The 140,009-nt window shown below is 37.7% G+C and overlaps 7 protein-coding genes across 10 annotated transcripts; 2 read left to right on the top strand and 5 right to left on the bottom strand.

Moving 5' to 3' along the window:
- The first annotated feature begins 449 nt into the window (after positions 1–449).
- On the top strand, positions 450–25,370 carry LOC136702196 (solute carrier family 22 member 23). The gene is made up of 10 exons (XM_066677144.1): positions 450–1,503; positions 7,188–7,291; positions 10,478–10,632; positions 15,387–15,555; positions 17,606–17,733; positions 18,003–18,105; positions 19,299–19,510; positions 22,272–22,304; positions 22,441–22,564; positions 23,526–25,370. The coding sequence occupies exons 1-10, from the start codon at positions 1,084–1,086 to the stop codon at positions 23,887–23,889; spliced, it is 1,812 nt and encodes a 603-aa protein (XP_066533241.1). The 5' UTR covers positions 450–1,083; the 3' UTR covers positions 23,890–25,370.
- A 476-nt stretch (positions 25,371–25,846) lies between these two features.
- psmg4 (proteasome (prosome, macropain) assembly chaperone 4) lies at positions 25,847–28,591 on the bottom strand. Its single transcript, XM_066677310.1, has 3 exons — positions 28,271–28,591; positions 27,927–28,002; positions 25,847–27,255 (listed from the first exon to the last, which is right to left on the bottom strand). The coding sequence occupies exons 1-3, from the start codon at positions 28,451–28,453 to the stop codon at positions 27,134–27,136; spliced, it is 381 nt and encodes a 126-aa protein (XP_066533407.1). The 5' UTR covers positions 28,454–28,591; the 3' UTR covers positions 25,847–27,133.
- A 13,238-nt stretch (positions 28,592–41,829) lies between these two features.
- irf4l (interferon regulatory factor 4 like) lies at positions 41,830–51,846 on the top strand. The gene is made up of 9 exons (XM_066676152.1): positions 41,830–41,955; positions 42,504–42,683; positions 42,795–42,981; positions 44,742–44,827; positions 45,802–45,919; positions 46,440–46,517; positions 48,528–48,860; positions 50,261–50,364; positions 51,572–51,846. The coding sequence occupies exons 1-9, from the start codon at positions 41,920–41,922 to the stop codon at positions 51,824–51,826; spliced, it is 1,377 nt and encodes a 458-aa protein (XP_066532249.1). The 5' UTR covers positions 41,830–41,919; the 3' UTR covers positions 51,827–51,846.
- A 559-nt stretch (positions 51,847–52,405) lies between these two features.
- Positions 52,406–76,645, bottom strand: ncoa7b (nuclear receptor coactivator 7b). 2 transcript variants are annotated; one of them, XM_066676150.1, is made up of 16 exons: positions 76,308–76,645; positions 74,891–75,006; positions 70,369–70,553; positions 66,945–67,015; positions 66,061–66,168; positions 65,713–65,811; positions 64,839–64,964; positions 64,396–64,580; positions 61,636–62,438; positions 60,609–60,780; positions 58,324–58,471; positions 58,097–58,222; positions 56,852–57,004; positions 56,399–56,494; positions 54,651–54,724; positions 52,406–54,567 (listed from the first exon to the last, which is right to left on the bottom strand). In XM_066676150.1, the coding sequence occupies exons 2-16, from the start codon at positions 74,926–74,928 to the stop codon at positions 54,432–54,434; spliced, it is 2,520 nt and encodes an 839-aa protein (XP_066532247.1). In that variant the 5' UTR covers positions 74,929–75,006; positions 76,308–76,645; the 3' UTR covers positions 52,406–54,431. The 2 variants fall into 2 exon arrangements, with proteins under 2 accessions (XP_066532247.1, XP_066532248.1); XM_066676151.1 differs by having other exon boundaries at positions 61,636–62,405.
- Positions 76,646–78,899: 2,254 nt separating this feature from the next.
- Positions 78,900–85,712, bottom strand: ctsbb (cathepsin Bb). Of its 2 annotated transcripts, XM_066676899.1 has the most exons (9): positions 85,590–85,712; positions 85,294–85,379; positions 84,826–84,940; positions 84,619–84,734; positions 84,239–84,324; positions 82,667–82,810; positions 82,356–82,472; positions 81,278–81,406; positions 78,900–79,197 (listed from the first exon to the last, which is right to left on the bottom strand). In XM_066676899.1, the coding sequence occupies exons 1-9, from the start codon at positions 85,710–85,712 to the stop codon at positions 79,121–79,123; spliced, it is 993 nt and encodes a 330-aa protein (XP_066532996.1). In that variant the 3' UTR covers positions 78,900–79,120. The 2 variants fall into 2 exon arrangements, with proteins under 2 accessions (XP_066532996.1, XP_066532998.1); XM_066676901.1 differs by lacking the exon at positions 85,294–85,379 and having other exon boundaries at positions 84,826–84,934; positions 85,585–85,712.
- A 2,448-nt stretch (positions 85,713–88,160) lies between these two features.
- fdft1 (farnesyl-diphosphate farnesyltransferase 1) lies at positions 88,161–104,821 on the bottom strand. 2 transcript variants are annotated; one of them, XM_066676831.1, is made up of 8 exons: positions 104,611–104,821; positions 101,677–101,774; positions 99,553–99,736; positions 98,673–98,801; positions 96,060–96,251; positions 93,316–93,492; positions 90,806–90,958; positions 88,161–89,214 (listed from the first exon to the last, which is right to left on the bottom strand). In XM_066676831.1, exons 1-8 carry the CDS (start codon positions 104,707–104,709, stop codon positions 88,996–88,998), a joined length of 1,251 nt encoding a protein of 416 aa, XP_066532928.1. In that variant the 5' UTR covers positions 104,710–104,821; the 3' UTR covers positions 88,161–88,995. The 2 variants fall into 2 exon arrangements, with proteins under 2 accessions (XP_066532928.1, XP_066532927.1); XM_066676830.1 differs by lacking the exon at positions 104,611–104,821 and having other exon boundaries at positions 101,677–101,983.
- A 2,437-nt stretch (positions 104,822–107,258) lies between these two features.
- gata4 (GATA binding protein 4) lies at positions 107,259–122,127 on the bottom strand. Its single transcript, XM_066677097.1, has 6 exons — positions 121,471–122,127; positions 116,464–116,630; positions 112,369–112,494; positions 111,592–111,673; positions 110,450–110,580; positions 107,259–109,812 (listed from the first exon to the last, which is right to left on the bottom strand). The coding sequence occupies exons 1-6, from the start codon at positions 121,940–121,942 to the stop codon at positions 109,687–109,689; spliced, it is 1,104 nt and encodes a 367-aa protein (XP_066533194.1). The 5' UTR covers positions 121,943–122,127; the 3' UTR covers positions 107,259–109,686.
- Between the last annotated feature and the right edge of the window lie 17,882 nt (positions 122,128–140,009).

Below are 140,009 nucleotides of genomic sequence, written 5' to 3'. Positions count from 1 at the left end.
CATAAGTTTAATTCAGGTGAAAATGAAGGAGAATTCATTACACACGGGAAGAGATAGGATTCCAAACCGTGTGTGATAAACCTATGACGCAAGAGCACCGTATAAGGCTACTTTAATGACCCACAATTCCCTTTAATGTAAACCCCAATCCGACACTGAAAGTGTGGGACCAATTTAGATGTATTATTTACTGGACAGTTGGACGAGTGACTTTGTTTGGGTGCAACCCCCTGCATGTTTACAGCGGTTAAGAGCATGGGGGGCAAGAGGCCGCACAAAGGTTCTTTGTTGCTCCTTCGTCCAATCACACGCCGGGGGCTAGATGGTCCCGTGCGTCTCAACCAATCAGCGAGCGCGGAAGAGCTGTAGAGATGGGCGTTTCATTTGGATGCTGCGGGCGTGCGCTGGGTCGCCCGCTTCTGTTGAGGCTATTGAACTGAATCGCCGGCGAAAATGGCCGTCTTCCTCCTAGAGCGCTAGAAAACAAGAGAGGGTTTAAGGCTCGACTGGAAAACAGAGCAACGAAGCGTGATTTGCGGCCGCGGTTTCCAGTCCCAACAGCACCGAGCTCTTTTGCGCCGCTACAAAGAGGCGAGGCGTGATGTGAGGGAGCACTCGGAGAGGGGATGGGGTGCCGGTGCCACACCTGCACGCGATCAGGGCATAGACAGGTGTGTTACCTGCGGACTCTGGGGGGACGCAGGGTGGGACTTGAGTACTCGTTTATCACGTTCACATCGCGTAGTTCTCATCGGAGCTCGTGGCACGCAGCTGTCTGAGCTCCATGGCGTGATCAGGAGCCGGAGGAGGATCACAAAGGCGAGGAAAGGCATGCCGTGCATCCCATCCTCATTTACTTGGCTTACGCGGCGGGATCGGGGACATTTATGTATTGTGTTAAACTGGCCTCTAACCACCTCTTTACCAGACTGGATATAGCGCCTCTCCACCAAGGCGTGGGTCGCCGAGCCTAGCTTCAGCGTGTGCTTAAAACACCGCATCTTTCTCCGCCGCAGCAGCTCGCCCGGCTCTTTCGCACAGACAAAAGACTGCATGTGAAGAAGCAGCGGCGGAGGCGGAGCGATGGCCGCGCTTCGGCTGGACGGAGTAGAGCAGCTGCCGGAGAGCGGCGCCGTGCCGCAGACGCCGGAGCCCCGCGGCGGTTCGTCGTCGTCCTCCTCGTCCTCCTCCTCCAGGTTGCTGTCGCGTGTGGACGCGGCCGTGCTGCCGTTCCTCGGCGGCTTCGGCACGTTCCAGCGGCGTCTCGTGGCTCTGACGTGGGTACCGGCGCTGCTCATCGCCTTCAGCCAGTTCAGCGATTCTTTTTTGCTGGCGCAGCCCAAGAGCGCGTGCGCGGGGAACGAGACCGCGAGCGCGAGCCCGACCCCGAGCCTCCTCATCCTTGCGCCCGCGGCGGACGATGTTAACGGCAGCGTGCCGTGCATGTGCGGTGAGGGCAGCTTTGAGCTGCAGTCTGGACTGCAGCAGAACGTGGTCACCAAGGTAAGGATAGAGGACTCGTGTACTTGAGAGACTCACGCCCTTGACATAAATATCGTGTACTGTCCGGCTATAGTTAATGCAAATTCAGAAAAGTACGGAGGGATTCTGTCCCTCACAGTTTTACATGAATCATTTTTGGCTGGGGCACTTAACGTTATCTCTCACGAGAAAAAAAGCAGCAGTCATTCGAACATCCACAGTATAGAACAATCAAACAGACAGAGATAAAGTACCCCATAAAAATGATTCATGAAGATATATTTCTACTATACTGGTGAACAGAACATCATCGCTACTTACAAAACACTGAACAATTGCTTCCTTAAAGTCATGACAGAGGATTTGTCCTTATTTAATACAGTAGCCTGAAAAAGGTGTACAATTAAAAACATGTATCTCCATTTTTGTGTATTTTTAATTTTCTACATCCACTGAACACAACAGCTGATCTTCACATTGTGTGAAAACGACATAATGAATGGACCAATATAAATGCACCAAAATGACTTGGGATAAAATCTTTTTAGAATGACAATTAAGGTTTTTCCTTCTCCTGTAAAGTTGCTATTTGGGATGTTTAAAATAAAATAGCTATTTTGCTGTTTTTTTTTATTGGACTGCGATGATATATATTTTTGGCAGAACCAGTGAAGGTTTTGTCAGAACTGATTTGTTTTGTCAGGGCATTCCTAGTTAGAAGGATGGCTGTCAAAACAAAGACACACAAAGTGTCAGTGATGTGAAGCATATGCCCCCTTAATGACCCCTTGTGGTTAATCTTGAATCTGCTAAACATGAATGAGTGAGTTACAAGTCAGGTTCAGGAGGTGTCTTGCATCTAAAACATACACAACTTATATCTCCCACTCCAAACATGCATTTTCATTACGAAACTAAACCACAGATAAAACAGTGTGAATTAAAAAAATACATATTTCCTTTTAATATAGTTTGTGTGTGTGTATTAAGATCATAAATATCTGACATACAATTAGTTGGATGTATGAAATGGGAAATTTCTATTTAATCCTTGCATGGATATTTAAGCATTACAAGTTCATCATATTCAAAAATAAATAAATCGGTCACCATGCCTAGCACTAAACAGCAGCTCATGGTTTATAAACCAGCAAGCACAGAGACATGCAACAGTGGAACAGCGTTCTCTGCTGCAATGGCTTTGTATGGGTTTGAATGACTTTTGTGATCAACACCTAATTATCCAACATCAGTATCTGATCTTATTAATGTTTATGTGGGAGGATGTCATTAAATCCTTAGAGAAATTTTCAACATCTAGTTTAATGCCATCTCAGAATAGTAAACGTTGTTATTGGTGCAATGAGGGACAAACTGTTTTATTGATAGCTATTGAAAGTGCCAAAATTTCAACAATGTTTCTTTTTAATGTTTCTACAGGCTTTGTCTATGTAATCAGCCCTGCTAGTCATATAGGAGCACTTTGTAGTTCTATTATTACAGATTGTAGTCCATCTGTTACTCTGCATAGTTTATTTGCCCCTTTTCATCCTATTTGCCAATGGTCAGGAGCCCCACTGGACCACCACGGAGCAGGTATGATTTGGCTGGTGGATCATTCTCAGCACTGCAGTGACACTGATGTGGTGGTGTTGTGTTAGGGCTGTTTGGGCTGGTACAATTGGATCAGACACAGCAGTGCTGCTGGAGTTTTTAAATACTTTACTGTCACAGCTGGACTGTGAAATGTCTGCCAAACTATATTCAGCCAACAGCATCCTGTGAGCAGCATCTTTTAACCACTGATAAAGGACTAGAGCCAGACAAGCGTGTCAAATATTGCGGACAGTGAATAGGCACATATTTAAAAACTCCAGCAGCGCTGCCATGTCTTATTTACTTGTACCAGCACAACTTGCAATAACATGCAACCCCTAATCAAAGTCACTGCAGCAGTTAGAATGAATGAACCACCAACCAGTCATACCTTCTCTGCAGTTGTTTTGTTCCGTGACTGACCATCGGATCAAGTTTGCTTTGAAAAGTGGTGGAAAGAAGAATGGGGACTGGATGATACTAGAGGCATGACCAGATACTCTATTGTACCTGGTCTTCTTGTGGCAAGATTTCATATGCACCTAACTCATTGGTTGACTATGTAGATGTAAAATCAGAAACCGTAGCTCTTTGGTTGCTGCACAGTTGGTCATTCTCTAGTGCTACATCATATTGGCTGGATAAATTTGGTTGGTGGACTATTCCCAGTCAAGCAATGACACAGATGGCTTCAAAAGCTTTAGCAGCACTGCTGTGTCTGATCCACTTACACTAGCACAACACACACTAACACACTACCAACATTTCAATGTCACTGCAGTGCTGGGAATGGTCCACCAGACAAATAATACCTGCTCTGTGGAGGTCCTGTTGGGGTCTTGACCATTGAAGAGCAGGGTGAATGGGTATCAGAATATGTAAAAAAAAATGCAGTAGAGCTAATAAAATGAACATTGAGTGTAGGTACGAAGCTCCTAATCCTGTGATCATTCAGTTATCTGACTGTCTTATATATATCTTTTCTCACAAAGCTGGTTGTTGAAAGAACAAGCTCTTTTTACCAATTCAAAAGAATGAGGATAAATTAGCTAATATCAACATATCAGTGTAGCATTTACAAAATCTGCCTCCTGATGGGCCAGACGAGCGTACAGACTTTCATTTTGTGTGAAAACCATTTTTCTGGCTGATTAATTTTTAATGGCTTACAATTTTTATTGCTTTTGACATACAGGGGAAATATAAGTCTGGACTCCAGGACATGGACTAAAAACATGATAGTCTTGAGAAAAACAGGATGTCTGGTCACCCCAATCATAGTGCAATTTTCACAGACTATTTGGACAGGTATCTTTTTTTTTTTTTTGCAACAGGGACCTTTCTCTGGTCCTTTTTCTCCAGCTGAAAACAGAGAACAGAGGAATTAGAAATGTTTCCCTCTGCTTTTAGCTCCAGTGCTAATGCTGTTTAGCTATAGGGTAACACACACTTTTACATCTATCTGCTCCTGTGCAGTAAGTCATACTGAAGCAAGCTAAAGTTTAAAGTCTGCTCAATGAACTGAAACTAGCAATAAGACAGCATAAATGACCAAAGGGGGAATATCCGTGTGTTTAGCAGAGCTAGCATTACAGTGAGTTGCAGAGGACTAACACGCAGTTACTACACAAGCACTTTCTCTTTTTAAACAGCAAAAATGACAATATTAGGCACACATCTACACGTCTTAAAGTATATATATATATATAATATATAGCTAGACAGATGAGTGCTAATAAATATGGACATGTGCCTGGTGTATTGCATAAATTATGATTATAATTATTTTGGATGTATTTACTATGTGCCAAGTCTAGTGCAGGACATCATCTGAACTTATTTGTATTACTCACACACAAATTAGCTTAATATCACCCTTGAGACCTAGCTTTTTACCTGAGGCAAGTCCAGTAGATCCTAGATAACATCTATATAATCTTTAGAAGGATTTGTTTTATTGCTGAATCTATTTCAGACCTGGTTTAGAAATATTTATCAAATCAGAGATGTATAATTCAGGTCTTTAGATCAGGTAAAGAAATAAATAAGTGGCACTCATTGCGGGATTATTTTGGCACTGTAATGTCAAGTTGGCTTGTGCACTCTGTGCTCTTAGCAGATGCATGTGGGCAGCTGCAGGGGCTGATAATTTGGTCTGAGGGTCCCACCCACTCTTCTCAGTCTGAGACAGATAACCCTTCTGGCCCCTGTTCCACCGCCCCTGTTCAAAAGCAAACTCAGCATTACACGTCAATATGTCTATACATTATGTCCTTTCAGCAGTCAGCAGTCTTTTGATAAGATTAGGGTGTCCTGACCGAGGGGTCCGTGTGTGAGTATATGTATGTGAGTGGAGGGGTGGGGAGTGCAGCTGTTTTGGACACATGCAGCATGTATGTTAAAACCAATGCTTACACCCATGACAGTTGAAACTGATTATCACTTTTGTCTCTTCTATTTTCATGTGTTATTCACTTCTCTTCCCTGTTTTCTGGTCATTTTCAATTACTCTTCTCTTTTCCTGATTCCTCTCTTCTCTTAATTAATTCTTATTTTTCCTCTTCTGTGACATATTCATGTGTTTTCTTACTATATTCTTTTACTATTTCTCTTCCTGCTTCTTCTCTTTTCTTTTCTATGCACTTCTCTATTCTTTACATCTCTTCACATTGCCTCTATTCTCTTGGATTTTCTTATGTTCTCTTTATTGTTCTTCTTTCTATGCTCTTCACTTTTCTTCTCTACATTTACCTTCTTTGTACTCCTCCTCCAGTTCCCATCCTCTCTGTTATCACAGGAAGCATATTCATATACACTGATCAACCGTAATAACATGACCACCTCCTTGTTTCTACTCCTGCAGCACAATAACAACACATCAGTGTCACTGCAGCGCTGAGAATGTTCCCGCAGCTCTGTGGTGGTCCTGTTGGGTTCTTGATCACTGAAAAACAGGGTAAAAATGGGAAAACAAAGTATGCAGAGCAAAAAATGAATTGCATTCTGTAATTGTAGAACTACAAAGTGATCCTGTATGGTCAGTGGAGCTGAGAGAATGGACAGAGCCTGTAGTAACAAGGAGGTATTCATAATGTTGTGGTCCATTTATTTAATTTATTCCAGACCCCTCACTTCACCACACTTTCCATTTATCTCTACTTCATAGTCTTAAACTTATATAAACTGGTTTAACAAATATAATGAAGTAAAAACATTTGAAATTCAATCATGCACAGGTTGTAATATGCCTGGAATTTCACTCTGTGTGAAAGCTTGCTATTATAATTTGCTGTTTGTCTCTTTTCATTCATGCTCCTGGCCTACTGCTTTTACTGTGAATATCTTAAAAAGTCTCATTCAGACTGACAGACCTGCTATCAAACCACAAAACGTCTCAAGAAATGCTACTCAACATATTTAAAACGGAGGCAAAGGAATAGACAGATTACAGGGAGCAAATGCAGTTATCCCTACTGTCAGTTGTTGTATCCTTGTATACATTCCCTAAAGATCATGTTACTCCCACACTCCTACTATAAAAGTATCACCTTACAAGGCTGAACGTCATGCAACTATCACAATGTATCTGAGTAAATATGGGTCTACCTAGGGTGACCATATTTTGGTTTTCAAAAAAAGAGGACACCTGGTGCAGGTTGGTAGGATGGGCCTCTTACACAATTACATAACTGAATCCCTGAGTTGAAATGACATTCAAGCAACTCATTTACACCAGAAAACTCATGATAATGTTTGGAAATATATACATGGGTTGCAGCTTATGTCACAGTGTAGAGAAGCTACCATATTAAAGAATTGGGACAGGGGAAAGCCTGCAAGCATCTAAATCCAGGATATTTTTTGGCAATTTGGAAATCCTGGCCGGACACATATTTTACGTCCCAATAAGAGGACATGCTTGATGAAAAGCAGATGTAGGGTCACCCTAGTTTACCTCTTTTTGTGTTCACTTAGAAGTGTAAACAAATAGTATATTTGATCAGTAGTTAAATATACATTACATGTTTTAAAAAACTCTAAGCACATATACCACTGAGCTTTACTACAGTTGTATGAGCATTGTGATAACACCCTGTCTCTCCCCACAGTGGCAGCTTGTATGTGATGAGGAGTGGAAGGTTCACATTGCCAAATTCTCTTTGCTGGTGGGCTCCATATTTGGTTACCTGCTGATGGGTGCAATGGCAGACTGGTAAGATCCTCAGTTCTTGTCCATAAAAAGTGTTCTGTAGTTTCACCCTTAATCCTTTAATATCTCGACTATAAATGATCGAATTCTGTAAATGATCATATTGCTTCTACAATGCAAATTGCAAAATTAAATATGCCCTGTGAAGGACTGGTGTCCCCTCCAGGGTGTATTCCCGCCTTGCGCCCGATGATTCCAGGTAGGCTCTGGACCCCCCGCGACCCTAAATTGGATAAGCGGTTACAGATAATGGATGGAAAATTAAATATCATCAGTGTTTATGTCATTTTCAAGAATCCAGTAAACAAAACTATTCCACTTGATACCACCTTAAAGACACATGCTGCTTAATACCACCTAATAAAATAAAATGTGCCTAATAAAATGACTGTTGAGTGTATAACCCCTGGTGAACATTATGAACACCACACTGCTCATCCATTTTTTTTAAATTATGTGTTATGAAATAAACAAATCACAGATATGACACATAAAATGCTTATTATTTAACTAGCGGATGATGCAGAACTCTGCCTTCGAGGAACATGCCTCAAACTAATCCAGTTACATTAATCATTTAATTATTTATAAAACATAAATTTTAGCATGTGGAAGACATGAGTGAGACATGATTCAAATTGGAAAGAACTCCAAAAAAGGCAGAAATCCAGAAAGGAGACAAAACACAAAAAATTAAAACTACTTAAGAAGAGAAGGGACCAAGACTCCAAAGAAGAACCTTTCTAAATGAATTTGGAAGACATCCTGAACAAAACAAGGATAATTTAGTTTAGGTTTTTAAAGCCTTGAGGAGGAAACACTGAAAGGAAACAGGTCTGAATATACACACAGGAATCAAAAACACAAAGGAAAACAAAAACAACAGAAACTAACGTAAAATGAGGATGCAACACAGATAGGGACCAGGACTCAGCAGGAAAAAAAGATCTCTAGGAATTCCTTTAGGAAGGGAGTACTGTGAGAAAACCAAGACACAAATGGAGAAACTTCCTGAGAACATTAAAGCACCACTGACAGGAAGCAGGACTAAAAAGGAGTCAAAACCACTGAAAGACAGATTTAAAAGGAGTAATTCCCTTAGATCATGAGGTAAATACACTAATCGGAACAGAGACTCAAAAAATAAAGAACACATTCTATTCTGGACCATATCAGACAATGTAATTATGAGATAAATGTTAAACCAAACAGAGGCACCTACAACATATGGTCTGTGAGATAAGTCAATAAAAACTGCAAGGCCTGTCAAATACCATGAAAACAAATATATGTACAGTAGAGGAGCCTGTAAAAGTCTGTTGAGTTTTCAGGCAGAGAGGATAAAATGTAGACTTATCCAGAGTAATGGAAAAAGTAAATCAGCCTAGAGCTGCTCTAGATACCAAACAGACCACTTCATCTGTGTAATATGGTGGCAAGTGTATATAGATTGGTAGAAGCATTTTACTGATTGTAATATATTGTTGTTACTGGCCATAGCACAAACTGTGGCCTTACTTGGATCTTGGATCAAAATTGTGTTAAAGCAACTGGAGTTTTTCAGCACAAAATAAGTGGACCATACTTGTCCACTTGATCAACAATGAATCTTTCATTTACTGAAAAAAAGACTGAATAAAAAAAGCCCCTGAAATAATTAAGAACTGCAAATTAATTTTGCTCCTCAGGGCTCACAGTGTAAATGTACAAACTATTTCTTATGAATATCCTCCCAAAGTATAATAAATATTTGCTGTATTTCACCAGTACAGCTCTCACCTCAATGTATTTTAGGTGATCATAAACGCGTTACACTATATATCATCATATCAATAATCATAAAAAGTGTTACACTAAAAGTTTCTACTCTACTGGGCTAATGTGATGACAGAGATCATCACCTAAGTAAACCCTAAAGATCTATTTAATCACCACAATAAAATAACAAACAGCTGTCTGTGTTCTCTATTTTTTTGTCTGAAACGGCTCCCTATTTGCTATTCCATATATTGCTCACTATACAGTGCAATATTATAGGGAACTGAATTAAGGAAGGTAATTTCGGACACGATTTCATGGGGTTTTGTCTGTTTGGCGCGTTGGTTGTGCACGTCCTCAGAAAATAAACGTACGCAATGTACAGTAAACAGGCAGTGCAGGCAATCAACAGCATCACAATAGTGGAAAGTTGTGAAGAAGGCTGTGTCAGAGCCAAGTCCACAATTATCCGCATCTTTCTTTGGTCTGCCCTCTAGTGGAAGCCTCCAGTTACGAGCGTAGCACAGATGAACGTATGTGAATAAATAGTGCCGAAACATACTTCACGCATGGGCACAAATGCAAATGCCAACGCTTGGCGACTCTTCAAATACACAGCCCCGTTTTACAAAGGTAGTTAAGGCAAATATGTGTAAAATTCAGTCTGCGTTCATATCCTTGCGTGAAATAGCTTTTGGCCCTTACGTTCACAACGTATACAATTGTCTACATGAATGCATAGTCAAACCGCAAATCAAAAGCCTAATTAGTGCATTTTGCCGCTTTTGTTGAGTGTTTTATATGTTATTTATTTTCTTTTTTATTAAACTTTGCTGAATACTTCACATAGCACTCAAGTTTAGTACTCTACAAAAATATCAAAATGTCTTCCAAGAGGCTTTAAGGACTTGCAAGTTTGATATGGAAATTTTACTTATGAAAGTGATTGTTGTTTCCAGTTGCGTTTGAATAAGATGGGGGGCAATCTGACACACTTTAATTTTACTAAAATTTTTTAAAGTAATTCAGCAAGATTTAATTCATTCTTTTACAGTTAATCTCACAGTGTGTAGGCTGTACTTTAGCTATGCTGTTTCTCAGTGTGAAATGTTTACATGCTTCTAAATGCTAACTCATATTGTTCTAAATTCAGTGGAATACACATTCAATAATCAAAAATGATTATGATAAAGTTATATTTATAGTACAAAAATTATTTATTAGGTTTTTGTTTGTGCCTACGTATGATACAAATACATTGGTACTTGGACTGAACAGTAGGTAGATATCTGTGCTATTCAGAGGTTCAGAGGAATCAGAACTTTGATTCAAAAACATTTGATTTTAGCCTAAGTCTTAGGTGTCTTCCTCTATCCCCCGATGTCTCTCTCTCTCTTTCTCTTTCTCTTTCTCTGTATCTATCTCTCTCAGGTTAGGTCGCATCCCAGTACTGCTTGTGTCCGTATTATCCGTGCTTGCATTTGGCTTGGCTGTGGCATTCTCTGTGGACGTGGCCATGTTCAGTACTCTACGCTTCTTTGAGGGGTTTTGCCTGGCTGCGATCAGGTTGTGTCTCTTTGTTCTGAGTAAGTTTATCTGGTTTTTTTTTTGTTTTGTTTTGTTTCCTTTCCCTTCCTTCATATTTGATAAGGATAAGGATGTGATTTCTGCTGATGTTTTGCTTCAAGCACCATCTCATTTTGAGCTAAGCACACAGTAAATGTTACAATTACATGCATCCTTTGTCTTAGCTTAGCTAAAAAGCTTTACTTGTAAAAGACATCAGAAGCAAACTGCTTTGAAATGCCATCTACCCCCTCTACGTAATTATCTGTTTTCATGTCTGATTGATTCAATTACTTAATGCTGCTTAGGCAGTGTTTTTGTGTGACAAGTTGTTAACGGTTGCTGAGAGAGTAACTTTTGAGAGATGTAGTGCTGTATTTACCAAATACCTCAGAAAATGCAAGGTTTGGACACATTTGTGATTTTTTGCCACTGTGTGTTTTATTGTATTTGTATTTAAGCCTGAAATCCCGTCCCATATGAACACAGCCAGTCAGAATTTGGGCACAGAGCATGAATAGGAACTCGTTTATGAAGCTGTTTATGTTTTCAGTGCCTGCATAGTTGGGTTTTCTATAAAACAATCTTCTCTTTTTGTACAGAACATCTTTGGCTTTTAATAGTATAGAAAATATCTTGATGAACTAATCAAACATTAGACAATTATTTATTAGTTTCATAACTGGGTTCACATTAGTTAAAATATTTTAGCTTGCTAACATTAACTCTTTCTAGTATGACACTAAACTCAAAGCCAGATATACAGCCTGGAATGAGAAATTGTGTAATAAACAGAGGCATCAACACCATACGTGCCTCTGAGGCTCTGAACACTTACCAGCTTGACAGGAAACTAGCTCACCTTTTTCAGTACGACACTATAAACACAATGTCTGATAAACAACCTGGAAAGAGGCCTTCTGTAATAAGGAGCTTTAGACGCATCAGCGTTATAACCTGTAATACTGTAAACATCAGTTTGACAGGAAACTAACACTTAGCATGGTGGCTAATAAACATCTTAAAGGAGAACTTGTGAAAACAGCTTGAGGCACCTTCCTCTGAAGCTGTACTTCACCATGATAAAATAAGCAATGGAATAGATTAAGGGTTAGTTGACTTTATTTTATCTTGAGCAGTGAAAAAATTAAAAAAATTATGGAGCCAAAATATTTTCATATTACATAGTTTCTAGGTGATATATAAAGTTAGCATTAGCCTATGACATTAGCACTGGTTTCACAGAACAGGATTTTGCCTATCCTAGGACTACAAATAATAATAATAATAATAATAATAATAATAGTAAATGGCATTACTAAAGTACTTTTTAATAACCCAAAGATGCTGATTACAGTGGGTTGAACAGGTAAATGAGACAATCAAACAAAACGAAAAGAACAAATAAAACAGTACAGAACAAGAACAGGAGCAATGAGATGGATCAACCTGTTATAGGCTTCAGAAAACAGAGAGATAATAAACAACAGAGAACAGATGTGTTTTAAGGTTGGATTTGAATAGAGATAGGGAGTTTGACTGTCGAGGTTCTGGAGAGAGGGAGTTCCAGAGGTGTGGAGCAAGTCTGGAAAAGGTTCATCTCCAAGACTGCACAGGTTGGAAAGGGGAGTGGTGAGTGAACCAGCTGAAGAAGATCTGAGGATGCGCTTAGGTGTGTAGGGTTGAAGAAGATAAGATAAATAAGAAGGAGCTGGATTATTAAGAGTTTTGTAGGTGGGAGGAGGATTTTAGATTGAATACGATATTTAACTGGCACCCAGTAGAGGTTGTGTAGAACAGGGTTGATGTGGTTGTGGGACGAGGAGGAGACGAGCTGCACGAGTTTGGATCTTTTGAAATTTCTGGAGTAGTGAAGAACTAATGTCTGGAAGACGTGAGTTAAATTAATCATGGCTGGAGACGAATGCATATGAGACTTTCAATGGTGGACTGGGAAAGAGATGGGCAGATTTTTGCAATGTTGTAAAGGTAAAAGAAGGTTTTTATAAAAGAACTAACAAAGGAATCACATTTGAGAGCAGAGTCAAGAATGACACCCAGATTTTGGACCACAGGGAAAGGGAACAGAGCAACATAATCAATCAATTAAGAGTGTGAAATAAACTGTTTCATTGAGGGAAGATTTGGAGCCAATGAATATAAGATCAGTTTTGTTACTGTTAAACATCAGTGAATTATGTGTAATCCAATGTCTAATTTTTTGAGAAACAGAGTTAAAAATTGGAGAGTGGTGGCTTATAAATCTGTTTGTCATCAGCATAACAGTGAAAATCAAGATGAAAATTATGAATAATCTGGCTGAGAAGTGGTATGTATACAATAAATAATAATGGGCCGAGCACTGAGCCTTGAGGGACCCCTTCTGTGATGGTGGAAATGGTGGAACTATGTCCAGAATATGTGAAGAATATTTTTCGATCTGTTAGGTATGACAAAAACCAGTTAAGGGCGGAAAGAGTGACAACTAGCTTATGCTGTCTTGAAAGAAGGATGGTATGTGTCAAAGGCAGCACTTCAATCAAAGAAGTCAAAAATGCTGAAGGCTCCCATATCTGCAGCCACCAGCAGGTCACTGATAACCTTAACAAAGGCAGGTTCTGTACTGTGGTGTGGGCAAAAACTAGACTGAAATGAGTCAAGTAGATTATTTGATTTTAAGTATGCTGTTAGTTGGGAGGCTCGGACACGTCCAAGGACTGTAGAAAATAATGGAAGATTTGAATTTGGACAGTAATTATTTTGAATTTTGATTTTTCTATTGAAAGTAGGATATAGTCCAGAACTAATCTCAATATCTGTCTGACAAACCAGTCCATACAGTTAGAAGTGAACTAAGGCTGGCTAACAGCATTTATAAACTAATAGCCTCCAACTATCGTTAGCTTTGATCATCAGGTTGTCATTTGTACCTTCAGTAGTGTGCTAACTATGGAGCTAATTTAGTGTCCAAACTTTGCAAATAAACAGATTGTATGGCTCTGTGGGCTCACTTTTCAAGATGTGACTGCACTAGCACCTGTTCAGTAAAATCTTATAAAGTGAACCCCCGGTGCCACCTACTGTTGTGGGGCATATTGTGCATGTATTTCTGCAAAAGGTACAAGTCTCCACACAAATGTGTGCCAGGTAAATCTGGGCCAAAATCATGTGGTTCCGAAATTTTCAGCTCACGATGCATGTGCTTGCAGCACAGGAATATTTAAAAACCATACCCTTTTTTACTGCAGCAATTGCATTTTGTATTTCGTAGCTGTACAGTTAAAAATGTTTCTCCATTTTAGTCGATTTTTAGTTTACTGCATCATTTGAACACAGCAGCTCTCCCTCACGTCACGTAAAAATTTCATGATGCATGAACTAATCTTTTTATTTGCACCCCAGTTGAAAATTAATAAGGTTTTTTCCTTCTCCTGTAAAGTTACTATTTTGGGAGACAGCAACGATTTGTGTAGCACACTGTGTTTTTTAGATGGTCATGTTGTGTGTTTGTAAAGCCCACTGTGTGTGATAGATAGTTGTTATGTATTTGAATACTGTGTTGGGTTTGTTTTCAAAGAGTATATCTTCCAAATAAATTCAGTTTAATTTAGTTAAGTTGTATGCCAACACATGTAGATATGTGGACTTGCAGGTTTTAATGCATTGACATGTACTCAGTCCTAGCTGTACTTATCTGGGGCTACTTTTTTTTGGGTGGTGGTGGTGGTGGGGGTGGGGGGGACAGGATTGTAGCTTATCTGCAATTTGATTGCATTCATAGGTGTTCATAGGTGCAGAACTGCAGTGTTCAGGGCTTAAATACCCCACGAGCCATAAACTGAATGGTGCAGCGAAATTTATGAAAATGCGTGGGTCCAATCTCAGACTTTTGAAAATATTCTTGCAAAAATTTAATTTACAAATATACAATTTCTTTTTCACAAATACACTAAATATTTGTACCCATTTAAATCATATCTGGATTCACAAGCTTTTTTTTTCACAAGCTCAATATATTTATGACCCTGATTTGATGCCGTACACTGATATATCATCAATAATTTGTAGTAATATTATTTCTATTTATTCTAATACTAATATTTTTATTTTTTCTAAGCAAAGGTGCTCCTCAGACTTTAAGCTGAATTTTCTCAGATGGCTACAGTTTTCACACAGTGCTATACGTTCACGTTGTGTATTATGGACGGGATACAAAGATACAGTATGTGCTGTTGGTTTGACTGCCACTCGTGCAAGGGAGAATTCATTTAAAGGATGATGTTCATGATTTATACACATAGACACATACAGAGATAATAACGTTGAACTAAGTGTAATACCATGCAGTTGTAGTGCTCCTGCTTGGGTTAATTTGTTTGGTTTCTCCATTTCCTTTCATGATTCTTTCTGTGTGTTTATGTGTGTGTGAGAGAGAGTCATAGAGAGAGAGAGATGGGGGAGTTGGGAGATTACAGCAAGGGGGGGGTGTCCTCTGTGGAGTGGATCTCTTTCATTCTGGGGGCAGGAGAGTGGGATGAGGTAATCAGCACCAGAGGAACCTCCACCATAGAGATAGAGAGAGAGAGAGAGATTGATGAACAAAAGCGCAATTATCTTAGATACCCCAGTGTATTTACTACAAAGGAATGAAGAAAAGCATAAACTAAAAATATTTTCTTGTTGTCCCATAGTTTTTTCTGTTGATTGTTTGTTTGTATGTTTTCAGTAACTGTGCTGCTCTCTCTCTCTCTCTCTCTCTCTCTCTCTCTCTTAGGGATTGAGCTGTGTTTGCCTGGCTGGCGCTTCTCTATGACAATGGTTGCCAGTCTAGTTGTGGTGGGTGGGCAGCTGCTGATGCCTGGCTTGGCAGCGCTGTGCCGTGATTGGCAGATTCTTCAGGTCCTCATCATTGTTCCATTTGTCCTCATGCTTCCATATGTTTGGTAAGCTCAGTGTTTTTACAATACAGAACAAAAATCAGAACATCCCTCTGTAATGTCACTGTAACTTTAAAGTATTAGGATAGGTATTTAAAAAAATACTTTATGAGGTGTACAAACAAAATATAAGGCCTTTTTGTGTAATGTAAAATTGCAATTAAAAATTCAAACATTCTCCCACGCACTTGTAATTTTATGTAAAATGTTGTGTAAAAATGACCATTTTCATATTATTTAAATATTTCTGAAAAAAATTAGCATTAATATGCTACATTTATGAAAACTAACATAAAATTCACCATGTTTTTAAACTAGCTAAACCAAAACTCACACTTACTTTTGGATGCATTGTTATCCCCAAGAACTGAATGAATCAATGCACATGCGTTTGCTGTATATTGTCCTTGATGAAACTCATAATGAATGCAGTGATGAATGAATTCTTCTAACTTGTCATGTTTAAACTACTTATTTTTAGGTTATTTTTGTTTAATAAAATGACCATTGTAAATAATATGAAATAGTTCCAGAGAAAAAGACAGGAGCAGGAGAACGTTTGAATTTTTAATTACAATTCAGAGAAAGACTATAAATCTTACTGGTACACCTAATAAGTAGGAGAGCAGGATATGTGACATTGTGTTTTTAATTAAAAACATCATGGTTTGAACAGGTAAAGTTAACACTAATAAACTGTTAATAACATGGTTATTGGAAGAGCTAAATTCCCAGTACCCAAAGGCTCAGTAGCTGACCTCGAAAAAAGACAGTGCACAGTTCAAATTTATAAGCCATTTGTGGCTTTGCAGATGCTGTTCTCTTGGCTGAACTAAGATCTGCAATAGCAAAACAGTACTTAATAACATAATAAAGTATGACATTACATTAATTGACTTGGTTGCCCAAGTGGGCAGTGCAATTTTTTTAATCTATCTACCCTTTTGTTCATCATATGTTTTCATGATTACTTATGAGTAGTAGTCTATATGTAAGAATTAAACAGCAGTTTAGGCTTGGAGTCTTTAGTTAAGAAAATGTGCAATGCTGTAAGAGTTGTCGATGTATGTCCGAAAAATATCTACTGCAGTGTGGTTGTTGAAAACATGGATACATGTAATATTTGAATATGCCCCCCTGGACTTTTATTATAAAGCTCAATTTTTGGGTTTGGACAACACACATTTTTTAGTAAGAGAAGAGGTTATGTGCCTGTGAAAGTGCAGTGGGCTTTTGCTTAGTGCTAGAAAGCTAGGCATTTTGGTTCCTACATGTACAGGATTTTCTGAATTTTGGTCATGTATCCCAGAAAATTTGAATTTGAAATCGTAAAGTTTATGCATCCTATTATTCCTAATGAAATATAATGAATTCCATTCTTGAATTGATAATGTTTGGCAACCCGCTACTGTCAGACTATGAAGCAATGGAAATGTTGTTCTTTTCAAAGTTGATACACAACTGAATACATTTGGTTATTTTATGTGCAGCCAATGCAACAACTCTACCACAAACACACCATTTGCCCCAGTCATTAATAAAGTGACTGGAAACATAGGAATTACGACAACTCTACAAGACTCACCTTGAATAGGATTTAGATATAGGAAAGAGAAGTTTCAGGTGTGATCATTCCCACAAACAAATTACAGGGGGTCCTTGACTAACGACGTTGATCCGTTCCTACGTCGCGTCGTAAACTGAGTTTCGATGTAAGTCGGAACATACGTACATACTGTACATAAATAACATACTGTAAGCACTTATCCTATCTTAACACCCATCCTCCTCGGTCACGAGCCGCGTAACCGTGTATTCTTCCGCCGCGCACACCAAACACGAAGTTCGCGTTACGACGTTTACGACGCAAAACCACTTAAGTCGAAACAAAGGCTTTATACAGTAAATGGGAGATGTGTCGTAACCACGAAAAATTGTAAATCAGGACTGACGTAACCCGAGGACCTCCTGTAATGGAGAATCTATGAATACACCTCAGGGTCATGATCATGGATCATGTAATGCATATGGTTTATCTCACATTTATACCCTTCAGGGTGTTTCCTGAGTCTCTGCGCTGGTTGCTGGCCACACAACACTACCAAAGAGCAAAGAGGCAAATGTACTCCATTGCTCGGAGTAATAGCGTGGACACAACAATTGATCCTAGGGGCATCCTTTCAGGTGAGTGTGGTTATTGCCAGAACTAGGATTGTCTCTAATAAATTACATTGCTGTACCCAATAGGGCTGGTTCAGAGTATTTGTATATTTGGATATTCATCCGTTGGGTAGGTGTTCGTTTCTAATTTTGAGATTTAGATATAGTTTTTTTTTTTTTTTTTTTTTTGATACATTAAGATGGTTTCTGTGAAGATGGTTTTCCTAGAACCAAACAAGGAAGATGATAATGATGGTTTTGAGGATTATAATGTGAATTATCCTTGTGTCCAGAGCTGGAGAAAGAGCTGCAGCAAAAGCCCAGAACTTTCTGCATCACACAGCTGAGCAGCACCAGAAATCTGTGGAAGAGCACTGTAGTGCTTTGTGTGAACTCGTAAGTGTGGTGTTTGTTTGTGTATGAATATGTGCAGTACAGGCCAAACATTTACATACACCAAGACAAAGAGATTCTCAAAACCCCACATATTTCATATCACCATACGTTTATATTTACAAGTCAAGGCATGTGGGGCAGCACAGTAGCGCAAAAGTTAGTTTTGCTGACAGACAGCTCCAGGATCCTGAGATTGTGAGTTCAAATTTGGCCTGTGAGGAGTTTGGTGTGTTCTCCCTGTGTCTGCATGGGTTTCCTCCAGATGCCAATATACATAGGAGGATTCCCTGAGCATAAGGGTCCATAGCTGTGGTTCCAGGTAAGTTCTGGACCCTCTGTGACAGGATGAATGAATGAATTAGATCGTCTGTTTTGTTCATATGAGAGGAATATGGAAAACTATCGATTAAAGACAGATCAGCTTTACATAAATGTATACACCAAGTTGACTGATTGAGAGATTTCAGAAACTGATGTAATACATTTTTGAAGCTGCTGAATGACCAACTCCCAGTAATTTAATCCTAATAAGTTAATTAGTGCACATGTGAAAAGGCCTTATTGCGATACACAATATTATTGTCATTTTAAATCCATTTCATGCCACTGCTTCTCTGATCAACCATAACACCACCTCCTTGTTTCTACACTTACTGTACTTTCTCGTAGCTTCAGTGTTCACAGGAGCACTTTAAGATTCTACAGTTACAGACTGAGTCCATCTGGAGTCCATTGTTTTCCCCCTTTCATCCTGTTCTTTAATGGTTATATTACAATTATAATATTCAGCACACCGTGTTGGACTGTGAAGCAGGGGTTTGGATTATTTTGATAGGTAAATCTCAATTGAATACATTTGGAATGGGAACATGTATGATTTTTGAGCCAGACCTAGTCAGCTTAACTTCATTTATAGTAGTGTAATGATACAGGTGGCCCACTCTGTGACTTAATTCCTAATATTGGATTTGATATTTGCACAATATGTTGAACAAGGTGGTAGTTATAATCATGTTGCACAATTTACTAATGAGATTAAGAGCTGGGAGATGTATGTGTGTGTGTGGATAATATTGGACATATAACAAATATGATAAAACAAACATGTATTTTGGTGCACATTAATAAAACAGGCTGGACAGCACTTATATGTATACTTCTCTCTGTCTGATTCCCTCTCTCTCCCCTTTCAGACTGACTGGCTATGGTATCCACCACTGCTTTGCACGCAGTGTTTTGGAGGGCAGTACGTCTCAGCTGCATTACTACGCTCTGGCAGGTATTGCCATGGCTTCGTGTGTTGTGCTTTGTCCAGTGGTGGTGGGCTTTGGGAGGAGAGGTGGCCTTCTGACCTTCATGATTATCACAGCACTGGCCTCTTTGCTTCAGCTTGGACTACTTAGCTGTGAGTTTGTTTGTGTACACACACACACACACTCACTCTACTTTTATTATTTACTTATATTTACACTTCTATAGTGCCTTTCTGGATACCCAAGGATGTTTTATAATTAAAATTACTCAGAACACCATTCCATTCAACGCTCAATTCACACACACACACACACAGTAAAGAGAAGCAATCACGCACAGCGTACTCACAACCAGGAACAACCGTCCATCTGGAAGACTGCATCAGCACTAGGGTTTCACACAGTATAGAGCACCAATCCATATCTGGGCACACACACACATTAATTCCCACACATACAGACATTCATTCACATACACACTCATTCACTCACGCCAGGACAGTTATTAGAGTAATTCACCTAACCTAACATTACTGTTAGATAGCAACTTGCTAATAAGGGCTACATGCCTTAGCCAAAATTAAAAATAAATAAAATAATAAACAAATCATTAAATAATTTCATTAAACAGTCTGTGAGGAGTTGGTGTGTTCTCCCCATGTCCGCGTGGGTTTCCTCTGGGTGCTCCGGTTTCCTCCCACAGTCCAAATACACACATTGGTAGGTGGATTGATGACTCAAAAGTGTCCGTAGGTGTGAGTGAGTGAATGTGTGTGTATGTGTGTGTGTCTGTGTTGCCCTGTGAAGGACTGGCGCCCCCTCCAGGGTGTATTCCCGCCTTGCACCCAATGATTCCAGGTAGGCTCTGGACCCACCGCGACCCTGAACTGGATAAGGGTTACAGATAATGAATGAATGAATGAATGAATTTCATTAAACAGTAGTGAAAAATACTCTAAAACAGGTAAAAATTAAAATATGTATAAAGAATTACACATATTAAATCTAATACAAATTCATATTTTAGTATTTATATTTAGTTATTTTCACAGGTAACTTTTGTACTTTACATTATTTACACATATATTTCTGTTTACTTATGGGTTTACCAAACCACTAGCTTTATATATATTTGTTTCTGCATTTTCTTTGTCCTTATAATAATTAGGGGGTTGCCAATCAATAATGTGGCTCACAGTGTGTCATCTTCCTACTGATTGATTGTTGTCAGACTCCGCAGATTGATTGTTCATGCCTTGCTCCATCCCTTTGGCTCCATGCTCAGCTTTGCTTAGGTGCTCTGATAAACTGTGGTTGATTTATTTTCAAAATGTTAAATATATACAGTGATACATAATTCCACAGTAATAGACAGTCCCGCAGCATCCTTGAGGTGTATTATTGTATTTGCACCTCTGTATTTATCCAAGCTGTCAAAGGGAACACAGAATAGTGCACTAGTGAGTGTACACACCCTGAGTGGCAGGCAGCCTTCCCAGCACCCAGAGAGCAGTGGGGGTTTAGGAACCTCAGCAGTGAATGTTGCAGAACGTTCTGAACAGCACTCATAATACATTTTCTAGCACACTAAAAAAAAACACTAGACATGTTTACAATGTTCTAAAATGAAAATAATTTTATGAATTATAATATAAAACTGCCTAAAATAGGACTGCTGCCTTCTACTGTTCATCTTGCATGCTAAGCTGAGAGCAGGTCTCTTTTATTGACTGAACAAGAAGCAAGTTGGAGCTGCCAATCCAAACCTGAAAAGACAATAGAGACCATCTTTTCTCTAGCAACCGGTGATGTAGAAAGGTATGCAGAGTCTACGGAGCCTGATCACGATCAACCAATAGAAATGATGAGACACAGTGTAACAAGATTGACAACCCTGTTATTATCTAAAGAACAAAGGAATACAGAAATAATTAAGGAAGTGAATGAGCAACTAACTTACAATATCAATAACAAACTTTACATATGAAAATGATTAAAATCATGATCCATGTTAATTTCATTACTTCCATTTAAATTAGCAACATTTTACAGCTTTTGTTTAAGGATTTTTAAAATTATTTATTTATAATTTAATTTGAATCTTGGCAAGCCTGGGCCTCTATAGGGCTTGTTGCAGATGCTGTGTTTTAAGGTGAGAACTATGTACAGCAAATAGCTTTAAATTACAAGTTCAGACAACTTGCTCACAAGTTTTTGCAGAATATTAAATGAAAACTGTCCAATAGAAACAAGAAACTATATATAATCTTTGGTTAAAATTATTAGAACACTTTGTATCTCACTCTTTTTGGCTGTCTGCATTTTTGTGCACCGGTTTAATAAGTCCACTGGAAGACAAATAATAGTTCATTCATTCATTCATTCATTGTCTGAAACCACTTATCCAATTCAGAGTTGCGGTGAGTCTGGAGCTTACCTGGAATCATTGGGCGCAAGGCGGGAACTCACCCTGGAGGGGGCGCCAGTCCTTCAAAGGGCGACACACACACTCACACATTCACTCACACACTCACACCTATGGACACTTTTCAGTCGCCAATCCACCTACCAACGTGTGTTTTTGGATTGTGGGAAGAAACTAGAGCACCCGGAGGAAACCCACGCAGACACAGGGAGAACACACCAAACTCCTCACAGACAGTCACCCGGAGGAAACTCACGTAGACACAGGGAGAACACACCAACCCTTCACAGTCACCCAGAGGAAACCCACGCAGACTGAGAGAACACACCACACTCCTCATAGACAGTCACCCGGAGCGGGACTTGAACCCACAACCTCAGATCCCTGTGTAAAAACTCACACAGGTTTTAAGTAAAGGAATATTATGTTTATATGTGCTTTGGTGACTTATGTTGTAATTTGAATGCTTGCTTTTTTCTGTACAACAGTGATTGGAAAGTACAGTCTTCGCCATGATACAGGTGAGATCATTTTCATGTACATACGTGACTGAATACTCGATGAGGCATTTCAGTATAATTGTCTTGGTGCTGCTTAAACCCATACACAGATTTATTCTCAGAAAATGTTTAATGAATTGGTTCTGTTTGCTCTCAGTTTTGAGGGACACTCTGAATCGGCGGTTCTCTGTGGCATTTTCTATCATTGGAATGTTCTCATCACGTGCTGTCAGCACGCTTAGCATCTTTTACTGCGCAGAGATCACACCTACTGTCATCAGGTTAGTCACTCAGTTTCTTTCTCTCCATCTCCCTCACTTTTTCCTACCCTATATCCTATTTCTTCCTATATCTCTCTGTTTTGCTATGCGTTTGAAATCAGAATGGGAATTTCAGTCAAATTTTATACTTCATTTCAGTCTTTGAAAGAAAGGATTACAAATCTTTACATTTTACAAGGTGTTTCCTGTCTAGAGTAAGGAATATTTTACAGTCTTAAAATAAACTCCAGCCTTCTGACATGCTCTGCTGAGGTGAGAATGAAGTTGGTGGTGAATGAGCATGCCATGATACAGATGCTTGCACATATATCTGCATCGGAGGTTAAGCTATGCTCAGGCCTATTCTGTTGAACATGGGCAGGGGTAGATTGAGGTATGGGCGACCTGGGCAGTTGCAAAGTTGCAAGGGGCAGCATGGGGTGCCTACACATATCAAAATAAATAAAATAAATTGTAATGGTGACATTTTGTACATCACACCAGTGACATATATCATGTCACAATATGAGTTCATTAACCTTGTTGTATCCTGTTTCTTGTTTGTGTATGAATTCGTATGTATTTTATTTATTTATTGTATTTAAAGCCCAACTCCCAGAATTTGTACAATGTGTATGAATTATAGTTTGCCCTTTATGAATGTTCATATGAATCTCAAGGTAGACCCACCAGAGCACACTGGACTCCCAGCAGCCTCTCCATGTTTTTATTTATCCATTTTGTTTTTAAGCAGACTACAGGCTTACAGTGCCCTCTGCTGGAGTTATACGGTTAAGACTTTTTTCAGTTCAGACAGGGACTTCACAGTTTGAGAATAGTAGAATTTTGGCACAGAGTGTAGCTTTCAAAATGTATAACATACCGTAACAGGTAAAGCTTGTTTAAAGTGAGAAAAAAACAATTATGGAGTTATTTCTTCTGCCCTATAATGATGGTGATCTTTTATGTCTGTATGAAATAGGGGTGGAGGTGTAGGTCTGGTCCTGGCGAGCGCAGGTTTTGGCATGCTAACGGCCCCACTCATGGAGCTCCACAACCAGAAAGGCTTCTTTCTCCACCATGTCATCCTTACCTGCTGCACCCTCCTCTGCATCATATGCATTCCATTGCTGCCAGAGACGGCAGGCCAACCACTGCCGGAGACATTGGCTGAGGGGGAGGGACTACTGCGCAGGCCCCTCCTCCCAGGAGAGCAGCACCACCTCCTAGCAAGGCAAGAGGTCAGGGAGTATTCTCGTGTTCAGGACACACCCCTCCATCAGGCGGTCAACCCCAGCAACAGCACAGCACCTGGCAATAGCACAGCCAATGGAGTTAGGACTTGATCATATTCAAATGTTACACAAATCAAAGCCAGCGCAGGCCATATGAAGAACAGCGGATAAATGATCAGATCGGCCTACAAGCACAAAGAAGCATCATGAGGTTAAAACGAATAAGATGATGGGAGGGAAGGTCCAGAGTGTTTTAACCAGTGAATGATGGTGAACTACTGACTAGTTACAGCATATTCATAATGTGTCAAACCTCATACGCCAAGTGGGAAAAGAAGAGGAACATTGTAAAAAGAATGTTGATTCACTCATGCAATTAATGGAGTTCTATTTTTCAAATGACCACTAAGTTGATGTTGGCGATGTTGAGTTGCCAGTTTTTCAGGTTTTCTAAAGCCTACCTGGTGTTTTGCACTAAGTTCAGATAAAGCAATCATGTCAGTTAGAATTTGTAAATGTGTGTGGTAGGGATGGGCGGTATCCACATTTTTTCATGCCGTCAAAATGTCACAAAATATTAAGATGGTAAATGGTATTACCGAGGGGTGGGGGGTGCACTGTCGGTACTGTGTGAGCCTCATGAGTGAAGGGTTTTCGGCGATGTGCAGTTTAGCTCAGCACAGCCCAACAGCGGACACAGACACAAGTGTTAATGATAAAAAGCCTGTTTCTGAGAGAACAAATTTCAGCGACTGGTACTGGAGGAACAGAAAAGTTTGAAAATAAGCCAAATAAGACAGGCTCTATACTGTCTAGAAGCATAGCTGGCTAGCTAACAGGCACTTGTGGTTTAGCACAACAGCAGATGTTTTATCAGCAAATGCTTTCTTGCTTTCTTTGAACCCAAATTCAGTGCTAAACTCACAATTGCAGTGGGCTACTGGGCTGTTGTTTTTCCCCGATTTAAGAGTGTGACATCACCAGTCAGTGAGTGCCCGCACTACCCCCTCCCTGTGGCTCTCTTAGATGCACATAAATTAACTTTTTGGCTTTGTACTTTAAAGAAAAAGAATAGAAATGTGACACCACATATACACATCATAAACATGGCCACAATTTCTAAAATATCACAATTTAGGGTATTCCCATTATACCGCCCAACCCTAATGTGTTGTCTTATGCATGTGTGTGAAAAGGTGTGCGATAGAGACTTGTGGATTATGAAGGTTGAGGTAAATACAGTCTGAATCCATGGCCCAGTTTCTTAAAACAATCATAGGCGTTCCTATGTAGATACAGTATTTAGAGATACTCTAATATTTGGCAATTATTTTAACGCTCTGATGCTTTTGGAAAATGGGCCCAGGTCTGCAAAATGCACAGATGTGTTTTGAAACTCATATTTGTGAGTGAATATCCTATGTAATTGTACACTATAACAGTTATTGTTTCCATTTGGAAATGTAAAAATTCAAAAGGTGGGCCACAGCGCAGGCTCCAGACTGGCTGCTGAAGATTTCCTGTAATTGTTTGTTGGGCAGTTTGACATCTAACAAATATAAACTCTGGATTCATCCTAAACTTAATTTTTATCCCTGCTCTTATTAAGTAAATTATAAAATGCATTTCTACTGTTAATGAAACATGCAATATATTCATGTCACTGTCTTGCGCATACAAGAGAATGAAAAGACGTTCCTTTATAAATGGCCTTAAATGTGAACATTAATATTATAAGTTTCAATAAGATATTTAAATGAGATTTATATATCTTAAACTTTGCCTAGGGCAAACCACTGCACTTACGCAGACATTTTCAGTAGCAACTGGTAAAATAAGTAACTAATAGCAATTAGTAAAATAGGTCAAACAAATTTCTAATGTCAAAGGACACTCCACATTAGTAGGAATAATGGTGACAATTTAATGTGTTCTAATGGTGTTTCTTCATCACTCTACATTTGAGGTGGACTCATAATTAGTGTTTTTCAGCAGTACTGTGCATAGCACAATAGTGAGATTCATGTATCCCTCTTTCAAAAAACATTGCACTTGTGAAAATGTTTGCTAAACCATTTATTTATTTATGACACTTCAGTACAAAAAAAAAAGAAAGAAAAACAAAATCATACCTTTTTATGTCTAGCATTTAATGCAAAACCTAAGAAATTATTGGTCAAAAGAATCATTTGATTTAAAGGGCATACGAAATTTTCGCACATCATTTAAGGCAGAATGTTGTGATGTGAAAATATGCATTTTACAGAAACTGACGGGGTCTTTACCGTTGTGGCGGGGAAAAACAACAACAATGTTATCATCCCAGATACATTTGTTATTTAATTTTTAAAAAATACAAGATTTCTAACTCTTGTATTTAAAACACAAAAAGGGAATACAGGTTTCTATTCATTTTTCATATTCCAAACGTGCGAGCTAGATTTTAGAGGCATCTGGTTACCATGTGCATCTCTGCAAACAATTCTGACATAAGCAGATCCTCATAGAGGAGCAATTCATTTCTCACAAAGCACTGAATTACTCAATTTACATCTTGAAGGAACACTAGGTCATATTTCTACCTTAATATTTACAGATTCTAAATATATAAAATGCGCTACTGACCTTTAATAGGAAGAACAGTGCATCAATCATTGCTACACTGGGCTCAGCACTGCAGAAACTGCACAAACTGAACATTTTGGGGAAGGGTTGGAAACCATCTATTCCCTCCCCTTTAATTTCAGGATAGTGCTGTAAATATTAACTACACTCTACATTGTAGGGGCAGCCCAGGACAAAATACCAAATCTTACCTAGTGTTCCTTTAATTTCATTTTGAATAAGCATTTTAAATGTTTTCATTGGAGACCAGGAAAAGTATTACTTATTCTCCTGGTTCAATAGGAAGCCTGTCTTGCCTATTACAGTTGTTTTTGTTAAAAGCTCTGAAAACTCTTCAGTGTGTACAGCAGTTCTTTAAGTACTGACCTACACCAATTCATTACTGGTCACTTCTACTTCTGAATACAAAAATGCTTCTCACAAGATATCTTCTGGGTTGTGAATGTTTCTCAATAATACAGTGGGGACCCTTAAATTGTGGTATGGTACTGTTGTTGGGGTTTTATATTACAGTTGTCAGCCAGCCAAAATAATGAGAGGGTAGATCATAGGCTGCAGTACGTTTGGCCATACAACATTAGAGATTCTAATGAACTGGCCTGAGAGTGTTGTATGCAATATGAAACAAAACAGGAGAATTAAGTGAACATTGATCTTTCATTAGCATCCTACAGACAAAATACTCATAACACTGAAAAATTCCAAATGCATAGTTTACAGTCCAAATTGTTTAAAATTTCTCAGGGTGGAGTTCCATCTCTTTCTTAATTCTGTTCTCCACTAACAGGGTTAGTCTTGAGTCTGTCATGGGCAGGTTATAACTCACAAAAACCTGCTTCTCTGTCTTCTTTGCTACAAGTTGAGAAAGAGGAATATAGTTAGGCACACACATTATGTCCAGATAATCTTAACAATGGAAAACCTATGATTTTGAATCTTGTCTTTGTTGTGGCTGTGCAGAAAGAAAAAAAAACAATAAAATCCTCTTAATTAGTACAAATAAACAAAGGACTATACTACAGTAAAACAATTTTTATTTTTAAACAATTAATAAATTTACTAAAAACTGTAAATGTTTTATTTCTCCGTGAAGCTTACTTGCCACTGCATGGATTTGTGCTGTTCCACTATCATCACCCCGCTGGTATTGTGTAAATAAGAATAAATTTGATCCAGTCCTGTATAAATCTAGTCTTAAATATAACTCATATTTTGTAAATTGATGCTGTTGCCTAAGTTGAGCATTTTAGAAAGTCATCTTAAGAGAAATAGTTCCTTTAAAGAGCATTCCATTTATAAAAAGCTTACCAAATTTTGAAGAAAAATATATACTACTTACGTTGTTGCCAATACTAAAAGGTACCCATAGTTGTATTTTAAAAAAAAGTGGCATCATGACATTTCTAAGTAGTGTTTATATTGATACCACTGTCAGGTAATTTTGAAACAAATAGGTTTTTGTTTCCCTGCTGTATTGTACAGTAGTCAAACAATTCTCAAATGATTGTGTGGTGGACACTTACTCAGTCTTTGAGCCAAAGAGTTAGGTGTTGTATCTGAAGAATCTCCCAGGACCAATGTAGACAATGGCATGGAGTCCTAGCAGAACAAAACAAAATTACCAGTCAACTGAGATTGTATTACAAGCACCATACTGTGTAGAAACAAGATAATCTGAACAAATAAATATTTTCTCCAGGTCTTGCTGCGTTCAAATCGTTTTAATTTCACTTGCCCACATGACAGCCCTTGTACAGGTTAACGCTTAAACTGAGGTAGCGCTAATAAAGCTAGCCACCTCCGACTTTCCCAACCGACGCTGACGTAAAGCTACCTCGGAATTCGTTGAGGATATTTGAAGACTTACAAATTTGCTGATCAATGAAACCGCCAGGTTTGATAACACCGGACTCGTACCGACCCACAAGAAAAAGCCCCCGCTCAGTTTCATCACATGGAAATGCACAACTTGCTCCAGGAGCTTCTCCGAGAAGTCATGAACAGTGATGGCCTCCACAGCCGACTGACCGCTGCAGTGTCCGTTCTCCATGTTACAGTATAAATGATAAAAACACAAACTGTTTATTTCATGCTGCCCACACGAGAACACGAATCTGTGGAAGCGAGTCTACTTCACTCAAACTCGAGGTCTTCATCGATGATTTAGGTTTACAGCGCCATCTTCTGTCTGGGAGGAGGGAAAGGGGTTAAAAATAATATTTGATGCATAGACGGTAGCCATTTTATTTCTTAGTATTTGTCATTCTATCTACATTTTAATTCTTTGACTTTTGACACTACCTACCTATTGTATTTATTAATATGTTTATTTTACTATCGTCTGTATTATTATTTTCTTCTGTGTCTATTTCCTTTGAAATTGCTTTATTTCTACAGTCATAAGGAGGTAAAAGGTGTGTTTTACAGGTTCAGCAATCAACAGCAGAGGAAGAGTAGTTGATATTAGAGTAATGGAGCATAAAGTCATTCACATGGATCTAAAATATGAATCATTCTTTTTTTAGAAGTTCCAAAATTGCATAAATATGATGTATATTATAATTCATGCACATTTCACGTGACCCTGTCTAATAAAGACCACAAGACTTCCTTAGACCCTGAAAATACTGAATTTACATTCACAGTCATAACCTTTACAATGATTTCAATATGAAATACAAAGTATATTGTGTTAAATTTTTTAGTTATTTATAAGTCAAATGTTTATGGCCAGTATAAACAATAAATGCACTGTGAATGAGACATGAGACATGGAGAAAAGTGATGTGAAGCTCTTGAAATTTGATGCTGAGGCCAGACTTTTAAAGCAACTTAATGGCAAAATCTGTAATATTAATAATTCAGCATTATTATTATTCGTTCATTGTCTGTAACCGCTTATTCAGTTCAGGGTCACAGTGGATCCGGAGTCTACCCAGAATCATTGGGCGCAAGGCAGGAACAGTCCTAGAACAGGGCACCAGTCCTTCACACACTCACACCTATGGACACTTTTAAGTCACTAATCCACCAATGTGTGTTTTTGGACCGTGGGAGGAAACCAGAGCACCCCACGCTGACACAGGGAGAACACACCAAACTCCTCACAGACAGTCACCTGGAGCGGGAATCAAACCCACAACCTCCAGGTCCCTGGAGCTGTGTGACACTACCTGCTGCGCCACCGTGCCGCCCCTTATTATTATTAATATTATTTTATTAGAAGTATTAATTGTGTCAGTGAATGTGTGAGTGTGTGTTGCCCTGTGCTGGACTGGCACTCTGTCCACTGGATATGCGGTTGAATGGATGACTGAATACATTTTTCTGTTATAGAACTATATCAAGACACAATAATATAAAATATAACATGACTTCATCATCATCATTATCATCATCATCATCATCATTTTATAGCCTTAATTTGTAATATTGGTATAGGACCAGGTTTCCTTGATTACAGTTAGCTTACCTTTGCTATTAAGACTGTGGTGTTGCAGTCTTAACAGAAAAGTTATAAATAAATCCTGCAAACAGCCACTGATGAAATGCAAATGGACTTCAAGGGATTTATAATTAAGGAACTGAAAGGTAAATCAACACATACTCTAAACAAGATAGTTGTTAACTTCCAAGTGAAATTTTTCTTTGTCAGTGTTACCTTAGAGTTATAATAATATAAGTTCTTTGCTATTTGCACTGTACAATATACTGTTATAATACCTGCAAGATGGTGTATTGATGATGTCACAGCCAAAAATCCCCCATGGCATAAATCACACAAAAATGAATTCTGTCCATGCTTAGAGGTATATTAGCCATAGCACTAACAAGTCAATAGTAAGTAAGTAACATGTTTCTAGATTGTCATATACTGCTGGATCATGGTTTATGTGCACATAAAGAAAACTGGCATCAGTGTATGTTTATATGGACAAAGCTCTTTGACCTATAGTTGCTTCACCAAAATTCTCTACTTCAGATTTTGGAGGAGTGAGAGATCTTATTGAAGCTGGAAAGCTGCTGGAATACTGTGCCCTGATTAAGTCCAATAATTGTCAAGTGTCCTTACTCCACGATAAAATGACTGCTTGGGGCGATAGATAAACTTTGCCTTGTAGCAACACAAATAAAAAAAGAAGCTCCCTTTTCTCAATATATATATATATATATATATATATATATATATATATATATATATATATATATATCCCCTCCCCCATCAGCCGGGCAGGCGCCCTCTATTTACCAGCCACCGCTAGAAAATTCACACAATAGGGCAGCACCAGTACATTTCAGTTGATGTCTCTGAAGTGTGTTCAGTCAATAGTGAATATTCAGTTTGCAGGGGCCACTATAGAAGCTGATAAAAGGCTTTCACTTCCTTTCAACTGGCTAAGGCCCTAATGTGGTAACACACTGGACTGCACTTAGTTTCAACAAGGTGCAGCCTCCTCGATGTGTCATCTGGACCTCTCAGTCATGCGGCAGTCACATCTGCAACTGGAAATACTTTGACATGTTGCATATTGATCTACTTTCTAGTTGTTACCCACTCTGTCAGTTATATTTTCAAGTCACAGTGACTTCAGTCTTTTGTTTTATTTCATGATCATACAAATATGTGTAGAATCATTGTAAAAATGTAGGAATATCCCAATTGTCTGTAGTGTATGTTTAAACCTCATTGAAAATGTACAACGTGCATGATACAACTACAGAAAGATTAGTCAGAAAAGATACAGCCAGATTACTCAAGTAGTTACTAAAGAATGACATTCACTACGTTTATGCATGTGTGTGTGTGTGTGTGTGTGTGTGTGTGTGTGTGTGTGTGTGTGTGTGTGTGTGTGTGTGTTTGTGTGTGCAGGGGCACCCACAGGTGGGGTGATCTGCGGGGGTGTCCCTGATGATTTCTCTGGCTCGCTCAGTCTCCCTTGAGATTTATCATTCAGAGGGTCAGTGGAAGGTTTAAGTCAGCGGAACATGTGTTTCTGAGAGAGATTGAGCAGAGAATGAGAGAATAAGAGAGAAAGAAGGCGGCATGTCTAATGTATATGATGCGGCTGGGGATTTAGGGGATTTTCAAAAATATCTGTCTTTTTCAGTAAACGTAAAATTACTTCAAATAATATTTGGCCCAAAACATCAGATGTGTGCAGTAATTACTGTTATAATTACTGGCATAATTACTGTTCAATATTTGCTGTAATAATTCTGTAGTTCCCATCTATGCAGCATACGTCTTTCGGATTAAGTTAAAAGGACAATGCAGTACAAAATGAGACACGTATTTATTTAAATTTAATTCAAAATTAGTATATATATGTTTTACATTTTATTCAACACCAGAACAAACCAGACACATTTTTAGACATATATTTAAACAGAAATTCACAATTAAACCTAATCAGATCTATCTTTTTTAGTATTTAATGCATCAACACTTTGACTTAATATGGCTTTCAGTTTTCAAGGGGATCTGTATTTTTAATGAACTATATTTTTTCTTTTTTTGTCTTTTCATTTTCATCAGTAATATCTTGATAGCTACACATCCTTTCAGCACCGAGTTGTCTTCTGACAATGCAAAAATAGATGGAAACCACTTTTAAAAAATATATTCTTTCCCCAGATATGAGGATTTAAGTAATGTATCTGATAGTGGAAGCTTTGGTGCTCCAGTTGTTAACCTTTGAATTTCTACTCCTTATTTAAGCAGATTCTCTCATATTTTAAATGTGCTAAAATAATCCTAAAAATAAATAACATGTACCTAATGACTGTTTTGACAGTCTATATTTTATTTTATTAAGCTGATTCAGAGCTACCTAAACCTTACAGTGCACTTTCATGGGTGTGACTCCACAGCTATGACTCCTCTTCTACAGTGCTGTAAGAATGTAACCTTCACAAGGAACAAACAAACAAATAAACATATAAAAGAAGTGTGAGATTTGGTGATATCATATTCCTACTATTGATACAGCAGTCAGACATGCATCGTTATTCTGATTATACTTATCCAGGCTTCCTTTATATATTCAGCCAATCCACCTCTTTAATATATTACATATTATATAAATTAAATAAAATTATTTGTTAATTATATAATTTCTGAAAGGTAGATTTATTTATCCTCTTATTTCTTTTATATTTATTAGAATATACCATGCTAGAGTGTGTTCAAGTGTTGTTTAGTTTATAGCTGTGAAAACACATATATATATATATAAAGATATATATAAATAACATTAATTGAATAGAGAGATGTATGAAGGGACAAACTATATTTTAGAGATTCATTCTAAATAAGTAACTTTAGGTCTCTGCTTTACAAGTTCTATGTATATCATGCTATATATATATTAGTGTACCTACAATATAGGTCTGTGTTATGTACAGTACTATTTTAATATGTTTAAATTGATCATCTTACATTTCTAAAAGAATAATTATAATATTTACTTTAATAATAATCATTTTTAAATAAGGCCCAGACAAACAGCTTTAGATCATGTTGCAAACATCTGCCCAAGGTACAAGGCCTCTGGCTTCCTCTCATGCACCACATTTGATTAGGACATTTACTGTTTCTTGCTTTTGGGACAAGGTGTTGGACACTTTTAGCAACACTGGTTTTCCGGTTTTTCTTTCAGTTCAAATGAAAAAAGGCTGTGTGTGTTTTCTGGTATGTGAGAACAAAAATATGGCAGCAGCTGTTGCTGGATTTTAGGACAGGGGGGTAAAGGGTGTTGTTGCTGAGCAAGAAAAGCTATATTTATTAAAAGGTTTCTGCATATGATAAGATTAGAGCATTTGAGAGGGGACAGTTCTACCTAGAATGACCTTTGTTGTCAGTAGGCCTTTGAATATGGTGTTTGGTGGATTGTTGATGGGTTGTGATGTCTAAATATGCTTTTTATTGCTTTGAATTGTATGCAGGCCTTTTGGTTGCATCTTCATTCCACATTAATTGCAAGATTATTTCCAGCCAGCTGTAGAAAAACAGCATAGCTGGGTTTGTGGACACTGTTAGGCTCTTCAGGCTTTAAAATACTTCTAAATCGAGGCAATCTGCATAGACTGAATAGATTTAGTAAGTTAGTCTGTGTACTATATCAACACACTTTTATACACTTTGATATTATTGCTGGCCATTTAGTCCAATGTCACCCATCTTCTATTTTATACCATTTACTACTTTATTAAATTGCTTTCTGTAACTATTAACTTATTTTGTTTTGCAATTTGCATGGCCATAATCATAGCCACAGTGTTGTTTTGAAACCTCATCTATTTCAAGAGAGAAATCTCACAACTGAAATTTCAACATGAAAGGTTGACTTTCTTCTCCCTGTTTTCAGAGACGAATGGAAAGTGTGAAAAATCTCACTAGACAATGACTTTTCACCTCAAATTATGCAAGATGAGAACATTACTGTCTGTGTGTGTATGTGTGTGAGGATGGTTATAAATTGAGAATGACTGTGGGAGAGTGTTAGGAGCATTTATTAGATTTAAAAAAAATAACATTCTTGATTTTAATATGTTTTTTTTTTACTTTGGAAAGTTGAGATCAAATATTTACAGCTTGAAGTTTTAGAGAATTTGGATTTTTCTAGTTTCATAATGAGAGGAAGATCAGTTAGACAGGGAGGGAGGTGAAGAAAGGAAGTAGTGCATAGCAACCTCCAAAAGTAGTGGTGTCAGCAACTCAATATTTGAGCACGTTTCAGTTTCTGTGAAAAGCAAATATCAAAAGAGTTCAAAAGAGAAGAGAATTGAATATTTGGTTCAAGAAAAATTTTGTTTCAAAAAGAACCTAAAATTCTAGGACACTTGAAATGAAAGATCAAAGACATATCTGTGCACTCTGCTGCATCTAGATTTTAATCTTTGAAGAATATGAATAATGTCATTATGATGCAATCAAAAATATAGTGATTTTATTTACTCTAATATAATGAAGTGAACAAATACTCATCCACACTTTCCTTTTAAATGAATTTCAAAATTTCATATTTTGTCTGTCAGTTATTCTTTATTTATTATTTGATTGGATGGATTTATGTTTAGCCTGTACGAGCCTGCTTTTGTTGCACCACAATATGAAACAAACATTCAGAGTTAGAGAGAATTTAAACACAGAAAGAGTACAGTAAAAATACACTTATTTCTAGGCTTTAGAGTAAAATAATGTTCTAATTTGTTTAAAAATGGCTGCCTTTCAAAGTTGTTGGTAAAACAAATGGCACCATTCTATATAACCTGTACTGGGGCACACACAAAATTTAGAGGGGCACAGCAGTACCTTCTTCTGTTGGCCAATCAGTCGTAGGGGCACAAATATGCATCTGATAACAAGCCTGTTAAACATTCACGATTTAACAGTAATGTGGGTGTTGCTTTGCCATGCATAAGAAATAGAAAACAAATTAACACTAAAAACTTTCTATTAATTTAATTCATTTTGTATTATGTATTAAGTTTAAATCTTGAAACAGTATAAATCTCATTTTTGCAGCATTGCCCAAAACTACATCCACATTTCATTTCTTGCTCCAACATGGGGTTCACTGAAAACATGAGGGAATTGTGTAATTAGCTTCATGAGACGTTGTGCTGAGTGGTGTATGCTCTTTCCATTATTTTCTCTGGGATTGTCAGAAGACTTTAGTGGTGTAAAATATGTTTTTGGGATGTTATACTGTTATAAGTGGCTAAACAAAATATATTATTATTAGCTATCATTACCTCATCTTTTTTTGTAGCTGACTCTATTACTTTATGGAAAAAAAGAAAATGACAAAGTAAAACTGGCTTTTACTGCAAGCATTAGCTTCTCTAGCTATTGGAAAGACACTGGGGCACGATGGGAAATGTAGTTCCTGTAGTGGATTTGCATGACATGTCCTGTACTTCTGCTCAGCAATCCTTGATAAAACTGACATTATACAGCCATGATTTAGTGGGGCACAACAACATTTTATTAAATTTTATAAAATGCTATAAAATTGTGTATAATCTCGCCCCTGCCAGACAACTCATAAGCATGCTGGTAACAGCTTTGTTTGTGAAATTATCTGTTATATAACTTCCATACATTTTGCTGAATGATCGCTGAATTACAAACATCTACCTTGTTTCTACACTCATTGTTAATTTTATCAGCTCCACTGATCATACAGGAGCAATTTTTTTTTCTGGAATTACCGCTGGTAGTCCACCTGTTTATCTGCAATACTTTATTTTATGCCAATTTTACTCTTTTTTCAATGGTCAGGACCTCCACAGGACCACCATTATGTAGGTATGATTTGGGTAATGGTGGGTGGTGAATGAGGCACAGCAGTGTGACTTGAGTTTGTTTCCATTCAAAGTCCACTCTGTTAGACACACCTACCTCATAGAGAGACATTAGCTCATCTATTGCTGCACAGTTTGTGTTGGTCATCTTTTAATCCTTCATCAGTGGACAGTGGCTGGATATTTTTTGGTTGGTGGACTATTATCAGTCCAACTCTGACACTGATTGGTCTGGCCCACTCATCCCAGCACAACACACACTAAAACACCACCACTATGTCAGTGGTGAGAATGATCCACCGCCCAAGTCATAGCTTCTCTGTGGTGGTCCTGTGGGGTCCTGACCATTGAAGAAAGGGGTGAAATGGAGATAAGAATGTATGCAGAGAAAAAGCTGGACTACACACTGTGATTTTATTGTGTACTGCTGATAAAATGAACAGTGAGTGTAGACACAAGGTTGGTGTTCCTCTTGCTCGTCAGACTGGGATAGGCATCAAAGGATCACCTAAGATAGCAGCTTCAAAAGTCCTCTACTTTTACCCAGACAAGAGGATGGTGTTATCCTCCTCCCAAATCACCCATCTGGACCTTTCTGCTAATAACATTTAAACTGGTAAAAAAAACCTTAACAACAACTGAAGGTTTTTTAAAAAACCTTTAAAAGGGTCTTCACACTCACGTACCTCTTAAAAATATGGTTCTTCTATGGCATTGCTCAAAGAAAGCACCTTGTAGCACCTTTATTTTTAAGAGTAACTCTAAAAATAACTCTTCAGGCCAGCTGTCCTAACACAGAAAGGGAAGGGGACCATTGCATCAGCTGGCAAATCCCCCTTGCTGAGCATGAGTGCAGGCGCCCACCTTGCTGCATGGGGCCAAGGTCTGGCGCACTTGTACAGTTTACTTCTGGGGCTTAGGAACAGTTACACAAAGAATCAGTGTCAGATTCAGTTCAAGCTGGGAAAAACACCTTGCATGAGTATTGGTGCAGTTGTGAATGGGTCAGAAAAATGCATTTTTCTCAAAGAAAAACCCACCTTGTACGACGGAAATTACTCTTGTGTGCATAGCACTTCCTCAGAAAACACCAAAGCATGGAGTCAGAGCTCATCTCAGAAGGTCAATAAGAAAGTGGACCATGTGCTTTGGTCAGATAGCTCAAGTTCAACTTGTTTTTTTGAAAAACAGATGTCAAATTCTCTGTGCAAAACACATAAATGCCATCCAGATAAGTAAGGGCAAAAGCCAACATCTGTTAAGGTATGGGGGTGCATCATTGCCCATGGCATGGATGACTTGCATATATGTGCCAGTACCATTTATGTGGAGGCATTTATAGGCATTTTAGAAAGAGAGAGTCTATGATTTCAACAAGACAATACCAGGCCTCATTCTGCATGTGCTACAAGAGTGAAGCTATGTAGACACAAAATGCATCGGCTTGTTTTCAGACTAGATCTGACTCTTAAGGCGCATCATAAAATGGAGAATCATACAGTAAAGACCATGGACTGTTGAGCAGCTGGAGTCCACTTGGAAGACAGCAACACATTTTATTGATTAAAAATTTTAATGAAAATGAAAGGTAATGTGAAACAGTGGTAACCATATAGATGTCTCAATTTTGGAGTGTGATGCAGACATCACATTTTTAATTAGATTATATTTACAATATATAATCAAGTTAGTCAGAAGGGAACATTTGGTTTATTAGAAGAATTTACAAAATGTCAACTGTTTGCAATAAACCAATCAAATAAGAACAATTTAAATAGCTCAGCATGACTAATGTAACAAGTGTTTTCTCTGAATTCAACACAAAATGCCACTTTTAATGACTACTGCAGTCTCAGAATGATTCGACCCCTTTATTTCTATAGTACTTAATAGAGCCCCAATTAGTAGAGCCCCATGACCTGCTGCCTACCTAATGTCCAGTTAGAAACCTGCTTCTGAGCGTGTTCATGAGGAATCTTCGCATATTTTTCATTTACAGCAGCCTCCAGTTTATAATATTCTTGGGTTTGTGAACTGCAACCACCTTTTTCAAATCCCACTTGTTTATTTGCAACAGGGAAACTTTATCATGAACCAATTAACCCCTTTATTTTTCCCCATTGTCTGGCTTTCTTTCTCCTGTCTCTCTCATGCTTGAAGACATCCTTTAAAGGATGCTGTTTCATCCCAAATAAAGTCCGCACCTGCTTTTACCCTCCCACAGAAACACTGACCACTACCTCCTTCCTCATACTCATATATCGCTAATATTTTACTTTCATGTTACCATCATCAGTTCACTTTTACTTCTGTTTTGTTATCTGTTGTGCGCTCCAGTATCAACCCGAGGAGGATGGATTCCCCCGTATGAGTCTTGGTTTCTTCCAAGGCTTCTTCCTCGTGTGCTGAGGGAGTTTTTCCTTGCCACTATTGCCCTAGGCTTGCTCATAGGAGGCTTGGACCTGAATCTTTGTAAAGCTGCTTTGTGACGACTTTCTTTTGTGAAAGGTGCTATATAAACAAAATTTGATTGATTGATTGATTGATTGATTGATAGGGGGTGGCACGGTGGCGCAGCAGGTAGTGTCGCAGTCACACAGCTCCAGGGGCCTGGAGGTTGTGGGTTCGAATCCCGCTCCGAGTGACTGTCTGTGAGGAGTTGGTGTGTTCTCCCCGTGTCCGTGTGGGTTTCCTCCGGGTGCTCCGGTTTCCTCCCACAGTCCAAAAACACACGTTGGTTGGTGGATTGGTGACTCAAAAGTGTCCGTGAGTGTGTGTGTTGCCCTGTGAAGGACTGGTGCCCCCTCCAGGGTGTATTCCCGCCTTGCGCCCAATGATTCCAGGTAGGCTCTGGACCCACCGCGAGCCTAAACTGGATAAGTGGTTACAGATAATGAATGAATTAAGGATTGATTGATTAACAAAATTTTAAGGGTTACAAGTCAAGTGACTGTGATGGGCATGCCAGAAGCTTCCAAGACTTCTTGTGAAACCCAGCCTTGATTAACTTTTTGGTAAGCTTGTGATCATTGACTTCTTAGAAGGTCCAATAAACCTTCTTAAGCTTTTGCATCCTGATAAAGTCACGATGTATTCTGCTAGGATTTCCAGATACTTAACTATATCCATTTTGGTGTCCAGTATCAGAGAAGGCAAAGCAGTCCAAGAGCTTCACTGAACCACCGCCATGCTTCACTGCAGGCACAAAGTTCGCTTTAGGATATTCTTCTTTCCCGTCTTCCAGCCTGATGGCTGATCTACAGTCCTAAAAATGTTTGTTTCACCACTCCACAGAACAGAATCGCTGCTGCTTATTTATAAGTTTTTGAACATGCTGGAGCAGATTTGTCTTGTTTTTGCATCATTAGTGGTATATATCATAGATTTCAGGTATGGAGACCTCAATGCTTACTGCCAACAAATCTTCCCACATGTCTTTTGCTGTCACTCCAGAAATTTGACCACTCGCCTCCTCAGGAATCTGGTAGCAGTCAATGATAGCATCCTCTTTCTGTAAAAGCCAGTTAGCCTGTGTTGCTCCAACTTTGAACTTGTGAACTATGCTTCCAAACATATCTCTAGAAAGATTCAGTGCCTTATTGTTTTTTTGTATACTATTCCTTCTATTTATTTTTGAACAACTCTCATGATTCTTCAGCCATATTTCTGAAAAACAATAAAACATTAGAGTCAACAAACCTACAACAGTCCAGATATTTGATGGGCTTCATATCAAGCACACCTAATGCAACTTATGAAGCCCTTGATTAATTGCATCAGGAGTGCTAGTGACAAAGCTGGATTTGTAAATGTGTGCTGTTATGTGGGATTCTGTTAAAGGGTCAAATAAATCTGAGAATGCAGTAGTCATTAAAAGTGGCATTGTGTGTTGAATAAGGAGAAACCACTTGTTATATTCATTGTGTTGAGCTATTTAATTTGTTCATGTTTGATTGGTATATTGTAAATAGCTGAATGATTGTAAATAAATCTAATTTGTAATAGGGATCGAACTATTGTGACTGCAACTGTATACATCATTAAAATTTCAGCTCCGTTAATTATATGACTCAATATTCACAATATTTTGCCATATTTTGCTTTGCCTGTTGGGAGGGGGGCACGTCTTCATTAGTCTTTAGTATTGTATTGACTCAGCATGTTTTAGATGTACAACATTAAGATATGAACAGGTGGCTTGGGGGGGGGAGGGTGAAGCTCATTTGAATACCTGACCATCAACCGCAAGATGTACAGATTTCTGGGAAAATGACTCTATGGCAGTAGAGGGAGGGGGGCCAAGGAGACAGCAGTTAAGCTGTGGGCCAGATCAGTGAATAAAATGATTATAAACTGAGCCTACATTTGCAAAAAGACAACAAATTAACTAGTCATTCTCTTTTAAATCACTGTTTCTCAGAGTTGCATTCTTACATTAGAAGAAAGTTTCTGCAGTATTTTCAATTTCCAGTTGAAAATCAATGAATAAAGCCATGGTTCTGTTTTGTATTATAATCTAACATAATATAACATAATTTAATATAATTTATGATATAATAAATCACAAACTCTGCACTCAGAAAACTGGCTGAGTCAGTTAATGAATGTGTGTGTGTGTGTGTGTACCAGGTATATATCACACTTTGGGGACTAAATCCTATTTACACACTCATATTCATTCATTATCTGTAACCGCTTCATCCTGTTCAGGTTTGTAGTGGTGCGCAAGGCAGGAAAGCACCTTAAAGAGCGTGACTGTCCATCACAGAGTCTCACACTCACACAGTCACTCACAACTGTGCACAATTTTGCATAACCAGTGGACTTTCCAACATGTCTTTTTGGATGGTGAAAGAAAACCCACCAAACTCCTCACAGAGAGTCACCCAAAGAAGGGTTTAAACCCACAACCCCGGGACCCTACAGTTATGTGGCAGTGACACCACTATGACACTTCACATTCAAGTTTAACATACAATCATTCAGTTTCAAGACAGAGACATGTTTTAAAATCAAGGGCAGGGGTCAGGTTAGCAGCATTTACGGTTAAGCGTAGGGTAGGTCTCCACGGAATGATTTGAAGTCTATGTAAAGTCCCCACAACACATGTAAACAAGCTGGTGTGTTTATGTGAACGCTAAGAGCTGAGTAACATTCAGGTCCCAGAGGACTAAGCTTGTTCGGGGCTCTGGTCTAGTCATTTCTAAACGAATGTTCAGTATGAACCAGCAAATGTGACTGAACCGTAAAAAGGAAAAATGCAGTGTCAGCCTGTCTCTCCGCAGAGCCGTGGGTAATTACAGAGAAAAAAAGAGGAATTGTATTCTAGGTAGTTTTTTTTTTAAATAGCACACTGTAATTAATATTATACATATCAGGATAGTCCATGCATGTGTAGCCTAGAGAACCCCTGAACGTATAAGGCAGGAATACAGACTACACCTTTAAACTGAATAATTGTGTAACACAGTAAACATTTAGCCGTTGATTCAACGTTGAAATAACGTAATGACTGCCGTCTAATCAACGTTCTCTTAAGGTTGAAAATGAAAGTTGAAAAGACGTCCAAACACAGACATTAAAAAGACGACTATTAGACGTATTTCGGACGTCCATTGACGTTATTAATTGGTCCCGAAATAAATTACTTGTATAAAACGCGTTTTGGACGTCCACTGACGTTATCGATTGGTCACCACTTAACTAACTTATTAAGATGGAATTTGGACGTCCATTGACGTTTAAAATATGTTCTTGACGGACAGACTACTTTTAGACCTATTTTGAACGTCCAGGGACGTTCCTTGTTTACTGGGATGACCCTTCAAGAAGCCAGAAAGTGGAGTGCTTATTTTCTTAGTGAAGAATTTTACAAAACATACCACATGATTAAAGTGACCGGGTCAATATGTATTTATTTATTATACACATTATATAATTTAAAGTTATTAAGAAAGCAATTGACTCTTTTTCGTCCTTGTGAGTTGTTGAATGGAAGTTTGACACAGGACAAATGCACATTTTTATCTAAACTGCAAAATACATGCAGGTGTATGCGCGTCTCTCTGTGTGTGTGTGCGTGTGTGCGTGTGAGATGAACTTTCGTGGAACCCCTGGTACACACATCTGGCCGTAGCCTGCGCGCGCCTATGACGCTGCACCTCACACGCAAATAATCAGGAAAGTTGTGGGTGAAATTAGAACGAGATGAGTTTCAAATGTCAAAATATCTGCCGGAGTGAGGTGAGGACATAAATCTTCTTTAAATAATGATTATACATATGTTTTAATATTAATATTTATTGACATTATTAATTGATATTATTATTATTATTATTATTATTATTATTATTATACACGTTCTTGAGAAAATTTTTTTTTGCCACAAAGTGTTTTTTGAAGATGCTATTGATTTGTCAGTGTGTAAAATGAGGGTTCATCTAAAGAAATGTGATGAAGGTTCTGTGTGGAACCAAAAATGGTTCTTCTGTAGCACAGTTACAAGAATATTTTAGCAAAAATTTTTAAAAGCGTAAAGCCTATAATAACATTAACACGTTACTACTAGAAGCCATTTAGCCTATAAATATTTTATTATAACTAGACCTTTTTTTACTTGTAATATATCCCTGTTTATTAAACAACTACAGCAATGTAATTATTAATAAATAAATAAATAAATACCAGCACAACTTTTATTTACTTCATGAGGAGCTGAACAAATACATTTTGCAACATGTTGTTATTTGATTTTTACTGATGAATATTCATTGTCGCTCTTTGTGAATCAGTCAGTGATGTCTGGTCTGTGCGGGAACGGGAAGCTGCGGCAGTGGCTGATAGAGCAGGTGAACAGCGGGAAGTATCCAGGGCTTGTGTGGGAGAACAGCGACAAAACCGTGTTTCGCATTCCGTGGAAACACGCGGGGAAGCAGGACTACAACCGAGACGAGGACGCGGCGCTCTTTAAGGTCAGTTTAAACCTTGAGGAGTTAACTGGAAAAGAAAGCGACTAGAAATGAATGAGGAGAAATAGGTGGAAATGTGGAGAAAATTACAGGAGTGTCCTCTCTCGCGCGCAGGCCTGGGCTCTATTCAAGGGGAAGTATCGCGAGGGCATTGATAAACCTGATCCACCCACGTGGAAGACGCGCCTCCGCTGCGCGCTCAACAAGAGCAACGACTTCGAGGAGCTCGTGGACAGGAGTCAGCTGGACACTTCAGACCCGTATAAAGTTTACCGGGTCATTCCGGAGGGCACTAAGAGAGGTGGGTCCCTTCATATCACTGCGGCTCTATCACGAGAGCTTTACATATTTAAACATTTTCATATTCTTTATATATACTTTTATACATTATTTATGCTTTGGTTGTATATTTTGTTGTGAACTTCTCAAGCTGGCTTCGGATTCACCAGCTTCATTTTCAAACACACACATACACACACACTCACAAAAAAAAAAAAAAAAGCCCAATTCTCTGAGGATTCCTCAAATTAATATTTTAAAACATTTTTAGTTGTTTGATGAAGTTCCTAATTCTTGTCTCATCTTTTCTTTTTTTTGTATTTTGTTTTACAAATTTTGAGCTTCCCTAAAGTTAAAGCAAGTTAACATCCCAGTAAACAAGGAACGTCCCTGGATGTTCAAAATAGGTCTAAAAGTAGTCTGTCCGTCAAGGACATATTTTAAACGTCAATGGACGTCCAAATTCCATCTTTATAAGTTAGTTAAGTGGTGACCAATCGATAACGTCAGTGGACGTCCAAAATGCGTTTTATACAAGTAATTTATTTCGGGACCAATTAATAACGTCAACGGACGTCCAAAATACGTCTAATAGTCGTCTTTTTAATGTCTGTGTTTGGACGTCTTTTCAACTTTCATTTTCAACCTTAAGAGAACGTTGATTAGACGGCAGTCATTACGTTATTTCAACGTTGAATCAACGGCTAAATGTTTACTGGGATTCAAGAAAGTAAAGTTTCTTAAGGTAACAATAACCCAAAGTATCACTGTGTAAGGATTGGCAACTCAAAAGTGTCCGTAGGTGTGAGTGTGTGAGTGAATGTGAGTGTGTGTGTTGCCCTGTGAAGGACTGGCGCCCCCTCCAGGGTGTATTCCTGCCTTGCGCCTAATGATTCCAGGTAGGCTCTGGACCCACCGCGACCCTGAACTGGATAAGGGTTACAGATAATGGATGGATGGATGGATCACTGTGTAATATTTTACCTTAAAAAATACAGCTTTAAAGCTGTTGTGATGCTTCACTAACCTGTAATAGGGAGAATAGAGACTCTGACAAGGCTACTCTGGGCTCATCACTGCAGAAACTGTACTATATAACATTTGGAAGAGGGTATGACACTCACCCCCCATTCATTTCAGTACAGTGCTGTAAAAATGAATTATAATAGGAGCAGCCCAATTCCTAATGGTTCCCTAGTGCCCCTTTAAAACAATACTACTGCACATGTGTGGTGTGGTGGCACTGGATGTAGTTTAGATGCTACAGAGGTCAGTGTTCTTGAAGTTCTGGGTTTAATCCTTGCCTCAAATTGCTGTCTGTGAGGAATGATCCCCAGTGATTACCAGTTGACTCCGGACCAGTATGACCCTGACCAGTTACGTAATTAATATATATATATATATATACATAAATGAATATTGATGAAGGAGATTATTTATTATACATGCTTTTATTCCTATTGCAACTCACATTAGATGAAGAATCTAATTGCTTTAAAGTCACTAATGAATGAACTAGCTGATGTGCCAGCCCCCCATGGGAGTGGCCCTGTTTGAAATAGGTTTTGTACAGAATTTCTGACACTTTCAGGCCACTAGGTGTCAGTTAAATCTGTATCATAAGGTGAAGAAGAATAATGTGAGAAAAAGGTTGCTTCTTCAAATATAGAATTTTTAGCAAATATTTTTAAAAATGTATATTTATTCCATATGGACTTAAACTTGATGTTTAGAAATTCATCTTCAACCTAAAATACTTCATGGTTTTGCTCATGTCCTCAGGATCAAAGCCTTATGAGAATACCTCGACACTCACAAGCCCTCACAACCTCCCAGTGTGTCCACCCTACACACCTCTGCAAAGCCAGGTACTTTTTTTATACTTAACACATTTCCATATACAGTACTGGAGATAAAACCAAATAAGACAGAAATATAGGATGATGTAGGAGATAGTAGAAAGAATGTCTTATCCATCTAGCTGACAGCTGTCTTTGTGCATGGGCACCTTAATCTCTTACGTAGCTGCTACGCAGCACCTTATTTCATTTAATACATTTCTGTGTAGATTATGCTGTGCACAGCTGAGAGTCTACAGTGGGTGATGAGTTCACCTGTTGTATGAGTATGAGGTGTGGATTCAAAGTTTAGAATATATAGCACATATAAATCCACATGGAATGGATAAGAATATATTTAAATCATACTAGCAAGGTATACGATACACTTAAGAAGTAATTTAATTTAGTTTTGTAATTTAATTTTTTAATCATAATAAGAGTGTGTGAGTTGCTTGAGAACTTTTTTTTTTATAAATAAATTAGTGTTCGTAATTAAAATGTATTTAATGACTTATTTTGTGATGATATTATAGTAATAGGTAGAGTCTTAGGGGTAATTTCCCAGACAGCGATTAAGCCTGGTCCTGGACTATATCAATTTCCAATGGAAATTCACAATTCAAAATGCTATGTAGTCCAGGACTTGATTTAAGCCCTGGCCTTTAGGTTTATGCTCTGATAGGGTTAATCTATTCCTTATCTCCATTCAATACATTTGGGATGAGTTGGAGTGATATTTGTGATCCAGAACTAATCAGCCAGCATTGTTTGAGTCCTTACAGAAATATTCCAAATTCTAGTGTAACGCCATTGTATATGCTTCAAAATTCTGAAATTAATTTGGTTTTAATAGACATTTCTGAAGCAAAATAGAAGTCCATTTTTCAAATTAAAACCTCAGAACTCCAAAAAATAAATTCTGTTACTTCTTTGAAGGATAGTCATATTATTACATTTTATACAAATATATGCCGGTCTGAGGCAGTGTGCTTTTGTCACAGGTGTGTAACTTCCTGTCTCCTGCGGAAAGAGGCTGGAGAGACTTCCTGCCAGAGCAGACCCATGTTACAGACAGCTGTCCTTACAACCAGAACTCCTATACTCCACACTGGGAAAACGGTACTGACTTTTAACCTCACTTGCCGGATAGATCTTTATTAAAAATGATCAATGGGTAAATCTGTGATAGTAGGGCATTATAAAGTAGGGTAAAGAAAATATAACCAAATGAAAACATATTAAAATAGCACACCTAACAAATAAATATTACAGATAATTTAGGAATCTAAAATAAGAGTAAGAGTAATAAGAAGAAAAATATGAATTAGAAATTATTAATAAAAAAAATAATTGTTATGAGTAAATAGTAAAAATGTTGAAAAGTAGTAAGTAGGTTTAAAAAATTGTAAAAAAAAAAAAAATTATATATATATATATAAAATCAACCAAGAAAATAACTAAAGTAAGAAAAAAAAACAGTTGAATCAGTTGAGTAGAGGTGGTTAGAGATTAAAAGTATAAAAAGACAGTGATGTTTGGGACTTTTCATCATAGTCTTATCAAATAATGGCTAATAAAGTGAAGAGGTCTTATCCGGACAGCAGTGTCAGCATTTTATTAATGTGTAATGTTGGTGTAGGTTACCAAATCAGTGGGCCCTTCTACGGCTGCAATGCTTTGGACTCTTCTCCACTGCCGTTTAACTTACCTTTCTCAGGTAAACAAACACCAACACACACACACGCCACATTTCCATCTGAATGTTTATGTGCAACTTTTGATTTTGAATCAGAGCGAATAAGATTTTACATTCATAATCTTCTGCATAGCTTTTTTATTTTCTCAATGCAGTGTATTTCTAATAAAAACATTTCCAGTTTTTAATAGGTTAGGTCAATACATTCATTCATTTATTGTCTGTAACTGCTTCAGTTCAGGGTCGTGGTGGGTCCGGAGCCCACCTGGAACCACTGGACGCAAGGCAGGATCACACCCTGTAGGGGGCGCCGGTCCTTAACAGGGCGATACACACTCACACCTATTGAAACTTTTGAGTAGGTTAGGTCAATAAAACACTTTAAAACAGTGCTTGCTTAAGCAGCCATTTTCTCCAAATGATTCTTCAGGTTTATATTGACACATAGTGACCTGGATAAATCTATTTTAAACATAATAATGCTCCACTGTGGGTGACCTGCTCCACGACACATAAAATGTATCATTCAGTGACCACAAAGCTTCATCTTTATCTAATGTGAGTTGCATTTTAAAGAAAAATAAAAATCACATTTATAATAATATTTAAATAATGAATAAACAAATTTATGAATATGGCTAATGTTATGGTAAAAATGGCTGATTTCTCCTTCAAGCTGAGCCTGCTGGAAAAAAGCCACAAATGTGGTTGCCTCCTTATATGCTGACATTGCTACATTTTTAGTTTTTAGTTTACATTTATTTTAGTTCCCATTCACAGACTATCAATCCATCCATGACTGTTAAAGGTCAAGCTTTATTGGGAAAAAGCCCCCCCCTCCCTTATTTATTTATTGTGCATCTTCAAATGCAAGTTTTTGGCATATTCTACATACAAGTATAAGTTTTAAAAATCGCTTAATTTTAGAACACTTCAGTCTTGTGAATGTATTATTTATTGCATTAAAATAACTTTTCAAAAGTTATTACAAGATCAACTTTATAATGTGGGATTAAGAAACATTTTTGTTAGCAAGTTGCAAGAACAGCCAAATAATATCTTTTACTTTTGTATATGAATGCTCTGTTTAGCCCTAGACATAGTCATCGTAAATTATTTGATTCAAGGAACACTATGTAGTATTTTTACCTTAAAATTACAGCTTTAAAATTGTTGCGATGCTTCACTGACCTGTGATAGGGCGAATGGACCCTCTGTCATTGCTAAGCCAAGATAGGGTTAGCCTGAAACTGCATTGTGTAACTTTTGGAGGAGGGTGGGAAACCACCCCCACTTCCATCCCCCTTACTGTAGAATGGAAGATTTCAATAAGAAATAGACTTTTAGTTAATGGAGATATTAAACCACTGTGGTGCAGATGTTGTGGGTTCGAGTCCCGCTCCGGATGACTGTCTGTGAGGAGTTTGGTGTGTTCTCCCTGTGTCCGCGTGGGTTTCCTCCGGGTGCTCCGGTTTCCTCCCACAGTCCAAAAACACACATTGGTAGGTGGACTGGCGACTCAAAAGTGTCCATAGGTGTGTGTTGCCCTGTGAAAGACTGGTGCCCCCTCCAGGGTGTATTCCTGCCTTGCACCCAATGATTCCAGGTAGACTCTGGACCCACCGTGACCCTGAACTGGATAAGCACTTACAGAGAATGAATGAATGAATTTAACATTAATATTAGTGACAATGTGGTGTCATATTAATAAAAACTTAAACACTTTTTCCCCTTAGTCTTTCATAAACGATTGAAGCACCAAATTTCGAATCATCTTAGATTAGGCCGTTATAAATGAAAGCAAAACTGAGGAACCAATCCTGAATTCAGCTGGATATTGTACATTTCATGGCTAAAGGGTTAATTGGATATGGATTGAACCCTGGTTATACACACATTTGGGAGTAATTTAATCCCAACCTGAAAAATGTATACATGTAGACTGCTGGACTCAAATGTGTGCATGAGTCAACTGTGTCAACTCAATTACTGCTGCATTTTATTAAAGTAAAATTGTGTATTTTTTTTTAGACCCCAGGCTGAAAGTGAGCGTATTCAGTGGAGAATCCCTGGTCAGGGATGTGACCGTGTACAGTGCAGAGGGCTGCAGATTGGCTCCCTCTGATGAGAACCACAGTTATGGAGGCCCAACAGGCCCAGAGCTGGTGCCACTTCCACAGTGTGAGGGGAGTGAGCTGGAGCATGGTGTTCTGATATGGTTGGCTCCAGAAGGTCTGTGTGCCCGTCGCCTTTGCAGTGCAAGGGTCTACTGGGAGGGCGCACATGCACCTTACACTGACAAGCCCAACAAACTGGAGAGAGACTACACAAGCAAGCTTCTGGACATTCAGCTGTTCATGGCAGGTGAGAATAGTCAGAAAAAAAATATTCTTCAAAAGCCTTATATCATGGAAACAGATTTTTTTCTTGGTTTATTTAGAGTCAGATGTAATTATGTATATTTCATAATAGGGTCAGATTGTACCTTTCATTCCTCACACTAGAATTGAATATAAATTATTCTTTCTAATTCATCTTCTTGTTTCTAATTTCAAGCATAAACATATTCGAGCAGTTCTCGTACACTGAATGATCACTGGATTAGGAACACCTAGCTTTCTCTGCAAACTTTATTATTCCCATTTCACCCTGCTCTTCAATGGTCAGGACCCCCACGGAGCAGGTATGATTTGGATGGTGGCGGTGTGTTAGTGTGTGATGCACTGCTTCGAGTGGAGGTGACACAGCAGTTTTTCAACTGCTGTCCACTCTTTTAAACACACCTACCTCGTTGGTCATTTTTGTAAATGTAAAGTTGGTGGACTATTGTCAGTCCAGCAGTGATACTAAGGACTATTAAAACTCCAGCAGCACTGCTGTGTCTGATCCATTTGTACCAGCACAATACACAGTAACACATCAACACCATTGTCTGTAACTGCAGCACTGAGACTGATCCACCACCCACGCCATACCGGTTCTGTGGTGGTCCTCTGCGGGTTCTGATCATAGAAGAGCAGGGTGAAAATGGGGATAATAACGTATGCAGAGGAACAGCTGGCCCATAGTCTGTAATAAGTGTAAGAAGTGCTCCTGTATGGTCAATGGAGCTGACAAAATGGACAATGCGTGAAGACAAGGAAGGTGCTCCTAATCCAGTGATCTTTTAGTGTATAATCGGGAAATTCCCCACATTTATTAGGCATTAACAGACTGTATCTGCTAAACTGCATTTTGAACAAAGCACAATGAGATGCAACCACTCAGAACAGAGCTAATGTACATATTAGTGTAAAAAGCACAGTAACAATAATATCATACAAGCTTCTAGTATGAAAAATCACACAAAAGAAACTTGCAAAAGAAAAAAAAAATGATGAGAAGCAAGGATTTAAATTAATTTCAGCGCTCAACAGTTTTTTGCATACATTTCATCCTGACAGTTATACAGTACATAAAACCGCATACACAGATGGCCTATATAGTTTCGTTATATGTAAGTGTATCACACTGTCCACGAATATAAATAAAAATAGAAGCACATTTTACTTAATTTAGTGGAAAAAGTACTACTCATACAACAACCGATCCTTTGTCTGCTAACTAGGTATTATGCAAAATTAAAATCGGACTTTCCAGTGAACGACTGCATCCCCTTCTCTCATGTTCAGGTGGCAATCACCAGATTCCTACAGTACGCAGATGAGAGGAAGAAAAAAAGAGGAAGTGTCTTCTCATATTCATGAACATTTTCTTTCTTTCAGAGCTACAGGCCTGTTATATTCAGGCTCGTCCTCTGCCCCGAACCCAAGTGCTGTTATTTTTTGAGGAGAGCCATAACATCCAGAGGAAACCAATAACAGTGCAAGTATGGCGGCATAAATCAGCATGGACACACATGACACAAATTAGTCTAGTGTTACTTGACTTAAGCCCTACTCTGATGGGATTAATTTTATGTGGGGAGCTGGTGTAATGCCATTTTACCAACAAACGTCAGTAATGGATAAGAAACTTTGGCGAAAGAAACTAAACAAATGGGACTGGCTACTTTTACACATCACTGAGAACAGCACACCAACCAACAATATCCAGCCTGCAATAGTCCTTTCAGTCTTTCAAAATAGATAATGGTCACAAAGATGGCAAAAACATTACTAATCTTTCACACAGTTGATATAATTAATTTTATAAACTGTTTAATGGTAACAAACAGTACGACCCACGTTCAGAACACGTCGGTAGGCTGCTATTGTGCCCAAAACCTACCTACAGCTGCCAGAAACATCTCGCCACTAACTGATACTTTAGTTCATTTTGAGGAATTGAGTGTGGTGCATTGTTCAGCAGCTGAGCTTATCCTCATGTTTGAACTGTAGACCACTAAAAAGATCCTCCATTCTCACGAAAATCTGCAATTCCCGGGAATATGACAGAATATTCACCCACATGTCTATTCACATGAATACAACTTGGGGTTATTTCTACTGCTCGTTTTATAGTACAAGTAAAAGGCTTAGGAATCGTTCCTGAAATAGGAGCTGGCACTATGGAAAAATCTCTGTAATGGTCTATTCGGACGGGATTAAGAGTACAGAGATACTCTAGTATTTACACTCCACCCACGACCACAGTTAAAACTAATGCACCCAAAGAGGGCTTTATTTAAATGCAGTAGCTGAACATATTTAGAACCAAGTAATTCTGTTAAATGGGGGAAGAGAGAAAGTGGGGGGAATCACCAACCAAAATGTATGTTGACATTTCAAGTCATTTTTGAAGTATTTCATCTGGTCCTTTTATAATAAGCAATTTAATTGTTAATAATGCACTAAAATGAATATTCTCTAAAGATGTGATGCCATTTGACTCTCAAGCAAAGATTTTTGGCATAGAGCACAGTGAACCTAAACTTGTGTGACTGCTAAAGTAGCTGGAATCAATATTTATTGAGTTTCTACAAGCATTTGGACATCTTAGGCCATGACTAAATTACCCAGGGAAAGGAAAAAAAAAACACCCACACACAGGGCTAGTGACATTTTCCTAATACTACTTCTTCACTTCTCATACAGGTGGAGCCATTTTTCGCTCACCAGCTGCTCCTCCTCTGCCAGCAAAGCAGCACAAATTACACAAGGGCTCATGAACTCCCACCCCTGCTCTGGGACCAGCTGCCCCCTCAGCAGCACAACTACCCCTCCAACAGTCCGCATCATACCCACTGCAGCACTCTACAGGACTGGCAACTCTCACCCAATTCTTCAGAGCAGGAAACATTCAAGAGGGAGACCGACCCAAACGAATACAGAGCCAGACTCATCTCATAGAATCAGATTTTCTTATTTTAGTAGAAGAATGATATTACAGATATTTTAAAATGTACAAATGTCATTAGCTTTAAGTTTACATTATCATTTCTATTTTGTATTTTTACAAAGCATTTTCCCCAGAACCTCAAAAGTATTAGTATATCTTTTTTTCTTTACATATCAAAAGAGGACGATTTGTCACTGCATCTCACATAAGTCGGGAATGAATTAAACGCAACTTTTGTGGCTTGCTTAATCGTATGCTTTAAAATTACTGAAAGGTGTAGATCAGAAAAAAAAACTAAAAGAAAGATACAAGGCTGTTCTTAGATGACTTAGGCTTGTATTGACCATTTTTGTGATGTAGAGAATAATTGAGTATAATTTTAAGCATTACTTTGGATTTCTACCAACAAATAAAGCTTAAACAACTACAATTTCAAATGATCATGTTGCATCATTACTTTATTTTACTTCAACATAACAATAAATAGAATATACAATGGTGATATTACATATAGTAGGACGTGTGTCAGAATCAAAGAGCTGAACAGAAACACTCCTTGGACCATTTAAAGTGAAATTGTAGACCATTTCCCCTATATATGGGGCTTTTAAACATATAGAGGGCTGTTTAAGATAGGCCAGAAGGAAGTTAGTGCACACATTGCTGTCCAGTAGTGAAATGAACTGACCCGTCGCTATGAAACGGAAGGTTAGTCATATTTAATGAAGGACAGATAGGAATGAAGCACACAGACAAGCTTTGCTAACCATGAAAAAGACATTTTTCTAGGTATGAGAAAAAACACACAACCATGAACCAAGTGAGAAAGACTCTCCCTTTCAACATCCATTTCTTAAAGAGCTGCATCATTTCAAATTTCACACCGAATCCCTCCTTCACATTACCAGTAAAACCAAATGATACAGACTCCACAACATTTCATTCCAAAATGTTAGTTTTCGCTTCCTAACTGCACACAATCAACAGTATTAACATTATAAGAGTCACACCAGGTGATGTAATAGTGCTTCTTACATTCATCTTCCGTAATTCACAGGTATTTAAACAAGTAGTACTCCTTTTTGAGCCTTTGATGTCATATCAATTAAACATAACTTTACTAAAAGGCTAATAAACTAGCCATCGGGCTGCACAATAAATTGTTTCTTAATTGCTATTGCTAAACTGTTCAACTGAATGCTTTGATGTCACTGTTTGCACAATGCAAATTGAGCCTTGGTAGTTTATAAAATGTTTGGTTGAACGTATGAATCCCTTGATTTTCCAAACTTAATACGACAGATCATTTTACTTTAAGTCAAGTTTTTTCTGAGGTGTGTGTGTTTTTGTTCCTTTTTCTTAAATTAGATTTTGAGGCATGCTGTAATAGCCATATGTAGCAATATAATCAGAACCCTTATTTGGCCCACACTGTGCAGCCCTACTAAACATGAACGAGGACCAGAAGCCATATGAGTGGAATAGTTCTAACTGTACTTTGGCTGTCTTTTATACGTCAGAGATCTTTTCATCGTATTCTTTGACACCCTTCCAGAAATATTAGACACCTAGATGCTATATTTCTGTATGAAACATATATGTGGAAGATCTCTAATCCTACCACACTGAAACAGGGAGCAGTGTTAACTGTGGCACAACATAATACTGACATTAATTCCACTAAGTGCTGTCACTTCCTAGTTGCGCATTTACATAAGGCCCTTGAACGAAATCACAAGAACTTACAAAACCAAACGTGAACATAATTCTCACATATAGGGATTATGTTGAACATCGAATAAAAAAAACATTTCATTTCAAAAACATAAAAAAAAGTAAACACACTATAAAACGAATTTTACATGAAAACCGTGTAAATAAAACACTTTGGTCAGAGACAATGGTTTTCTTGCTTCCCTTTTGTCAATGGAATGTGTTTCATATGGATGGCACCCATATTAGCCATTGTCAGAACAAAAGAGCAAAAAACAATTTCCTGCTTCACTGGCCTCTTCTCCCTTCCCTGTAAACATCAGCATTAACCCTGATTGGCTAAACCACAGGATTTCGCCCAAAAGTCATGTATAAATTCGACTTGATCCACAGTATGATACACAAAGCTTCTGCTGTCACATCTTTATAAGTAGTGGTTATATTACTGCAGAGCATGTGTGTACACTATTGCATGCTGGGGTAAGTGTGGGAGGTGTGTGACTTTAAGGCAGTCTGAGTGAGGCACAGACAGAAACCACGCTTCTCTCTTACTATTCCAAGTCTAAACAAGCTCAGACCAACACAAAACAGCAGCTTAGGCCAGGCCTTAATATGTAAAGCAGTCAAATACAGCCTGGTTTAACACAGCAAAACATAAGGTTACTCCCTGGTAAACTTGGACAATTAACAGTTAGGTGTCAGATCTAGTGCTTTTGGGTGAAACCAACCTGGAACAATATAAATCCATACAGCAACCTATATCCAGATAAAGGTGTTACATAGAGCATGTATTGCACTGATTAAATTACATGCCACGAGCTGGATGTAAGCGTTTATATACTTCTCACATTATGTGGATGTATGTGTATATTCATGTGTGTTTGAGCATGAGTGGGGAGCAGCTCACTCAAAGACCCAGACCTCTAGGTTTTGAACAGTAAAGTCCTCCTGTGACGACAACAGTTGGTTGTTGAAGGTGCAGCATTTGGAAGTGGTGCCGTGATACAAATCAGCGTCGAGCCACAAGGCGAGGTGACCCCTAGCAAGACACAGTGGGAGATTAAATGGAACCAAGGTTCCAATTTACCATGTCGATCGACCTAATACGCATTTTATACTTACCCACCACCCCCTATCTGTAGAGAGTCCAAGTTCCCTTTCACAAAATAGGAGTTCTCACCAGTCCATCGAAACACCTTTCAAAATAAACATCTACATTAATATTCAGTAGGCATCAAAAATTACAATGTAATAAAAAGTATTAACATATTTTATTCACTGCATTGACAGTTTTATGAGCCTGGAATCTGCCATTTCTGGCAAAATTATGGAAACATCACACTTGGAGCATTTTCACTCAGCTTTTTATATATATATATATATATATATATATATATATATATATATATATATATATATATATATATATTTTTTTTATTATTATTTATTTATTATTTTTTTTTTTTTTCAAAATGTATATTTAATAGCAAACATTCTGGTTTTGTCAACTACCCAGTTTCCAAAAAAGGCTGGGGTTTAAATAAAAACAGAATGATATAGATTATAGACATCTAAATCATTTAAAACCAAATCATTTTTATTTGAAAAAAGTATAAAGTCAACATAAATATTGAAACCTATGAATTTTGTGCTTTGAAAGATACACTTTGGTTTTGGATTTGATGCCAGAAAAAAAATAATTTGGGAGAGGGACAGCAAAATACTGGTAAAGTTTAATTAGGTTTATTGGCAGCACGTTAGGTATGATTTTGGTGGTGGATCATTCTCAGCGCTGCAGAGACACTAATGTGGTGGTGGTGCATTAGTTTGTGTTGTACTGGTATGAGTGGATCAGTCACAGCAGGCCTGCTAGAGTTTTTAAAGCATGCAAACTTCCAGCCAACAGCATCCTGTGTCCACTGTTGAAGGACTAGAGAACAGCCAACACAAACTGTGCAGCAACAGATGAGCTTCTGTCTCAGACGTCTCCAATAAGGATCATCAAGTTTACTGACGGAGTTAAACAGGGTGTCCATTCACTCTCCAATTTATTAGACACACCAGTGTCTGATCCACGTGTTCCCGTGCAAATAATGTCTCTTTAGGCAAATTTATCTTTAAATAAATATTAGATGCTCAATGTGTATTGAGCATGCAGGATGGAAACTAATCTTTGGAAATTAGAAATGTATTCTGTGCTGTCATTGTTTGCATTTTTTTAGACTATACAAACAGAGGATATTAGCTTGCTAAAGGTTAATAAACAGCCTTAATTATTTATTTGAAAGTGAAATCTTGGTGCTTGCAAGCTTCATTTCAACACTAATGGCCACCATATATTCTAGAGCAGTACATTGTGCTCATGGCAATGTTGGGAGGGGGCTTGAAACTGTTCAATTGCTAACATAGTTTGTCTACTTTACAGCTAAATGTTTTGGATCTTGAATCTTGCCTAGTTCTTCTTTAATTTGTAACTTTAGCACTAAGTTTGTGTAAAGGAAAGATGAAGAGTGTCTGACAGACAAAAACACTCTGAAGACCCTACACTCGGCTTTGTGCTTTAAACAAACAACCCCCAACACACACAATGGTAAAACCATATACCATGTTATTATTTTGAGATGGTATGATGATATGAAAAGAACTGGAAAACATTCATCCAATATGCAATGTTCCCTGTTATACCTGATATTTGTTTATTTGTCAAAAAGTAAAACAAATATCGGTTAACATACTCTAAATTTTGTAAACGACTCAATCAACGTGAGTGAGCAAGGACAACTAGATGAATTGACTGGCAGAAGCAGAGAAGAATTCACCCTACTAAATAAAGAGTCTAAATACAATCAAGCAAAAAGTTGTAGCCTGACCTTAATTTCAGGGCTGAAAGTGTAGAGGAAAGTCTCTCCTGTGCCATAGTAGTGCTCACTAACTCTGAATGGGTGAGTGGAAAATGCTCCAAAAACCTGCAAAAATAACAAAACCAGCCATTACGTTTAACTATGACATACTAACTGCATTATTTGTGCATTTGTAATGTATCAAATACTAGTTATGGGAATCTATTTTGATTCAGGAGGCTAAATAGATGATTATAAAATAATGCTCAATGCATTCAAATTTTTGATTGTCCTATATGTCCTGGTAGCTTAACAGTTGTAATGTTATGTTGCAATATAGCATAGTTCTTAAACTGATTCATGAAATGTGATGTTTTGATTAAAATAAAGAATCCATTATTCCCTACCTACCTCAAATACGTATCTTGGTTACTATCAATCAGTAGAAATTTTGCTACAGACATTGTGTGTGTGTATATATACCTGGTTGTCCATATCTTTGATGACCAGCAGCACAGGGCAGTCCACATTCCCCAGATTTCTGTACAGTGTCTTAAGGCTGGTTCCATGCACCACTGTGCTGTAGGCCAGCCGCCACGGATATCCCTGAACACGGGCTGGAAGCCGAGCAGCCAGCTGTAGAGATCACAGGAGAGTTACTAGGTAATTAATACCTACAGCTTATTCTTTAGCTGAGCCATAAATGTTTTTCTTTTGAAGTAATATTTGCACTGGGTGTGTGTGTTGAGATTGAGATATGTTAAAGTGTTTTGATAAAATATATACTGCCATTTTAGATATGATGCCAGCAACAATCTGGGGATTTCATTTTCTACTGTAAAAACATAACGGAATCATTCAGCGAATCCAGAGAAATCTCTATATGTTATTACAACAGATTGGCTCCAGAGTAAGAGTTTGTGTGCTAAAAATGGCATGCCTGCAGTTCTTATGTATTTCCCACTGAAAATAATTGGCACATTCTGAAATGAAAAATGTGGCGGAGGAGATCTCAATTTCTTGAGCAGCTGAAATCCTATACCAAGCAAGAAAATATGGAAAATATTTACATTTCAATGCATAAATAAATATTAAAACATGTGTGTAAAATGTGTTTCTTTAAAAAACAGGAGGTCCTCGGGTTACGTCAGTCCCGAGTTACGATGTTTCGTGGTTACGACACATCTCCCATTTACTGTATAAAGCCTTGTTTCGACTTAAGTGGTTTTGCGTCGTAAACGTCGTAACGCAAACTTCATGTTTGGTGTGCACGGCGGAAGAATACACGGTTACGCGGCTCGGGACCGAGGAGGATAGGTGTTAGGATAGGAGAAGTGCTTACAGTATGTTATTTACGTACAGTATGTATGTATGTTCTGACTTACACCGAAAATCGGTTTACGACACGACGTAGGAATGGATCAACGTCGTAAATCGAGGACCCCCTGTACACTTCAAATGCAAATAATTTCTCAGTTTCAGCATTTTGTCTTTGTACTATTTTTAACTAATTTATACATCATTGCTTTATGTTTTAATTTACTTTTGCACAGGGTCCTAAGTTTTCTGCAAACAAAATCGTACATATAAACCCAGTGGAAGCAAGCAAAAGTTATACTTATTAATCCAGACATAGACTTGAGCTTGATCTAGGAAATTGGCCCTTAAAACACTATAAATTAAAAGGCTAAAAGTTAAGAGTAAGATGAATGGTTTGCTGTCACGAACCTTCTCAATGTGTGTATCCTCAAGTAGTTTGCTGGGGTCCAACAGGATAGGCAGAATGTCTAAGGGCTCATTTACCTCAAAACTACCAAAGCTCTGCCTTCTCTTTGCTTCATTGATGGTGATAATCTGAGGGCATATTTCACAAGCTTAATATTTAATATATGACTGAATATTTAAAAACAGAGGCAACCTCATACAGCACATACAAATCATGTAAAGCCATTCACCTCCCAGCTTCTTGGAACTGGGTCACTGAAGAAGTTGTCGATCATGTTGAGTTCATCTTTCTCTACAACCACAAAGCCCTGCTCCTGTGCATCTTTTCCATATGCATCAGGGGACCACTGAATGAAGAATGAGTAAAGGTGGTCCACTCTATTAAAAAACAAAACAAAAAAACACCACACACACATGTTAAAAATAAATAAATAAAAATAAGGGAGAACAGCTCAGTTAAACAGACAAACAATTTTGTCCTATCCATGGGTTGCAGTCATATAATTATTTTTTTTGGCATGGGCTCCACACTGGGGCCTGATTGTCTGGTTTCAAAGCACTAATATAAACAGATGGGAAAGATAAACAGATTTGTCTAATAAGTAAGAATTTAGTAAGGTCCAGCTAGAGGAAATTTCTTCAGCCAAGGTCTGGACCGTCATAATTTCTAACTTGTGCTATGATTCAGTTCCATATCCTGTCTACTGAAGTAGCCTAGTAGTTCTATCAGCATGTTATGTCATGAACAACTGAAAGACAAAACAAATTACAAATATTGTTCAATATATCTGAACAATATGTATTGTTTTAAATGCTGAACTGAATTATTTATAAAACTTAAAAAAACAAACAAAAAATAACAATGCTTTTGAAAAAGGTGCATAATTATAGCAGAAGTAAATAAGAATGAAAATAATAAACATACATGTCTTGGTCCATTCCTGGTTTAAGGACTTTTAGAATGCACCTTTTTCAAAAGCATTGTTTTTTTTTTGTTTTTTTTTCCCCCCAATGTAGCCCTTTTTTTTTGCTGTTGACTAATCGTGCTCAGTAGTTTATTGGTTTGGGTCCGCATTGGATATCATCCAAACAGTCCGCCTATTAGTGACCTCTGCCCAAATAGTTTACCTTAAAGATTTGTAAAAACAATGTCACTACACCACAACACAGGGTTGAAGATGTTTGAAATTCAGCCCTAGTGGTTTGGTGGTGTAACTGCAGAGCGATACAGACGCCAACGTACAAGTATAAACTTTTACAATGGCATAGGACACCTATTTACTCATTTAGGAACACAGAATTTGGGTTTTTATTTTCTAGATTTGGGTGTTTTTTTCTGCTCCTGGGGCTCCCCCTACTGCAGTTAACCTTTACAGCACTGTACTGAAATTGGTATAGAGGGGAAGGTAAGGGGTGGTTTCCTACCCTCCTCCAAAAGTTACATAGTGCAGTTTCTGTAGTGATGAGCCGAGTGTAGCAACAAGAGAGGCTCAATTCTACCCATTACAGGTAAGAGATGTATTACAATGATTTTGAAGCTGTAATTTTAAGGTATAAATATTACATAATGTTCCTTTAAGCTCTGTTACATAGGTGCAGAGTATAGTTTGAGCTATTTCTGCAATTCTGAGTCACCTGTTTCTTAAACAGGTAACTTTTTACCTGATACTCTTTTTTGTCTTTTGGACTCATCTCCCTGTACTGATTTTTTGGGTTTTAGATTTCTTCTGGTTTTGACCTTGCTTCACGTAATGTGTTTAATATAACTGAATCTGATCCACAGTGAGTAATCTATGAAATCTTCAGATCTGTATATTAATGAACTGTAGTTACTGATGACTCAAATACAGCCAAATACTAAACGGTACAAATCATTTTGTTTATTCATAATGGTTCTAAGAACTGAAAGTGTTTACTTACAGTCTGAAATTCACACAGCGGTTGATTAAAAAACAATTCTGCATTTGGTATTATTGGTTTTAGAGAAACATTTTTACTTGTTTTAGCACGGCGACTCTGTTCTTTTGTCTCCTAGCAACAGTGTCACTGTGTGTCGTGGGGAGAGCTGTCCGGAGCCGGGAGATTTGTTCACGTTATGGCTTTATTCACACAAACCAAAAGGAACAGCAGATTTTCATAATGTAGTGGAGTACAAAGTAAGATATTTGACTTTGAAACATAGTGGAGTTGAAGTAAAAAATCACCCAAACACACACAAAAAAAATACTTAAGTACAGTAACAAATTATATTTATTTCGTTACTGTCCACCACTGCTATGTAGGGAGTATAGCACTATATGGGATGCAGCCTGAGCTCCTCTCTACTGACTGACACAGAAGAACAAAAATCAGTTTAAAAATTGTGATACGAATAAATGGGTCACGGATCCATACTTATTCTTTAATTCTACAGGTTGAAAAAGCAATAAAACTATTTAAACATCATTTTGTATCACCTGTAACACATACATTAAATTAATTTAAAAAAAAACAACAACAACCAAACAACACATACCTTTCTTGTGGTACTGCAAACCAGTACTCAGACTGCTTTCCCTGGCCTCCAAACGAGTGGGCAGGACTGGAGGTCCGGCCAGTAGCAAATGATTTCCTCATGGGCTTCCCAACTCTAAAGCAGAGAAACATGGGAGGACTCTTGCTCTTCTCCTCTGTGGAGAGTAGCATATCTGCAAAGAGGACATACACAATGCTACTTCTGACCCATCCTAAATTCACTTTTATAGTATGCTGCATGCATATTACTCTGTATTTAGTTCAGGTCAAGTAAAACCCAAAATAGTTCCTACTCAACAGACTATATCAGAGTATTGTGCATGCAATGTTATTAAGATAAATCATATTTTTTTTCTATGTGAATTAATTAGATCATCTATTTCTTATCTTCATTTCACCCTGCAATTCAATGGTCAAGACCTTCACAGGACCACCATAGAGGTATGATGTGTTAATGTGTTTTGTGCTGGTATGAGTGGATCAGACAAAGCAGTGCTGCTCGAGTTTATGTCCACTCTGTTGGTCCACTTTGTAGATGTAAAGTCAGAGACAGTAGCACATCTGTCACTGCACAGTTTGTGTTGGTCGTCCACTAGTCCTTCATCAGTGGACACAAGACACCGCACACAGGATGGTTTCAGATGGATATTTTTGGTTGGTGGTCTATTCTCATCTAGCAGTGACACTGTGGGCTGTAAAAACTCTAGCATTCCTGCTGTATCTGATCCAAATCCCACTAGCTCAACACACACTAACACAGCGGCGCAGTGATGAGTGATGAGTATGATCTACCACCCAAATCATACCTACTCTGTAATGGACCTATGGGAGTTAAAACATAGGGTGAAATGGGGATAGGAAAGTATACAGACAAACAGATTGACTGCAGTGTGTAATTGTAGGACTACAAAGTGCTCCTGTATGGTCAGTGGAGCTGAAAAAAAAAAAAAAGAACAATGACTGTAGATACAAGGTGTTCCTAATCCAGTGATCGTTCAGTGTATAGGTCGGTTGTCATACATTCTTACCTTCGATTGGTCCTTGCATCCTTTTTAGCAGCCATGACTTCATCTCTGCTTCACTGGCTTGTCTTTCTTTCTCTCTTTTTGTAAGCTCTTCCTCTGAATTTGGCCCTTTGATTGTCTCCTTGTCCTCTTCATGGCTTGGTCCAGAAGAAATACCATTCTCCCCTCTGATAGTGCCAGGGTTTACCGTTATGGCATCCCCAGCTGCTACTTCCATCTGAGATTTAAGAGCAGGAATCTGAACCTCAATGTTATTTGTATTTTTCATCATATCTGTATTCCTGTGTCCATTTTCACTAGGTATTCTTCCAGCATGTAATGTGGTGGGTTTGCTCCCATCTAATGCCATCTCCATGTTTTCATCTGTTGAACGATTATGAAGTCCTTCATCCTCCTCTTCCTGGGCACTGTCACATGACCCCACTGCCTCTAATGTTTTGCCAGAGTTGATTATTTCACTCCTCTTTGCCTCCTCAGTGTCACTCTCCTCCTGTAACGATGCTAGGCTGAAGCATGTAGTGTCGGCAGTCTCAGGTCTGTTTTGAGATGTGTCTGCATTGCCATTTTCTGTTCCAGAATCATTTTGCAGGAGCTCCAGCTCAGTAAATCCTTCATCGGACGGAGACTTGTCAGCAGGGTGGCACTCCGCTGTTTCAGAAACCGCCGTCTCCATGTCATCTAATATGATTGGACGGTTAGGTTGCCCAAGAGCTTCATAGCGGCTGAACGGGTTCAGGTCATGTTCGGATGGAAGTTCCACCCACTCACCTGGCCTGTATAATGGACACAGATCCTGAGGTTTGTCGCTACCGTGGAAACAGTTGGCACCATGTGAGGATGATGGAAAAATTAAAGAGAGAAACAAACCAAAAAAAAAAGATAACTTAAAAATGAAGGACAAACTCAGGACAACCAAATTATGAACTTAGAATTAATAAAAAACATAAAGGGTACATATTATACAACTTTTTCCACAAGTTAACACAGTTCTTTGAGGTCTTAATGAAATATCTTTGACATGTTTTGATCAAAATACCAGAAAGATCAAACACCACATAATTTTTTTCCCTGTCTCAGAACAACTGGTTTCAGCTTCTGTATACTCCCAAATGTGAAAGCAAATCAGAGGCATGAGAAGAAAAGCTGGATTTTAGTCACTTTCACTTTGTTCTCTTTCTTTCTGTTCTCATTTTTGCCATATTTAATCACTACCTTTTTTCTATGCACTCTGTATTTGTTTTGTTCTAATTAACCTCCTCTTTGCACTCTCACTTAAATGCAGATCCAGTTATGTGACTGGAGAGGCTCACATGGGTCCGTTGCTCTGTGACAATTCTGAAATGCCTGCTTTCTAAAGGCCAATTTATACGTTAGCACTGACTCGACGCAGAGCCTACACTGTATGCTATACAAGAGCCATACGCTGTTGTGAGCGTTTATATTTCTGTGTTGGTATTTGCGTTGCTTTGCAATTACACTGCCACAACATTAGGGCTGAATCTCAAACATCTTCCTCTATTGTACATAGGACACAATGCAGTGGTGTAGTACAATTATTCATCAAATTTTAAAGTCCACTATTTAGGGAGTAGGTTGTTGTTTGGGATAGAGCATAGTTTACATAAGATGCCAGGAAAAAATCAAACACAAAGCCAGCTCTTTTTCCCCACGTCTCATTGAAATTTCCCTGGAGACGTCTGTATTTTTCCTTTGTTCAACATTTTTATTAATTCCCGAAACCCACACCATGTCTGAGGAAATCTCTCGCTATGAATTTGCTGCTGTCTGCAGTCTCTGTAGTGTGAAGAAAAGGAGTTCTTTTTCCTGTGCTACTTTGGCTCAACATAAACAACGTCCGTTCGACTACTGACCAATCACAGTCATTGCGGTCTGCTTCGATGCGATGCTTGGTAACATTTCTGGAGAGGTGTGTGTCGGGCTTTAGTGTAGGGTTAGCATTGTTGCATTGCCTACAGCGTAGGTTTGATGCCAAAGTATAAATTGGGCTTAAACAGGACATAATTTACAAAACTCATTTTATTGCTCGTTTTCAGATTTGTTTTCCGATCACAAATAACTGACTAGGTTGTTTTATTTCACAGTTTGTGGTCCTGATTCCCACTGCACTTAAAATGTGATTTTAAACATATTTCTTTTTATAATATGTCCCCTTTAATAAAGCAAAAATGGATTATGATGATGATGTTAATGACAACAAAAAAATACGAATATAAAACAATAAAAAACACATTTCATTGTAAGATGCATGTATAACTGCAATCTACTGATCATCCAGCAACAAAGGAGGGAAATAGAAATAAGTTAGAGATACACAGATATCACATTTTCATGTATATGTATTTGCTTATGCAGATTTCATAAAATGCAGAAATTAGAAACAGATGATTCAGAATTATACGGAAATATATTGTCCAGAATCACCCAAATATTCTACTGTTGGAGTAAAAAATACACCAAATATCAATCTAAAAATTGATCCCATGCCTATATATTTTAAGTACATTTCTGCAGGCACCAATATCATGATGCATTCCTTCCTCCCAAATCAGATTAAAGCAATTGGTAAGGCAACCGAAATAGGAAAGCCTGAAATGTGCATATTGCTCATGCCTGAAGTGTCTGTTGAAATAGTGCCTGACAAAGACTGTAGTGCATGCAATAATAGGGTGGAGTAACAGTAGGCAAAAAAGGGAGCAGGCAAATAAGTAGGCAAAAAGGGTCAAAGAAGCTGTCGCTGCTTACGATGGCAGTGTATCTTTGAGCTTCATGCGGGACACGTCATCATACAGAGCCACTGAGAGCACCTCTTCCATTGGGCAGATGAGGCCATACTCCTCACAGCCGTGCTCAATCACTAGAGGATCAGACTTGTGTGGGTCAAACATGATGTTGTTTGGTGTCACAATCATTACGCCACCCACTACTCCCTGTTGAGATAAATGTAAATAAATTAGAGGTGGGTATTATAACAAAACTGTAATGTATTTCTGATCAGTTTTATCATAATCATAGCAATTTTATTTTCTTACCACATTGTGGATATGGTCAGTACATGTTCATGTTCCCCACAAAACTGGGGCATACTTAGTCCTCAACCACTATCACTTTATTCTGGGTGTTTTTTTTTCTTTTTTAACAAATGTGGCACTACAAGTTCACAATTTTGCTATACTCTGGCCTCTCACCATGCCATCAGTGAAGTACTTGCAGCTCATCTTAAGGAATTTGACAGTAACTGGACTCTCATCCTCAGAAGGTGGGGAGAGCTCCCGGTGCCGGTATGTCCCAGACCTGCCACTTGATTTGCCATCCTACAAAACCAAGAGCATGGACGCTAATTTCTGCTAAATCTTAAGATATCAAAAGTAAAGAATGTTGAAAATCCTGCTGGGAAAACTTATAAAACAACCACACAGGTAATAAGTTTAAAAAAAAAACACATATATACAAGGCAAGGCAAGTTTATTTATAGAGCACCTTTCATACAAAACCAATTCAAAGTACTGTACTGTGCAGAAGTCTTAGGCACCTAATATAATAATATATATTTAAACTAATGCCTTCTCAGTAAGTGTGGTGCTTGTATAAAGTTATATACAATCGCAGTAAATACCAAAAAATAATATGATACAAATAAGAAATATAATTTCTATAAAGTAGTAGGTGAGAGTGAGTTTGAAGAATAATGTTTTGTTCAGATTCTCCTTGATCGCATGAATCTGTTAAATCAAGAGAGCACAGTATTTAAAATCATTATTTATTAACCTGTAAAAGTAGGTATTGGATGGTAACCTCAAATAAAACGGACTCCACGAGGAGAGATTTGGAAAAAGTTAAACACATTCACACACAGAAGGTCACACTCACTGGAACAATGTTATTTGTTCTTATTCTAATGCTTGCCGTTATTTGTTTGTTTTTTTAGCAAAATGTCAGTCTCTGGTGCCTAAAACCTTTGCACAATACAATATATATATATATATATATATATATATATATATATATATATATATATATATATATATATAATATGAAACTTCTTATGGAGTGAACTCTTACTTGTAACTCTTTCTGTGATGGTGCTGTGCTGACTGAATTAGAGGAAATGTTGTCTGGAGAGCCAGTTTCTGACTGGCCCATATCAGGAACAAAAAGTACCTGCATTTTAAATAAATAAATAAATACATGGAAGACATCAAATCATCACAGCAAGATTTTGATCATATCATCATGTTAAAGAAATCAAGATGCTAATAAACCAGAATGAAACCAGTGGCAATTGAGTTACATAACATTAATAATTTACATAATGAATGAATGCTAATGGAATCTTCAAAGAATAAACAACTGAGATGGAGCAAGAGGTTAAGAGCCTACAGTCTGTTTTTTATTCTTACATGCACCCACCTGTCCAGGGACCACACTGCGAGTAAACAGACGATTCAACTGCACAAGTTTGTTTGGGGTGATATTGAACTTCAGTGAAATGCCGTTCAGTGTGTCACTAGGGCCAACCTGTAGACAAAACATTTTCACGTGTGATAACAGCTAGTAATTCTGTTCCAACATAAAAAGGGAAAATAATAAATAAATGTGTCTGAGCTGGGATATATTAAAATGTAATAACTAAGAACATTAACAACAGATATCGCAGATATTGGAGCCCACAACTCCAACACACTGATACATGTCTTTACACACTGGAATTTATTTGCAAACATTGTACTTTATACATAACTGCAAATCTTACACAATAATGTGACAAATCACTTTGAATTATTAACAGCGATTACATTATGCATGTCATTCGTTTGCCCTAGCTCTGCACCCCCACCCCCTTTAGGGAACCACTGGATTAATAGAAATTAAAGTATGATTACATTAATCATACTTAACTCAGATTTGATATTTGTTTAAATAGTGTTTGACAATATTTAATCAAACTGTGTCGCAATATCAGTAGGTAAACATCATTTGTGCAATGACCTGAACAACAAAATCATTGTTCTCATTCCATGCTCCCTTTTCCGACTTATAAAACCTCAGACAAACTAAGTACTGTGTTACATGTTTTTGTTTCATGAACAATTACATCCCAGCTTCCTACCACAATTTTGTCTCATTTCCCTGTTTTTTTGTCTCTGAAAAATGTTCTTCTCTGAAATACTTACACATTTATCAAGGATGAATTAAAACACAGTTACATAAAGACATCCAAAAATAGACGTCTCGTCTGTCTTTGTATAGAACATGTTTTGAAGGCCACAGTCTAAAAGGGAATCTTCACTCACTGTGTACTCTACAGTGCCTGGAGGCTTTATTTTCTCTTTCTTGGCCTGGCCATTGGCTTTGCAGTCAGTCTCTAGAAAAAAAAGAAAGAAAAAAAATGTTTATACAAGTTTACCTGCTTGGCAAAATTTGACAAGGGTTTGGTTAAAAGGCAGAGGGACATAATGATAATAATAATTATTTATTTAAAAAGCACCCTCCAAGGACACTGTACAATAAATAAGAAAAGAGGAATACAAAACATAAAATTCAAATATAAAAGAAAAATAAATAAATAAATGAAAATCCTTTCATCCATATGCTAGTTTAAAAAGGGGAGTTTTAAATCTGGTTTCAAAAACATCTACAGACAAACAAGTTTGCAGTTCATCAGGAAAACTATTTCACAGCTTTGATCCCACACAAAATGCTTTACTTCCAATGGTGCTTAGCTTAAAAAGTTGTGACCTCAAGCAAGCGTAGGCTTGAGGAATGAAGAGTATGCACTGGAGAAGACTTTTGGATTTAAACACCACCCCAAGCAATTTGTGCTAGATACAATACTGTACTGGGAACCAGTGTACACAATTTAAAGCCAGAGTAATATGCTCTCAAGATTTTGCATGTCAGCAAGCAGATTCAAGTATAAAAATACTCCAAATACACTACTTAGTGCATGCATACACACACACACACACACACACACACACACACACACACACACACACACACACACACACACACACACACACACACACACACACACACACACACACACACACACACACACACACACACACACACACACACACACACACACACACACACACACACACACACACACACACACACACACACACACACACACCTTATTTTAAACAAAGTGAAGAGTTATGGCGCAGTGGACTCTGTATTTTTTTTTTTTTTTTGGTTTACAAATCAAAGCAAAAAGTTATTTTCTACATCTATGTGGTTTCTCTGGCTGTGTTTATCTTGAATCGAGGCACGTGTTTTTCTCCGCTGCTCTCGTTCACCAGCTCAGCAACACGGCTTTGGAGTGATACTCTGAAATACTCACTTTTAACTTAAACAGAGAGAACTTGGCATCATTTAGTGTATGATATATATCACTATGATCTGAATTCGCTGTAAACAATGGTTAAACTATAACATTTTATTGACTTCATGCGTTTATCTCTGCTTCTGTCCCGATTTAGACGGGTTTTACATTGCACAAGTTAAAGATCCAAAGTTCGTTGGAAAGACCAAAAATGAATGCGTGACAGAATGGAACTATTTTGCCTCGCGGAAGGTTGAGAAACAAACAAACAAACAAAGTTTTCACTGTCTTCTTTATTTTAAACCTAATAATAACACACTTGAAGTTTGTGCTATAATGTGAGATATTGGCATTACTGTATTGATCTTCGACCGCAGCACACCAGTACCAATATCTCACGTTATAGCACTCCCTCTCGTGTATTAATGTGTAATTAATATATATGAGGATTAATTTCCTCAGAATTCTGGACATGGAACAACGGTACCAAGGAAAATTAAGCCTCTCTAAAACTTCTCTTGGGACCATGTGTGAGATCGTGTTGGCGATCATGTTGGCAGATTGTTGGCCTACTGCTGTCTGAGGTCAAATACATGTGGGGGAAGGAGCAGGGAGGGGAAGAAAAAAAAAATTATATATCATGCGCTAGAAGATTTTTGAAGTTTGCACACAAAGTCTGACACATTTTTAAATGAAATATCTCTTTCACAACCATGCTTGATAGAAATTTCTAAGGAGCTTCAACATAAAAAGTACAATACGCTCCAACTATTTCAGTTTGTGAGGAAAAAAAATTTGTTGCTCAATGATATTACTACTACAACAGTGGAAAGGAAGTTGGAGTTAACATTTCTAACATCTCTCTTTTCATTCTGTGGAACCTTACTTCATTTTAATAACAGATTTTCCAGAAATCACTAAATTGCAGCCAAATATGATTTTCTTTAAAAATCCTTACACATTTGAAAACACTGAAACAGGAAGTGAAACAAAAGGCAACAAAAAGTTTTATACATATTTAAAATTATATTCTTAATTAAACTACTGTAGTATTATTTAATTACAGTTTCTGTCAATAACAGACAGTTAACAGTGTTGCTTATTGTCATAAGAGGGACAGATTAGTTAAGACATAACAGCTCAGCAATGACACACAGACTGAAGCACTTCCTTTGTCTGTTTGTTTTAAATTATATTTTCCTCTTCTAAAGCTAAAGTGCGGAGATATGGCTAACAGAATAACAGAGCCCTTATCGACAGTTTCCATACAGTGAGCATTTCAGTGGCAGTCACTAAATGAGGTTCCTGTAACTGACCAGCTCAGCTCCAGATCATGTTTGTGTACAGAGGCCTGCTGTGGTGCAGTTCAGTATAAGGCTGTGATAGGCTTCTACAGCTGTGTGCAAACAAACATTGTGCACACAAAAAAAAAAAAGATGTATTAAACCATTCAGTGCGAATAAAAATAGAGGAATGCAGTAAATAAAATGTTGGCAATTCAAATAGTCACTGGAATTCCCCAACAGTTTTAATGGATACATTATTAATTACTTTGTATATCAACTATAAACAGATCTTACGGACTAACAGTACAGACATAATGTGATTACACATCGAAGCAAGCTTTAAAACACACAACGTAGCTTTCCAATTTTGTAAACTCATTATTAAATACTTGGCATGTTTTTGATGCCTGGACATGAAATATAGTAGTTATGCAACATCCTTTAAAAATATGCTTGCGCTGTCACCCACCATCATTCATTATTGTCTGTTCTGTTTCTGAGGTTTTATGTTTGTGTAGCTATTAATGGAGGATTTTGTACAATAGCATAGCTCTGAACTTCCCACTTTTTCCATCCAGTGCTATAGGTATAAGAGTTATAAGAGTATAGGTGTTTTAGGGTCACTACAATGATGTCAAAGCAAGGATGCTCATTGCAAACAATGCTCATTGTTACTAATTTTCACTCCAAATGGTTGTGCCTGGCCATTTATACGTGTAGCAAATATTCTACGTTTATTCTTAATATTACAAATCTAATCTCAGATTTATTTTGGCTTCAATCTTTGAATTATTCTGAATTTATTCTCATGAGACATTTGCATACTTTAATAAATAAGTATTTAAATCAATAAATAAGTCAAAATGTCCAATCCCATTTTAATTACACGTCTATTCTGAAATACACTTATAAAAACAACTATTTTTTATGACAAATGAAACAGACACATGAAACTGATACCGCTACCCTTTGGTCTATGCTCTTTCAGTTATCTAACAGTTTATACAAATGATTTCCACTGGATGCCACTGTATAACATTATCACTTCTGAAATTTTCATGAGAAACTCATTCACAGCTACCTGCAACAAAGCCGTCTTACCTGACCCTTCACTAAGAGATCTCTCTGTTTTTCTTGGCTTTTCTCGTTCATGGTTCTTCTCTGGAAAATGTTGGGAGGGGGGCGTCGCATAGATGACTGGTCCCTTTGAGTCGGAATCTGAGTGGTTCTCCTCAGCCCCAGCTTTCTCCGATTGGCTCTCCTTCAGTTGTCGCCTCTTCCTCAACCTGAGATTCAAGACACAACGTAACAGAATATGCACCATTTTAAACGTCATGACAAGTGAGCTCAGAAAAGAGATGTTCTGCTGCATCCAGGGTGGTGTACACACCAACTACACCTCTTTCACACATTGTGAACCATTAACATATAGGATTCAGTTTCTCTTCAGTTTGATGTCACAGCTCAGAAGGAAGCCAAGCTGAGGCACATAGAGCCAAGAGAGCTGAGCTTGCATTTAAGAGTGGTGCAGGTCAGATGGGTTTATGTGCAGAGGGGAGAATTAGCTTAAGGGAAAATAAGATGAGTCAGAAAATGAGATTAATAAATAATGGACATTTTGTATCATATGTATGGGAATGTAAATATTAAAGTTTAGTAGAGCAAGGAGGGAGACAGAAAGGAGAGACAAAATGAGCTAATGGAGTGAAAGGGATGTCAATCGATACAGCTGGACAGCCTCTGTCCAGCATGCACTCTCCAACAGCACAGACGCTCCATTAGTGGCAAAACATTCCACAGCTGAGCTGAAGCAGCCCTGCAGGGAAAATCCTGTGTTTGGAATGCAAGCTCTCCTTTAGTTCAAAGAAGCAAACCAAACAACAGCACCTGCTGGCTTGGAGCAATATAAGAAATAAGAACTTTATGTTTAATATTATACACCCATGATCTCAAGGTTAAGGGAGCTAGCCTTGCCAAAACTAAAAAGCTGAGCTCAAATCGAATGTGTGATTTCAAATCATAGGCTCAGTTTGGTTTCAATATATATTTATTATTGTTAAATTAACCATATTTTAGAATTGGCGATAATGAAACTGAAATTATTTGCTGACGCATTTACTGCATTCCTGAAGTGGTGAATGTTTTTGTGTTAGACAACTGCACTAAAACATAAAATTAATATTTTACTAATTTTAGCTCATACTTAATTTGCAACCCTCGGTTTTAGAATTCACTTTTCTGATATATATTTTTTTCCAGATATGTACACAAAGACACCAATACACCCTGAAATATCTAAAATATCAACATCTGATTTTCATCCACTCAACAACATTGTTCAGCTCTAGGTCAGTGATTTCTTAATTCAACTATTAATATGTAATAAACCTACACTCTGAGACTGATAAGTGAAACGCACCATACTCGTCACATATTCAAGATATTGTATTTGAATTATATTATTTAATTAGCTAACTTTGGCTGCTTTGAAATTTGGCTGTTTAAAACAAAACACCTTGAGGATCAGAAACAGCAGTACTGCCTTGAGTTTTTAGACACTGTGTCCACTCACTGTCCATTTTGTCAGACCTACCTTGTTGGTCCACCTTGTATATATAAAGTCAGAGACAGTACAGCAGTGACACAAAGCAGCTTTAAAAACTCGAGCAGCTCTGCTGTGTCTGAACACTCGTATTAGTGCAACACACACTAACACACCACCATGTCAGTATCACTGCAGAGGTGAGAATGATCTACCCCCCAAATCATACCTGCTCTTTGGAGGTCCTGACCATTAAAAAAAAAGGTATAAGGGAGCACACAAAGTATGTAAAGCAAGACATGGACTACAGTCTGTAATTAGAAAACTACAAAGTGCTCCTGTTAGTTCAGTGGAGCTGAGAGGATGGACCCTGAGTGTAGAAACAAGTCATAATGTTATGGTTGATTGGTGTATATGTAGCTATCGCTCAAAAAGGTTATAAAATTTAAAACAAATTAAACGTTCAATGCATTTGCATTTTTGTTTGCATAATGTGTTTAATCAGCAGTGTCTACCTCCCCACAAACTGAAACAGAACAAATCTAAAAACTTTTAAGTCAGAAAATACGGGATTTAATAATCTGTTCTGTATATGCCACTTATAGCTAAAAATGGTCCTGTCTGGGTGGGTACCATGGCTGTCCATCTTTCTGTGCAGAGTGTAAACTAGATCTAGCCATAGCAGTTTGCATTCTCCCAAATTGGGATAATTTGATCTGTGGCATTGCATTAGCCTATGCTCGTAAAGAAGCAGCAGGGTAGCCTTAAATCCTTGGGGGAAGCACTTTCATGATGGCTTTTGAAATGTGAGTGCAAGTGAATGCGCTGTGATAAAATGGTACTCCATCCAGGGTGTGTTCCTGCCTTACACCCAGTGATGCCAAGTAGGCACCGAACCCACCGTGACCCTGAACACAATAACATGGTTAGAGAAAATGAATGCATTAATGTTCACACTATCTTTTAAAAGCAACACTATGTAGCACTATATAGTCACTTTACTGTGACACTCCACTGACCTGTAACAGGGAGAGCAGAGCCTATGTGTTCGCTACTTCAGGCTCAGCACAGTAGAAACTGCAGTATGTAACTTCTGGAGCCCTTAGGTGAGAATTCTGGCACACATCTTACACACACCAAGAGTGTGATCAAGCGACAGACTGGCCAAGAGTAACTCACCTGAGGGGCTCTGTGGCCAGATTGATTTCACTAGAGTGCTGTACAGTAAGTTACACTCTGCAACTGTAGGGGGACCCCAAGAGCATAAATACTAAATCTTACATAGTGTTGCTTTAAATGTAGCCTGTACTTCATATAACTCTGAAAAGATCAAACTCCAAAACTGACCTGCATGAGCAGAAGAGCAATACTTCTACATGAACCAGAAATAAATGTCTGTGTGTGGTCAAAGCATTTTCATATTGAAACGAAAGATTTTAAATGGATAGAGGATTTATTGTGTTTGTAAAATGACATGTTTTCTGATTTATTTGTCAAAAACCCAAGGAACCAATCCATCAAATTTGAAGTAGGGCTTGCAGGTTAAGCTCGAACTGGAGGTGAGTGGCAGAAGTATGGGTGGAGATAGAGGCAGGGACCTAATATTCATAGTTACATGTAAGCCACTTTCAAGGCTGTAGGGGATTTTTTTTTCATGGAAATTATATGAAGAAGTTTTGAATTATTATTAAGAAGTTTTAGGGGTTTACCTGATAGCCAGATGGGGAATTTAAATGCAGGGCACACAACAACTACCTCATCACTCAAGTGTACCATGTTCAGAATAGCTTTTTAACCTCAGAAAGAGACTGGTGAGTTGGGAAACTCCCACTGCAGAACTAACAGCGTTAGTTGCCAGCACTGTTTCAGGCCCTGCTGATTGAGTCTTTGACTGATGTCCCACTGCTATTGTTGTTGTCACAGCTGCTGCTACCCTCAAAGCTACCGTGGGTCTGATGTACAAATATGACTCTGCTTACACCCTTTTCTGTGCTTCAATTAGTTGGGTGTGGATGAACAGCACATTTGCACAAGCGATATGGAAGCATGAGCAAGCGCATGATAGGAAGGAAAGCAAGCCACAGCAAGCTTAAGATGAAAATTTACCAGTGAAGACTTGGCAGCCCATGTTAGCCTTTTGAATGATGCAGCTTAATGCATTGCCTGGAAAGCATGCATACTTCTTCAAAAATGCAAACGCTCAGTGGAGAATGTAATCTATACATATCAGGCATTTGTAAAATCCTAAGAAACGTTTAAAAATATACAAGAATTGCATAACTATGACTGTGCTCTGAATTTTAGCTCTATCCAATATTCACATTTGCTTGGAAAGTCATACTACAACAAAGAAATAAGACAAGTAAATCACTTCATTACACATTTAGCTGACCCATTTTCCTTCCCAATAAACACTTAACATAAAAGCTTATAATGAACCTCATGACAGGTTAGAACACACATAAAAATGTTATGCTAGAGAAAAGATCACATGACCAGCTAACTCCACAGTGAGCTTGCTTAGCAAGTCACCATAAGCTAAAATGTAAACAATCTAATTCAAATATCCTTTTTCTCCATAGTTTCTTTGTTTAACCTTGGTTGCACATTGATGTTACAGTGGATATTTAAGCTATATAATAATGGCTAAGCACTGTCTCTGATTGGTGGAAGTCACTTTAAAGGGAATGCCTGCTATTATGAGAAAATGCAGTTCACACTGGTTGTTTACATTCAGAAGTGCAGCATCTTTTAAGGTTGAATTACCACAAAGACTCATTAGTAACTTGAGTTGTTTAGTTTTGTAGCTCTTTCAGTAATGCAGTTGACATCACTCCAGTAAGGAATAGGGGAATAAATAGCAAACTTGAAATCACCTCACCATCTTCTAGCTCATGGTGTGTCTTCGTTGGCCGGATAAAAATCCAACCCCCTATGAGGATTTTGTAGGGTATTTTACATCCACAACCATACGGTTCAGCTCTGTTGTGGCTAACAAAACTCTGTGTTATGCTCGGTTTTTGCACTTTTTTCTTACAATGGCTGCTCATTTCTTTCAGTCTTTGATTGACTCTTATTTACCTTGCAAAATATCCAGGCCTTTTCTCTTTTTTCTCCATTTTGGTGAAGACTAGGAGTGGAGACAGACACAGGCAGACAACGTTATGTCCCTGGTTCAGACCTTCTGACCCCTTTTCCTACAAAAGAATATATGAAATAAATCATGGTAAACATCAATACCAGTACAGCATTGGTCTAATACCATCTACTCGACACTTTGCACCCAAAAATATTGTGCAGAATAATAGAAAACACAGTTAATTTGCTAAAGATAATACTTCTTCCAAAACAGTACTGATTTTTCAGGAATACATGGTAGATCACATTTATAGCTTGCATATTTCAGAGCTAAGAGAAAGCCAAACTGCGTCCTTGCAACATAAAAAAAGAAAGCAAATAAATAAATAAACCACAAGTGTTTATCCAATCATCCAGAAGACCGTTCGCCCCTACACAAGAATTGGTAAAGAAAATATACTGAAAAATAAAAATGATATAAAAAGAAATCTGTTAGTTTTTTTTTTTTGTTTGTTTGTTTTGTTTTTTTCTGAACAATCCACCCACCACTCATTAAACCATACCTCAACATCACTGCATTGGACTGGAATTTACATGGATCATGAAATGCAGAACATTCCACCAGTTTCTAGAACTTAACTGTAGATACGTGCAAAAAAAAAAAAAAAAAAAAAAAAAAAAAAAGTTTCCTTCAATAACTGCAAAGACTCTCGAAAAGAACTGAAATTGTGTTAAAGGCACTACATAATCAAAAATGTCTGTATTTTACAGCAAGATCCTGATGCTTCTAAGCTAGATGGCTACCTTTTTACTTTCTTTATCTGAGGAAAATTCATTGTATTCTATGAACAAACCTGGAAATTAAATGAAGGACAGTCTTTAAATTGACATATTATTGTATGTGATGATATGTGGTAATGCTACTGCACCACGTTTGATTAGCAGGAATGATTACAAACAGAGCTGAGTTCCATAAACGTCTGCTGTATCATGTCTGTAGATAGAGTAAGACCATTTTCTAACCTGTTTACAATAAAATATTCAAAGCGCCAGACTATATTGGAGCTAAAACATTAGCAGCAAGCTTAAACATCTCATAATTTGTCTCTGAAATATATCTACTAATGCTCACGAAAGACGACAAAGTTAATAACGAGCAGCTGTTAAAATGTTGTTAGGAGACCTAATGCTGGCTTTCTTTGCACTATAAACGTTAACGTTAGTCTAACGCTTCAGACAATGGATTCAGGGTAGCCAGATAGCTTAAAATTAAACAACACGCTTTTTCAATGGAAATGAAAGCAGAGATTAATCTAGATGCTAACGTAACGTTACGTATTTCGATTATCTGTTAGCTAGATGGATATCCTAGCTAAATAACATGCCAAGCAACACAAAAAGTCAATAATGCCACACTCACCTGCAAATCTAGCTACATCTTCTAACGTCCAGCCAACAACACCATCAACGACAACATGTCCATGAAGCTCGCCTCAGACATTAGTGTTATCTGGCAACGTCTGGCGGTTCCTTCCTTTGGCTTAGCACCACCCGTCGTTCCTCTTCGTGCTTTTTTGCCGTCTGAAATGTGCTCTTTCAAAACAGAAACTACAGCCTGGACTAAAGTTCGCACACATAATAACTAACAGTCTCTAGCAGCCATAAACGGTAGCCGACCAAAACGGTTTCCCAACAATATTTATTTACATGAGGATTTGCTGATAGGCCCGAGTGCCCATGCTCCACCTCTTACCCTGACGTTTCCTCAACACATTCTACACAAGCTTAGCAAAGCCCATTACATAATATCACTGCAAACCAGATTATGTACAACCACCATAATGTATGAAAAAGAACTTCCGTAAGAGTGGCAAATCTTTTTTTGTTAATTTATTTAAGTATATATATTTATATTATTACAAATATACAAAACACTTAATGAAAACACATATATGGGACCACACTTCTTATAGTAAACAATCTGACCACGATTTCATAGAAGCTCTAAGACTGGGTGAGCGGTTGACTAAATGATTTGTGCTCTCAGTCACGACTCGGTGTGGATTCCCGGTCTAAAAATAATATTTTAAAAACTTGTTTAACTAACAACGTAGTATTCAATCCAAATCAATTCAAACAATAGCTAAAACAAACAAACAAAAAGTGAAACCAGAAAGTTTATAAATGTGTGAAGATAAAACACCTAAATTACAATTGCTTTCTGGTTGTTTTTGTTTATCATCAATTAAAAACATGTATCTCCCAACATAGTAACAATAGTTACAAAGGAAAACCCTTCTAAATATTCAGTGTAAGTCAATGTAGACATATTTAATTCCAAGTCATTTTCAAGCATTTCTATTGGTCCATTCATCATGAAAATGTCAAGGACAGCTACTGTGTTCAAACGATAATAACCTGAAAATAGACAAAAATGGAGATACATGTTTTTCATTGGACAGTGACGATTAAAACAAAATTTTAATTCATATCTCCAGATGAGCAAGCCAAATGCGACAGTGGCAAGGAAAAACTGAAGAAACCTTGGAAAGAACAAAGGTTCACAAGAGAGACTCACACTCCTCTGGTCCAACAAATTATAAACAATAGACATTTAATTTAAACTGCCGGTAGAAGCAGCCTTGGAGGCTGTAGAGCTCGTGGAGGTCTTTAGTAAAGGTCTGTGCTGAATCATTGTGTTCACTAATTGTTCACTCTGTTAAACACACCTACCTCATCCAACTAGTAGACGTAAAGTCATAGACAGTAGCTCATCTGTTGCTGCACAGTTTGGGTTGGTCATCCTTTAGTCCTTCATTAGTGGACAAAGGACATCACCCACCGGATATGCTGTTGGCTGAACATTTTTGGTTGGTGGACTATTCTCAATCCAGCAGTGACACTGAATGCATTAAAAACTCTAGCAGCCATGATATGACTGATCCACTCATACCAGCACAGCACACAGTAAAACATAACCACTTCAGCACTGAGAATGACCCAGACCCAAAATCATTACCTTCTTTGAGGTGGTCTTGATCTTTAAACAGAAGGATGAAATGGGGATAAGAAAGTATGCAGGAACAAGTGGTCTACCGTCTGTAACTGTAGAACTACAAAGTGATCTTGTCAGGTCAGTGGAGCTGAGAAAATGACCAAGGAGGAGTCATAATTTTATGGCTCTCCAGGCTAAAGAAATTGTTACCAATGCAATGTGGAATAGCAGAGCTGCAGGTATATCATTGCCACACAGCTGCAATGTCCTGGTCTTGTGGTGTCTTGTGATGGATCGGTGCCCTTTCCAGGTTGTATTCCTGTCTTTTCTGCTCATTGACTCTAAGTAGGTTCTGAACCCGCTTTGATAGGACAAAACAAGATGAAGTGGTTACAGAAACTGAATGAATTAATGCATGTTACCAATTTAAAGTTCACAAACCAGAGTCTGAGTCATGATATAACGGTGCTTTAGTACTCATAACATGAATAACTGAAAGATGTCCATATTTTGGAGCATCACATACTGTACTTCCTTCTACACAGTAAATTCACCAGAGTTAAATCACCACTGTTTGTGTAATAATTTCACACTCTCAGTGTTAACACTAATAGTGTTGATTTAACACTGGCGAATTTGCTGTGTAGACACATATTTCCTGGGTCTTATTTCAACACATTATAACAGCACATAACCAAACAATGTTATCAGAGAGTCTGGGTTCTAGTGGCATGCTACAGTCCATGTCTCATATCAAATTTATTTATATATATATATATATATATATATATATATATATATATATATATATATATATATATAAATGTATTGGTAATAAATGGTGTGGTGAAACAATGTAAAGCGGTCAATAATTAAGGCACTTATTATGTTAACTGAAATGTATATTTATTATATTTGTATACATTTTAATATGATTTTAAATATATTCACCCTATTAAATGGTTAGATTCTTCTCATTTCAGCATAACATCAGCCTTATTCCTTCATAACTTACATTGTTCATCTTTCCCAGGGCTGTCCACTTCTAGAGGTATAACTTTAACTTGTTTTTAATGGTGATCAACATCTACTACTGATAAAGACAGGTTTAATGATTTCATTGTTTATTACAGAGTTTGCAAAATGATAATAAAAGCATGATTTTACTATATTTGTGCCTCTTCATGAAAGAAATGTATTTTTTCTGGGCTGGATCTTTGAAGAGAGCAGATTATCTCTTATAGTTTAGGCATTCCAGCAACCATTTCACTCTCAATTCCACAGTGGTCCTTTCCCCTCAGGATCTTAAAGTACCCTGTAGGAGAAAAAGATTTTAGCATTAGAAAACAAGTAACTTTTTCCATAGTGTTTGTGATGTGTAACTTTTCAGAAGTTTGCTTAGCGTGGATTCACCACTAAAGGACGATAAAAAAATCCAGGTAAGGCCCACAATCTCTCTCTCTCACTCTCACTCTCTCTCTCTCTCTCTCTCACTCTCACTCTCACTCTCTCTCTCTCTCTCTCTCTCACTCTCACTCTCACTCTCACTCTCACTCTCACTCTCTCTCTCTCTCTCTCTCTCTCTCTCTCTCACTCTCAAAAAAAAAAAACATGAATAAACCAATGTGAGCTAACTATAGATAATAGTGCACTATAAGGGAAAAAGCCCACAACACAGGAGGTAGAAACCTTGGGGGAAAATGACTCATAAGGGGGATCTGTCCTCTGGTCAAATAAATTATAAACAAAATAGTTTTAGTTTGGTAGTTGTTAAAATATAAATATGATTTCAGAAAAATAACCAAATATACATCTTTTAACCCTACCCAATTGTGACCCAAATGTGGCTGAAGGAATAAACAAAAACTAGGAAAATTTTAAGCACCAGCTTGAACACATATCCTGTGTCCGAAATAGATCCCTATTCACTATTCCCTATATTATTCACTATATAGTGCACTATTGTTGGGAACTGAATTCAAGAGGGTAGTGAAGGATTTCCAATAATACCTTTTGAAGGTTTTCACCAAACAACGCAGTGGATTATGGGTAATCTGATATCTGCTAGTGTACATGGGTTGTACAGTACTTCTTGCAGTGCATTGTGGGATTCTTTAAGTGCACTGAAAATTGTCCACCATGTTTTCGGACACTACGACAAAATGGCATAATCCCAAAGTAGTGCACTGTATAGTGAATAGGGCACAGTTTTGGACACAGCTATAGTCTTTGGAGGTAGTGCAAAAAGGTGGGAAATGTTTAGATTGCAAGACAGTACCTATGGAATTAAAAGTGTGGAAAGATAAGAGAGAGCAAACAATGTAGGGCTTTGAAAGCTAACAGCAGGATTTTAATGCATACACACTCTGCACCTAGTAGTCAGATAAACTGGTTAAGTACAGGGATAATGTGAGAAGATTTTTAAGCGATACTAGAACATTAGCAGCAGAGCTTTGAAAGTCTTGCAGAGAAAGGGATGAGGTTAAATGTTCATCATAGAACAGACAGTTGCATTAGTCTAACTTGTCTACAAGGATCTTAGAATCTTAGAATTTAGCAACAATGCGAAATGAGGCATTCAAATAGTAGCCCTATAGTAGCTCCATGGGTACAGTCACCTCCCATAGGGGCAGTTGTTAGCCATGGAGTGGTAGACTGTGACAGATGGGGTCGTTACAGTGGAGGGCAGGTCACAGCTGGCCATATCATCCTTGAGCCAACATTTATCAGGGTCTCCAGCATAACTCTCAGTGTATATTCCCTGTACCGAGAATAGGGTCTATAGGGCAAAGCGGAGTAGTGATCAGAGTCTCAGAATGTGTGGTGGTGGCTGGCAGTGCAACCTCATTCTGGGCATTGACTGAGATGGAGTATTGCTGCATCATTTCAACAGCAACAGGGCTGTTATAAATTGTGATAGAATGAGAGAGTGGTTGACACATCTACAGAAGGAGGGAAGAAAATCGACCTGGAATTAAGTATGTATTCAAGTTGCACCAGTGCCATAAATAAATGGACAGAGTCAGAATAGTGTTGTCATATACACCAGGTACCAGGTGAAAATGATGAGTTCTGTCTGTTAATGTTTGAGTATTTCAGTGTATGGTTCAAGTGCTGTTGAGTTGAGCATTACTTACTGAGCATTTATACTTTTTTAAAAATATTTGTGAATCAAACAGGCTAAACATTCATGAGAATGAACATCACATGTTCTTGTTCTCACTGCATTTTACAATAATCAAAACTTTTCCAGAATCATGATTTTAATACCTGACACTATTTTTTCAATTTTAAATGTATCACTCAACACTTAGCATGCATCTTGGTCACATAGCAACAAGCTAATTATAGTAACATTTTTTTTTTTATGGAGGGAAAACCTCTTTACTTCTTACCTTTGTCTCCCCAGTCTTCGTTCCATGAGTTGGCAGCCAACCAGTAGGGAGTGCCATTCTCCTCTCCCCAGCCAAGTATCTTGATGGCATGTCCACCCAGGAGTCCTCCAGTCACATGCTGGTACACTCCTAAGGAAAGGAGGAGTTATTTTCTCCAAAGATTGTCTTCATGGTATGATATAGCCCTGATACCTAGCAGTCTGAATGTATTAGCAATTCTGTGCTAAACCTGCTAAGTGGAGTTTCTTATATGCTAGAATGTATCACAAGTGGCATATACACCGTACATAATACACTGTACTAGTGTCAGTCTAAAAAACAGATAGGGTTTCATGCATATAAGACTGATCCTGTCAATTTGTGGAATGGGACTTTCCAGGTTAGCTCACTGGAGGAGAGAAGCAGAGGGGTGCGTGCAAAAGAGTAGAATTACATCTAAGCCAAATTAAAGACATTAATATATTTCTTCTTGGAAATAACTCCTAAATATGTCATTTTGATGTACAGAGATGAGATTTTATTTGATGTCATGAAAGAGATGGTAAATATGGCCATCCTCAAGCACAGACCCTTTCTATTGAGTATAATCTAGTTAATTAAGGAGGTGCAAAGCCATTGTTGAGTTGTGCCTTAAAGAAAAAATATAAAATCATTTAAAAGATCACTTTCATTACTACTGTTGCTAATTTTTGTTGGTAAAAGTGGAGCAAGCCTCTTTTCACACCACTTGTGGAATGTACAACATTTCCCAGTCATGAGCTAAGCACAGCGAAAATCTGCATTGTGCATGTCATTGAAAATGTGTTACACTGTGCAGCAGTAAAATTTCCGGGCTCTGTCTGAGCCTTACTGTCCTACTGATGATTATGTTACGACTACCGGTGGAGGTTATCTAAGTATCTTCAACGAACACAGAGGTGGGGCTAAAATTCTGCTTGTCTTGCTCTTTAAAGCATTAAACAACAATGATATAAAACAGGGATTATGAGGAATCACAGAACAAACTGGTATGGTGAGTCTTAATATTTTTCCAAAAATACATTTAACTATCAGTGGTGAGGCTCGTAATGAAAATAACCTGTCTTGTAAAGCAGAAAGTCCTCATAGACAGAAAAAGCTGCTTCAACTGGGCCATTTTTGTAGATCTCAGACATGATCTGCTTGGGGTCAGAGGGAATGGAGTACGAGCGCTGGCCTGCAGGGAGAAAAAGAACAAAAAAATAGGTGAACAGATAAGTGAGTTTTGAATCTGAATGTGCACTAGAAATAAAATGAAAAAAAAAACAACCATAATGTTACATAGAGTTCCTTTAAGAATGATCACTTATAAACTCCATATAAAAGCAAATGAAAGATGTTTACAGTTACAGTTTGTGCTGAAGTGCTTACCAAAGTGCCTGTCTTCAGGGTAGGAGGGAGAGTACCCATCAATACATTGATTCACACAGTCAGGGGTTTTCTCCTCTCCTGAGCATGGTGGCCGTGTGCCATTCACATGGTGCTCACATGGAGCGATTGTGTAGGGCCTGCAGCCTGTAACATGTGCAATAAATGCTCTTCACCTTCAAATGCATGGCATTTTGTAGAACTTAATTTTAATTTTGTAAGAAAATTAGACAAATTTAGCAGTAAGAATCTTAAGCTCAATGTCTCTCATTTCTGCAAGGTGTTGTTCCTGCCCTGTCCTGGTCAAACGTATGGATCATGGAACAGAGCACTGTTTTACCTATTCTAAACAGCCCAGTTCAGAAAGACTGGTTTCGCACCTGTTTCTTTAAATGAGAATGAGACAGCTGACCTTTATACAAAGCTTTGTTTTTTTTTTTTTGGCTACTTTTATTTTGTTTATGTTTTCTTCATATTTAATCAGCACTCCTATTTCTCCACACTTTTATTACTATGTTTGGCAATAACTCTCACACTAAAAATAAAATGGTAAATCTTTACAATACTGGTACACAAATAAGCATATATTAATACGTCATTAATTATCTCATAATCATAGTATCACAGTCATAGTACTCATTAGCAGACTGAATTAACAAGATGTTGATACTTAATGTTTACCCTTGTTAATGGCTATTTATGTATGACTAACATGGTCATTAATGTATATCCCATTGTTATTTCCTGATATATTAAGCATTAATGTATGTATTAATTCACTATGGGGACATCATTAATGACGTATTAATATATGCTTATTTGTGTACCATCCATCCATCCATTATCTGTAACCGCTTATCCATTTCAGGGTCACGGTGGGTCCAGAGCCTACCTGGAATCATTGGGTGCAAGGTGGGAATACACCCTGGAGGGGGCGCCAGTCCTTCACAGGGCAACACACACACACACACTCACACATTCACACCTACGGACACTTTTGAGTTGTCAATCCACCTACCAACGTGTGTTTTTGGACTGTGGGAGTAAACCCACGCGGACACGAGGAGAACACACCAAACTCCTCATAGACACCCGGAGCCGGAATCGAACCCACAACCTCCAGGTCCCTGGAGCTGTGTGACTGCGAAACTCCCTGCTGCGCCACCGTGCCGCCCTATTTGTGTACTAGTATTGTAAAATGTTACCAATAAACTTATATAGAATATCCTTCCAAAAGTATAATATTCTCATTTGAGATTTTTGCAATATCTGCAAAGGGCCAAATAAAGAATGATGACAATAGCAATATCTGGAATTGTCGAATTGGAATTGTCGAATGTGGAATTGGAATTGCTATGTGTCGAATGCTTTTAGTATATTAAATATATCTACATTGGCTAATCTACTATAATAGCTATGGCTGAAAACTGTCTGACACAAACTGCTAGCCGTGCTAGCTAGCACCATGAGTAGAGACACGCAGGCAGAGTATGGCCTATTGTATCCACTGGGAGAGCAAAGACTAATATGCTCTCTAGGACAAGTAGCTAGCTGCTTCAATGTGTTAAAACTCACCAACATTAGAGTCATAGAGTCCCCCAGTCACCAGGCCAGTTTTGGTCCAGAATTCCCAAGCAGCATCTGGAAAACCTCCATAGCAACTGGTACAAAATAACAAGCATACAGTGAGATAACACATATCTGTAAAACACTATACTGAACGATCACTGAGTTAGGAACACCTGCCTTGTATCTACACTCACTGTCCATTTTATCAGCTTCACTGACCACACATGAGCACTTTGTAGTTCTACAGTTACAAATTGTAGTACACTTATTTCTCTGCATACTTTCTTATCCACATTTCACACTGCTCTTTAATGGTCAGGACCCACACACAGGTCCACCACTGGTCTATATTACAAGAGGAAATACTGAGTAAGTGTCGTACACACCCCATCCCACATTCATCACAACATGAAAGCAGGTCTTCTGCAGAGATCTCCACTATGACTTTGGCACCGCTATGGATACAAATTCTGTCTGATATAGCCTCGACAGCTCCAAAGGCCTACGACCACAAAAGAATCATAACAGGATTATAATGACACAGTAACAGGAAGAAGGGTTTGATTAAAACGTGTGTAGTCAGTATGGCATACCCAGCATGATCCACATGAGCCTTGGTCACGAATTTGGCTGATGGTATTGCAGTCAGGCCACTGATCTCTGGAGTCAAAGCTATCTGGCAGTTGAAAGCCTTCAGCAAAACTGACCCTGATATATGTAGTAACAAAAAAATTGCTTTAGGGTGGAATTATAAACAAGATTCATAATAAAAGACATTATACAAAATAAAATACAAGTTTATGAAACTATAAAGAGACAATAGAGAAAGAAATGCAGAAATGTGTATGATTTTTATTGTTTTTTTATTGTGTTTTATTGTAAAGCACTTTGAGACTTTTCTAGAAAAGTGCTACATAAATAAAGATTCACTTATTCGCTTACTTGCTTAATAGAATATATATTTATTTTCACCCAAAAAAATAATAAATGGAATTTGACCGTGGGTGCCCAATTTATTATTATTATTTGGTAGGTATTTGGCAAGAATATATTTTACCTACATTTCAGAGAGCCGGGGACGTCTCAATATGGTACCACAGAGTGATTTCAAATAACTGTAGTCCACATTATCAAAGTTTAGCGTGGCCTGCGATGAAATAAAAGGAATGGAATGGAAATGAGAAAGGACACAAAGATGAAGAAAGAGAAACTGATTCAAATATATATATACACTTTAGTTGATTTGATATTTTTGTGGTTAGTTTTTAATGAGAGCTTTTCAAAGCTTTAGACCAAATAATTCTGTTCCATATTTTAAATTTTGTAAAAGCTGAAATATAAAAATATTAAACATTACTGTCCAAGTAGTATTGGCCTTGTTGATAATGTTGACCATTTCCTGGGATAGTGGAGAGGCTTGTGACTTGGCCCCAGTGAAGGATATGAGGGACAGCAGGCACAAGATCATGATTTGGGACATCCTAAAGAAAGATCAATTCAAATTTTAACTGGACAGAGGTCAAAAAACACAAGTAATAGTGTAAAGAATAGTATTAATTTATTATTGTAGGCTTATAACCAATTTAACAAGAATGAAACTACTTACCTGAGTGTTTCCTTCTCTCCCAACAATGGCAAGATCCTGACACTTTTGTAGTTAAAAACCCTCACTCTTATCTGAAGTCATGAGATTATCTGTCATAGTCAAGTGATCCAATAAAGCCAGAGCCATCACAAGATTTATAGGAGAGCCATGAACTTAAGGTTACTCACTAGAACTATACAACTTCATTGCAGGCGAGAACACTAAAATGAAAAAGCTGGCAGTGAGGGATTTTTATTTATTTTAACTGAATAGAGAAAATTACCACTAAGTCTCTTGAATCCACACAGTGAACTGAAATCTTTCCAGCGACGTATTGTATGCCGTAGAGTTTTATTGATGTTTTGTCAGTTTATGGTAACTGTTGTGTAGTAGTAAAAATGAGTGTTGCCATTTTAATTAATTCATTTATTCACTCACCCTGAAGGGGGCGACAGTCCTTCACAGGGTGACACACACTCACACCAACAGAAACTTTTGAGTCACCAATCCACCTACCAACGTGTGTTTTTGGAACGTGGGAGGAAACCCACGCAGACACGGGGAGAACACATTAAACTCCTCACAGACAGTCACCCTAAGCAGGACTTGAACCCACAACCTCAAGGTCCCTGGAGCTGAGTGACTGCAACACTACCTGCTGCACCACCGTGCCACACATTGCTATTTTATTCACCATAAAATAATCTAAAAATTACACAGTAGAAGAATTTGTTGATGAGTCCCATTAAGGAAAGAACACTGCAAAGCATGTACATCGATTTTTTTTGTCGGTAATATTGTGTACAAAAGTATGCGTGTGTTTTATTTAGACAATTTAAAGACTGCGATCTTAACATTAGCAATAGTGAACATAGATTATTAATACTTAATTTTAGTTTATTTTTAAAAATAAAATCACTATTTTAATGATTAATACAAAATGTATTTACCATAAAATGACAATGACAGAAGGTTTGTATTTTATATTCCAATTACACGTTACACAAAAACACTTTCAAACTTATTTGTACAGGAAGGTTTACAAATCCATTATGAATGGGTGCAAACCTTGTGAAAGCTATTATCATTTTTTACAACAGCAGTAAATCTTCCTAGGAAGCCAGAATGTGTCTCAGACAAACATTTCAACTTCAAACCTCACTTGTCTTAGATAAATTCAGCTTTGCTGTTTCCACCATTAGAAAGAAACTGCAGAAATATTATTCCTGAAGGAGCTGCAAGGCAAAAAAAAAAAAAACGCTAACTATAACATAACGCTTGATGAATAATAACCAATTGGAATAATAACCAATGGAGAGATAAGTCAAAAATAGGACTTTCTGGAAGACGGTGCAGATTCAGTGACTAGTTATTTCTGACAGAAACATGGTTTCTGATTCTGCAAAAATATCCTATCACCAATCCCTGATCTTTATTTATCGCATTTCTGCAATATGATTAATTCATAATATCAGTGTTTAGGAATAGAAATGAAGGCTTAGTCCTTGACTATATCCTTCTTTCAATGGAAAGACCCAATTTAAAAATGCTGTGTAGCTCAGGACTAGGCTTAGCCTCTGTTTTGTAAACAACCCCAAAGGTGCTGTATTTGCCTCCTTTATTTTTGCCTATTTATCACTCAGCTTTGATTTTCATTACAAAATCTAATTCAGGAAAAGAACATGAGTTAACACAATATGGTCTAGAACTAACAGAATTGATAATAGAATATTTTATTTGCTTTATTACTTAAACTAAGTGCTACTGGAGAGATTTAGAGCATGACATGCTAATGGAAGGTTCTGCTACAGCAACTCATTGGTGTTTAGATCAGGTAGACCTTGATAGTTCGTCTTATCCTGTCAGCTTTCCTTGCTCCTGACCTTTTGGCTTTCTGTCTTGCTGCACGGCCAAATTATGCTTTTGTATCTGATTAAGATTAGGCTGAAGAACATTTCTTTTGTCATGAAAATGTTTAAAATATTTAGGTGGGGATCAAGGGCAAGATCACATGTATCAAGAGCAGATTATATCACTTTGACCTCACTAAAAATTCATTTTCAATATAAAATACAAAGATCTAAATCTAAAGAACGTATGATAATCTGTTTAAAAGAAATAAAGAACGGAAAGATTTTAACCACAACGTTAGTGGCCTTGGCACTAAATGCTAAGACTAAATTTCATGCCCTTTGAGCCCGCTTCAATTTCAAGAGCTGTATACTGTAGTTTAACTCATGTTTACACAGTAACCGAGCTGCCTTCTGTTTCATTAACCACGCTTATCATAAAGCAAATTATATAACAGACTACTGCACCAAATAAATCATCTGGAGACAGCGTTTACACTTTTATTTTTTGCATTTATGTACAAATCAAAGTCCCTCGATACATAGAAAGTTATAATCATTTCATCTTTGGTTACGTACAAACCCCTAGCTGGCTTTTTATATGACAAAGTTCTGCAGCGAGAACAAAGGTCAACAGACTGCTGCAGTCCATCTATCCAACTCAGTAATATCTAATAAGAGTGGATGTGCTTTCTAGCAACTACGTATCATTGACCTCATTGACAATAGGTCAAAATGCATTCTGTGAAAAAAAGATATCCACTCTGATAACCTGAATTGGAAAACAATTAAACTCTCAAAACAAGGTTCTGAATGTGAACACATGAATATGTTAGAAGTGAATGGCATAGTTTACCACATTAAATCATTAACAAATACCATGCTGCCTGTGTGGCATCACAGAAGTGGCTAGTTGCAAATAGCAAAAAGGACAGGCACGACAAGGCTATCTTGCATGCTGGCCACTGCTTATGTAACAAATATTTTACAGACACAATTTAACATTTAGTATGGCATGATATGAAGATTTTGCAAATGGGACTGCCACATGTTTTACTACATGTTTCCTGGTTATAATTGTGAAAGGAATTTAGAGAAAATCTAAACAGAAAATTCCCAGTGAAAAACCAGAAATGACTAAAAGATTACCAGCAGTCTTTGACAACAGATAAAACTGTCCAGTTTCTCCATATGAGCAGAGCAGGGTAATGGAAGGGAATGAGAGGATGGGAGCTGGAGATGGTGGAGAGGGGCATTAATGTCAAGATCCTATAAGACTACTTGTCATTTTAGCCCTGAAGCTTTTTTTTGGGGGGAAAAGGACAGACTCAGCTGCCCTGCATGTCTGTGCTTCCTGTAGACTGAGTGGCATTGAGATACTGCCAGCTGAGAGCGGCGAGGAGCATGGCAGCGGAAAGGTAGAAGGGAGAGAGGTGATGAGCTCTGGAGGGCAGTGCCGTCATGGAAATTGTTTTTTCCCGGATCACACCCAAGATGCTTAGCGTTTTATCCCGCGACGGATCAGACAGGGAGACTTTCTGCAGAATCTAACGGACAAAACAGAAAGAAACAGTTTTCCATCAATCGATCTTCTAGAACGGCAGAGAAGGTATAATTTAAAAAATTTTAATTCAACATAATTGTCAGGCTTATGTTTCAACTTGGGAATTCCTTGAAATGATTTTATTTCACTTGAATTGTCCAATGGTGGTGAATTATTCAAATATTATTTACAATGGGTAGGACCAATTTTGTAAGAAACACTGGCCTACCTAAGCTATACCGTGATAATGTATTATTACAAAGCATTACATTTTCATTCATTCATTTATTTTCTGTAACCGCTTATCCAGTTCAAGGTCGCAAAGTGGGAACACACCCTGGAGGGGACGCCAGTCCTTCACAGGGCGATACAGCTGTGTTTTCCCTGTGTCCACGTGGGTTTCCTCCAGGTGCTCTGGTTTCTTCCCACAGTCCAAAAACACATGGTAGGTTGATTGGCGACTCCATAAATGTCCGTAGGTGTGAGTGTGTGAGTGAATGTGTGTGTGTGTGTGTGTGTGTGTGTGTGTGTGTGTGTCGCCCTGTGAAGCACCGGCACCCCCTTCAGGGTGTGTCCCTGCCTTGCGCCCAATGGTTCCAGGTAGGCTCCGGACCCACTGTGACCCTGAACTGGATAAGCGTTTACGGATAATGAATGAATGAAAATTGAATGCTTTGTAATAATACATTAGTATAGCTGTATAGGCACTGTATGTGCTGAATGACATCCCAAGGTAAAGGAGGCTCTTTGCGGGTCTTCTCAAGATTGGAGACACTGGAGGAGTCATTTAGTGATGAAATGAGTTGTATAAGTACATGCCTAATCACAGATGCTGAACAACAGACCACTCTACTCAAATTCCCAAGACTGATTACTCACAGGAGTGAAACTTCTGGCAGCTATAGATAAGCTTTTTGCACAACAGCAGCCTACATACGTTTTAAAAACATGTATCCATTCTCGTTAAATTACAACTTTTAAATGGTTTTTAAAAGCAGTTATAATCATTATATGGGATTCTGAGTGGGTGAGTTTTTTTTGTTTTTGCCAAAATCTCTCCCTTTATCTGTTAGCGACTAGAACATAAGGTCATTGAGGACTGGATATTTTTGGTTGGTGTGTTGTTCTCAGAACAGTAGTGACAGTCTAAAAACTCCTGTAGCATGCCAATTTTTTCTGTTAGTGCAAAGCTTAAAAGTTACATCATTGTTTTTTTTATTACATTTTTAGAGCAACCTTAGGCAAAGGCACAGGAAGAAATACATTTCTTAAACATCTATTTCAACTTTTGAACTACCCGGTTTATCATTTTGGAATATAAACTCATCATCATCTAAATCTGTCTCATAATAAAATCTGTATTGTTTAAAGCAAACAAATCCAAAGCTATTGATCAGTAAAACAACGTAAACAGCCTCTGCATCTTACTTAAATGGAAAGAGGTTGATGCGTTATTACTGCATTATTATTGTTACATAGTCACTTTTTAGTACATTTATTTATGTCAGCACATTATGTTCATTAATGAACATACAGTATTTACATTGGTATTTATGTTAAATTATAAACAAACATTAAAAGTGAGACAAACCCACCTCCTGAGTATACTGTGCAATGATACTCTGTACAGCTTGCATGTTGGTGGCCTCCATCATCAGAGTTACAGCTTGACCCTTCCTGATTTTCACCACACCTTGGAATACCTGAGGGTTGTTGTAGCAGGCTGAGAGAGTCGCTATTGCCATAACCTGGTGAGGCAAACACATGGCGTTCTTTACTAAATGCTGGGGTTGATCTGTAAATTCATTCACTCATTTCAGTCATGTTTATAAACACTTTAACAGATTTTTATTTAATACTAAAATCATTTTGTCTTTAATATCTGGCCTCAATTATGAATAGTTAGGTGGAGTACATATAATATTTACAGATAGGGATTGTATTAAGTGATGTTAATACTACAATTTAATGTCATTATTTGAGTAAAAACTCAATGATTCCCATGTTTTGGGGAAAGTGAGAATTCATTTCATTCAAAGTTCTGATGTAGATGAATGTTGTGATTGTGATAGATATTAAGGCCATTGTTGCTCTGATGACAGCTGAGATTTGTTGGTTTTGTCTGACACTGACGCTGACATATTAAAGGTTATTTGAGAAGTTTTGGAAATACAGATATTGATAAAGACTTTTTCTCTCCCTAAATCATAAACCATAAATCTAAGCATTTTTAAATTTAATTATCATTTTCTTAAAACAACCACCCCAAAAGAGACACTCATCTCAATAAAACAATATGATGAGCAGGAACTGCATGGCGTCTTGTTAATAATTAAGCAAGTTAGCATGCTAAATATAGGAAGAACTATGCATTTTTTGGATAGATTTTCATACTTCTTTTCTGTGTGCAAAAAAGCACAGACTAAGGTTACACTCGAATACCTAACGAAGGTGAAAAAAGAAGGGGGTTTACTTGTAGATACTTGTAGCATTTGTAGCCAACAGCAGGACTTGTGTGATCACAGTATGTTATTTAGACTCAGAAACCACCAATAATTGGAAATATTTTGCATAAAGATACTAAGTACCAACTACGGAATTTCAAGATGGAAGACAAAAACACTTCATTAAAAACTCTGGCTCTACTGGTTAAAGATGGAGACTGTGTAAATGGAATTAGAGTGAAAATTCACTTTTAGAATTGGGTGAAAGTACAGATGTGCTCTTAAGTTTACATACCCTGAAAGCTTTGGCATGATAACATACACAAAATTTGACACACACGGGTTTAAATCTATTTGCTTGCAATCAGCGTGTGTGTGTGTGTGTATATATAAAGAGTCAGTAAGTTACTGGGCTCCTGACAGACTTACAGCATGTTCCATCCACAGACACTGCTGGATTACGGGCCATAGGGAAAGCAAAAGAACTATCAAAGGACCTGGAGGATCCTTTATAAAACAGGAAAAGGATATAAAACAATATTCAATCTCAGATATCTGAGATTGATTAAAAAGTGGAACTTGAGGGATTCTGTTGAAACCAAGCCAAGGCCAGGTGAATCAACAAAAATATCAGCTACAACTCACAAATAATGTACAGACCTCTCTGAAAAATGCGGTGTGGCTGTTTCAAGATGCACAATAAGGATGCACTTGAAGATAAATGAACTGCATTATTGAGTCACTAAGAATACAATCTGCCAAACAGCACAGAGACAATGTTTATAATTTCTGGAAGACAATTTGTAGTGATGAGACCAAAATTGAGCTTTTACATTTGGAGAGGAATCAGCAAGGCCTATGATGAGAAGTACTCCATCCCTACTGTGAAACAGAGAGGTGAATCACTGAGGTTTTGGGGATGTGTAAGCTACACAGGCATAAGGAACTTTGTCAAAATTGATGGTGGGATGAATGCAGAATTTTATCAGACAATACTAAAGGAAAATTTGCACTCATCAGCCAGGAAGCTATGCATGGGGGTGCACTTGGATGTTCCAACATAACAATGATCCAAAAAAACAAGGCCAAGTCGACCTGTCATTGGATACAGCAGGAAGAACTGAAGGTTCTGGAGTGGCCACCTCAGTCTCCTAACCTCAGTATCATTGAGCTACTTTGGGGAGACTCAGACTTGCAGTTCATGCAACAGCCCAAGAATTTACAGGAACTGGAGGCATTTTGCCAAGAAGAATGGGCAATTTTACCATCTGAGAAAATAAAACGCTCACCCACAGCTACCACAAAAGACTTAAAGCTGTCATTGATGTTAAAAGAGGCAATACACTGTATTAATGGCTAGAGTATGTAAACTTTTGATCAGAGTAATTTGGGTAGTTTCTGTTGTCATTATGATTTAAAAAGGACAAACACAATTGTTTGATAATAAATGGCTTCACCCAACCACTAAACATGAATAAAAGAAAAGGTGTTGTGTTATCATCCATTTTCTCTGAAAAAAGTTCTGCCAGGGTATGTAAACTTATAAGCACAGCTGTATGCAAAATTCAATTCAAATAAAGCATATGAAGAAGTAACTCCTGCAAAAAAAAAAAAAAATCTCTCAAACCTGGCTTTAAAACTTTGCAAAAAAAAGTGCTGACCTGTGGGATGGCGCAGAAGTTAAAGACACTCTGGTTGCGAAGCCGGGACAGATAGGCGATAACATCAGGAACATGTCGGAGGGCATCGGTCACCAATAAGTTGAGGCAAGCCAAAGCTGAGCTTAGGTTCTGAGGCTGGGCCAAGTCTTCCAAACGAGAGGCAAACTGACTCCATGCCTGTTGTAAATAAAAACACAAAAGCACAAGATTTACTAGTGAACCTGGGAAACTATATTGTTGCATGCTACACACATTTCTTGGTAATAAATGTAATAGTATGTAAAATGTAATAGTATGCATTTTGGAAAATGGGTGTAACAGGTAATTACTGTCAATGCAACCGCAGTGTTTGAATACCCAGGTTTGCAATAAACCGCAACGCTCAAGAACTCACTCCGGTATGCTCTTTAGTGCAAGTTTAGAGTCTTCATTTTCATGCATTTAAATCTTGTGTGAACCTATTGGGAGAATCAAGGGTGAAATCAAATCCTGAGCTAAGTGTATTGTAACGATCACAATACAGAAGGTTTAAATGGGATAAACTACTGAAGGTTTTATTTTTATGGCTGCACTCTGTTAGTAAACCATCTTAGCTCTGTGTTGTGCTAATTGCATGCAGTGCAGATGCAGTTTTGACAATGAGGTAATTTGGAGGACAGAAAACATGTCAGGTGACATGATGGACTACATCTAGTGGGTGATACCATTAAAATCTATTAATCAATAATAATAAAAATAAAAACCAACATCAACAATAATAATAATTCATTCATTGTCTGAAACTGCTTATCCAGTTCAGGGCTGCGGTGGGTTCAGAGCCTACCAAAAATAGCTGTACGTGGGGAAGGTCAGGGTCATGTTCTTCATAGGCATTAGTGCATAAGGAGAACACTTTTTTCCTTGTGGGGATGCTTTTCTGCTCACGAGGGCTGTTCTATGAGCTTAAATCAAGCACACATGGCTGATTTTAGTGCTGAGGGTTTTGTCACTAATGAAACTTATATAAGCCACCAATTTTGGTATTATCATTGTTCACTAGGTTGGGAATAATATAAATATTTACATAGTTACGTCATGTATTGTTTTTGTTGCCTTGCACATGCTGCCATGAGGAAACTGTCACTGTGGGGTGTCACTGGTGCACCTCACCCATTAAAGGAAATGAGAGGGGTAAATCTGACTGGATGACTACATTTGCTGATCAAGTATTTTTGCTGCATTACACAGTATACACACTCTATATTTCTGCCACACCCTCATTAACCTTTGAAATCTTAAACATTGTTTCTGTGCTTTCGCCATGTCCATGAAAAATAAATAACCCTTAATGTTTCAACAAGCCCAGTGACTAATAATGAAAACTCTGTATGTGCTCCACACTCCAGCTGTACCACCAGCCAACAATACAGTCTCTACTATAAAAATTTTTTATTGCAAATATCCTGTTATTGCCCCCTCCAGTGTGTATTCCCGCCTTGCACCCAATGATTCCAGGTAGGCTCTGGACCCACTGCGACCCAAACTGGATAAGGGTTACAGATAATGAATGAATGAATATCCTGTTATTTGTTCTCACTCGCACACACCTTTGACATATCTGTTAATCTAATTAACTGTTACACCATATTAATTTCCATGTGGGATGCACATGGGAAAGCCCTAAAAATTTACAGTTGCTGATAAACGCATTTATTAAAATGATCACTTTCAAAAACTAAAATAAATAAATAGTGCATCTGAACAGACATGATTGGTCAACAGAGGCATTCGGTGCCTTTTTTTTTTCTCGATAAACATTTTCAGTTTCATTATTGCTATTGGCTGAACTATGGCACTGGGTGACATTCGCAGCCAATCAAACACATTTGCTGAGATAAATACGCACATAGCAAAATAAATTTAGCCAAATTGCAACTTTAAATGTAATGAACTGTGCATTGGAGCACATTATACTTGCAAATTATGAACATTTTGATAACTGACAGACCGTGGAGTTGTTTTTAAGAACATTTAAAAATAACTGATTTTCACAGAAGATGTCCTGCATGTATGTGTTACATTGTACTGGGATGGTGGTTGAAACTGTAAATATGGCATAAACAGCCCCATCTAGAATATTTTTCACCAGCTTTTATTAGATCAAAAAATGATCTCTTAAGTGGTTTGGAGCTGCAGAGCTTTGCCATGGTATGATGTGCAAAAAACAAACAAACCACAGGTATTGTGTACAGATCTTAATATTCAAAGACTGTTGAATATATTTCCAGTGATCTGGACCTGAATAAACTACACTGAGCCACTTTAAAATAATTGTTTAAAACATTGTATTTTGTTTGATTATAATGCATTAGCCTCTTATTTTTGCTGCATCAAAAGCATATGGAATGTGCTTTAATTATTGGTCACTGTACAATGTACAATGAAATGTGTCTTCTGTATTTAATCCAACAGTGGCAGTGAACACACACACACCCACATAAGTGTATTAGAAGCAGTGAACACAACCAAAGCAACAGGCATCCGTCTCCCCACTGCTCAGGAAAGAGCCAGGGGTTAGGTGTCTTACTCAAGTGCGCCTGAGCTGTGGAATGAGGGTTCCTTCACTTGATTGAGAGATCAAACCAGCAACATTGTAGTCAAGCCTACTTCTCTAAATATTAGGCCACATAAATTAAGACACTAACCTACATATAGCATTGCAAATGTACTGTATAGTGTGACCGATTCTAGATGTTCCAACTGACCTCCTGTGGCCAAAAGGACCTGCCTTCCTGCTGGTCCTCCAGGTAGTCTCTGATGATGTTGGTCTTTTGTAGGAACAGGCCCATGGAGTTGGCCAGCTCAGTGTCACAACCCACCTCAGGGTCCTCCAGCTGGGAAGCAGAGAAAAGCCGAGACAGACCCACTCCTACCAGACCAGCCACGTAGTGACAATACTGCAAAGGAGAAGATATTACATTCATTAAAGCAGAATTACACAGAACAGCTAAAATATAATAATAATAATAATAAAAAACAAACAAAAAAAAGTAGAAGCAACTATATGGAACCCTGGATTACATCTGTATTTCCACCCTTTAATTAACAGTGTGATAATTTAGGTAAGCAGTTTTCACATCATTAAACTAGTGAGTAATTATATCACACTATTATAGATTTTTCCTTTCTGCAGTTCTAGTACAAATCTAAAGCAGTACACTTGAAAAACAAAATGTAGCTTAAGCACAACTTATTGCTCAACCACAGCTTTAACCTAAATCACAAAACCCAGACATTACAAATATATGCATTCCGAAATTATTGCAGTAAACCATGCATCTCAGTAACTGATATAATAAGTCATTATTATTATTTTCTCATTCTCAATTTCTCTCAAGGTCAATACATAAAGTGTAAAATGAAAAAACATAATACTTAATCATTTGCAATCATTAAACTCTTATTAAAACAATAATTAAGGAAATACAGTTTCCAGGAATAGCTGATAATAAAGCTCTCTAATGTTGTTTTAATTTAATTTGAGCAGACACTGATGAGACAGTCCTCGGAGCTAAAACCTGTGTTTTTGTCTTAGCCTAACTCACTTGTCACATACTTTTGTTTACAACATGTCATTGCAGACACAATGGTAAGGAATGATGCAGGAAGCTCAGGATCATTTCACAACAAATGGTCCACTGGCTGCAAGAGGAAAAACCATCTCACTTGTACCAATGACCACACAATTCCTGACCTTATCACATTTGAAAATGAGGACACATGTCAGAATGTTATTTATTGACTACAGCTCTGCATTCAACAGCCATCATATCCAGAAGCTGATTATCAAACTATTTACACAACATGAAATGTTCTCTCTTCTGCTGGATTTAGATTTCCTAAGCAACAGGCCTCAAGCACTCAGGATTCACAACAGGATATCCTGTTCCAGGCTCTGGAGCCTGCTGTTACAGCCTGCTCATTCATGACCGCAGCACAAAACATAACTGCATCCCTATCATCAGATCTGTTGTGGTGCTCATTACCAACAACAATTACAGAACTTATAATGTGCAACAGCACCTATTTTATTAAGAAGGTGTGTCATAAAAAGGACTGTGTTTATACCCATCACAGAACGCTTCTTAAACAGCATTGCTGTCTGGTACTGAAACGGTTCTGGAGTCAAATATTTCAGCTAACAAGGACACCGAACAGTGCCCATAGAAGGTCCGCAGCATCAGGAAGGATCCCTCTCACCATACACACAGATTGTTCACACTACTCTTGTCTGGAAGAAAGCTATGAGGCATCAAGTCCAAGTCTTACAGAACCATGAACAATTCTTTCCCATAGGCTCAGACTGCTGATCTCACTTCTGATGGACTTTAAAAACTCTGAACTGTCTGCCCTCATCTTTTTTAACCATACATACAGCTCAAAGGCACTGTACAAGTACTGAGAATACTGCCTTCATTTTATATGCAAGGACATTTGAATCACTGCTCTGCTGCTAAAGGAAATTAAAGTGATTGTTGTATTAGTGTATACACAATACTCATTGCAGACCTACACATTCTTGTTTCTACATTCTTGTGCTTAGTGATTAATAGGGTCTGACCTATATGAAAAATTCCCCACAGATACAGTGTTTAATATACCTATAAATACTCAGACTTCAGTACTCAACGCTATTAGTTAAATCCAGCTTTACTCTCATAACCCCACTCCCTCCAAAAACTAAAGGAAGTTCAAGTTGGGCTTTAAAATTTACTGAAAGATACCACATTTCAGTTTGGAGTACTATAGCAGAAGCTCTCGTTTTTAGTTTTTTTTTTCTTTCTTCATCTTTGCTCAGGTGTCTCATTTCTATCCCAGATGTGTTTTATTATTTTTAAGCTTATCTTTGCACTCTCACATAAACACAGATCTATGCTTGGATATACTCAGATAATACACTTGACATAGAAAGAGGTGTAAAATCAGAATGGCTAATTTTATCCTATGTTATTCAGTCAAAAACTGACTGGGCTGCCTTATTTCAGCTTGCCACGTGATAGACAATCTAGATACACAGGTTTATGGTCAAATGAACATAAAGTTTATATTTAAACAAACGTTAAATGATATTCAAGTTATTTTTTGCTTAGCCGACACTTAGTTCTGGCTTCTAATTGGCTTACAATTAGGAGGAACACCTTACAAATTTTGGATGCCTTTATATTGATTTACATAAGAAGGCAGATGTGAGGCAGATCACTATCTGTGATAAGAATTGAAAATAAAGCTGACTTTGACATACTCAGAGTCCTATCTTCTATAATGAACATACATAAAGCATGATGTAAATATGCAGCGTAAAGTAGATTAAATTTAACCTTGTCCCACTCCTGCATTGAGCCAACTTTCTTCTCAAGGAATTCTGCCATCCCGACTCCCATTCTGTGGCATATGTCTGAAATCACGTCCCGATATTCTTGTCCCAGATTCCTGAACTCTACTGAAATCTGCACAAAGAAAATAAGCAGTCGCTCAAATAATTTTGTAACAAAAAAATACAATTAGTGTGATTTAAATATGCACTTCACTCAAAGTTGGTCATTTGCTTCCATTAGAGATATTTAAAAACCTATAAATAAGATTTTTGCTGATTAAATTACTCATTTCAGGTTAAATGAGCAATCTGTTATACTGACAGCAAGCATGTATGGGTACTGCAATACACATTCAAAACACTGGACACCCTCCCCAGATGTGAAGCTCAACAACGTTGCTAAGTTGAGGAAAACTACAGGAAATGTAAACTTTCATATCTAAAAAGAATTTGCCATAATCACCCTATTTAGACTGAAAATATATATAATTTAGCTAAAATATCTACCTATTTATCGGATTCATGTTTGACTTTCCATTTCCAATTTCAATGTTTCCACTAGATGAGGCTGATGTCATTTTCCTTATTAAATTCCTTATTTTCCTTAATGCTTTTAGAGTTTAGTTCCACTAATGGGTCAGTTTACGAAGCTAATACTGGTGTTATTCGCTAGCTTCTTATTAAAATTTTCCATTCCACATTAAATAGCTGATCATGTGTGGCTTATTCCTCACTTTCTTTATTTAAAACCCCAAAACCCATGGTTTTTCTTCCGACACAGTGAGACTCTCTTGAGATTGGCCCTGCTTAAAAATTGTCTTGTACATAATTGCTACCTCCAGGCAACTGTGTGTCAGTATAATGGGATTACATTTGTATATTACCGACGGAAAGTCCTCCAGAACTTGTCTGTCTTTCTCTTTGCTCTCTGTGAAGCACCAGTCTGTTTGGTAGAGGAAAGTGTGGAAGTCATGTAGCAGTGGAACCTTCTTTTCCAGAGGAATCGTCATGTCATCCTCAATTGTGTCCAGGGCCCGGAGAACAAGGTAGAATATACATACTGCATGACTAATAGAGGAAAACAGAAAGAGGAGAGAGCAATGCGCAATTAAAACAAAACAGATGTTAACAGTAACATATTCCCTGAAGCTTTGCCTTAAGCTTATATAACCATGTACATATTCTTTGGAGAAATACTGCTATGGGTTTGTTATATATATATGTTCACATAAACTCCTTTCAAATACCATTTTATAGTTTTTAAACAAGATCACACACCACAGATATAAACAACCATGCTAGTGCTTTTAATTTGTTTAAAGTTCCTGTCTCTAAGATTCCTTAATAAGCTATATATTCTCTTAGCTAAAAGGTTTTTGCTGAAAATATCAACAAGCTACAGTCTAACTAACCATATGTCAATTCTTATAGCCAGTATTTAATCTGTTGCACAAGGAATGCAATGGTTTGTTTCCATATCGCTGCACCTCGATAACGATAATTTAACAAAAGATCATGCCAAAAATTCAAAATTATTTCGTACTGTAATTAATTCACATAAACCCTTGAAACATTTCCTTCATCAATTTTTAACTGAGCTCTCACTATATACTGCATTCTGCATTCCACAGCTCTGAAAGGAGCCTGCACTACAACACGTTTTAAAAAATAACCCTTCCACATACTTAATGCAATTACACATTCTCACCAAAGAAGTCCCTATATTCCCACATCCTCAAAACTTAAGGACTGTTGCTTTAATATAATCTTTACTGTGTGACAAGCTTGTCTAAACAACATGGAGTCCTGAAGCAAGGCAAATCATGTAGCTTTCAAATCAGCTTGGACCAGACTTGTCAGTTCTTTTGCCCGCAGCAGATCACAGAGTAAAACAAAAACAGGATTATGTTTCACTATTTTGCTAATAATGTTTTTTTGTAATTCAAGAGATAAATTAGCCACTTTGATTTATATACAGGGTCATATTCACTCAGAAATAGCAATTATGTTTTTCTTTTTCAAAGATGAGCAGTAAACCTACAGAAATCTAATTTTTATGTAATGCTGAATACTAATACTGACACATGTTAATAATCGTAGCTAATCTGAAAAGTGACAACCTGTAGTCTTCTGAAAAGATTTTATTCTAGACATTAGAACATTGCAGTGAGGACTTGATTGCATTCCACAACATAAACAGTAGCCTTATGAGGTCCAGACACAGACATTGGGTGATTATTACTTGATCAATAACACCACTCCAGCTTCTCCTAAACATTATGGAGATTATACAAAATGTATGAGCACAGCCGAGTTACTGTCAGCAATGTGAAGTCTACAAACATTTGTATGTGTATTTGAAGTTAACAGACTTAAATATACTGATACTTCATTCGTTCAGAATGGAAATATAAACAAACCCATAACTTAATAAGAATGCCACCAATATTTTTACTGCAGCAATACTCAAATAAGTGTTTAATGGTTTTGTGAAAGCAACAATCTATTACTTAGGTTCATTTCAACAAACCTAAATATTGCAATTAAACTTTGTACTGCCTGAGTACAAATAAGTTTGCATCCTCCAAAGACTAGGCACATTACCGTATATGTTAATGTCAGATTAATTTTTATTTCCTGAATTATCAAACTGGAAGGAATACATAAATGTGACTTTTTGTAAAATTAAGATACATTTTAATGTTTCGTTTATTTATATGTTAAATCTCGGCAAATAAGCAGAAACTTTCAATAAATTATTTAAGAAAGTCATCATTAAAGTTAGTTCTTTGTACAGAACATGTTATTATTTATTTTCAATAAGAAAATGTTCACTTGGGATGAGTAAATATTTGCATGAGTGTATGCCAGCTGCTTCTGCAAAGTACAAAAGTTAAAGTTGCAAAGTTGGGCCGCCATGTTAGTTTACAGCTTGTAAGACACACCTCGCTTAAAGCGTGCCTGAGTAGGGCAGAAAAGTAACGTTAGACGGTTTTTGTAGGTCTTACCGTAGTTCTCCGTCGAGGGCCTGGATTACAGCAGCAAAACTCCTGCTGGTCTGGTTGAGATAAACGTAGCATGTTCTCAGAGTGTCACTCATGGACTCCTGACAGGAAAAAAACAAACATGCAGTGTGTCGGTGAGGGCTGGTCGGTTTTACATGTTGGGGTCTTGCGGCGAGGCAGCTCTCATGGACGCCCCTTCTCCCCGTGGATAGCGCTGGTGGTCGGTGGGCCGAAGCCGAGCTCCGCACCGAGAGAGTGCGCTTGAACACGAAGGACGCTGTGCTCTTGCAGCAAACTCCTGCCATGGACAAAAGTTCTCCGCAGGTTTCTGCTATTGAGTCATGACATTTGGGGAAGTTTAGACGTGTCGTAGTGGATGTCGTTCCCAACTGAAGATAAAGCTGAAGAAGCGTGCTAGAGACTCAACCGCTAACATGTAAACCGTTGTAACTTGAGTAAGTGACTATACAACCCTCGTTTCGAGACTCTACAGATCTGCGCCATTGATTTGACCCGCCCAGTTTTCATAACGAAAACAAACATTTCTGACCAATGTACGTGAGGGAAAGGAAGACTTTTAAAACTTTGTATATATATATATAAAATGATAAAAGCCATTGTTTTATTATGTTATAGCTAGGTAATTATTTCTACTTTTTGCCTTATTTAAAGGAACACTAACATTTTTACTGTAAAATTACAGTTTCATTGTAATACTATATTGACATGAGAATAGAGACAGTGTTTTTGTTGCTACTCTGGGCTCAGGGCTGCAGAATTCGTATTATGTAATGTTTTGGAACCCTCCCCCATTCCCTTCCCACTGATTTCAGTACAGTGCAGTAGTATTAATTAGACAAGGAAAGCCCCAAGAGCAAAACCCCAAATCTTACCTAGTGTTCCTTTGAATTTAAATATAGACATAAGCTAAAATTTATAAAGCAGTACATTAAATTTCTGAATTTGTGAATATATCATGATTAAAGACAAAATGTCTAAAACATCCATATACAGAGAAACTTGTGTCAACAACCCACGGTCACCAAACTTCCATAAGCTAAGTTTGCATGTTCCCGTACATTAGACTTTTGCTTAAGCAAATATTATGGTAAAGTAAATAATGTTTACATTTGTTACGTTTAGCCATAGCATACTTTCACACATGTTTTTGCCCCCCATCACCTCCCCCACCCACTCACCTACCCACTCAACCATTTTTACAGCACTGTATTGAAAACCAGTATGGAGGTGTCAGGGGAGGGGCTGTTTTTCTACCCTCCTCCAAAAGCTACATAGTACATTTTTGGCAGTGCTGAGCCCAGAGTAGCAAGGACAGAGGCTCTATTCTCCTCAGGTCAATGGAGCATCACAATGATTTTGAAGGTGTATATTTAAGGTAAAAACAGGCCCAGAAGGGTTTTTAATACAGGCAAGTCTTGTAGTGATTTGTTTACCCTGAACTTGCAAGTGTCAGAAATGTGCTAATGAACATGGGCCAAGAGTAACCTACCTTGACTGTGGGAAGTTTCATGGTGTGTAAACAATCGCCATCTGACTGATAGCTCTATGGATAATATATTTCTTTACGAGGTATGGGGGAATAGAATACAAATAAAAACAATGTTGAAATGAGACTGTTTTACAATGCTTTAACTTGAGCATGTACACTCGCCTCACTATCTACTAGTTTATGTTGGGTGGATAAAATATAATGGGTAGAAGTCAAAATCTCTACAGTGAATATAAATGGGATTTTTACTTCCCAAAACAGGTTGTTGAGAAGTTCATTTGGTATATATATATATATAATATACAGCTGTGCATCTGGTGGTCTAGATCTGGATATGATCCACATCATAATCAGTAATTCATCCCTTCCTCTTTAATGTTTCTTGTTAAATGTCATTTGTTTGACCAAAAATAATGCATTGAATAGAGGACAAATGCAGCTGTAGTTAAGGCCAACCTTTTTGGCATTTATTCTCTCCTATTTGGAGCTGGTCCAACCTGTATGAACACATAGTTGCTCCCTGAATCAAGGGCCATAAATATGCTAATGGGCAAGGACCCAGATTGGGCTAAACGGTTGTAGGCAACAATTACAAGCCCTGTGTTGTAATTGCCCATTGAAACAATGTTTTAAAGAGCAATTTTGGGGTGTCAGTGTCAGTGCAGAAATTTAAAGTGGCCCTGAATAAAATGAATATTCAACCTGTGAACTTTGTATTTGCTAAGAAAAATGGCATATATAGAAGTGTGCATGCCATCATTTCTTTTCTGTAAAAATCAAACTCTCCCTCAAGCCCCCGTATACCCTTCATATACAGGTTAACTTCGTGTACTTCTTTTGTGTAATTCTGCATAAAACTATGTCTGACATTTTAAGTCCCTACGTGGTGTTTTAGTGTTAACTAACTGTTAAATCCAGATTATATCCAGCAGTGGTACAAAGTTTAGTCAAAATGTAAAAAAAGGGTTGAAAGGTAACTGAGTACTACGTTTTTTAATTTAATCTAGAGATAACGAGATTAACACTGAAACATTGAAACGACCCCCCCCCACACACACTAAGCGCGTTATATAATACCAACATTCGCTAACCAAATTCACACTGACTTTATTATATGACGACATAAAGACATGACATCTTTGCTGTCGATAGCGTTTCTGTCTAAATTCATATCTGCTCGGCTGATAAATGCTATGCTTTTTTTAAATAGCAAAAATATGAATGGTTAGACACATTCTTCTATTTTTGTAACATACAAACAAAATGTAACATACGTACATCCTGTTAACAGTAGCTACAACATCTATGTTATGCGTTAGAATTAAAATTAGAAAATAAATGAACCTGGATATTGTGGTTCTAAAAGCAAATGGATTCCAAGAATCGTGTAGTGGGATATTTTTGAGAAGAAAAAAGGCTTTACTCACGTAATCCAATTTGGGCATGACAGTGCGACAGCCTCCGATTTTGTATTTAAAAAGGTTAAATATCTCCTCGGGGTGTCCTAGAGACTTAAGAATGTCCATTTTGTTGTTTTCATAGGGTATTGACTATTTCCCTGTGATCTTTTTATCCATTAGAGCCTCATATCTCCATCCCATGGAGGAGGATTCCCTCTCGTGTCTACCTGATATTACAATCCCTCCAAATCGCGCGAGTCGTCAGATCGACTCAGCTTTCTGATTGGCTACTGCGTCATGGGCTCAGACGCTTAAAACCAATGAACTTCCAGATCTGCTGGTGTGATGACCCGCCCCTCAGATTGCGTGCTGGAGTTATTGTGAGCGAAGTCTCTGACTGGTCAGTTCTCTTTAAGCACATTATGGTCTACTGTATTGTGATTTTAAGAGTTGAGCAAGAACAGCAGCTAGAAGTCACATTTTATTTATTATATCTTTGTTTTGTATTATCTATGTGTATATATTTATTATAAATTCATTATTCCTATACGCTATATTTACTGAATTCTGACGCTCAATCTAATACCCTTGGGATGAGCTGGACTGGCGTTTGTGTCTGTCTGTCTGTCTGTCCGTCCGTCCGTCCGTCCGTTCGTTTGTTTTCACTTACAAATCTAAATGTATATTGTAAACACAAATAAACTTATATTAATGCCAAAAAAACACTGGGACCAAGGCAGCTTTCCTACTGTGTGAAATCACTTGCCCCTTTAATTTCACTTTATTTATTTTTTTCAATACAGGGGGCACTAATCTACCATTTGAGAAGAGCTTGGGCCCAGGAAATCCTGGGGTGTTTCTGTTTAGAATATTCATTAATGATTTGCTATTTCGGATATTAGTTGCTGGTTACATTTCTTGATGTAGGAGTTAACTGCGCAAAATGACAGCAGTTTTTTTAAGTACTCCCAAAGACGATATTCTCTCTTATTTTGCCCCATCCCACATTATTTAGAGTGTGTTGAACACATAGATCCAGTGAATAAAGAACTTTTCCCAAACCACAAAATGTATACATCTGAAAATACCTGTATAAATGTAAATGTTTACCACCTCTCTGACAAAAGTATCTCCTGTTAAGGAGATGTCACAAAAAATATGAGCCATTACTAGGAAGTCTATGCCCCCAGTGTAGATGAGGTTTTGTAGACCTTTTGTCTGCTGTGTTCCTTTGTATGAAATGGCTGTTGGTAGTTCACTCCCAACCCCCTTCTACCTAATGTATTTATCTCCCAGCCCCACAGCTGAAACGGTAGCTGCTTTAACTGAACTAGTCTTTAATGTGTTAAAAACATTAAATGTAGCAATGGTTTGGACCTTTAATGAGTGCAGTGGCCAAAGAAGTTTAAGGAAAACCTACCTTGTATCTACACTCAGTGTCCATTTTATCAGCTCCACTGACCACACAGGAGCACTTTGTAATTCTGCAGTTACAGCTTATAGTCCACCTGTTTCTCTTCATACTTTTTTTTATCCCCATTTCCCCTGCTCTTCTAAGATCAGGACCCCAACATGACCACCACAGTGCAGCAGATGAGCAACAAGGTAGGTGTGTCTAACAGAGAGGACAATGATTGGACACAGTGTTTAAAATATTGAGAAGCACTGCTGTGTCTGATCCAATTTTACCAGCACACCACACACTAACACATCACCACCACGTCAGTGTCACTGCAGCGCTGTGAATTATCCACCACCCAAATCATAGCTGCTCTGTGGTGGTCCTGTCTGTTGAAGAACAGGGTTGAGAGGAACTATATGGTCTTTTTGCAGCTTTGTGTGACCTTTTTTTATCCCCTTCATAGTCCCATCCCCCATTCCCACCAGTCATTCCCGCACTTACATGATACCACTCCTCTCACACCTCTTTCTCCCCTTCATTCTTCTATCTTATCACCTTCTTTCTTTGATAATCTTCATCAATGCTCTTACCTCTCCACAAACTCCTCTTCTTCCTCCTATTCCCGACCCCCATTTCTCCAATGTATATAAGGCCCTTCTAAAATATTTGTTGTGAGACTGGATTGGGAACAGGCTGGACTGGCCACAGTCACAGACCGGACTCAGAACAGACTGGACTGGGAACTGGCTTTAGACTGAACTGGTGACAAACTGAAGACCAAGCTGTGTCCGTGCTTTTCTGCATGCACGTGAGGACACCTCCAAACGTCCAAACTTCAGATCATCCTGAGATAGACTGAGATCATCCAGTTGTACTCCCAAATGATCCTGTGTATGTGTAAATAAACTCCAGTCAACGCCGACCTCCAGTCTCCTGACTCTTCCTGTCAAATTTCTAACAGGGTGAAATGTGGATTTTTAAATATTTTTTATTTGTATGTAAGTTTTAATTTAACCAGGCAAGTCATTAAAAACAAGTTTTAATCTACAGTCAAATTAGTAGATTTAGTACAAATTAGTGATTCCAAAGAAACATACGTTAAGTATGTTTTTTCCATAAAATGCACAGTTTGAAAAAAAAAAAACTCCAGGGTTTGTTGAATATATTTATTTAGTATTTCTCAAACATTCTGCCATTATCACAATGGCAAATATAAAAAAGAAAAATAACTTGCTTATTTATATATATATTTATTTATTTATTTATTTGTGATCACTTAGTGCACAAAAAAAAGACCAATGCTTGTGATCATCACTGTCACTGCTCATAATTGTTCTTTGCGTGTGTTAACAGGTGTCTTTCTTTCATACAATGAGGTTTAGCACTATAGTGGAGTGAGGTGGCTATACATACATTTATACACATTCATATACTTTTAGAAAATAAATTGAGTAGAATATCTTTCTCAAAGACATATGAGAAAAAAAAGTTAACACTGTTTAGTAGACTGGGGACTTTAGCTGGAGTTAGGACCTTGTGTCATATGAAAGTAAAGACTTGACCCTGTATTAATAGTCAATAAATAGTAAGAATATATGTTTTCCTTAAAATGAAGGAAACAGTCAATAAATGCAATCAGTTGAGGGTGAAAAAATAATTTAAAATCTAAACAGAAATTAGGGATTAAGATTAATTTCAGGTTTCATTGATGATGTAAGTTAATTTTGATTTTATTATGAAAAAAAAAAAACTCAATTTCCAGAAAAGTTGTGTGATTTTGTAATTTGTGTGAACTGTTAATTGTCTGGAATCTTTACTTAACGAAACAATTACAAATAAAATATTTCTATAATTTCAAGATCAACTTAATTTGTAAATAAATACAGAGCTTCAATCTGATGTGTGTAACTCACTCAGAAATAAAAGTTGGGACAGTTCTTAAAAAGGGTGAAAATATCTAAGTAGTATTCAGGTGAGGGAATCATGTTTAACTTTAAAAGGAGCAGCAACCAGATGCTCAAGCTATGCATGAAAAGATAGGTCATGTCTAACAAATTTGTGAGGGTTTTCTCAAATGGCTGAAAAAGATAATTTCTCAATGCAAGATTGCATAGAACAGGTCTTTCACCATCTACAATACATAACAGGGTCCAACAATTACTGAATCTGCAAGAATCTCAGTCGTGTAGAGGAAGACAGAAATCAATGTTGAATATGCGTGACCTTTGAGCCCTCAGACAGTGTTGCACCAAAGAGATATGCATATTTGGGATTTTAAAGAGACATATGCTGCCAACATGGCAATGTCTTTTCCTGTAAAAATCCATGATAAATTCAGGAAGACAATGCAATTCTACGAACACAGTTTCATAGAACAGATCTGTCTCCTATTAAAAATGTAATGTGAATCATTAAGAGGAGATTATGAACAACGGTGACCATGAGACATAATGCAGAATGGGCAAATATCCTTCTTGCAAAACTGCATCTTCAGTTCTAAATGATTAAAAAGGTGTAATTAATAGGAAAGATGATGTAATACAATAATAAACAAGCCTATGCCCTAATGTTTTGTTGAATGTGTTGCAGGCATCATATTCTAAATATGTATATATTTATAAGTACAATATTATTAAAGTGATCATTGAAAAGATTGGAAATATTTTCTATGAATTTTATCAGTTAAATTATAAATAAATATAGAGAATTAAGAAATAATTTTTTTTCCTTGCATTTTATAAAATGTCCCAACTTTTCTGGAAATGGTTTTGGTAAAATTACCAATGAATAATGTATTCAATGAATCCATAAACACACTTTGTCACAACATGTGTACTAATGAAATGCTTATAAATATGTGCATTTTTCTGATAGTAAATTTGTATCTGCTTGTGTCATAACCGTTGCTTCAAATGGTTAGGAGTGGGCTTCTTTTGTCTGCATAAGAAGTGCTCAAACTGTATTTTGAATATCCTCTTTAAGAAGCTTTTCTCTTATTAGTTAAACCAGATCATGAATGTAAAGTGGCAGTGATTCTTGGAGAAGGAGTGTATTACTGACGTTTACCTCTAGTGAAGGTAGAAGTGAAAACAACAATCTTTTTCATTAGTACACCATGAGGGAAACATCACTTTGCCATATCTTACCTGTGAGAATGTAACACTATTTAAATGTTTGCAAATGCTATACAGCAACAGAGAGAGAGAGAAAAAAACAGATAAAAAAACAGAGATTTTCTATTTGCAATTTCATAAATACTGAAGGCACCTTACAGTGGAGTAAAAACATCAGTCTGTGATAACTGGACAAGATACTATTTACTCCTGTTGTCAGTCTTTGGTCTCGGGTATCAGCCATTTTCACTGTGGGTCAAATGGTACTTTAGTGTTGTTTACCTTATTTTCTTACTAGTATATTCCACAGCTGTGTTTCTTGCGAAGCAAATTTGCACATTTATATCCTTCATAGATTTGCATTATTACTTTACGTGCTCTTATGTTGCTTCTCAAAAGATGTACGCAGAGGTCAGTTCGTCTTATAGCATCTTCTGTTGTGTGTAGCTTGTGTTTTATTTTCACAAGACGTTTTGGGACTTGATTGCCAGAGAGTTCCCCTTTGCTGTCCTGGACTAACATGTCTTAGGCCTGGTCCCAGTCCTTGCGGAAAGTGCAGTGTCCGAGTGTAGGAAATCCAACTGATGCCTAAGCAAGAATCAGGCTGTTCCAGGGCTCATTCTTAGAGCTGGGAGCTCCAACATGGCCTCCTAGGGAGAGTTTTGAGGAAGAAGCCCCATGCTGGCTTCCCATGTAGGCTGGAATAGAAGAGACCTGGCATAAAAAAAGAGGAATAGTTTTTATCATATTTAACAGAAAAAACACAATGTGTGATCCCATTTCCAGGAGGGTCAGCCAATCACAGCATTTTACATAAAGTAAGTGTTTGTTGGCTGACTGACGGCATTTCTTCATTTCATTATTATTTTCATATGATGAGCAAAACTTCAATCAGAAGTTTAGTGTGTCCATGTTTGCCTTTAATTACAGCTATTTTCTTTTTGTCTATTTCCCTTTTAACAGGTATGGCATCTTGACACCGACATTTCAGAGACCTGAGCCCCTTTCAAATGTGAATTTTAATACTGATGAATTTGATATAATACAGTGTTAAAATATTGTGTTACCTTGAATTATTTTAACTTTAAGGCTACCTTGTTGCTTGTTGGACTGATTTTTAACACACCAGTATTAGTACTATTTACATTTATTCATTATTAAAATCAATGTTATTACTAGATTTCAGAAACTGAAGTTTGGCCCATATTCAAAGTGTTGTTTGCACTTATTATGCATTAACTACATTGGCCATTGAAGAGTAGACAGTGGTTGAAAAAAATGGGTTTTTATATATTTTTTAAAATGCACATTCAATATGCTTATATATATGTGTGTTTGCAAATTGCTTTACCTGTGTACATATGTTATGATGAGAATAGAGAGTAGGTGTATCTGGCTCTGTCTTGATGGGGCGAGGATCTCCTGAATTGCCACTGGTGTTGGCTACACTAGAGGGTGTGTGGCAACCAGTCCCAGGGGTCCCTGTTAATCAAGAATAGAAAAATGAAAAGTTTTGTATTATTTAATTCAAAATCATTCTTTCTTTCTTTATCTGTAACTTTTTATCCAGTACAGGGTCACAGTTGGTCCGGAGCATACTGTGAAGCATTGGGTGCAAGGCTGGAGCACAGTCGAGGAGCCAGTCCATTGCAGGAAATCACACACACACTTATGGAAAATTTTGCATGGCAAATTCACCTATCAATGTGTGTTTTTGGACTGTGGGAGGAAACTGGGGCCCCTGGAGCAAACCCACGCAGACACAGAGAGAACACACTAAGCTCCTCCCAGGCAGTGACTGAGATGGAGCAGTGTTGTGGCTTGGGCATGTGTAGCTACAAAACTCCTACAGAGCTACATAGTAGATTATGACAAAAAGCCCAAGAAAGCAACACGCTTCTAGCATCACTTGTACAATTTTGGCCATAAAAAACATTACACATTTCTCCCTCGATTGTTTTTCTACTAGTGAGGTGAGGATGCAGGGGAACATAAAAAAAATGGCTAACACTAAGTGTTATACTACACCTTTTATCAGTGGGGTGGATTTGTTTGTTTGTTTTGTCTTACCCTTCCAGGCTTTAAGATTTTTTGGAGGAGCTAACTAAGAAGTTACATGCTGTACCAGATTTGAGTTTGAGAATGCCATCTCAAGTCATAAGTGAGTTGGCCATCATACAGCCACAGATGAGACAAATTATTCAGCTGTTTTTTATTATAAATCTATTAAATATAAATAATAAAGAACAGATGAACAATTTGTGTTACGTGTGGCTGTATGATGGCCAACTTCATAATGCCACTATCCCAAATTTTACTGAAGATTTGTTATACTGTCAAGATGGTAAGTGTAAACATGTAAATATTTCCTTTGTACTTTCGTCAGTTAAGGTTCATTAATAAATGACAGATTCTTGTTTTCAACAGTATTCAACAAAAATTCCCAATCTCTTATGAATGTGTTGTTTATATATGCAAGCATGATTGTCATACCAGGCTTAGACTTGTTCAGGTTTTTGGGTTTGCGTTTGCGAGTCTGAATCCCTTCTTTTTTCATAGCAAGAGGACGAGGAACCTGTGTGAAAGAAGATTTGCTTAAAACACATTTCATTGTTGGTTTAATCCATTGATATTGAGGTTTATTATTAGATTATTCATTCATTATTACCAGTTATGAAGCTGATAAGAATGTTACATATGTAATAGGATGAGCAACCTAAATGACACCTACTAACCCCTAATTTAAGGAGTTAACAGAACAGCACTTTGTAGTTCTACAATTACAGACTATAGTCCACCTGTTTCTCTGCATACTTTCTTATCCCCTTTCAGCCTGTTCTTCAATAGTCAGGATCCACACAGGGCAGGTATGATTTGGGTGGTAGATCATTCTCAGTGTTGCATTGACACTGATGTGATGGTGATGTGTTAGTGTGTGTTGTGCTGGTACGCGTGGATCAGACCCAGCAAGGCTGCTAGAGGTTTTAACGCCCTCAGTGTCACTGCTTGACTGAGAACAGTTCACCAACAGTAAACTGTTCTTCTGTGCAATAGCAACACAGTTTTGGAGCAGTTTAACTTTAGATACTTGGAACATTTCTGTGAGGACTAGATATCATGGATAGTCCTTGTCATTAAGCATGGCAGCGTTATATAGCTATATTTCAGAGTGCCTTGTTTCATGTTGTACATTTCTTTGGAGACTGTACTATTGCTGTGTTTTCCTAATATTTAACAGGAATGGGAATAGGATGTGACTCTGTGTCTTACCCCATGGAGTTTCATGTAGAGTCCACAGGCATTGCAGACTGGCTCTCCTTCTGAGTTTCGTCGCCAAAGTGTGGTAGTAGTAGTGTGACAGTTAGTGCATGATAAACCTACCCTCCTGGAGGCAGACTGAGAGAGAGAGAGAGAGAGAGAGAGAGAGAGAGAGAGAGAGAGAGAGAGAGAGAATTTGTGGTATCATTTTACAGATCAGTAGTAAATGGATAATTATCTAGTAATATTATGGTAACAAATTGTATCTGCCCATAAATGAATTATTTCCCTTGTTGTTACCAAATAATTATTCAGTACTCCAAAATGTTATCAAATTTACCCATTTCACTAACCACACACACTAGGCAATGCGAGTTTATTGATGGAGCACCTTTCATACACAATTCAAAATACTTTACAGAGGCAAAAGAAACAGTAAAAAGCAGTTAAACTACACTAATTTCCCTAAATATTTTTTTTACAATAACTGATGTTATTATCTGATGTGAAATGCAGTAGCTAAGAAACTAAACAGAAATAAGGAAATGTACTTTACATCCCTAGTTTATTGTAATTTCACTGTTATTTCAATCATACATCATGCTTTACCTGATTGTTTACAGGCTTAACAAAAAGAAAAAACCCAAACAAACCCCTACTGTATGGTTTTGGGATAATAACCTTAAATTAAAAAATCAACATAAATGACACTGATATAAACTGGATTGCGATCCAGAAAAATTTGTTCTGAGCTGGAACCAAAGAAGAGTAGGTTTTTCAGCACAAACCATGGCTTCAGCTTTGGGCATGTCAAGGTCCAGTAACTCAAGAAAGAGCCCAGAGCCTCAAAAACAGCTTTATCGCCCAGTAAGAGCTGGACGGGGTCATTTAGAAAGTTTTATATAAATAAATAATAGGAAATAAAACAAGAACGCGCTCCATTTGCTGAGCTGTGCAACGCCCCGGAGTGTGAGGGGTTTCAGACACTGTGGTGTAGTCTGACATGTCTTGACTCTTTTACAAATTACACCCATCTCAAATTATTTTTCTCAAAGTGTTACACATGCTTTTCATCAGAAGAATCTCTGCAAGAACCATGTTGAAACAGTAAGTGTGTCATCCCTCTATATTTTGATTAAATTTACTCTAGACTTTCCCAAAACCTATTTTCAGAAGTGCTGATACTTGTGAAAAAACAAGTTCTAAACATTTCTTGCCAAGACTTTTGAGGTCTAAACTTTGTAAACACAGGTGTTGGCAACACACTGCTGATTATATTTTTTAGAAATTGTATGTGGTTTTACTCTTAGAACATAACAAATGTGAGGTGACACTGTGTTTTTCTCAGTCACTGGTTCCTACATTGAAAATGCATGAGATAGGTGTGAAAACTCAGGTGAGAGGTCCCCTCCACACTGTCAATGGCCCATTACCTTGCTTAGCTGCTGAATTAAAATTCTTTTAACATATGAATGGCAGAACGCTTCTATGTGCGGAACAAAAACATGCACCTCAAAAGCATGCCTCTTGTTGTTTATGGTTCTCTCACAAGAATATAAAAATATATTTTATTTCAACCTATATATAGTTGGAAAGTAGACTCTTCAAGGTTTCCTAGGTATGTTAAATTTTATTTAGGATAAAATCTCGCAGTTCTAAACGTGTTTAGGTGGAATTCCAGGGGACTTCACATGTTTTACACTAAGCTGTTACATTGAATAAATAAGTAATTGTAATTCTTCAAATCAACAAAACGTTCTTGGTCTTCTTTGTTCTTTGGTGGTAGATCATCTAGAATTTATATTTGAATCAATTTTAAATGAAATGAACAAGAAAAACACTGATGCCGGTGTTATATATTATGAACAAAATTTGTGCTCCTTTTTTCATTTCTGTGTTTATTACCTGCCCTCCGTATTTTCTGTAAAACACACTCACAATAAAAACACATGTAAACAAACAAGCACCTCTGTGATGACTATATGGATAATGGCGGTCCGGCAGAACTACGCATGCCTAGTTTACATTCTCTTTTTTCCCACATATTACTTATCTGTAAATAAATGTGCAACCACATTTATTCTGTTGTAGTAGCAGTTTGGCTAGGACTGAAACTTTTGTGTATAATATCCAAGTGCAAGATTTTGTATATTATTCATTCATTCATTCATTCATTCATTCATTATCTGTAACCCTTATCCAGTTCAGGGTCGCGGTGGGTCCAGAGCCTACCTGGAATCATTGAGCGCAAGGCGGGGATACACTCTGGAGGGTGCGCCAGTCCTTCACAGGGCAACACAGACACACACACACACACATTCACTCACACCTATGGACACTTTTCGGACACAGGGAGAACAGGGAGGACACACACCAATCTCCTCACAGACAGTCACCCGGAGCGTGAATCAAGCCCACAACCTCCAGGTCCCTGGAGCTGTGTGACTGCGACACTACCTGCTGTGCCACCGTGCCGCCCCTGTATATATTATATACATTTGAAATTGTGAAATGGATAAAACATAAAACTAAATATTCTTTTAATTAAATGGATTATATTTTGGACCAAATTTATCCAGCAGTTAAACTAGATTTGTGAAATACATCCAGCTTTCAATATCTGCATATAGAACATTCTAGAGGAGATTTCTTTGAAATTAGTGTATTGGGGTTATTCAGTAAAACAAAGTTATTCTTAGCTACTCATAGAATGTCTGAAGAACAACACATTTTAATAAAAAAAATTGCAGACTGAGAGTATCATTATAAAAATATTTTATGTAGCTGGTAAACAACAGATTACAACTCTTGAAAGAGAGAGTGATACCTGCATTATTTATATAACTTGTTAATCGTTTTTGTTATCCTCCATTCAATAACGAATAATACAAATGCAGACTAAACCACAAAATGTACTTTTACATTCGGCCAAAACATTAAGATGTAAGACAGACCATTTAAATACCTCAGTGTCACTGCTTATCAGTGAAAAGTCAACCATCCAAAAACATCCAGCCCAAACTGTCCTGCGGGCAGCGTCCTACGATCACTGATGAAGACTATACGTTGACTTACAACTGTGCAGAGTCTCTTGCTTTCAATCTATGAGGTGGATCAGTAAAGTAGGTGTGTATAATACAGCACTAGTGAAAGACAGCATTTGTATGTCTCTAATCCATTCATAACATGGTAGCAACACACTACCATGACACCACCATCCAAAACCTGCTCTGTCTTTTCCTGTAGAAGTCCTGACCATCAGTGAACAGTGTAAACGGGAGCTAACAAATATCCAGAACATAAATGACTACCGTATAGCCCCTGCCACACACGCATGGTAACCCAGAAGTTGTTCATATTTTACCAAGAGAAGCTGTAATATGTGAACGCAAACGTCCACAAAATTTGTCTCAGACTTTACGTGGAATTGATCCTCCTAAGCCCCTTTCACATATGAACTCTGAAGAAACTCCAGTGAAATTCTTGTGAATCACATGTAGCACACCATTGGAGATTTGGGATGGTGCTTGTGGAACACATGAAGGTGATACAATGAATGCTCTTGGACATTTGAGGCTTTGCACACATGCTCTGACTTGGAGCAGGATAAAGTCTGCGTAAAGTCCGGGACAAGGTAAATTTCTGTCCTGGGTAAGGCTGTGCCATATTGTATCTTTCACAATAATATGGTTATAATGAATACTGTGATATTCTAACAAGGTTACCTAATGATGTCATATAATTAGCCAAAATATGGCATACTTTCTTGACATGATTTATTTAGTCGTTAGTGAAGTACAGTGGAAAGTGGTCCTGAATGATTGAAATTACATTTGTAGTAAAATAAAACATTTTAATAAAGAAAAACATTTAATATAATTAATATTAATATATTTTTTGTTGCAATAGTGTGTTCTTAAAATGAATAAAAGTATTTTTCATTGTTTCATCTCATCACCAAGTATATCATTATCGTGGAAATACCCTGAAATATCATGATATTATTTTAGGGTCATTTCACCCACCCCTAATCCTGGGTTTATAGATAATTACCTCACATGCAGCAATTCAAACCTTGCCAGAAGAACATGGTGAATTTATACTCACCAGTCGTCTCTGAGGTTTGATCAGTGGCCTGTTGATGCCATTCATTTTGTGGTAAAGACCACATGCATTGCACAGGTAATGACCAGTCCCATCTCGCCTCCACAGTGGAGTGGACATTGCCCCACAGTTTACACACTCTCTGCCCTCTGCAAAATCATCAAAGAGCTCTGAAAAAGGAACAGAGACACAAAATAATGAGTCACTTATACAGCCAAGTGAGGTTTGTGTGAACGAATTGTGTAGACTGTGGTCTCTGTTTTCTCTTTAACCACGAGGAGGCGCCATTTCTCATATTTCGACACTGGAGGTTTGTGCGTGGGTCTGCTTATTCTCAGTGAGAGACAGGTCCTCTCTTGATAACAAGACTGCTCTGTATATAGAGTTGAAATGGCACTAATCTTTATAAATGGAAACATCACACAGAGTCCCTGAAGGGCTCTTAAGCGTTATGCTAAAGGATGGGTTACTACAGGCAAATTGGAGAAAACAGAGGACCCTTGGTGTTTACACAATCATAATCCGAGAATGATGTATGTGTTTCACTTTCCAACAGTGTTATTCATGGTCTTTCAAGTGTAAATTAAACTGCTGTCAAGCTGAAGTTTACATTGATCCCCTCTGAGCACAAAGACCCTTAACTCTCCCTCACAAGGACATTCAAACAATGAACCAAAGAGCACTGATACCGCAGCAAACCATTTAGTCCCAGCTGGCATTCCTCATTATGATTAATACATATATGGTAAATTATTCACCACAACTTTTATTTGATTTGATTTTTATATGTATTTAATAACAAGCAACTTCTTTTTGAAAACAAATGTATGATATATATATGATTTATTCCAAGATCAAAAACTCTTATTCTAAGATTACAAGCTGTAGCCCTCCACAGCCAGAATGATCCCTGTCTGGCGATTATCAAATTCCATAATACAGACTAATGAGGAGATGAACTAGAAGTAAATTAGCTGTCAAAATATTTAGACTAACTGACCGACCATGGCAGCAAAGTGCAGCGGAAATACATCAAAGAATGTGGTTATGAATGATGGAAAAATGGCAAGATGAGCCTATTCCCAGGAAACTGAAACCGTCAACTTAATTAGACTAACTGATTAGCTTTAATACATCGATAAAATTGAATATATTCTCACAGTCACAACAAATCCTCCCATATTCATTTTACAAGATATAAATTAGAATGAAAAACATTCGTAAAAAAGAGGAAAGCTGACAATTTCACATTCTGTTAAAAATAGGAATAATATGTAGAAACAAATGTGTTATAACAGTGATAGTTGCCCCACAAGCTTCATAAGCAGAATTCAATGTCTTTCCAGCAGTGTCAGCAAACTGGATACTTATAAATGCTATATTGTATTGTGTTGTAGACTTTGCGATCTCTGTTCCCTATCACTGCCAAACCTTACTAACCCTTACTACCTTCTCTAGAATGTTGTTTTTCACATCAAACAATTACCTCTAAGCTGAAAGTAGTCTTATGACTCCCCACACTCTTAAAACAAATAATAAAGATGCTACAAATGGTTCTTTGAGCAATGCCATAGTAGAACCCCTTTTGGTTCCATGAAAAAGGCATGTTATTTTTAAAGACGTTAGAGTCTGAATAAGCTTTGAAATGTTTAAAAATACATCACACAGTTTTAAGTTTCTTTACCTATTACAATGCACTAGGGGGAAAAATGGTTCTATGGCTTTAATTAAAGAACATTTTGTAGCAACTTTATTGAACTATTAAAGAGTGCAGGGTAAAAGACACATATATAATCAGTTATTCAGTGATTTCTACAAAGCTTGGAATACCAATTAATTAATTTATCCAGTGATACTACCATCTATTGGCTAGTTTTATTGACATGAGATTAAAAGACTGCAGTTTTTGTGAGTGATCAGCTGGTCAAAGTTTTTATCCAGAATTTGGTCCAAATATGCACTGCACATTAAACCCAAGCATGTGCCCAACAAGTGGTCTATTTATAGACCACGTTCCCAAGTTGAGCAATTACAACTGCCAAAAAAGCTGGTTGCAATTTATTACTTCATTACTTACTGCGGAATATGAAATGCAGTCTCTGACTTACTTATATAGAGGATGTATACATTTACTGAGTCCATAACCGTTTTCAGATATGTCATAACAGATTTGATGTGACTTAAATAGAGTGCTCATTACATGCAAATATAATACAAACAAATAAATTACAAACAAAGGCTCTCAATTTTGAATTTTTTTCTCAGTAATGTCCGTTCTGTTTGAGTTTGAATACAGTATGTTACTGTTCACTTTGTTTTAAACTGTGTTATTTTTAAATAACCCCACAGGAATCCTGAAGGAAGGATGAAATATGCTTGATTGACTCAACCCTTCTAAAAGCATACAATCCCTCTCCTTTCTCTTTTTCCTGCTGACATGATCATTATTAGCAGGTTCAAAGTCCACTTTGTGTCCTATACCCCACTGAAATTTAACTGATATTTGGGTAACCACTGCCAAAATCACCTGACTCTGTATACTGTAGCCCTCCAGTCCAGAAACAAGCAGGCTCATTGCCCGCAATGCAAAGTTACAATCAGTTCAGGACTTCATGATTAGATAACAGATAGGTAATATTTAAGCCAGTATTATTCTTGGTACTCACACGTTGGCGAAGCTTGGACCAACATTCTGTGGTTATACCTGCACTAGGTGGTTTATAAAGTAAGGAATGCTACTTTACACTGAAGCACCAATGGAAGGACAATGCCTTTGTATAAAGGATACAGCCAAAGGAGATCTTGTACTGGACTTGGACCATATTCGAGGTTTGAGGTATAATATAATGGAGAAGTATAATATGTTCAGTTTATGCACCTGATTTCACCCACACATTACAAATGGATTAAAGAAGCAACGAGTCCGGTTTTTTTACCACCAAAAATATTTGAAGTGCAACTCACTTGAGTTTAAAACTGAAATGCTCCATAGACTGGGTCCCCTTGGAGTGGTCTGTTTAAAAAAGGTTTGGTACATTATCTGTGACACATCTAGGCTAGGAGGCCTCAGGACAGGGGTTGTTTTATAACGTGACAACTGATGGTTCAGCATTACTGTGAGAGTGTGGTCCTAATGAAAAGGCTGAAGCCTGCATTAAAGGTCTCATATTGTGGAAAAATATATATTGTTTTAATGTGAAAGAGATTGATGTAGTATTTTAACACTGTTAAAGTGCCAAATATAATGTACAATTTTTAGTTCCACCAGTGAAACCTAAGGTGAAAATGCTATCCATATTGATTTCAGGGTATATGTGATGTTATAAAAACATTACAAGCTGTAATCCAGTTCGTTTGCATAGGTATTAAAAACACATTAAGCATAATTTGGAATATAAACGATGCCTTAGATAAAACCTAGAAATAACGAGATCTCACCGCAAAGACAACAAAGAAAGTTGGATAGTCGAATCGACTAATTTGAGAACTACGTGAAACCAATTTCCATTAGCGGCTTGAATGAAAAATGGCTTCCACCTGTAAAAGTATATAAAGTCAAAACACTGAGACGCTGTTAAAACAGAACTCAAGTCTTGTATCTTCTTCTTCAAGACTAGTATATTCTTCCTAATCACACAGAGAACTCAGTTTCATTCGATTTGATACTCCAGCTGTCGTCATATATAAAAAGCGATAGGCCTATATCTTATCAAAAAATAATAACAATGGCGTGAGTAATTGTGGGAAACGCGAGACTGTTTAATCACACTTACGAAGTAAGAGTTTGCTTCGTAGAAGTACTCTACAATGCGATTAATCACATAGTTTTAGACCTGTGAAACAACTAGTTATAAACTAAAAAGTTAGTACCAATAAAAAAATTAAAATTAATCCAGAAATACATGGTAGAAACAGAAGTACCGTTCGCATATTATTATTATTATTTAACGTTGTGGTTGTTGTTATCTTAGTGTATATTTCATCTAGAGCTCTGTAATCCACAGTAGAACAAGACCAAACTATTTAGTTTTGTTAAGTAAATTTTAAGTTTCTACTTGTGACACATAAAATATTTAACGACAAGGCAAAAAAAAAAAAAAGTTCGCTGACAGACGCGACAAGGTTTTTCAAGTCAGAACAGGCCATCGCTTTCGGGAAAGACAATTTTCACTTGAATGAATTTAGCGACTGAAATTATCTGAGGAAAAAAATAATCATATTCTACATTTAGTGAGTATTTTCAGATCGTGATATTTTAGATTGTACGGGTTTTGAGTAAATAAATCTAATTATACTCTGTAGTTTTTTTTTATTTAAAAATATCAGTGTTGATTATAAGACGTTCTGCTGGAATTCAGTTGATCGTTCATACTTCAGTAGATGTAAAGTTTTGTAAAATGGTATTTATTCTTAAGTATTTTTATCAAAATTACAATGTGTCTTACGTAGCTCCTCACCAGCCTGAGGTAAAATAATACTTGAGACCTAAGCGTGATAAAAACCAAAAGCTATGCAAAATATAATGCAAATTGAAGTCGAATAAACGCCTATTTTTTACATTTTTATACTTCACATATTTTTAGATTATGGAGTAATACAACAAAAAAATTAATGTTAATTAAGATGTAAGTCTGAGGAGCTTTTAAAATGTATTAATACACGGAATCAGTAAGCGCGTGAACAAAAATAAACAACAGTTTATGTAGATCATATAAAAAACATACGACGAAATCAAATCAATCTAGTATTTACTTCATTTGAAGAAATCCATTTCATTTGAATTAGGACGCCAAATCACACAAAATATTAAAAAGTTTTGCCTTGAATGTACTTCTCTGAAACACCAACTTTTGGTAAATATATTTGTGAACGACACTGATAGTGTTCTATAGAACTATTCAAACAATATCAAAGTGCACATATTTGGGATCAAGAAGATTCAAAGCCACGTTTTAATCTGCAGTGAAAAAAGCCATATATTTGCGTCGTATGTGGCAGAACAGCTCTTACCCAGGTTCGGGTGTCTCGTGGCGGCGCTCTGTCCTCCGGACTGCAGCCCGTGCAGCACTGAGCTGTCGAAATGGGACGCGGCCCACGCGCCCCCGACGCTGGGGCTCATGTACGCGGGGTAGTGACTTGGGTGGTACGAGGTGCTCAGTCCGTGCATGCCCGCGCTACTGTCGCGGGCTCCGGAGCCGAAGCGCGGAGATACAGGTGGCGCGTGCGTAGAACTCACTGAGCCGCCGGCGCTGTAAGACGACGATGAGGAGGATGAAGGCACGGGCTCCTGCACCCACGCGGAGGAGGCACCGTGGGGCGCGTGCTGCGGAGCGGCGTGCGCCTGCAGGTATGGGAGTGGCGGCAGCACCGTGGGCACTCGCGCGCTCGGCACGTACACGGGAGATGCCGCGGAGGACACGAAGCCCGGATCGTAGGACGCAGCGGAGTGGTGACTCGCGCTCATTCCTAAACCCTGATACATGGCGTGCGAGGCCGAGGAGCACGCGACGGGCAGCTGACGTTTGAGGTGCGGAAGAGAGAGCGCACGCAGGGGTCCCCTTACCTCACCGAGAGCATGAGGAGAGATAACACCCACACTCACACATACACCTGAGTACAGAGAGAGTATGTGTGTGTGTGTGTGTGTGTGTGTGAGATTGAAAGAGAGAGGAGGCGATGGAGGAATGACTCGAACTGGGTGGAGAAACGTGCTCTCTCTCTCTCTCTCTCTCTCTCTCTCTCTCTCTCTCTCTCTCTCTCTCTCAGACGAATGTCAAATTTTTATTACTGGCCTTTTAAATATCGTTAATCCTGACATTATGTTAACTGTTAAAAGAATCTTAAGCAAAGGTATGTGTGCTTCAGGTGAAATGAGTTATTTGTTGTTGATTTAAAATTTTGTACGCATCAATAAAGAAATACACTTATATATATTTCATTTATAATAACTATTCATTATAATTTACTCAATTTAACACCTTGGGAAAAAATAAAATAGAACATGGCTAGGTTTTACTTTTTCACCAAAAATTTCAACACAGAAAATTAATAATTCTACAGTGTGTAATTAGCAGAACATGGCATTATAATTGATCTATATTTCTCTACTAATTAGAAGGAGGGGTGAATATTTGTCAGATTTCATTATAGTACTGTGTAAAATGGAGACGAATTGGGATGAAACTTAAAAATATTATAGAATATGGTGCAATTACGTTTCCTAATTGGTACCGAAAATGTACCACCACAACGACAACAAATGTTACCACCACAGTGAATATATAGGCGTGTATGTGTATGTTGTTTATCGATTGTCGATCTTTTTTTCTGGTTCTCGGTTCCATTTGTAAACAAACTGATCTTTACGAAAATGTATGAAAGCCCTTTTTTACTTTAGCTTAAAACATATGACCAAATTTGATTCTCTGTCCCTGATTTACTATGGAACTGATCGGATGTATATCAGTGTTATCCTTGTCTGTATGTTTTCTCTGCTTCTAAAAAGCCTATTGCGGAACTGCTGAGATTGTTCGATTAGTCAGACGTAAAATGTCGGGTCCTGATTTATTTATTTATTTGTTTGTTTGTTTATTTGTTTATTTTGTAATTTTTTTCTGTGGCTTTTGTGGATATTAAGAAAATTATAAATTACGCGCCTTTTTTCAGGACAAGCGAGGAAGTCAAACAATTTAAATGTCTTTGGAAAAAAAAATATAGGGAAATAAAAATAGGGAATATTAATAAATATTGTTAATAAATGTATTATATATTATTTTATGTATATATTTTTAATATTATAAACCTGTCGTATAAAGAAGGGGCGAAGCAAAATAAATGTGTCAGGTAAAGTAGCCTAAATAGCACAACCAGCGTCGTATGATTTAAATAAATAAATAAATAAATCTTGATTAACTTCAGTAAGAACTGTGGTGTGTCAGTGATGTATGTGCTGCACGTTGCTGAAGGCCGTTTCTCGACGCCACTATTGTCCAGAGTTTTAAATCGGAAATGTGTTTGTTGTTGTCGCTGACAGATTTCTAGTTGCCATTGACGACCTCACAGCACTTCATTCTCTCCCCATTTCCCTCTGCTCTGTCACTTTCAAGTGCTGAGCTTTACATTCAGATGAACTTAGGTCCCTTTGGGTGCACAGTATTCAATTATAAAATATTGAAAAAAAAGAAAAAGAAAAAAAAAAAAAATATATATATATATATATATATAATCCTTAATGTTCTCTGGAGCAATTCATTATCCAAATCCTTTGGAATAAGTGACACAAAACTAATCAGGCAACATCAGTATATGATTTCAATAACGTTCTTATGGCTGACTGCAGTCAAATCCAGAGATGAAATTGAAAAGTTTTTTTACTGAAGCTTCTGATATTTAAATTTCAGAAGAAATGTTGGATGAACCATAAATAGAAACATTTGGTTTTTGAGTATTATAATAATTATGAGTATGGACACTATTGTCCCTCTATCCAGTGGGAAATGGAAAGGAGGAGCTTCTCACATCATAGTCATATACAATATTTTCAGTACCTCTAGTCAAATTTATTCAATTAATAATATTTAGATAATTATTATAATATAATGAATTATTATTATTAAGTATATAATATAATTGGATGGAGACTAAGTAGGCATTACTATCTCCCAAAACTGAAGCTTATAACTGAAGTTGGTTTCCATTTGGCATCCCCAGCACATTGCTGCTCAGTGCCCTGGAGTGCTATGTCCCAGAGCTGCTTCTTTAATGCTGGCTTCTGGATCACCTGCCTCTTCTGTTCCTGCTCCTCACAGCCATTTGAACTACTTTGCACACACGTCCTGCTTTTTCACCTCAGTCATTATAGTATGAGTATCTACGTTTTCAAAACAATCTCATGAGACTGCTGGTCATATACAGGACCAGATTTATGACCATGATTTCTCATCAATAAAACCTTGTCAGTTATAAATATTCTTTCAGACTTATAATATTAAGGTGTCTTTTCTACAAAAGCGTAAAAAAAAAATAATTTTCTGGCAATTAGGGCACCAGAAATTGCATTTTGAAGTCCTTGCTTATTTCAGTAAAACAAGGCCAGTTCACATTCTGCATTGACACTTAAGTTTTAAAACTACAGCAATTTGTCTCCTCTGTTCCCAAATATTTAAAGCGTTGTTAAAAAACAGAAGTGACACAACACAGTGGTAAACAATTTTTAAGAGCTATCCTTGTAAATTATATACTTTAAATGAAATGGTGCCAAGCCAAATGTATGTTTTGCAAAAGAAAAAATAAAGCCATGCAAAAACACTTCAAATCAGCTTCTGCACTGGTTCCCTTTGACCATTTGGAACCATGTAAAAGAGAGAAGGCGGATCTCTCCATATCACAGTTTCCTTCCCAGCCCTTTCTGCATTCTTGAAGCACACAGCTCTCTATGTCCAGTCATTATCTGATGTCCAGTGTAGTGAACACTAAGCTATAGCTTTGTCCTGCCCACTGGGCAGACTTTCTGCTGATAAAGTAGCAAGAGTCTGCCCTGCAAAATGACAGGGCAAAGCATGCACTCTACTATTTTTTTTATCAGTCATGAAATGCCATGGAGGATGAAAAAATGTTATTACTAACTCATACTTTAGCCAAAATATATTAAATTATTTAAATGTAGTTTGAACAAAGGTATTCATACTGTCCTTAAGTTATTTTGTTGTGTTGGCCATTTCCAAATGATATGAAGGAGACCATTATATATTTGCCATGTATAATTACCAGGTTACTTTAAGCCAGGTTGAATAATCTGTATCCCTAGGGACATAGTCTGGTTATAAAGAAAATTTAAGCATTGAAATACTTCATTAAACACTGTAAATACAGTATTGTCAAATAAAAAAAAAAAAACGAAGACAAGAAATGAAGACCTCTGTAGTTTATAGTTAAATCGCTATTTTGATAGCCACCCAGCTCATTGATCGATAGCTACTAAATACCAAAACCCAATTACTATTAAATACAAGAATCATTTTTAACTATATCGGAACACATTAAGTGTTGTTAGTAATGTATCTGGTCAGATCTAATAAGGTTGAATTGTCCTCACGTTTCTGAATGGAAAAAAAGGAGTTTAAGGATATTTCTTGACGTTTTTGTTTCTGATAGAGTCACATCTTCTGTTAATTATAATTAAAATGAACTTAACTTAGGACTTCAGTTACGAAAGCTGCTATTTTTTCCTTTGCAAGAGGATAGCATGTAGTGTGTATTTTTGCAAATTACTGTACAAGCCATTTCACTTTATATCAAAGATAAAACGGGACATCTATGATTGGTGGAAAAAGCTGTTCTCTGGTTTGTTTATGTTCAGAAGCTCCACATTTTTTAAAGTGGAATGGTATGTTTGAGAGGAAAATAATGACTCTTGTTTGTACGTGGCTGAAGTTTAACTCATCTGTACGTTTTTCACTGTTTGAATTACCAATGAAACTCATTTGTAACTTGAGATGTTTAGTTTTGTAGCACTTTAGGTCTGTGTTTACTTTCATGCAGTTTGCACTCTCTCAAACTTAGAGTCAGTTAAATCTACAACAAACATAAGTCAACATTACCCACATATAGCACAGGAATAGAAAGATATCCTCATCTCATTTCATGCTTTTCAACATTTGATGGTCTCTTCATAGTCTAAAAAACTCCAAAATGCTTTTTTTGCCATGAGCTGGGAGAGAAAGCTTGGCGTACCAGGCCAAGACCCTTTGGTTTTTTACTCATTTACAGACACTGTGGCTTCATAAACAAGTTTGGTTGGTTTTCGAGCATGCAAAAAAACTGGAGAGCTAGGAAGTGTTGAGGAAATATCTTCAGAATGTTATAGAAAACCTTTTTTTTAGAAAAACTTTTACAAATCTTTGTTTTTTCTTAAAATCAGATATTTTTCCTTCCTATTATGCAATATTCAGACTTTTTGTGAATGCAGAGATGATTTGTAGACTTGCTTCAAAGCTTTCGTCTTTAGTTAAGAAGCCATTTCTGTGTAAATAAATACGTAAAAAAAACTGTGTGTGTATTGTGTTTGTATTGTATTGTGTTCATGTCTGAGGCATCATCAATCGAGGACTGTCCAAAAACAACAAGCTTCTGTCAAGCTTCTCAACAGCACCACTGTAATTCCTGAGTTCCAGGAGCCTGTCAGTGTGTGTGTATGAATGAGGTGCTGGCTGAATGAATGGAAGGAACAGATAGAGGGAGTGAGGAGGAGGAGTGACAGAAAATAGGGATGTAGCCTTGTATTTATGAACGACTTATTCTTGTAGTGTTCTGGTTCTGAGAGAGCAGGCAGTAGACTATAATCATTCGAAACATATATGTGTCTGTGCCCTGTACGTGTTCCCAAATCTGTCTCCATTCGTCTCCTATATGTCCCGCATGCCTGAGGAAGACCGAGGGGGTCACTGGCCCTTCCAGGCCTCTGCTGGCCCATCTTCCTGTGGGGCACAGGCCAGCCAGACCACTGGCTCCAGGAAGATCACTTCAGTTGGAACCACTGCCAAATTAATACATGGAAAACTGTCACTCCATTCCGCTTGCTTTTATCTGTCGCCTGTTTTCCTCATTCCCATTTCATTTCTGTAAACATGAAACACATACAATGGCTAGACCGGTGCCATCATACATTCAGTGCATATTAGCAGTTCCGTGCACACTATACCACAGTAGTCTTGTGATTGATTCATTTTTTTAACCATTATTTAACTGACAATGTGCAAAGAAAAGGTTTCCAATGTAAATGGATGCATGCATTTTTTGATGATATTTGCAACTGCTACATCACCTTTACTTATAATTACACTTACATTTTTTTGGGGAACAGATCCTTAATTACTGTAGTTTGGCAAATTGTAGGTTGCTGCATACAAGACTTCACCTGCTCAAGATGTCATGATCCCTGTTGTTTGATCCTCCTCTTTATGAGGCACCATACATTTTAACAGGATGCAAATCTGGACTGCAGCCTCACATTTTGTGACTGAGGCTATGCTGCTATATTAACAAATACAATCAAGTTTGTTCATTCATTGTCTGTATTTGCTTATCCAATCCAGGGTCCAGTCGGGTCCGGAGGCCACCCAGAATCACTGGGCGCAAGAGGGGAACACAACCTGGAGGGGGCGCCATTCCTTCACAGGGTGACACACACTCACACATTCACTCACACCCACAGACACTTCAGAGTCACCAATCCACCTACCAACGTGTGTTTTTGGACTGTGGGAGGAAACCCCCACGGAGAGAACACCAAACTCCTCAAAGACAGTCGCACAGAGCGGTAATCGAACCCACAACCTCCAGGTCCCTGGAACCGCGTGACTGCGACACTACCTACTGTGCCACCGTGCCACCTACAATCAAGTTAATGAATGAAAACATTGAAAATTCTTGTTCTATTAATGTTTACAAAAGGTCCTAACATACCTAAGAAAAAGCTAACTCAAAGGAAGGGAAAGTGAAAGTTTATCAAGTTTTTCAACAAAAATTACCACCAAATATATTACCACTGTTGAGAAGGCCTCACTGAGACAAGTAAACAAGCATTAAATTGTGCTAATGTGTCTTGGTGTCTTATGATGGGCATTTTAAAAAACCTATTAAACATAATCTGCAGATACACTGCAATATCTTCCTCATTTTCCTTTAAAAAATCCTTGTACCTGTTCTGACCGGGATTGTTGACCTTTGTTGGTTCCTGTACCTTGTTAAACTCGCGTCTTCCATTGATCTCTGTGTATGTGTGCATGTGTGTGATGAAACAGAGTCTAATCAATGAGCTTTGTGTACCGCAGGGACTGGACTATTTGGACATCACTCACAAGCACATTCTCTAAGCTTATCTGGACACGACGTTATCTCCCCAAATCAATTACGACTGAATCGCTCCAAGTGGATGCCCTACGTGTGTGGGTCTGTACACAGAGGTGTGCTCAGGCTCTGACCTGTGAGGACTGCATTTAATCGCTGTCATCTAAATAATGAGCTTTTGCTAAGAGGCCACAGACCTGTTCATCAAAGGTTATCTATCTCTTGACAAAGCACTAGTTTCTGATAGTAAGCGTGTGCTCATAATCAGTTTGCCACATGTCTAATATAGTTGGTCATACCTGCTCCGTGTGGGTCCTCACCACTGTAGGGCAGGGTGAAATTGTAGTGATGGGGTTTTTAAGGCTCCAGTGTTACTACTGAACTGAGAACAGTCCACCAACCAAAAATATCCAGCCAACAGCATCCTGTGTCCACTGATGAAGGACTAGAGGATGGCCAACATAAACTTTGCAGGAACAGATCAGCTATCGTCTCTGACTGTACATCTACAGGTGGACCATTGAGGAAGGTGTGTTTAACAGAGTGGATGGTGAGTGGACACAGTGTATAAAAACTCCACCAGCACTGCTGTGCCTGATCCACTCATACCAGCACAATAAACATTAACATATCACCACCATATCAGTGTCCCTGCAGCACTGAGAATGATCCTCCACCCAAACCATACCAGCTCTGTGGGGGTCCTGACCATCTGACCTTTGAAGAGCAGGGTGAAAGGGAAAAAATAATGTATACAGAGAAACAAGTGGACTACTGTCTCTAATTTAAAACTACAAAGTGCTCCTGTATGGTCAGTGGAACTCACCAGAATGGACAGTGTGTGTGGAAACAAGGAGGCGGTCATAATGTTATAGTTGGTATGCACATACATGTGCCTGTGGGCACATTTTTTGTGTTGTTCAGTATTGCATATTTTGCCCCAATTTGTTACACAATCAAGAGCCAATACATTGGAATATCTGCTATCTTTCTCAGCATGTTCTCCGAAAACCTCACATTATTTAAATTGGACTAATAGGTTATAACCTTCTGTGTTTGTGTTATGGTAAAGTGTTTATTTTGGGAATAAGCTTCTTCTTGTTTGCCCAGAGAATGACTGGTCACACAAACCTGATATTACATTTGATCTTTTGTTCACCAATCATCCCAGGAAAGGCAGCACATGATCCGCCCTGTAGCAATACCCCTCTCTCTACGAAGCCCAGGTCAAAATGTTCTCAGAGCAATAGATTGGACTATTGTCCCATTACATCATTTCATTGACAGTACAGCTAAGCCAATAGATTTCCATTGCCCGCTGTCTGACCACTAGATGGGTGTGTTAGGGAGGACACAAACAGCTGTTATCTTCTATTCTGTGTGTTTTTGGCTTTGTCCATAAGCTTTATTCATAGCCACAGTAGTGAGGGGAAAGAGAGAGAGAGAGAGAGAGAGAGAGAGAGAGAGAGAGAGAGAGAGAGAGAGATGGATGTAGAGATGGAGGGTGTTCGGGTCCCTAGAGATAAGAGCAGACCAAAGTCCGGCAGCCGAGCAAACACTGGGCCAGCAGCCCACTGAGCCGCTGATAAGAGCAGTCTCACCAATGGCTAGTTCACCACTAATGCTGCCTCAACTCACTGCAGTTTACTGTTTTCTAAGATAGGCAACTGTATATACTACTATCGAAATACTTAATAGTAATAATTTACTAAAATATGCAATGTGTCTATATTGCTTAGTATATCTATATTGCAGAGCTAATCGAAATTCAGTTCAACTTTTAGTATAAATTAGTTTTTCATCTTAAATCAAGTTGTAACTAAACTTGGCTACATTTAGCCTGAGAGAACTGATATTCACGTGTTTTAAAATGATATATGAGGAGTAATCACCCAACACGTATGTAGCCCTCATGGAACGTACTGCTTTAAAGTGCCAGAGTTTACCTTTGTGTTTCAGTTTCACGCGAATATGAACTCATTTAACGATGCAGATGTAGAATTTAAGGTGGAACAACTGTAACAGTAGGTTGTAGCACTTGAAATTAACTTCTTCACTATTTAAAGTGGAGCAGAATGTCAAATTAGCAACTGGCGACATAGAGCCAACACCAATTTAATTACAGCATTTAAGGTGGAATAGAAGAAAAAAAAATAAGAAGCTGTCATTTAAAGTATAACAGTTTTTATCCAGGCACCTACAGCTTCACTGCAATGAAAACTTCAAATAAATGGTGTGAATATAGTGGCAGCATTTATGTTGGAAATGAAACCTCTACTTGGAAGTAATTTTAATGTGGAATGGTATATTAATAAACATAAAGAGTACTGGTGTATTTGGGGAGAGTCTAAAATGGTTAGTATTTGTTTAGATTTCACTTTTCTTCTTCAAAGTGTTGTACACGCATGGTTACTGTTGCACAGAACGTTTTTCTTCACCTTATTATTAGACATTTGCCATACCATGCAACTTGATGCAATGGTGAGATTACATTGTAAAAATAGCTATTCACACAAGAAATAATTTTGGGCTGAATTAACTTGAACATACAACTATGTTCAAGAATGTAATGCACAATTATCAGTATTCCTCCTATTTCCGACCGTCCCCTAATTACGGCCACTGCCGTATATGGTGCAATTCCGCTCTCTCTCTTCACCAATCGCATTGGGTAAAACAATAAAACATAAGATCAAGCCTTAGTAGGGCATTTAAACATCAGTCTTGGAAGAAATCACATATCTACACAATATTTAAGTATCTCTAACAGTGTTGTAATTCTTTGTGTGCAAAACTGCATGTGGAACACAACACATTTCCATTTCATGACAGATATTTCCCTCAGTGTAAAAGTTAGCTTAGCGGTTAGCTTCCTTTTCTCTGAGGGGAAAATCTACCGCCATTGTAATCCTGACATGTAGAGTACGGATACTAACACAGGACATACATAATCTCATCATGAACCTCTCAAAACCACTGAATGTGGTAGCAACTGTCAAGTTTGACTGTCACAAGCAGGGGAGGTGGCCGAAGTTTGGGGACGCCAATAATCTTAGCAGTATTGGCACCTACTAAAAACAAAAGCGTTTTTATCTAAAAACATATTTTCTTTCAAAGTCAAGAAAGTCTTGGACATTAATCTACACACATTTGACTCCTGAAAAATGTTGATTTGAGTGAGTAAAGTACTTCTATTTATTTAGAGTTAGCTAAGATTTCCAATATTGTAATTAAAGTGGCCGGAATTTGGGGTAATTACGCTACCTAACTTATATTAGTTAATTAATGTGTAATCTGTAACCACATCCAATTCAGGGTCCCGATGGGCCCAAAGCCTACCCAGAATCATTGGGCGCAAGGCCCTGGAGGGGCCGCCAGTCCTTCACAGGGCGACAAACACCCACTCACACCTACGGACACTTTCTGAGCCGCCAAATCCACCTGCCAACAGCTGTGTCTCAATACAGGGGCTGCGTCCTTCGAAGGACGCATTTGTAGACCGATTACGTCACAGCAGTGCGACTAGACCGTCCCATTTCGGAGACTCCTTCATATGTGGCCGACAAATGCGTCCTTCTTTTCCCAAGAAATGAAGGATGCAACAGGACTACCCTTCACCAGGCGAGATATCCCATGGTGCATTGCGTGCTGCAGGAATATCAGAATATTGCGACTTTTTGAACGCACTGTATTCAACATAAAATCTTTAATGACACAAATATATTAAGAAGGAAATTGTCTCTAATGTTTCCTTTGTTTAAGGAGCAAGGATCAGTTTATTAAACTGTGGGGAAATGTAGTGTTTATCTGTGAATGGACTCTTTTATCTCTTGTCTAGCTCTTACAGTGTTAAACTTCACTGGTCTGAGGTAAATACACAGCGACTGAAGCTGAAGCAGAACACAGAGCGATTATTTCTGTAAAATATTGTTTATAGGAAGTACTACTGAGCTCTGTTCATATCAGAAAGCTGTTGTGATTACTAATATAGCCTTTTCATTTTCCACAATCACTGTTTATTTTAAAGATTAAGGTTACTGTGCTTTATGACGACTGGGAGGAGAGCACACTGGAGAAAGATGAGCAGAGAGAGATGTTTTTATTTGTTTAATTAATGGAGTTTAATATAGGACTCCAATATCTACCGTCATCTTTGGGTTTTTGTTAAAAAAACCAATTAAAGTGTGCACTAATTATTATCACCGTAAAAAATAACCAAAATCAAGTATATAGAGCCTCAAAGGTGTGGTAACAATAAAAGCAGCAGGAGAACATTCGATCAAAAAAGCTGTATCTGTTTCAAACTATGATTTATTTATTTATTATTTCTTTTCCGTGAAATCCACTGTAATAAAACACGTTAATCTCTTGCTGTAATTAATTGAGAAAAATAATGGAATGAAAATTATGTCAGGAGCGGCGTTTATTGGGTGACGGTAACGGCAGTCAAACAGGAAATCCGCCGTAGAGTAGACTGTCCCATTTCGGCTTAGCCTTCAAGGGACACTCAACAGCCTTCGAGGGACAGACCTCCTTGTGTAGACTGCGTCCTTCGAAGGATGCAGCCCCTGAATTGAGACACAGCTAACGTATGTTTTTGGAGCGCGGGGGGAAACCGGAGCTGTGTGACAACCTGCTGCGCCACCGAGCCGCCCCCGAATTGTAGTATTTGAATAAAAAAATTGACTCTAAGAAGAGAGTAATTTGCAGGCTACTAATTGCCTTGCTTTCACAGTTTATGGTGCCACTATAATCGTAAATAACAGCAAATTCACCTGTGTTCAATGAACAGTGTTTTTACTGTCTAACTTACTGTAAAACTGCCAGAAAAAAAACCGTGATCGCACACTATTTGCATAGACCACTTTTTATGGATATTAAAAAAAAGGTAAATTCAGCTGAACAAATGTAATTGGGCATTAAATGTGTATAAATGCACTTGAATTAAAATAACGATTAATGATTATTTATTAACTGATAAAACTACGTATAAATGATAAAATCAAATAATAATTGACTTCAACAAGGAGGGATTATAGAAGGTGTAAATCAACACATTTACACAAATAATATCATTTCTTACTGTAACAATATTATTGTTTTTTTTTAATATTTCCTTTATTTCAAAGTTCCTTTATTGTTATTATTATTATTTTTATCTATCAGTAATGTACAACTTAGTTGTGCCCCAACACACACACACACACACACACACACAAACCCAATTTGGTCCCCATAATATGAGTAAAACAATACCCACATACACATAGAAACACACAAAGACAGGAAATAATGCAGAAAGGACTGTCTCAATCCATCAGTTCATTCAACAGACAATCTCGATTAGTGAGTGAATATTCCTGTTTGTCAAGGAGGATGAGGTTGTTTTTTCACACGTGCACACACACACACACACAAACTATTTCAATTTTGGAGGACAATAAGTCACATCAGTGCTGAATCTCAGCCACACAGTGAGAAAAGGTAAGACGAGCTGTGAGAGGATCTGCTGCAACAATAGGGCTTTGCAAGCAGTGGTCTTATCAGTCTGAGGCCTTATCCAGGGCTGTCTCTGTTAGTGTTACCTCCCCCTGCACCCTCGCCTTTGCCGGACCCCCTTATCACCCACGCCTGACGTCAGGGCTCCTGAGCGGAATGCTGGAGACAGACCCTGATAGTGCTTCTACACAGATGGGCTGTGGGAACAGCTACAGAGACCCAAACACCAACCAAACAGCCAAGCCTCACAAACACACATAACAGTTACTCCACAGAATGAAACCGAGCCCCAGACTTTACCTAAACAGAACCTCCAATGCAGAGATGGAACCTTCAGCGCACAGATACAAAACAGACCCCAGGCAGAGTCTCCTACACACAGAACCCAAATCTAACATCCTACAGAGAGAATCCAAGCAGATTCTGAAGACAATGAACCAGAAAAAATGAACTTCCTACTCAGGATCCAAACAAATCCAAAACAGAATCTCCCACACAGATATAAAACAGATCCAAAACAGAATACACTGCGCACAGAACCCAGCAAGAACCTTACAAACAAGGAGCACATGCAGAACCTACAAAACACTAATACAAACCAAACACAGTACACAGAGCCGCCCACCCCAAAAGGGTAATCATTTTATAATTCATCACTAATGGCCTCTACATTTAACTGAAACTTGAATAGCGTAAGAAGGGATTTTTACTGGAGTTGCTTCATGCTCTTTTAAAAGCTCTAATAAAGAACATTACAGTAGATCTGTCATCCTCTCACAGAAATATCGAGCATCTCTGAACTTAGATTAACACTCTGCTGAGGTCACTATTAAGGCATAACTGGGGAATAAGTCACTAGCAGTTTGTTTTAGCAGTGGTGAACTGTGTAAAACAAACTTTGGTGAACTATGGAAAATAAAAGTCTTATCTTGACCTTGTGACTCTGCCTACTCTGCTCCGTGATACAGAGTTATATTAAATCTTATGACAATGAAAGTATTACACGTTATCACTGTTTAAATAAAAAAGAAAGAAATAATAAAAAACATTTATTAAATGAAGCATGATCTGTATAGATTTCCCAAGGTATATGAAACTGAGGTTATTTTCTCCCAGAAAGTAATATATTTCCACAGTGAGTAAGTGGGCTGACAGAGGGTTAAGGGGCTACTTAGCCTACATGGCCACTGTCATATAGAGATATGTGTGTGTGTGTGTGTGTGTGTGTGTGTTGGTGCTAACAGGTGTCAAGGTTTGGTGCTAATGGGCACTGAACTTGAATTTTACAGGTTCAAAATTCCCATATTTCACCCTGATGCCAGAGAACAAAGCAGACATTTGACATGCTGCTATTTCACTGTCAGCTGCTGGTATCTATCTGCTTCACTGTAAAATAAATATCTAAAAAAAACTCAATTTCCAGAAAATCTGGAACATTTTGTAAAAAGCAATAAAAAAATAAAGTTTTATTAAACGGACAAAAGCACAAAGAAAAAATTTCCAATTCTTTCACTGACAAACAATTTTTTTTTTTTTTTTTTTGTAAATGTAAGCACATTTTGAATTCAATCCTTGCAACACAGTCCAAACATTTGCGACAGGGGAAAAGTTCACATTCTTTGGAAGCATTACACTATGTCAGTTAAGTCAACATAAATATAAACGGAGCATTTACTAATGTCTTTACAAGGAAAATAATGAATTGCCTACAATTCCAAACATTATGAGAAAAATGCCAAATAGGTCAAACAGAACAAATCTGAATAAGTGCAGGTGCACGAAGTGTAAGGTTGGATACCAGTGTGAAATGAGTGTGACCTTCAAGCCCTTAGATGGCACTGCATTAGAAACTGTAATGCTGCAGTGATAAATATACCCACATAGGCTGGGGACTATTTAAAAAAATGTAGAACCACTAATGAGTTTTCTTGTATCAAGTTCGATTACTGCTCTGGGTGACTGTCTGTGAGGAGTTTGGTGTGTTCTCCCTGTGTCTGTGTGGGTTTCCTCCAGGTGACTGTTTGTGAGGAGTGTGGTGTGTTCTTCATGTGTTTGCGTGGGTTTCCTCCGGGTGCTCCGGTTTCCTCCCACAGTCCAAAAACATATGTTGGTAGGTGGATCGGCGACTCTAAAAGTGTCCGTAGGTGTGAGTGAATGTGTATCTGTGTTGCCCTGTGAAGGACTGGCGCCCCCTCCAGGACCCACTGCTACCCTGAACTGGATAAGCGCTTACAGATAATGAATGAATGAATGAATTAATTAATGAACGAATGAATAAATGAATGAATGAAAAACAGCTTGTTTTCATTTAAAAAAATGAATTCCATGCTAATGATGAAAGAGCCAGTCCTGAATTTTGTGAGCTATAGGTACAAAATACAGTCTCTCTCATGGTCTTGTGGGTGCATCACTGAACATGGCATGGGTGACTTGCATATGTAGGAAGTTTACTTCTATGAGGAGGCAAACTCTGGGAATATAGAGAGATATGCTGCCATTAGGACTTTTTCCTAAGAAGTTAAATTTCAGCAAAATATTTAAGCCACATTCGTATGTGTTACAATAACAAGGCTGCATAATGGATGGTGCTTTTCCACTGTTTGGTATCTACTCGACTCAGCTTTGCTCTGCTATTTTTGCTTTTCCATTTGGCAATTTTGATATCAGATGAGTATTTAGTACTTGCTTGCTCGTGGTTACATGCAAGCCAAGTGGGAATTAAGCTGTGATTTGCAAACAGTTTAGAGCACTGATTGGCCAATGAAACTTATCAGCCATGATGCAATGCAGACAGTTTATAAAGTCTCCAAGCTACAGTAGAGATCCCATTTGTTTTTATCTGACTCACAATGACAGCTCATAAAATTACACTGTGTACTTTTAAAGATATATTTTCTTTTCTTGGATTGGTGACCAACGAAAGACTGCAATGAGATCTGGAAGGTGCACCAAGGAATGAAAAACAATACTGACCTGCCTGAGCTCATGCTGTGTTCAGTCTAAAAAAAAAAACAACACAAAGCTGTTCAGTGAATCCAAGGAACATTTTTTCTTTGTTCTTTATCACAAGTCGTTATAAATAAAGCTTCAAGAGCCTTAACAAATAACACATACTAGTTTTACAAAATGTCCCAACTTTTCTGGGAATGCAAATTAAATAAAAATTTTAAAGTGTTTTTGTGAAACATATAATTCTCATTCAAAATTCAAACATGATCTCATTTCATACTGTTGCATAGTATTAAAAATGGCAATTGTCATTTTACAAAAAAAAAACAGTATTAATATGCTAGGTTCACGATTGCTAAGATCAAAATCACCATCTTTAAACATGAAAACCAAACACATACATACATTGGAAACTAGATTATTATTAAAATTATATTAGTATATTCAACAATATATTGATGCAAAATTCTACTACTTTGTTATTTTTAATACTAAACAACTGTTACCATAAAATAACAAATGGTTTTAAGTAAATCTGACAATTATTAATTACACAAATAAGGCTTTAAAACTGACTTGTCGGCGCAGCAGGTAGTGTCGCAGTCACACAGCTCCAGGGACCTGGAGGTTGTGGGTTCGATTCCCGCTTTGGGTGACTGTCTGTGAGGAGTTGGTGTGTTCTCCCCGTGTCCACGTGGGTTTCCTCCGGGTGCTCCGGTTTCCTCCCACAGTCCAAAAACACATGTTGGTAGGTGGATTGGCGATTCAAAAGTGTCCGTAGGTGTGAGTGAATGTGTGTGTGTGTGTCTGTGTTGCCCTGTGAAGGACTGGCGCCCCCTTCAGGGTGTTTTCCTTGCGCCCAATGATTCCAGGTAGGCTCTGGACCCACCGCGACCCTGAATTGGATAAGCGGTTACAGATAATGAACGAATGAATGAATGTTTAAATTGTTAAAAGTGACAAACGTCTAATCTTAATTAACTTACCTTAATGTACACTATATATGCAGAAGTACTGGGACAAAATCTAGGCGTTTCATACAGTCATATATTTCATTGCAGCAGGTGTATAAAACCAAGCACATAGCAATTCTGTCTTCCTTGATAACTATTTGTAAAGAAAAAAAAGTTAATTGAATTTGAGTGTGGCACTGTAATAGGATGTGACCCTTGTAACAAGTCTATTAGTGCAATTTGTGTACCTGGTGCCTGAAAGCAGGGACTTTTTTTTGGTTTCTGCTTGCATCTGGTTCCAAATCTTGTCTATATAGCATAATGCAGACCTCTAGCATAGTTGTTTGTAAGATATCCATGCTACAGAAGCTATTAAATCGTTTTATCCAACTCACAAAGGTAAAAATGTTCAAATGCTTTTTGAATTGGTGGCTGATGAAAAAATCTAGCGAGAAGGAATGAAGAGAAAATCCACACTGATCTCTCTGAACTGGGGTACTGAGATGTGTTCAGTCCCAAACAACAGTAAGTAAACAACACTTAACCTTCCTGCTGCTGTTGCTGTACTTTCCAAAGTTTTGTGATATCATCAGCTAATTTTCGGTGTGGGGCTTTAAAGTGGAAAACCAACCAGGGACCAAACAAGCAGTCGAGTAGAGTAGAGTAGAGTAGGTACCATGCAGTGGGAAAGCACCGATATTGCTGAGAAGTCACGAATGCTCTGTCGGATCATCAAACTGCAGCGTTCCAAGCCTATTTTAGCATTAACATCAGTCTAAAAACCCACACTGGGAGCATTATGGCATGGGGGTCTAAGGCCGAGTATCTGCAAGTAAAGAAGCCTTACATCACCAAGTGTGTGACTTGTACATCTGTTAAAGGGGATGTGTACGACTTTGGGGAAAACACTGTTCCCACTGGTTTGTTTATGTTCAGAAGCTCAGCATAATTTAGGGTGGAACATCAAGTTTGAGGGGAAAAAATGACTGTTGTTTGGTCGTGGTTGAAGTTTAACCTGTCTGTACAACAGAAACTCATTTGTAGCACATGTTCTGTAGCTTTGTAACACTTTCAGTAAAGCAGTTAGCCGTATCCTGAATTTGAAGACATTCCAACTTAGATAATAATAACACCAGAGTGCTGAGAATGATTCAACACCTCAATTAAAAGCTGTTATTTTACAGCTTTACAAGTGATTTCTGTCACAGTTCACATATTATGTTGTCCCACCAGTCCCCCAAACAGTTTATTTTTTTCGTCTGTGGGGAAAAGATAAAGTTTTGGCTTTCGTGATGCATTACTAACCTTTGTTTAAGGCTTTTTTTAATGTAGTGTGTTGTATTTGTCTTCTGGTTATTGCATTTAAGCAGTTCCCCCTTTAGTGCAATATTACCCTTAGGTGGTTTCCCGTTCCCTGTGCTCACAGCCCTCCATTGTGGGTTCTTGGTCAAGATATATTTCAGTGCTGTGAGTGGGAGTAAACCAATGAAGAGCAAATGCAAAGCAAAACCTGTTGCCTGTCTCGGGTCTTCGTTTATAAAGGACTATTAAGATGTATGAGAAGTGTGAGAATATCAAAACAGTAAGAAACCTCTTTAGTGTTCAGGCTTTCTAATAAATACACACACATTTACTCACTAACACTGCTCACAATCTAAGAAAAAAAAAAAAACAGAAAAAAAAACGTCCTTGAGATACAGGCAGAGAGAGGGGAGTTTAGTCTTCCAGCCTTTCACATAGTTTTTCTTCTTTGCCAACTTTGTTCTCTCTCTCTCTCTCTCTCTCTCTCTCTCTCTCTCTCTCTCTCTCTCTCTCTCCCAGCTGCTGCCACCTTGGGTGGAAATAATTTTGAAGAAATACATGCTCAGAAAAAGGTACGGTACAAGTACATTCTTGGTGGCACATGGGGTACATATTTTTAATTAAGGAACATTATTGTACTACATTTATAATAATTTGATTTATAAGTGTATGTATTTTATACACCCCATTTCATCCCCAGGACATATATCTTGTCCCTTTATCTTATACACTTCCGTAATTAAATCTTGAAGAGAAGAGAACATAATGTACCTTTAGTGAACAAAACTGGACTTTAACATCACTTTTGTAAATTTAAAAGTACATTTAGACTGTTTGTTCTTTTAGTGACAATAATGTACCTGCACTGTACCTATTTTCTGAACTTGTAAATTAAATTGCATAATTTACTAGGTTTATATAAACAAGTCAAAATGACAATGCAGACTTATCCAACACATACATACGTCATTAAGAACAGACCAGAATAATCAAAAACAG

Source organism: Hoplias malabaricus, chromosome 7 (genome assembly GCF_029633855.1).
Source record: "Hoplias malabaricus isolate fHopMal1 chromosome 7, fHopMal1.hap1, whole genome shotgun sequence".
In the NCBI taxonomy this organism is placed as follows: Eukaryota; Metazoa; Chordata; class Actinopteri; order Characiformes; family Erythrinidae; genus Hoplias; species Hoplias malabaricus.
The sequence above is the reverse complement of the archived record's forward strand: the minus strand, read 5'-3'. Positions and strand labels throughout refer to the sequence as shown.

What these genes read in the sequence shown, in the direction of transcription:
- LOC136702196 (XM_066677144.1), top strand. Translation starts at nt 1,084, where the DNA reads ATGGCCGCGCTTCGGCTGGACGGAGTAGAGCAGCTGCCGGAGAGCGGC. An exon ending in ATGGGTGCAATGGCAGACTG is followed by an intron (nt 7,292 to 10,477) that starts GTAAGATCCTCA and finishes TATCTCTCTCAG; the next exon opens with GTTAGGTCGCATCCCAGTAC. An exon ending in GTAGTGCTTTGTGTGAACTC is followed by an intron (nt 18,106 to 19,298) that starts GTAAGTGTGGTG and finishes CTCCCCTTTCAG; the next exon opens with ACTGACTGGCTATGGTATCC.
- psmg4 (XM_066677310.1), bottom strand. Translation starts at nt 28,453, where the DNA reads ATGGAGAACGGACACTGCAGCGGTCAGTCGGCTGTGGAGGCCATCACT. An exon ending in TTTCATTGATCAGCAAATTT is followed by an intron (nt 28,003 to 28,270) that starts GTAAGTCTTCAA and finishes TTGTTCTGCTAG; the next exon opens with GACTCCATGCCATTGTCTAC. An exon ending in CTCTTTGGCTCAAAGACTGA is followed by an intron (nt 27,256 to 27,926) that starts GTAAGTGTCCAC and finishes CTCAACTTGTAG; the next exon opens with CAAAGAAGACAGAGAAGCAG.
- irf4l (XM_066676152.1), top strand. Translation starts at nt 41,920, where the DNA reads ATGAGTTTCAAATGTCAAAATATCTGCCGGAGTGAG. An exon ending in AAAATATCTGCCGGAGTGAG is followed by an intron (nt 41,956 to 42,503) that starts GTGAGGACATAA and finishes TTTGTGAATCAG; the next exon opens with TCAGTGATGTCTGGTCTGTG. An exon ending in AGGACGCGGCGCTCTTTAAG is followed by an intron (nt 42,684 to 42,794) that starts GTCAGTTTAAAC and finishes TCTCGCGCGCAG; the next exon opens with GCCTGGGCTCTATTCAAGGG.
- ncoa7b (XM_066676150.1), bottom strand. Translation starts at nt 74,928, where the DNA reads ATGGAGAAAAAAGAGAAAAGGCCTGGATATTTTGCAAG. An exon ending in AGGCCTGGATATTTTGCAAG is followed by an intron (nt 70,554 to 74,890) that starts GTAAATAAGAGT and finishes CTTGAATCTCAG; the next exon opens with GTTGAGGAAGAGGCGACAAC. An exon ending in CAGTTCCAAGAAGCTGGGAG is followed by an intron (nt 58,223 to 58,323) that starts GTGAATGGCTTT and finishes ATATGCCCTCAG; the next exon opens with ATTATCACCATCAATGAAGC.
- ctsbb (XM_066676899.1), bottom strand. Translation starts at nt 85,712, where the DNA reads ATGTCCCAAATCATGATCTTGTGCCTGCTGTCCCTCATATCCTTCACT. An exon ending in ACTCTATGACTCTAATGTTG is followed by an intron (nt 82,811 to 84,238) that starts GTGAGTTTTAAC and finishes CACATGTTACAG; the next exon opens with GCTGCAGGCCCTACACAATC. An exon ending in CTTTCTGCTTTACAAGACAG is followed by an intron (nt 81,407 to 82,355) that starts GTTATTTTCATT and finishes TCCTTTCCTTAG; the next exon opens with GAGTGTACCAGCATGTGACT.
- fdft1 (XM_066676830.1), bottom strand. Translation starts at nt 101,978, where the DNA reads ATGGCAGGAGTTTGCTGCAAGAGCACAGCGTCCTTCGTGTTCAAGCGC. An exon ending in TTCTGGAGGACTTTCCGTCG is followed by an intron (nt 98,802 to 99,552) that starts GTAATATACAAA and finishes TTCTTTGTGCAG; the next exon opens with ATTTCAGTAGAGTTCAGGAA. An exon ending in CAATGCAGGAGTGGGACAAG is followed by an intron (nt 96,252 to 98,672) that starts GTTAAATTTAAT and finishes TCTCCTTTGCAG; the next exon opens with TATTGTCACTACGTGGCTGG.
- gata4 (XM_066677097.1), bottom strand. Translation starts at nt 121,942, where the DNA reads ATGTATCAGGGTTTAGGAATGAGCGCGAGTCACCACTCCGCTGCGTCC. An exon ending in CACGAGACACCCGAACCTGG is followed by an intron (nt 116,631 to 121,470) that starts GTAAGAGCTGTT and finishes TTCCTTTTTCAG; the next exon opens with AGCTCTTTGATGATTTTGCA. An exon ending in TCTACATGAAACTCCATGGG is followed by an intron (nt 111,674 to 112,368) that starts GTAAGACACAGA and finishes TCTTTCACACAG; the next exon opens with GTTCCTCGTCCTCTTGCTAT.